The sequence below is a fragment of the Balaenoptera physalus genome (assembly GCF_965194825.1).
Source record: "Balaenoptera physalus genome assembly, chromosome: 1".
NCBI classification, from domain to species: Eukaryota; Metazoa; Chordata; class Mammalia; order Artiodactyla; family Balaenopteridae; genus Balaenoptera; species Balaenoptera physalus.
In genome coordinates this window covers 100,109,748-100,251,367 of record NC_138882.1, presented here as the reverse complement: position 1 = coordinate 100,251,367, position 141,620 = coordinate 100,109,748, and the positions used below count along the sequence as shown (strand labels likewise).

The following is a 141,620-nucleotide window of genomic DNA, read 5'->3' as shown; positions in this document are numbered from 1 at the left end:
CTGTCCTGTAGCTGAATAAGGCTCAGTGCCCACAGAGCTGCCCGGGTGCCTCAGTGCTGCTGTCAGGGTGCACATGTTCATGCCATGGTGTCCCTAGGACAGTCTGCCTGGGGCGCTGGAGACCCCACTGTGAAGAATCGGGCGCATGGCTCTCTCCCGCCCCCTCTGCCACATCCCGTCCCTGTGCATCAGAGGCCTTGCACGGCTGCTTGAACACCTGGGTCACGCGCAAACCCAGGGCTGGTGTTCACCCGTGTATCACCCTTGTGGGAGGATAGGAAAAGGTGGCCCCTTTGGGCAGTCGTGGCCGTGACAGCTCACAGAACTGATGGCATTTTTGGGTAGAGAAAAGGGTGCTCCCCCCACCCCCACACCCCAGGTAATCACAGGCAACCATGCCAGGGCGAGTTCCTTGGTGAGCAGAGGGTAGACTGGATTTCAGCTTCCACTCGCCCAGCCGCAACCCGGGACTGGCAGCCCTATGCAGTTTCCAACATGTCCACACGGTGGCGGTACTGAGATCCTGGTGAGAACCCCACGGGCTTCTGCCCGCAGCTCCTGGCTCTGAGGCTGGGCTGGGGCGCCCTCTCCAGGCATCCATGCCACTGACTCATGCAGTGGGCACCTGTGGGGCCCCGCCCGACTAGCCCAGTAGGCAGACTGGCTCACGTACGAATCCTCCCAGTGAGACGTGGCTCAGGCTAAGCCAGGAGTTCCCCGGGAGGAGAGCTGCCCAGGGGCCAGCTGACGTGGACACCCTTTGTCCTGGACAAGGGTTCTAATCCTTTTTTTCTTTTTTAAAGTTTTTTTTTTTTTTTTTTTTTTTTTTTATGGGGACCGTTTTTAAAGTCTTTATTGAATTTGTTACAGTATTCCTTCTGTTTAATGTTTTGGTTATTTGGCCGCAAGTCATGTGGGACCTTAGCTCCCCAATCAGGGATCAAACCCGCACCCCCTGCATTGGAAGGCGAAGTCCCAACCACTGGACAGCCAGGGAAGTCCCAGGATTCTAATCCTTTTGCTATGCTGTTCTAGACCCCGCTCTACCCCTTTCTCTCGTTACCACATTCCTCTTTCAGCTCTGTGGGCCACATGTGGTTAGGCCCCCTCTCCTTTTACATTCAGCAGATCCTGACTCGGTTTCCTGGCTGCCCCTGCTCCTCATCTGGAACGCCTCTTAGTTTTAGGACGATTTCTGCAGGAGTTCATGTTACCTCCTCTGAGTGGATTCTCCCGTAACCTTCACAGCTTGAGGAAGGCCTATTTGTCCCTGCCATGTACAAGCTTCACCCCAGTCCTAGTTGAGGAGACAAGGTTCCTTGCTAAGAGTGCTGGCAGAGGTCCATTTGGGCTGTGGTGGTCAGCGGCGAGGAAGCTCTGGGCTCCAAGGAGGAGGTGGGGTTTGATCGGGCTCGGCAAGGATGGAGAGAACCTTCATGGAGGAGGGGGAGGGAGGAAGACATCCTGGGGCTGGTTGGGGGCATCTCCCCCTCATCCTCTGGTGTGGGGTCAGTGTCCTGAAGGCCACAGGGGCAGTGCCTCGCTGGGGTGGGACCTGGAGGAGTCTCCTTGCCTCTTGGAGACGGACTGAGTCAGCTGGCGTGGGAGGCTTGTTCAGTACTTTGCTCCCCATGGGTGCCCAGCATATAGCTCTGGCAGGGAGTTTGGGGGCCTGAATTCATCCATCAAGGATAATGATAACAATCGCTAACATTTATTAAGCACTTTCCATATGCCACGCACTGTTTTAGGAACTTTACGTGTATGACCTAATTTATCTTCAAATCGGCCGTATGAAATAGGCACTATTATTGCTGCCATTTACAGAGGAAAAAGGCACAGAGCAGTTAAGTGACATTCCCAGGGTCACACAGATAGGAAGTGGTGGACCCAGGATGCCAACCCAGGAGGTCTGGCTCCAGAGGCAGTGCTCTACCTGTTGTGCCCCACTGCCTTCTTCCTTTGGGTTCTGTGAATGAGGTGGCCAAGGAGCCCATTATGGCTAGGCAGGGTGGAGGCTGGTCCCACAGACTGTAAGGGAAGGCTGGCCTCACCAGCCCGTCTCAATGAATTTCCACATGTAGGATGTGGTTACAGCCCTACCCTCTGGGATGGCAGCCTGGGCCTTGCCCTGTCTCTGTGACCCAAAGTTAGAATCAACTCTTTGTCCCCATTTTCTGTCTCATACCTGCCAAGCCAAAGCGCCACCCCTTGGACTCCCTGTGAATGTCCCACCTACACCTATATACCTCTTCCGGCCCTTAGGGTCTTCCTTTGATCTCCTTACTGCCTTCTGGCTCCTGAGCAGAATTATTTTTCTCCTTGGAACTACTTACCACTTACATGGCTATGACATATATAGTCCTAAACGCAACCCTTATCCAAGACCGGAGAAAACAGAATGCCTTCTACCTGCTCCTACCCTGAGTCAAAGAGAAGTTACTATCATCACTTACCTCAAAACTGGGGTCAGGAAAGGATGGCCTTTTCAATAACTGGATGTGCATATGGAAACAATGCCAACAACTCCAGCCTCACACTAAATACAGAAGTCAAGTTCACAGGTCTTGAAGATCTGCTTTATGTGAAAATATAGAGGAACATCTTGACGACCCTGGAGTGCAAAGATTTCTTAAACAGGAGACAAAAGCACTAATCATGAAGGAAAAAAATGATAAATGAGATTTATATTAAGATAAAGAAATTCTGTTTATCAAAAGCCACAGGATGAGAGCAGAAAATAAAGGGCTTGCATCCAGAATAAAGTGTTCCTACAAAGCGATAAGAAAAAGACAACAATAGAAAATAAACAGAGGTCTTGGTCAGGCATTTCACAGAAGAGGACGTCTAAATGATCAATAAACACACAAAGAGGTGTTCATCTTCATTTGCCATCAGGGAAATCTAAACTGAGGCCTCAAACTGCTACTACCAGACACCTGCCAAACTGACCAAAAGGAAAAAGCTTGATGACACCAAGTGCTGATGAGGATGTGGAGCCACTGGAACTCTCATGTGTTATTGGTGGGAGTGTCAATGGGTGCAACTACAGAAAACTGTTTGGTAGTACCTGGCAAAGCAGAACACAGGCACGCCCTGTGGCCAGGAACCCCACTCCGAGGTAGAATGTCATAGCAGCACCATCCAGGTAGCTCAGCAAGGAGTCTTCTCAATGCTGGTCAGCTGCAGAATAAATAAATGTATATGGCAGAGTCACACAAAGGAATGCTAGACAGTGAGGAAAATGAACAAAACACAGTCACACACAAACATGGAGGAACGTCACACAAGCAGTGCTGCTGGAAGAAGCCAGACACGAGAGCACAGTATATGCTATGTGATTCTATTTACATAAACCTCAAACCAAGCCAAACTACTCTATGGCATTAAAAGTCAGACTAGTGGTAACCCTTGGGGGTAGTACAGACTTTTAGGGCTGTTTGGGGATGTTAATAATGCCCTATTTTTATCTGGGTGCCGGTTATCCAGAGTGCAGATTTTGTGAAAATATATCAAACTGTACACTTGTAATTTGTGTACTTTTCCTATATGTATTTAATATGCCAGTACGAAGTTAAAAACCAAAATCATGGGTAAGGGTGGGGCTAGCCCACAGACCTGCCCTGGGAACCCTGGTGATCTGAGTCAGGGCATTCTCATGCACAGAACCAGGTAGAGACTGCAAAGGAGACTTGGGCTCTGTGGTCAGGTCCCTGGTATTAAGGTGGGAGACACAATGATGGCCCTTCACCAGAGGAGATTTGCCTCCACCTGGGGCTCACCTTGATGCAGGGGATAAAGGAGATTTGGAGCCCTCTTACAGAGTCGGGGTTGGGTTTGGCATGGGTGGCTAGAGGGGAGGCAGTGTGGGCCAGTAGAGAGTGACAAACCGGCATAAATCTGTTTTCCTGCTTCCAAGCTTCAGGCTTAGTGTTTGCCAGCCTTTCCTACCGTATCCATATAGAGCCATGCTATTGTTTTCTTAAAATTGATTTAAAATTAATTCACTTAAAAAATCAGTCTCAGTGCACCTTCACAACCACTAGGATGGCTATAATTAGAAGGAAGGAAGGAGGAAGGAGGGAAGGAAGGAAGGAGGAAGGAAGGAGGAAGGAGGGAAGGAAGGAAGGAAGGAAGTAAACAAGGAGAGATTGAAACACTCATATATTGCTGGTGGGAATGTAAAATGGTGCAACTGCTGTGGGAAACAGCTTGGTGGTTACTCAAAAAGTGAATCATAGAATTGCCATCAGACCCAGCAACTCCACTCCTAGGTATATACCCAAAAGAATTGAAACCTGGTATTTAAATAAGTACATGAATATATATATTCATAGCAGCGCTATTCACAATAGTGAATATTCACAACCTAAAGGTAAAAATAGCCCAAAGGTCCATCAACAGATGGAGGGAGAAACGACACTGGTAAATCCATGCAATGGAATATTATCCAGTCATAAAAAGGAATGGAGTAGTGATCCATGCAACAACAGGGATGAACCTTGAAAACATTACGCTAAGTGAAAGCAGGCAGATGCAATAGGTCATATACTGTATGACTCCATCTATATGAAATATCCAGGATAGGCGGATCCATAGAGACAAGAAAGCAGATTGGTTGTTGCCTGGGGCTGAGGAAGAAGGATAATGGGAAGCAGTTGCTTAAGAGGTATGGGACTTCCTTTTGGGGTGATAAAAACCTTTGGAACTAGATAGACGTGGCGGTTACACAACATTGTAAATGTACTTATTGCCTCTGAATTGCTCACCTTAAAACGTTTAATTTTATGTTAGGTGAATTTCACCTCAATACAAAACAAATGCGAGAAGAAACAACTGGCCATGGTTTCCTTACTGGTAAAAAGAGGCTAATAATGCTACTTACTTCATGGGAGGTGGTAAGGACTAAAACAGTGTGTGCTAAGTGGCTCGACTTCAGCTCGTCAATAAAAGGTGGCCATTGTTCTCTGAATGCCACTTCCTAGGGTTGCAACAGGGAAGCCCCAGTCTCCCTGCTGGCCCCTGGGGGCTGTGGCTTACATCCCCGGGCAAAATCCCCGAAGAGCTCTAGCTGCGAGGTGGCACGTAATGGGCTGCCGCTCTCATGTGGACAAAAGTGTGCCCCTTGCAGGAGTAGTGGCACTGCTGGGGAGCAGGCAGGGTTCTGTGGGAGGCCTGGAGAGGCTGAAGCTGGACATTCCCTGGGCAAGAGGGAAGGCGTGGCCTCTCTCCCTCCTGGGACTTGCACATATGGCCACCAGGGTCGCTGCTGGAGCTGTCCTCCCTGGGAATCGGGCTGGGACTCAGGCCTTACAGAATACCAATCACTTAAACTTGCAAACCTCCTGGTAACCATGCAGTCTACTAAGTGTGAGTTATGTTGGGGTTCACCAGTCTTCTCATGTCGCCGATGATGGGGTTCAGGGCAGGCTATGCCAAGATGTGCCCCTCTGGCATGTAGATTATTTTGAGCTGAAAACAAGCAAGGCTCAAAAGACTCAGGAAGAAACTTTGAAATTCCCTCTTACTGCCTAAAAGAATTTAGGATAGGAAGCCCGTCCCAGGAAGGAGCTAACTGTAGTAAAGTATGAATTAGGTGTGCTAGACAGAGAGGAACCTAGCAAGGCCCTTTTGATCAGTCCACTCTGTGTCCCATTGTTTTTGGCTGGCCCAGCAAACATTTGTTTACCAAACATTAATCTTTTTATCTTCCTGTGAATTACCTTACTTACTTTTTAAATTTAATTGTTCTTTAACGTCTTTATTGGAGTATAATTGCTTTACAATGGTGTGTTAGTTTCTGTTGTATAACAAAGTGAATCAGCTATACATATACATATATCCCCATGTCTCCTCCCTCTTGCATCTCCCTCCCATCCTCCCTATCCCACCTCTCCAGGTGGGCACAAAGCACCGAGCTGATCTCCCTGTGCTATGCGGCTGCTTCCCACTAGCTATCTATTTTACATTTGGTAGTGTATATATGTCCATGCCACTCTCTCACTTTGTCCCAGCTTACCCTTCCCCATCCCTGTGTCCTCAAGTCCATTCTCTATGTCTGCGTCTTTATTCCTGTCCTGCCCCTATGTTCTTCAGAACCTTTTTTTTTTTTTTTAGATTCCATGTGTATGTGTTAGCATACGGTATTTGTTTTTCTCTTTCTGACTTACTTCACTCTGTATGACAGACTCTAGGTCCATCCACCTCACTACAAATAACTCAATTTCATTTCTTTTTATGGCTGAGTAATATTCCATTGTATATATGTGCCACATCTTCTTTATCCATTCATCTGTCGATGGACACTTAGGTTGCTTCCATGTCCTGGCTATTGTAAATAGAGCTGCAGTGAACATTGTGGTACATGACTCTTTTTGAATTATGGTTTTCTCAGGGTATATGCCAAGTAGTGGGATTCCTGGGTCATATGGTAGTTCTATTTTTAGATTTTTAAGGAACCTCCATACTGTTCTCCATAGTGGCTCTATCAATTTACATCCCCACCAACAGTGCAAGAGGGTTCCCTTTTCTACACACCCTCTCCAGCATTTACTGTTTGTAGATTTTTTGATGATGGCCATTCTGACTGGTGTGAGGTGATACCTCATTGTAGTTTTGATTTGCATTTCTCTAATGATTAGTGATGTTGAGCATCCTTTCATGTGTTTGTTGGCCATCTGTATATCTTCTTTGGAGAAATGTCTATTTAGGTCTTCTGCCCATATTTGGATTGGGTTGTTTGTTTTTTTGATATTGAGCTGCATGAGCTGCTTGTATATTTTGGAGATTGATGCTTTTTCAGTTGCTTCATTTGCAAATATTTTCTCCCATTCTGAGGGTTGTCTTTTCGTCTTATTTATGGTTTCCTTTGCTGTGCAAAAGCTTTTAAGTTTCATTAGGTCCAGTAATTTTTTTTTTGTTTTTATTTCCATTTCTCTAGGAGGTGGGTCCAAAAAGATCTTGCTGTGATTTATGTCATAGAGTGTTCTGCCTATGTTTTCCTCTAAGAGTTTTATAGTGTCTGGCCTTACATTTCGGTCTTTCATCCATTTTGAGTTTATTTTTGTGTATGGTGTTAGGGAGTGTTCTAATTTCATTCTTTTTTTTTTTTTTAAAGATTTATTTATTTTTATTGATTGATTGATTGATTGCTATGTTGGGTCTTCGTTTCTGTGCTAGGGCTTTCTCTAGTTACGGCGAGCGGGGGCCACTCTTCATCGCGGTGCGTGGGCCTCTCACTATCGAGGCCTCTCTTGTTGCGGAGCACAGGCTCCAGACGCGCAGGCTCAGTAGCTATGGCTCACGGGCCTAGTTGCTCCGTGGCATGTGGGATCCTCCCAAACCAGGGCTCGAACCCGTGTCCCCTGCATTAGCAGGCAGACTCTCAACCACTGCGCCACCAGGGAAGCCCTAATTTCATTCTTTTACATGTAGCTGTCCAGTTTTCCCAGCACCACTTATTGAAGAGGCTGTCTTTTCTCCACTGTATATTCTTGCCTCCTTTATCAAAAATAAGGGGACCATATGTGCGTGGGTTTATCTCTGGGCTTTCTATCCTGTTACGTTGATCTATATTTCTGTTTTTGTGCCAGTACCATACTGTCTTGATTACTGTAGCTTTGTAGTATAGTCTGAAGTCAGGGAGCCTGATTCCTCCAGCTCTGTTTTTCTTTCTCAAGATTGCTTTGGCTATTCGGGGTCTTTTGTGTTTCCATACAAATTGTGCAATTTTTTGTTCTAGTTCTGTGAAAAATGCCAGTGGTAGTTTGATAGGGATTGCATTGAATCTGTAGATTGCTTTGGGTAGTATAGTCATTTTCACAATGTTGATTCTTCCAATCCAAGAACATGGTATATCTCTCCATCTGTTTGTATCATCTTTAATTTCTTTCATCAGTGTCTTATAGTTTTCTGCATACAGGTCTTTTGTCTCCGTAGGTAGGTTTATTCCTAGGTATTTTATTCTTTTTGTTACAATGGTAAATGAGAGTGTTTCCTTAATTTCTCGTTCAGATTTTTCATCATTAGTGTATAGGAATGCAAGAGATTTCTGTGCATTAATTTTGTATCCTGCTACTTTACCAAATTCATTGATTAGCTCTAGAAATTTTCTGGTAGCATCTTTGGGATTCTCTATGTATAGTATCATGTCATCTGCAAACAGTGACAGGTTTACTTCTTCTTTTCTGATTTGAATTCCTTTTATTTCTTTTTCTTCTCTGATTGCTGTGGCTAAAACTTCCAAAACTATGTTGAATAATAGTGGTGAGAGTGGACAACCTTGTCTTGTTCCTGATCTTAGAGGAAATGGTTTCAGTTTTTCACCATTGAGAACAATGTTGGCTGTGGGTTTGTCATATATGGCCTTTATTATGTTGAGATAAGTTCCCTCTATGCCTACTTTCTGGTGGGTTTTTATCATAAATGGGTGTTGAATTTTGTCGAAAGCTTTTTCTACATCTATCGAGATGATCATATGGTTTTTCTCCTTCAGTTTGTTAATATGGTTTATCACATTGATTGATTTGCATATATTGAAGAATCCTTGCATTCCTGGGATAAACCCCACTTGATCATGGTGTATGATCCTTTTAATATGCTGTTGGATTCTGTTTGCTAGTATTTTGTTGAGGATTTTTGCATCTATGTTCATCAGTGATATTGGCCTGTAGTTTTCTTTCTCTGTGACATCTTTGTCTGGTTTTGGTATCAGGGTGATGGTGGCCTCGTAGAGTGAGTTTGGGAGTATTCCTCCCTCTGCTATATTTTGGAAGAGTTTAAGAAGGATAGGTGTTAGCTCTTCTCTAAATGTTTAATAGAATTCGCCTGTGAAGCCATCTGGTCCTGGGCTTTTGTTTGTTGGAAGATTTTTAATCACAGTTTCAATTTCAGTGCTTGTGATTGGTCTGTTCATATTTTCTATTTCTTCCTGGTTCAGTCTCAGAATGTTGTGCATTTTTAAGAATTTATCCATTTCTTCCAGGTTGTCCATTTTATTGGCATATAGTTGCTTGTAGTAATCTCTCATGATCCTTTGTATTTCTGCAGTGTCAGTGGTTACTTCTCCTTTTTCATTTCTAATTCTATTGATTTGAGTCTTCTCCTGTTTTTTCTTGATGAGTCTGGCTAATGGTTTATCAATTTTGTTTATCTTCTCCAAGAACCAGCTTTTAGTTTTACTGATCTTTGCTATTGTTTCCTATTTCTTTTTCATTTACTTCTGATCTGATCTTTATGATTTCTTTCCTTCTGCTTACTTTGGGTTTTTTTTGTTCTTTCTCTTTTGTTCTTCTTTCGTCAGATTGCTTTAGGTGTAAGGTTAGGTTGTTTATCTGAGATGTTTCTTGTTTCTTGAGGTAGGATTGTATTGCTATAAACTTCCCTCAGAACTGCTTTTGCTGCATCCCATAGGTTTTGGGTCATTGTGTTTTCATTGTCATTTGTTATTAGGTATTTTTTGATTTCCTCTTTGATTTCTTCAGTGATCTCTTGGTTATTTAGTAGCGTATTGTTTAGCCTCCACGTGTTTGTATTTTTACATTTTTTTCCCTGTAATTGATATCTAGTCTTATAGCATTGTGGTCAGAAAAGATACCTGATACGATTTCAATTTTCTTAAATTTACCAAGGTTTGATTTGTGACCCAAGATATGATCTATCCTGGAGAATGTTCCATGAGCACTTGAGAAGAAAGTGTATTCTGTTGTTTTTGGATGGAATGTCCTATAAATATCAATTAAGTCCATCTTGTTTAATGTATCATTTAAAGCTTGTGTTTCCTTATTTATTTTCATTTTGGATGATCTGTCCATTGGTGAAAGTGGGGTGTTAAAGTCCCCTTTATGATTGTGTTACTGTCAATTTCCCCTTTTATGTCTGTTAGCATTTGCCTTATGTATTGAGGTGCTCCTACTTTGGGTGCATAAATATTTACAATTGTTCTATCTTCTTCTTGGATTGATCCCTTGATCACTATGTAGTGTCCTTCTTTGTCTCTTGTAATAGTCTTTATTTTAAAGTCTATTTTGTCTGATATGAGAATTGATACTCCAGCTTTCTTTTGATTTCCATTTGCATGGAATATCTTTTTCCATCCCCTCACTTTCCATCTGTATGTGTCCCTAGGTCTGAAGTGGGTCTCTTGTAGACAGCATATATATGGGTCTTGTTTTTGTATCCATTCAGCCAGTCTACATCTTTTGGTTGGAGCATTCAATCCATTTACATTTAAGGTAATTATCAATATGTATGTTCCTATTACCATTTTCTTAATTGTTTTGGGTTTATTGTTGTAGGTCTTTTCCTTCTCTTGTGTTTCCTGCCTAGAGAAGTTCCTTTAGCATTTGTTGTAAAGCTGGTTCGGTGGTGCTAAATTCTCTTAGCATTTGCTTGTCTGTAAAGCTTTTAATTTCTCCATCGAATCTGAATGAGATCCTTGCTGGGTAAAGTAATCTTTGTTGTAGGTTTTTCCCTTTCATCACTTTAAGTATGTCCTGCCACTCCCTTCTGGCTTGTACAGTTTCTGCTGAAAGATCAGCTGTTAACCTTATGGGGATTCCCTTGTATGTTATTTTTCCCTTGCTGCTTTTAATATTTTTTCTCTGTATTTAATTTTTGATAGTTTGATTAATATGTGTCTTGGCGTGTTTCTCCTTGGATTTATCCTGTATGAGACTCTGCACTTCCTGGACTTGATTATTTCCTTTCCCATATTAGGGAAGTTTTCAACTATAATCTCTTCAAATATTTTCTCAGTCCCTTTCTTTTTCTCTTCTCCTTCTGGGACCCCTATAATTCAAGTGTTGTTGAATTTAATGTTGTCCCAGAGGTCTCTGACACTGTCCTCAAGTCTTTTCATTCTTTTTTCTTTATTCTGTTCTGCAGTAGTTATTTCCACTATTTTATCTTCCAGGTCACTTATTCGTTCTTCTGCCTCAGTTATTCTGCTATTGATTCCTTCTAGAGAATTTTTTATTTCATTTATTGTGTTGTTCATCATTGTTTGTTTGCTCTTTAGTTCTTCTAGGTCCTTGTTAAACGTTTCTTGTATCTTCTCTGTTCTATTTCCAAGATTTTTGATCATCTTTACTATCATTACTCTGAATTCTTTTTCAGGTAGACTGCCTATTTCGTCTTCATTTGTTTGGTCTGGTGGGTTTTTTACCTTGCTCCTTCATCTGCTGTGTGTTTGTCTGTCTTCTCACTTTGCTTAACTTACTGTGTTTGAGGTCTCCTTTTCACAGCCTGCAGGTTCATAGTTCCCGCTGTTTTTGGTGTCTGCCCCCAGTAGCTAAGGTTGGTTCAGTGGGTTATGTAGGCTTCCTGGTGGAGGGGACTGGTGCCTGTGTTCTGGTGGATGAGGCTGGATCTTGTCTTTCTGGTGGGCAGGACTGCATCTGGTGGTATGTTTTGGGGTGTCTGTGAAGTTATTATGATTTTAGGCAGCCTCTCTGCTAATGGGTGGGGTTGTGTTTCTGTCTTGCTAGTTGTTTGGCATAGGGTGTCCAGCACTGGAGCTTGCTGGTCGTTGAGTTGAGCTGGGTCTTAGTGTTGAGATGGAAATCTCTGGGAGAGCTTTTGCTTTTGATATTACTTGGAGCCGGGAGGTCTCTGGTGGACCAATGTCCTGAACTTTGATATCCCACCTCAGAGGCACAGGCCTGACACCTGGCTGGAGCACCAAGACCCTGTCAGCCACACTGCTCAGAAGAAAAGGGAAAAAGAAAGAAAGAGAGAAAGAGAGAAAGAAAGAAAGAAAGAAAGAAAGGAAGAGAGAGAGAGAGAGAAAGAAAGACAGAAAAAATAAAATAAAGTTATTAAAATAAAAAATATTATGAAAAATAAAAAATTAAAAAGTAATAAAAAAAAGAAAGAAAGAAAGAAGAGAGCAACCTAACCAAAAAAACAAATCCACCAATGATAACAAGTGCTAAAAACTATACTAAAAAACGAAACAAAACAAAACTGGACAGACAGAACCCTAGGACAAATGGTAAAAGCAAAGCTATACAGATAAAATCACACAAAGAATCATACACATACACACTCACAAAAAGAGAAAAAGGAAAAAACAAAATCTATATATATATACAAAAAAGAGAGCAACCAAATCAATAAACAAATCTACCAATGATAATAAACTCTAAATACTAAACTAAGATAAACATAAAACCAGAAACAAATTAGATGCAGAAAGCAAACCCCAAGTCTACAGTTGCTCCCAAAGTCCACCACCTCAATTTTGGGATGATTTGTTGTCTGTTCAGGTTATCCACAGATGCAGGGTACATCAAGTTGTTTGTGGAGATTTAATCCGCTGCTCCTGAGGCTGCTGGGAGAAATTTCCCTTTCTCTTCTTTGTTCGCACAGCTCCTGGGGTTCAGCTTTGGATTTGCCCCTGCCTCTGCGTGTAGGTCGCCTGAGGGCTTCTGCTCTTCGCTCAGACAGGAAGGGGTTAAAGGAGTGGCTGATTAGGGGGCTCTGGCTCACTCAGGCCGAGGGGAGGGAGGGGTACGGATGCGGGGCACGCCTGTGGCGGCAGAGGCCTGCATGACGTTGCACCAGCCTGAGGTGTGCCGTGTGTTCTCCTGGGGAAGTTGTCCCTGGATCACAGGACCCTGGCAGTGGCGGGCTGCACAGGCTCCCGGGAGGGGCGGTGTGGATAGTGACCTGTGCTTGCACACAGGCTTCTTGGTGGTGCAGCAGCAGCCTTAGCATCTCATGCCCATCTCTGGGGTCTGCGCTGATAGCCACGGCTCACGCCTGTCTCTGGAGCTCGTTTAGGCGGTGCTCTGAATCCCCTCTCCTCGCACACTCTGAAACAATGGTCTCTTGCCTCTTAGGCAGTTCCAGACTTTTTCCCAGGCTCCCTCCCGGCTAGCTGTGGAGCACTAGCCCCCTTCAGGCTGTGTTCACGCCGCCAACCCCAGTCATCTCCCTGGGATCCGACCTCCGAAGCCCGAGCCTCAGGTCCCAGCCCCCACCCGCCCCGGCGGATGAGCAGAGAAGCTTCTCGGGCTGGTGAGTGCTGGTCGGCACCGATCCTCTGTGTGGGAATCTCTCCGCTTTGCCCTCCGCACCTCTGTTGCTGCGCTCTCCTCTGTGGCTCCGAAGCTTCCCCCCTCCGCCACCCGCAGTCTCCGCCCACAAAGGGGCTTCCTAGTGTGTGGAAACCTTTCCTCCTTCACAGCTCCCTCCCACTGGTGCAGGTCTCATCGCTAGTCTTTTGTCTCTGTTTTTCCTTTTTTCTTTTGCCCTACCCAGGTACGTGGGGAGTTTCTTGCCTTTGGGGAAGTCTGAGGTCTTCTGCCAGCGTTCAGTAGGTGTTCTGTAGGAGTTGTTCCACATGTAGATGTATTTCTGATGTATTTGTGTGGAGGAAGGTGATCTCTGCATCTTACTCCTCCGCCATCTTGAAGGTCTCACCTTACTTAATTTTGAAGCCTCAAACTCCTACCGTATTCTCCTCTTTGGTCCAGTGTGTGTGTGTGTGTGTGTGTGTGTGTGTGTGTGTGTGTGTGTGTGTGTGTGTATTTCGTCTTGCCTTGCTGTCTTTGAAATTCTTCATACTTATGTGGATTGCCTGTGTGCACATAATAAATTTGTTTTCTCCTGTTAATCTGCCTTATGCCAGCCAGAACTAAGAGGGGGAGGGGAAAATCCCCCTGCCCCATACTGACCCATGGCCAGATGATCCCTCTAGGCTCCTCTCCTCTCCTTCTCTTGCCTACACCCTGAATAGAGTCAAGGGGTTGCTGTGTCTTCTACAGGGAGGGGGGTGAGCTTGGAGTGGAGGTCCAAGGCCCAGCCACCCCCAGCTACTGCACTAATGGCCTTGCCTCTGCCTTCAGGGCTGGGCTGATGCTGAGAGGCAGGCCGAGTGTGGGAGGGCTCAGACCCAGGAGCTGGTGGGTTGGAGTTGGTCTCCTTGCTGGTGGTTCAGGGATCTGGGGATCTGAGGTGTGTCTGATCCCTCCGTGTCACAAAGTCACAGCCTTTCCTTCTCTCCCAGCCACTTCTGCATGAGCCTGTGTCAACCTCTGCTTCATGTTTAATTTGGGCAGTTCTCAGCCAGGCTGGAGTCGACCTGGCATCCCAGATTGCCCGCTGAGACCACAGCTCTCATTGCCCCTCCTCTAGGGGTGTCCCCAACTCCTGATGCTCTACCAAGGGCAGAACTCCCTGAACCAGACCATCATCACCACCATCGCTACTTAGAGGTTCCTGCTTCTCCCATCCCAGGTCAGACCTCCTGAATGCATACAAGGCCCAGTTCCAGTCTTCTGGAGCCAAGCCTACAACCTGCTTTGTGCTCCTGCCAGACCAACTTGTTGCCACCATCGATTGAGAGAAAAACGCACAATGCAAGAGTTGTGAGTGTAAGTTTTATTCATAGTCTTACAACCTATACCTCAGGAGACAGTCACTCAATAGCTCTGAGTAAAATGCTCTGAAGAGGTAGGGAGAGAAGCCAGTTTATATGTGATTTTTAGCTAGGGAATACGTGCAGTCAAACATACATCTTGGTGAAAGATTACTGCCAGTCACAAAGGACAGATATCTCAAGTTAAGGATTTTAGTGCTTTTCTGTGCATGGGAAGGTGCAAGAATCTGGGGTCATTAAAATTCTTCCTGTGGCATGCACCTAACTGTCTACAGGCTACTTGTCCAAAGCACAGAGCATCCTGTTATTGTCTTCGTTTCCTCCCTCTGAAGCACAGAGTGCCCTGTTGGTCAGCGACTGCAGTGGGTTAATGTTTGTAGAACTGGGTGATGAGCAATGCTCTCTGTTCTTTACTTACAGTTTCTCCCCTTTTGGTGATAAATTCAACCAAGATTTGGGAGGCATTTCATGACCAATATGTCCCGCTGTGCTAGGAAGGCTCATTCCTAGGTCAAATGAGGATTTTGTTGACAGGCCACTCAGAGTGTTATGACTGGAATGGGCCCTTCTAATGGTAGCCGTAAAAGTCTCTGGACCACTTGTCTTACTGTTATGGTCCAGGACATGATTCTGCCTTGTTGTTTCTTCCTATACCAAGAGTTACACTATTACAATCATTTTAATCTTACATGGCACTATATATTTGGTCAATCATTTCAAGTCACTTAGTCATCATTATCTTTGTCGGAGGCTCACTTACTCATTGGGAAATACAAGAAACAACAATCTTGTAAATAAGCTGAATACAATATAGCTAATAACAAGTAAAAATTTAAGTCAAGAGCTCCCATTAGGTGCAGCCCAGTTTATCCCCGGTTACCTGACTCAGTCCATTCTGTACCAACTGCTATCTTTAAGGGTAATGATATATTGTATTGTTCATAAGGCACCCAGCCCACTTTCCTACTGTTATTAGGCTGATTATCCTTAGTATGATTTGACAGTTTCCAACATAAGGAAACCTTCAGCCCTATGTAACTAATTCTTGTTGATCTTGATCTTCTGTTAACAGTTTTAGGAAGCCATCAGTTTCTCCACTGAAGTTCTATAATTTCTAACCTAGTTCAGTGGTATGATCTAAAAGTTATCAGAAACCTCTACTTGTCAAAAAGTTCTTTCTATGAATTGTCTTGAAGATAAGGCTTTTTGTAAAAGCATCAGAGTAAAACAATAACTGTCTGTAAATGACAAGACTTAAAATGGCATGGTTAAAGATCTGATTACGATGCAATTGACAAAGAAATTTGGTTATTTCTGTGACATACAACATTTCAAGATAATAACTAGAATTGTGACTGATAACATTATACCAGGGCATATGCAAATTTAGTATAATTTCTAGAGCATTTATATTAATAACACTTATCCATACAATATAACCTAAGAAGGTTTATTATCACTCATTTGACAATGCTTCTCATGTAATTTAATACACCAAATAAGCCTAATTAGTTTAATATCTTTCTTTGAGGTTTTCAGAGCCCCTCTGAAATGTTCCAAAGTTAGCTAGGAGTCAAAAGGACTTCATTTAGAATTTGATTTTGGAAAGTTTGTCAAAGATATCAAAAGATTTTAAAACACTTGTCCAAATAGAGTCATAGGTCACTGTGAAACAATGCTTATTCACTTAACCAAAGTGACAATAGAGATTTCAAAGGCAAATACACAAAGTTTCAACAGATTACTTAAAAGGTGAAGAAATTTTACAATCTGTTCTCAAAAGCAGATTGATATTCCAAGAAAACTTTGTCCTCTTAATAGAGAGAAAACCAATTTCTAGTTTTGTACCATCTTACTTTTAATATTAAAATTCATTCATTCAATTAAATTCATTCTAACCTTAGCCAGTCCTGACCATGCACAAAACTCTTTTCTCAGGGTCTCTTCCACAAACCTTTTACAACTTTCTTTGTTATCTTCAGATTTTGTTCTATGTTTTCCCTTTCTCTCTTAACCTTTTTTAGGACAAAATTACTTTTTTCCCCTTAACAAAACGCATTTCCATTCCTTATACCTTTCTTTCCTTGCGTATCAAGATGTTTCTCCTTATTAATTTTAGTAGTTTTAATCACACATATTAATTAGAATTCTTAACCTTTAAAAAACTTAATTTCTAGTGAAAACTAAGAAGCAATTATAAACTGTCTTTCACATTAGCAGTCTGTAGATTGGCAAACTTATGAACACATTCCACAGCCTCTAGCAACACACATTTCCTCACAGCATAATTTATTTCCTCAATGTGGTACAAGATGTATGTCCGATAAACCCAAACATCTCTCTTTTTTTCTTTTTTTTCTCTAGTAAGAAGACAAAAGTAGGTAAACTTGGATTTGCTTAGCAATTAATGCATAAGTATTTTATCTTATTTTGGAAATAATCTAGACATTCAATGAATTCCCATAATTTAATGTAGCAAAACTCTAAAGTTTCAAGTTACTAAAAAGATCTGGAGAAACTCTTTTTAAGTAGACATACCATAAACATAATTATTCTTGAAAGTTTGCCTAAAAGCTCTTATCTCATTTACATTTAATTTACTTATGAAAAAATTCTCATACCAACTTAGTTTTCTTGCTGACAAATTTTGTTAAAGAGATAACATGAACTTATTTCACTTTTGGTAAACCTAGGTAGAATAAAAGTTTTACATTTAATGTTGATAACTCGACAGATAAGCCTATTTAACTAAACCAACCAACAAACTTGTTTTTATTTACTAAGGATTAATCCTAGGTCATGTGATCTTAAAAGAATTTGGGTTAGTTTCTATTACATTTAGAAATATTTAATTCTGACTTCCCTGGTAGTCCAGTGGTTAAGACTCCACCTTCCACAGCAGGGGACATGGGTTTGATTCTTGGTCAGGAAAGTTCCACGAGCCACACGGTGTGGCCAAAAAAAAAAAAAAAAAATTAATTCATAAGCATTTACTTTTAAGCCAGTTAAATAGAGCTGATATACAAATTAATTTTGGCAATACTCTCCGGAGTTAGAAACATATCATATCTATAGTATATACGCAGACATAATAGATAGACATAGAGATCGCATAGCTTTCATTTTAAGGTTTTAGTTATGAAACAGGTATAATACAAAACTCACTAGTTTATAAATAACAGTTGGAATAAATTAAGCCTACTTGCCTGAGTTTAAAAAGGCCTATTTTCCCTCTCAGTCTCAGGAATTGGAGATGGTCTAGATAAGAGCGTCCTGAGAAAACCTGGAGACACATCTCAAAGGCACAGGGAGATAAATGTAATTTCCCCCCAGAGGGACTTTTGTTCCCTTAGGGTCAGACTTAGAAAAGATGTTTTTTCAAGCTGGCTTTCTCTAGCTGCATACACACACAAACAGTTTGGAGCCCCATCTTGACCATTTCAGGGCGAGATCTCCTTTAGTTCCCATTTAAGTAAGTACTTCTGAGTATTATAAGCTCTGTACATACATAAACCCGGCTGGAGTGTTAGTCGGGGTTTGACAATCTGGCGCCCCTTTTTCTTTTTAGTTGAAGCCTTTGTTTCCCATTTCAGTGTTGGTTTGTCAGGATAAAATTACTGTTGAAAATTGTGTGGCAGGCTGGTGTGCTGTTTGTGAGCTGAACTCCTCTAGGTGTCACCCGAGAGTCGTTTCAGCTCTTTCATGTGTCTGGCTTCTCACTGCAGCTGTCTAAAACCACCGTGGCTCTCAGAGCACTGGATGGCCAATCCTTATGTGTGTGTCTCTCAGACAAGCAGTTTTTATTTATTTATTTATTTATTTATTTATTTTTCAACATCTTTATTGGAGTGTAATTGCCTTACAATGGTGTGTTAGTTTCTGCTTTATAACAAAGTGAATCAGTTATACGTATACATATGTTCCCATATCTCTTCCCTCTTGCATCTCCCTCCCTCCCACCCTCCCTATCCCACCCCTCTGGGTGGTCACCAAGCACCGAGCTGATCTCCCTGTGCTATGCGGCTGCTTCCCACTAGCTATCTATTTTACGTTTGGTAGTGTATATATGTCCATGCCACTCTCTCACTTTAGACAAGCAGTTTTTAAATTACTGAGCGGTTTTCTTTATGGGACCACTGCACGGTATGCGGACGCACTTCCACCACTCCTGTAAATTTCTCAGTTGCCTTAGAAGACCGTACCCGGCCAGTAGGAGCTCTGTCCCTTATCTTCGGAGCTGAAAGCTGTTATATGATATCTTCACTTTTATTCCAACAAACTCTGTTAAAGTAGCTAATTAAAGAAAAACACCAGGCCAGGCCCCTACCTAGTCACCCAGTCCAAACCCTCTCAGTGTCTTTCAACTGAGCAACTTTCCGACTGTCTTTCAACTGAGCAACTTTCCGACTGTCTTTCAACTGAGAATCCAGGTACCTCTTCCTGAACTGCCTTAAGTTCAGAGAAACCTCCTCATAGCAAGGAGTTTACCAACCATCAGATAAAACTCAGGATCATCAACCAAGATGTGAGATCTGAAGCCAGGAGAGACTTACCCAGTTGACTGGACTTGCTGATGAGGTGGATGGGCACAAGGAGACTTTGCTGGTACCAAGGCTCTGGATCCTTGTAGAGTTCAGGTGAAGGAGAGAAGTTTGCTCTGGGTCCCTTTGTGGTCACCAAAACTGTTAACCAAAAGAAAGATGCACAATGTAAGAGCTGTGAGTTTAAGTTTTATTCAGCGTCTTGCTGAGGACTATAGCCCAGAAGACAGTCGCTCAGTAGCTTGGAGTAAACTAATCCAAAGAGGTAGAGGGAGAAGCCAGTTTATATGTGATTTTTAGCTAGGGAATATGTGCAGTCAAGCATACATCTTGGCAAAAGATTACTGCTATTCACAAAGGACAGATATCTCAAGTTAATGATTTAAGTGTTTTCCCATGTACGGGAAGGTGCAAGAATATGGGGTCATTAAAATTCTTCTTGAGATATACATCTAAGAGGTCTGCTTGTCCAAAGCACAGGGCATCCTGTTATTATAGTCATTTCCTCTGTCTGGAGCACAGAATGCACCATCAGTCAGCAACTGCAGAGGGTCAATCCTTGCAGAACTGGGTGATGAGCAATGCTCTCTATTCTTTGTTTACACCTCCCTCCACCTGGTCCCAGCCTTTCTCTGACACTTTCTTTGTAGTTAGAAGTTTACTTCACTAATCTTATCATGGTATGCAAAAGCCCAAAGGTTTGATACAACGGGTCTTCTGCAGTCCAATGAGATTTTTGCGCCCCAATCCACTGCTTTGAATCTTTCCAGCACATTCTTTCTGGCTTATGGTCTCTCTCGGGTGTATCAGTTACCTTGTTGAGACCACTTCAAGTGTTTATAAGATCTACTTACACTGAAATATTCTGGCCTTGTGAAGTTGCATTTCTTGCCGATAAGGAATACAAGGGACACAAAGCGTTCTAAGAAACACCCACTGTGCTTGGTGAGTGAGGGTCCTTTGCTTACTGCCAAGTTTGTCTAGTATCAGCTCCCACAGTGTTTGGAAACAGTCTTGGATTGTTGTCAGATCTTCCGGTCCTGTGGTTTCACTCTGCAGGCTTTTCAGGCAGTGCGGTGTCCTGGGTAGCAATGGGCCTTGGGGTTGGCTGGACTGAATCAAAAACATTTCAGTGACTTACTAGCTGTGTGTCCTTCGGAAAGTTACTTAATTTCTCTGAGCCTTAGTTTCCCCATCTATAAAAAGGGGGGAGAAATATGTAATTTAAAAAGATGTTTTGAGACTTCAGTGAGAAAGTATATGTGGTAGATGTGATTGGCACTCAGAAATATTGGCTGGGATTATTAGTCAATGCAAACAGACCTCTCCTTTACAGAGGAAGACAGCTTTTTTCTAAACATCTTTGGCTGCCAAGAAGTTATTGTTCCCCAAGACATCCAGGAGCAGAGGTCAGGGAGAGGGGTGTTTCAGGGTGCAGGGAAGAGGCGTTGCCACGTGGTGCTAGGGACCTGCACCCTCAGACAAAAGTAGGAGAAAGGCCATTTCCAACTTCTGCTGGTTTGAGGAGCTGGGCCCTCCACCTGGGCTGGGTGAGGCAGAGGCAGCGTTGTTCTGAGGAATTAGGTAAAAGGCCCGCAGCTAAACGTGGGATCAAACCTCAGAGAATAACAGAGCTTTGAGGGACCTTAGATGAGAACTCAGGCCCCAGTCTTAGGAGAGTGGCTGCAGACCCCACAGGCAGCGAGCCAGGCCCGGCCTCAGGATGACACACACACACGGAACATTCGCCACGTGCAAGACACTGATCAAAGTGCTTTTCACATGTTAGGAGATTCAGTTTCCCAAGCCACCCCCCATGAATGGCTTTTGTGAAATCTGAACTTTGTCTATTTTGTTCACTGTTGAATTTCACAAGAGTTCCTGCCACATAGTTGATACCTGCTACAAATTCAGTGAATGAACAAACCCTGTGAGGTTTGCCAGAGGAAATTCGAGTATGCAGAGAGATTAAGTAACTTGCCCAAGATTCCCCAGCTGGTAAAGGGCCAAGTCAGGACTGGAACCCAGGCCACAGTGAGAAGCTGTCTGCAAGCCTCTGGATTCCCAGTCTCCCCACTGCCTGTTTTCACAGAATGTCTGACCAGTTTCTTTTCCTTCTTGTGACCTGCTTACTTGGAGCTTTTCCTACCTTGGCTATCTGTAGATATTTGTAACCTCAGGAGAGTTACCTCTGGGGCACTTAGCTTCACCTACCCTTCATTTCCCATTTTCACAGAATACAACTTTCCTATATTTCAATAGAAGGTCTGGTTTACAAGTTTGCAAACTCTAGTTTTTCCTGACGACAAGGGTGTTGCAGGGAAGTAGATCTCCAGGGTTGAAGGCTGGTGGATTTGCACCCAGTTGGAAATCCTTCTGGACTGTCCAAGTGTGTTCTGCATGTTCAGTGAGGATGTGAGAAATGGGTGTGATGGTGTCTGAACCTGCCCTTCCTTCTGGGCAGCCTGTGGGGGTGTTATCGAGTCCAAGCTTGTACTGCTCACCGCACGACAGGCCAATGAATCGAGAGACGAGTTGTAGGGCAAGGAATAGCGACTTTATTTGGAAAGCTGGCAGACCAAGAAGATAGTCTCGAAGAACCATCTTGCCTGAGTTAGAATTCAGCCTTCTTTTATGCTAAAAGGTTGGGGAGTAAAGTCCTGGTTCTGGTCAGCTGGAGGGGATGTGTTAGTTTCTTCCTCCCTGCAGTCATTCAGAGGTGGGCCTGGTCAGGATGTTTCCTGAGAGCTAAACGAAGGTATTTTAGCTTAATGCTCATTACCTGGGAGGCAGGGTTCCCAGAGATGGGCCATTATGTATAATTTAAGCTTAAAGGTGACATCCCTTTAGTGATTAACTTGTAATAGCAAAGTTTCTTCCCTATTACAAGGGGTCATCTGTTAGAGAAGAAACTAACTTGGAAAGAAATCAAGGATAAGCTAGCAAGGGAGTAGCCACCGGTGTGGCTGGGTCTCCACCTCACTTTGGGGGCTCTTCTGCTCCCCACCTCTCTGCGTCGTCCCTCCTCTCCCTCTACCCTCTTCTCACCATTTCCCCTCCCTCCTCAGCCCCGGAACCGCTCATTCTCTGGTTCTGGAGCCTGGAGGGCTTTGAGCATTGCCCTGCCCAGGCTGGGGATGTTCTCTCCAGTCTGGGGCTCTCAACCCTCGCTGCCCATCAGCAGCACTTGTGGGTCTGGAATAAATATATGCAAGTGCCCTGTACCACCACCCTCCCCAGATTTGAATTCAGCAGGTCTGGGGGAGAGTTGAGGGATGTGCTTTCACAGACTCTGTCCACCGGTGATTCTGATGCGGGCCTTGATTAACAAACTGCTCTTCTATCTTGCCAGGTTTCCTTAACTTGGGATTATATGACAAAGAGATGAAAGGATGTATTTAGAGTTACTGTGCTGATTCTGTGAAAAGAACTAATGTGCTCAGGAGGCTTACTTGGGACTTTTTCCCCCAGCTTTATTGAAGTAGATATAATTGACACATACCATTGCATAAGTTTAAGGCATACAATGTGATGATTTGATGTATGTATATGTTGTGAAATGATTACCAAAGCAAGGTTAGTTAACAAATCCATCCCCTCACATAGTTACCATTTCCGTGCAGTGTGTGGTGAGAACATCTGAGATCTACTCACTTCGCAACTTTCAAGCGCACGATGCAATATTGTTTACTATGGTCCCCATGCTGTACCTTAGGTCCCGGGAATTTGTTCCTCGTACAGCTATAAGTTTGTACCCTTCGACCAACATCTCCTCACTTCCTCCACCTCCAAGCTCCTGGCAACCACCAATCTATTCTGTTTCTCTGAGTTTGGTGTTTTTAGATTCCACATATAAGTGAGATCGTACAGTATTTGTCTTTCTTTGTCTGACTTATTTCAATTAGCATAATGGTCAAGGTCCGTCCATGTTGTCACAAATGGCAGGATTTCCTTTTCCTTAATTTTTCAAGGCTGAATATTATTCCCGTGTGTGTGTGTTTGTGTGTGTATATATATATATATATATATATATTTACACCATATTTTCTTTATCTATTCATCTGTCGACACTTAGCTTGTTTCCATGTCTTGATTGTTGTGAATAATGCTGCAATCAACATGGGAGCACAGGTATCTCTTTGAGGTAGTGATCTCATTTCCTTCAGATAAATACCCAGAAGTGGGATTGCTGGATCATATGCTAGTTCTATTTTTAACTTTTTGAGGAGCCTCCATATTGTTTTCCATAGCAGCTATACCAATTTACATTCCCACCAACAGTGCACAAGGGTTCCCTTGTCTCTATATCCTCACCAGCATTTGCTATATCTTATCTTTTTGATAGCCATTTTAACAGGTGTGAGGTGATATTTCATTGTGGTGTTAATTTGCATTTCCCTGATGATTAGTGATGTTGAGCACCTTCTCATGCACCTGTTAGTCATTTGTATACCGTCTTTGGAAAAAATGTCTATTTGGGTCCATTACCCATTTTTTAATCAGGTTTTTTGGGGTTTTGCTATTGAGTTGTATGAGTTCCCTATATGTTTTGGATGTTACCCTCTCATCAGATATATGGCTTAGAAATGTTTTCTCCCATTCTGTGGGTTGCATTTTCATTTTATTGATTGTTTCTTTTGCTGTGCAGAACTACTTGGGATATTGTAACCTGTATGTTCCCAATCTACGTTGAGATAACGTTTCATTTTTACACTGATTTGTGAATGGCAGGAGCCTCTTTGACCCAAGTGCCAGCTCATATATATTCTCTTTCTGCTAGTTGCCCAGAGCACTGCTCTATGTGTGTCCCCTGTTCCCCTGCTCTGACTCCAGTGTGATGGCCTCGAGCCGGGCACAGCTGTCTCCTGTGGTGACATCCTTCACACCCCTGTGTTTCCACTTCAGAGCCTGGAACTGAAAGCAGGTGGAAAGCAGTTAACAAGACCTTCCTCCAGGTGTGAGAATAGTGGAAGGAATTACCATCATTGCCATCATCACCATCATCTTCACAGCTAACACTGTGTGCCAGGCAGCTCCAACTGCTTCGTTTCATCCTCACGGCGACCCAGTGAGGTTGGTACTGTTATTATGCCCATTGAACAGATGAGGAAACTAATCTCTCAACCTCAGGCAGCTAAGCCAAAGAAGCTAGTGTGTCTCTAGGAGGGTTTACGGGTAGCAGCCACAGGCACAAACCTTACTGAGAGTCCCATGTAACTCTCAGAAGACTTTAAACAGGAGATGCAAATTCAGTCTCTATCAGCATGGCTCCCTGCACCTGGGATTCCAGGTCAAATTGCCTCCCTCCCCACTCCATCCCTCCCCCATCCTTCTCTTCCAGTCCTCTGACCATTAGTGGAGCAAATGGGGAACAAATATCCCCTTGGGGGAAATCCTCTCCCTCCCCCACTTCAAGGTGTGGTCTGACTCCAGAAACTCATATTTGACAGGTGTCACCGTTCACCATTACTTTTCTCAAGGTTTGGGTTGGGGCTTAAATAAGCACTAAAGAGGGACATCCCAGCCCAGCTCTGAGGCCCTCACCTTGTCTGGGACACAAAAAGTAGCCATAAGATTAAAGTATAAGCACCTACTAACCCCCGAAGTATGCAAATGAAGGACGGCATGCATCCCACGTTAAACAAAGTGATCTCTTTAGACAAATAGGACAAACAATTTCTTATGGCAGTTCTTTTGTTTTTGGTCTTCAAAATCTCTTTAAAATGCTTAACCAAAAGCTTAAGTTCATGCGATGGAGTGATTTTCCAATTTTGGTTTACATTTTGATGTTAAACCATCAACAAAAAAGTGGGAAGGGAATTAGAATAACATCAGGAGCTAATTCTCATTAATGTCTAAAGGGGATGATTAGGGAGACAGTTTCTCACGTTTTGTAATTGTGCTAGCTAAAGGATATTTCAGGGAGGAAATTTTTGAGTCTGAATTACGTTTAGATGCTAGCTTCCTAACACCAATTAAAGAAAGCTGACTTGTGGACAGTTGGGGCTTTTGTTTGTTTTATTTTAAGGTGCCTCTCAAATGAACAATTTGTCCATCGTAAAGTTCCCCAAAAGTGGCCAGTGTAATTTCAAATTGTCTGGTGAAACTGTGCCAGTTAGAAAGATACACAGGAATGAGCATTATAGTGGGAAAGAATGAATGGGGCTGGTGTTTGGCTTGGAGGGGGGCGCAGTTTCAGATGGAAAAGCCAACATGAGAACTGTAGTGTGACCATCCATAAAACATTCAGTGTGACCTGCATCTCTGGGACTTGGTCAAAGACCAAGCATCACCCAACCGGAGTCGGACAAGAGCTCCTGATTCCAGGCTGACAGAACGAAGGTGGTTTCTAAGAGGAGGGGAAAGATACAAAAACACGGGTTACTAAACATAATTTTAATTTGTCCTTATTTCTTAAAATGCCAGTAAAGTAATGAATATGATCCAGAATATGGTTGCTAATGCATGTACATTTGTTTTGGTCATCTCAAACTGTTTACATGCTGTGAAATAAATGCTCATAAAAAACAGCTGGATGGCTTCTAAACTTTCTTTCCTCTGAGTTTCTCTTGTGTCTAAAAACAAGAGAAAATATTGGTTACTCTAATTAAAGATAATAATTAGTGTAGATAGTTAATTGTCCTAGATATAGTAATTGCAGAGAGATATAGGCATATATACAGAATAAGAGGTGATTTTCTGTTTATTTAGAAAAATTATTATAATTTATTCAAATGATAAATTTAATATGACACATATTGTTTTATTTAATATACTGGGAAGTTAATTATATTTTAAAGCTATATTTAAAAGCTTTAAATTATCTATTTTATATTTATATATCTACATATGCCTAAATACATACAAATAAAGGAATATTAATAGATCCTTTACTATAATCTGTTACAAAAATAATGTACCAAAGGAGTAAAATTAGAATTAGATCTTTCATGTAAACTGACTAAATTATTTTATGCCCAGATTAACAGACGTTCCTTTTATTTTATTTTATTTATTTATTTAAATTATTTATTTATTTATTTATGGCTGTGTTGGGTCTTCGTTTCTGTGCGAGGGCTTTCTCTAGTTGTGGCAAGCGGGGGCCACTCTTCATCGCGGTGCGCGGGCCTCTCACTATCGCGGCCTCTCTTGTTGCGGAGCACAGGCTCCAGACGCGCAGGCTCAGTAGTTGTGGCTCACGGGCCCAGTTGCTCCGCGGCATGTGGGATCTTCCCAGACCAGGGCTTGAACCCGTGTCCCCTGCATTGGCAGGCAGATTCCCAACCACTGCGCCACCGGGGAAGCCCTCGTTTTATTTTTTTTAACCAAATGATTCTCATAACTTTCAGTGCTTTTCTCATACTCTTAAATCATTTTGTTGGAAATTCTCTTGGTTAGCCCTTACCTAATTTTGTTTGTATTTTAAAATGCTATCACAGACCTAAATTCACCCTTAAAATATAGACCAGTCCAGAAATTAAATCAGCTCCAAAGGCTAAAATAATTGCCCTCACCTTGGCCTGCCAGCTGGTTAAAAAGTAAAAGAACAAGCATGTATACTAATAGTAGATGTGTTTTTGGGGTAGTCTGCAAATTTGGAATTCTTTAGACATGAAGAGTTTTCTAATTTTGACAAAACATATAAAAATTGGACAAGTTAAAAAAAACCTTTTAGCTGATTTGCTGTTACCTAAAGAAATATAATAAAAGTAGAACTTCATTCAAAGCACCAAGACCCACAACCTACTGGTAATGCTTTAGCTGACCGTTCTGCTACATAAGCAGTGATAACCAAGACAATTGCTCCTGTAATTGTAAAGAAAAGAGAGGCTTTGGAGGCATTCAAAGAGGCTATTCTTAACTGTCAGAGACAAATCCCTAATTTGGAAAAATGGAAAGTGGGAAAATTCAGAAGTGGGGAAAGTTGCATAAGGATAACTTTTGGTGCTCTCAGAATGGCTGACTCATGACATCAAATAATTTAAAATGGAGCTTAGCAAAAATGCTTCATGGTATTACTTATAGTAGCAGGTACACTGACAACACTAAACAAACAGTGGTGAGGTAACTTTAAAGGTATTGACAAAGATGTTTTTAAAACATGTCCTACTGCCAACGATGTGATCCTGGTAAATTGTAAAGGTAGGATACAGACAAGGACCAAATTCCAATCCTCCAAATGGACTTTATACAAATGTCTCTTGCAATGGATTATAAATACTATGTTCTGGTTATTTTCTGGTTTCTTCTCAGAATAGATTAAAGCTTTCCCTTGCCAGAGAGCTGTGGCTCTAATTGTAAAAAAAAAAATCTTTTTTTTTGCTTGATTTTGTTTTCTGGCCTGGGGAATTCCCACTTATCTCTCTAATAATGACAGACACTCATTTTACTGGTACCATTATTAAGGAAATCTATAATGTTTGCCTTTTAACTCCAAATCTTACTCTTTTTATCATCCACAGTCCTTAAGAAAAATAGAACTAATGGAATTCTAAATACTGAAATTAATAAGCTCCCTTAAACTTCCATGGCCTAAAATATTGCCATTGGCTTTAAGGTGTATAAGATCAACCCCCTCTGGGACTCACAGTTTATCTCCTTATGAATTAATAAATTTCTGGTCCATGCCTTTGAAAATTTCACCGTCAATCTAAATTCTATCCTACTGCAATGAAATATGATCAAGTACTACAAGAACACATACAGTACCTCCCGCTTTATCATCAGTGGCTACCAGCTACATTTCCAAACCACTCACTTATCATTTGCAACAGGAGATTAAGTGTTCTGGAAAAGATACCTGAGATAAACTGCCCTTGAACTTCGATAAAAATGACCTATTAAGGTACAGTTAAAAACAGACCAACAGGGCTTCCCTGGTGGCGCAGTGGTTGAGAGTCTGCCTGCCAATGCAGGGGACACGGGTTCGAGCCCTGGTCTGGGAGGATCCCACATGCCGCGGAGCGGCTGGGCCCGTGAGCCACAATTACTGAGCCTGCGCGTCTGGAGCCTGTGCTCTGCAACAAGAGAGGCCGCGATAGTGAGAGACCTGCGCACCGCGATGAGGAGTGGCCCCAGCTTGCCGCAGCTAGAGAAAGCCCTCGCACGGAGACGAAGACCCAACACAGCCATAAATAAATAAATAAATGAATAAAATTTAAAAAAAAAAAACGAATGCATACTGTATGATTCCATTTATAGACTTCAAAAAAAAGAAAATCAAGACCTCAAAAAAAAAAAAAAAAAACAAACAAAAAAAAAAAAACAGACCAACAAAACTCCAAAGTATTGATCCTTAGGTTAATATTCCCCAGCTCAAAAGATAAACACTCCCTCTGGCTACTGATGTCCATGCCACTGGAAATCCTAAACTGAGATTCTTAGGAATCTTCCAGAAGTTGCTGACTTCAGAAGTGGACAGCTTCTGCTCAAGACTTCAGATCAAGATTAATACTCTGATATTGGGACTTCCCTGGTGGTCCAGTGGTTAAGACTGCACGCTTCCACTCTAGGGGGTGTGGGTTTGATACCTGGTTAGGGAACTAAGATCCTGCATGCCGCCCAGCCAAAAAAAAAAAAAAAAAAGATAAACATTCTGATATCAATTTATCAACTTATGTCAATTAAACAACTAATAGCATCGATTCTATTTAAGAGGATAATTTAATTACTTTGTTTTCCTGAAAAGGAAAGTAGCACTTTACCTTTTGGTTTGGAGATGTATTACAAGGACTGAAAGTCATTTTGTTTCTGATAATTGCCTATTTTACAGCTGGCTAATGTATCATGTCCTGAGTCTTTTATTTATTTATTTTTATTTATAGCTGTGTTGGGTCTTCGTTTCTCTGCGAGGGCTTTCTCTAGTTGTGGCAAGCGGGGGCCACTCTTCATCGCGGTGCGCGGGCCTCTCACTATCGCGGCCTCTCTTGTTGCGGAGCACAGGCTCCAGACGCGCAGGCTCAGTAATTGTGGCTCACGGGCCCAGTTGCTCCGCGGCATGTGGGATCCTCCCAGACCAGGGCTCGAACCCGTGTCCCCTGCATTGGCAGGCAGATTCTCAACCACTGCACCACCAGGGAAGCCCCTGAGTCTTTTTTTAAAAGATTTAGATGTGTTATTTATTTATTTTATTATTATTATTTATTATTTATTATATTTATTTTTGGCTGCGTCGGGTCTTAGTTGAGGCACGCAGGCTCTTCGTTGAGGCCCACAGGCTTTTCGTTGTGGCACGCGGGCTTCTCTCTCGATGTGGCGTGTGGGTTCCAGAGCGCGTAGGCTCTGTAGTTTGCAGCACACGGGCTCTAGTTGAGGCGTGCAAGCTCAGTAGTTGTGGCACACGGGCTTAGTTGCCCCGTGGCATGTGGGATCTTAGTTCCCTGACCAGGGATCGAACCTGTGTCCCCTGCATTGCAAGGCAGATTCTTTACCACTGTACCCCTAGGGAAGTCCCCACATCCTGAGTCTTAAATATGACTGCACAGCCATTGTCACATCAGATAGTTTAACGATTCATCCTGCAACAGAAGGAGAGGAAAAGATTAACTTCAGTTTAACTGCAGACTACACTCATTGCACACTCTTCTGCTCTTAGCAAAATCTCTGGAGGAAATCTGGATTTCCTGAATTAACATCCTGTGGTCTGACTTTGTCTGTCCTTGGCCCAAAGATTGGGGCTGGGGGTGGCGCTGAGAAAGAAAGAAAGCAGTCCCGGTGTCCGGAACTGATCTGACATTCAGAGCAAGACCTCAAAGTTACTGCAAGCTGCTCTGATGCTGACAGCAGGACCCTGTTCTCTTCTTCGACCAATAAACCCACAGAGTAAAAACCTCACAGTTACTCTGAGATCATGATAAAATGAAACAAAACAAGATCACTCCATAATTTTACCTAATCACAGACAAAAACAAGGTCACTGTGTTACCCACAAAATACCCAATCACAGAATCGCTGCCCCCGTTCCCCACCCCCTGCAAATTTCTGACAGCGTTAAATCTAGATGTAGGCCCCGCTTCCTTGGACTTCTCCCAGATTAGCCAACCAGCACCCAAATGCCCTGATAGAGTCTTTCTAACACTCTTCCTGTGGGTCCCTGAGTGTTCTCCCTGGCTGCAAAGTTCAATAAACCCGCCTGGCCACCGCAGCTGTGTTCCTGGTGGCCTCCGGCTGGAGGGCAGCGACAGTGCCCCCCATTTAAAATTCTTGGCCCATATAGCAAAACAGTTCTGTGGCTGGCGATGTATGTTGTTCAGTGTTGCGTTCTTTTATCACGGTTGTACTTCTCAGGTGCCCATGCCTCTCTCTCGCCCACTCTGGTCTCTCCCTTTTTGCAAGAGGCATTTCAAGAGACATAAAAAGACATACAAAGTTTTAAAAAGTGAGGTAATTGGGAAAAAAGTACCATAAAAGGAAGAGAAATAGTGCTGAGTCAGAGGCCAGATTCACACAGAATGAACATTGTGAGACCTTGTGTTCTTTCCAAATGACAAAATTTGGCGGTAAATTTTCTGGAAGTAAAGGCAAGGAGTGAAGTACAATTTGTTATGCAATTCTGTACCTATAACATTTTGAAAATGAACAAGTGGCTTGGGGAAATTGCCCCTGTTCTGGTAATGATCCCTTAGAGGAATGTTTCCTGCAGGAGCCTGTTACAGTGAATACTATCCACATTATTCACAAGGGAAAATCCAATGACAGGTTTCAGGAGGCTATTTCTTGCAACATCCTTCTAAAGAACTGGTTTAGGATCCACCGAGCTGAGGACTGTCTTCCCCTCCTGGCCAGGCTGTACGTGGCCTCTCGTGATCACACCGTGTGGGGCATCACGGGGCTCCCTGCCACGAGGGCCAGTGCCACATTGCCCTCTCCCGGAGGTGCAGTTCTTCCACCATCTGGATGATCCAGGCTGGTACCATCCACTGGGCTTTGAGGAGTGGCTGGGACCCGTCATGTCCAGGCCGCAGGACACCCTGGGCAGCTCAACGGAGACGGAGGACTGTTGCTTCCCTTAGCAGGTACTGTGGGCTGCAGGCGACAGCCAGACCCACATCCCTCACTTCTTCCTGGGCTCCGAGCTACAGTGTTCGCCCTCTTCTCTGAAGGAAACACACAAAAATAGAGGGACTTAAAACACTTCAGGTTGTTTCTTTGTCAAGTATCTATAGTAAGCAATCTGGGAAGGGACACATAAGACTTTGACTACCTTTCGTAAGAACAGTAACCCCTAGCTGCAGGTCACAGCAGGAGCACCTGTTTCATGGTGAGGTCAGAGGGTCTCCAGTCCCATAAAGGGGACTTTCACCAGGCTCTCCCCAAACAGCAGGCAGAAGTCAAAATGCCAAAGCTCTGTTCTGTTAAGGACGCTTTATGAGTGGCCCCAGAAGTGTGGTCAAGGTTAAGATGGTGAATTTTATGTTATGTGTACTTTACCTCAATTAAAAAAAAAAAAGGTGGTCTAAAGACTCACTTTCTGAAAGTCTGTTTTAATCCAGTGTTACAACCTAAAGTATCTAAAGGAATGAATGAACTGCAGAAATAATATAAAGAATATTATTTCTTGTGGCGGAGCATTTGATAATTATCAAGTGGCAGAGAGTTCAGACTGACGTCTTCTGACCAAATCCTGGAGTGCGGATATTCCGTGTTTCTGATAAGAAGACAGCATATTCTGTGAAGCAACTATTCAACCCTGGTCCACGAGAGAATCACCCAGGGAGCTTTTAAAACTACAGATGTTACCACATTCGGGGATTCGTACTTCATTGGTCTGTGACGGGGCCCAGTATTGTTTTAAAAGTTCTTCAGGTGATTCTTGTGCAGACAAGGTTGAGAATTATTGCTTTTAAGTCAGCAGAGCTTGAGGAAAGGCTGATTTTTTTTTTTTTTTTTAAATAAAAGTTAAGCAACACAACCAGGGCATGTGCCCGGATTAGAGGACAAGGGATTGCCTGTGTCTCTCTGATATAGTTTCCATCTTCTTGTTCTTAGTTGAATCCTCTTAAATGACAACTTTCTTTGCTTACACTGTAATTGGGTATAACACTTTAGAGTTTGCAGATCACTGTCACTTGATTTGCATAGCCACCTTGTGAGATAGGATGGGTATAATAATCCTTATTTTCTAGGTGAAGAAAATCTCCTTCATTCAGCCTGAAGGCACCAATTAACCAACTAGCCGCCTAGTATGGGTGAGGAACGAGATAAACATGCCTCACTGATGGCCCATATCCTAAAATCCTGTGACACAGCCCACTGTCACTAGCTTGGGTGGGTGTTCCCCACATCACAGTGGCCCTTGGCCATTTGGTCCACTAAAGGAACGAGTGTCATTCCATGGCTGTGCTGGAGTATTCTTTTAGGCCCTGCACACACTTTGCATAACAAAATATTCATGGTATATACAAGTCTGCTCTGAGAAACAGACTGTAACCCAAAAAAAGTCAGAGTGGAGGCAAAAAGCATACAGACTCTATTTCGTCAATTGTGAGGTGCACTTTTATTTTATGGACAAATAAGAAGTTTTAGAAACCCTACCATGTAAACAACAAAGCGCTGTTGACTGTAAGACATCCTGATTTTATCTTCCTATTTTTTTTAACTTTTTATTTTATACTGGAGTATAGCCAATTAACAATGTTGTGATAGTTTCAGGTGCACAGCAAAGTGACTCAGACATACATACACATGTGTCCGTTCTCTCCCAGACTCCCCTCCCATCCAGGCTGCCACATAACATTGAGCAGAGTTCCCTATGCTATACAGTAGGTCCTTGTTGGTTATCCTTTTTAAATATAGTGTGTACAAGGACATCCTGATTTTAGAGATGTTAGAATGTGGAAAAAATAAGCGCATCTTAGAATCAATAAAATGGGTACCTCTCCCCATCTCCTCTTTTTATGCTGCATAAAGAATGTGATCCATATTTTCCCAGGACCCAATAGCCCAGAGTTAAAACGGGGTGCTGTGACTCCAAGTACCTGCATTTTAGGAGGCCTGCTCCCTCCCCATCTCTGTCATTCCTGGGAGTCTCCACAACACCTCGGCCTTCCCACTTGGCTTCGTTGCAGCCCCTCCTGTGAGGCTGCTGCGGTTCTGAGGGATGCCCTCCCCAGGCAGCCTCTGAGAGCGCTTTAGCTCAACTTGCCGGCAGTCCCTCGAAGGCTCACACCAGAGGACTTTTCAGTGCTCATTTCAAACACCACATCTGAGAAGTCGAATTCACCATCACACCCTCTCCCCCTGTCATCAACAGTAAGAAAGGACATCGCCATGCTGACTAAGGCAAGGTTTTGGATTTTCTTTAACTCAAGCCGGGATCCCTGCACTACCTTTAGGTATAGGGTGTAGCTCACATTGTTAAGTGCATGTTGAAATGTATAGATGGACTTCAGGACCCAGTAGTCTCTCGATTCTGCAGCCCAAAGAAAGCAGCACAAACATACCCTCAGATCGAGGGAGGCCTAAGTGTGGGGGAAGAGGGGCAGCTCCCCCCTCCCCCAGCCCAGCACCTGCCGTTGCCTTTGCTGTCCTCAGCTGTCTCCTTGACCGTGGGCTGTGGCCGCCAGGGCGGGGTGAGCTGAAGAGACGTGCCTCCTCTCGACCATCACTCCCACCCCCCTGCAGTTCCTGGAAAGTGCCCATTGCATCTTGTTTCTGTGTCCTCCCTCTGCTCAGAACGGTGACACCCACATCTGAGTGCACCTTCCAAGGTGCCGCTCATACTTGGCTCCCTCAGACTTTCCTGACCATTCTCTCCCACGTTCAGACTGTCCTCCGGACGCTGCCACGCCAGGTGGATTTCCTTTGTGGATTTCCTCATACTCTCCACCAGCACCATGGAGTGGAAATACAGACGGTCCCTAACTTAACGATGGTTCGACTTTACGATGGTGCGGAAACCCCTACTCATCCAGTGGAAACCTGCTTTGAATATTGAATTTTGCTCTCTTCTCTGGCTAGTGATACGCGGTATGACACCCTCTCCTGATGCTGGGCTGGGCAGCCAGTCAGCAGTTCTCAGCCAGACATGCGGTCTCCGGGGTAAACAACCGATGCACTACCACCATTCAGTGTCAGACAACCATTCTGTGTTTCACTTTCAGTACAGTATTCAGTACATTACATGAGGTAGTCAACACTTAATTATAAAATGGGTTTTGTGTTGTTAGATGATTTTGCCCAACTGTAGGCTAATGTAATTGCTCTGAGCATATTTAAGGTAGGCTAGGTGAATTAAATGCATTTTCAACTTACAGTGAGTTTATGGGGACATAATCTCTCCAAAGTCGAGGAAGACTAGTATAATGCTAGTCACCTGTTTAATTTTAATTGTTCTAATAGCCGCATTAAAAAATAACAAGTAACTTTAGTAATATGTTTTATTTAACCCAATATATCCCAAATATTATAATTTCAACATGTAAATCAACTTAAAATGATTAATGAGATATTTTACAAGCTTTCCTGTCCCTACTAAGTCTTTGAAATCTGATGTATACTTTATACTTAGAGCATGTCTCAATTCAGATCCTAAGTTTTCACTAGAAATACTTAACCTGTATCTAGATTTCAAAACATTTACAGTTGAAAAAATTGATTCACATACCCAAATCATCCCAAATATACCTAAAAGATTTCAGTGACTGAATTGAGTATCAATTTAAAAAATTAAGCTAATTAAAATGAAATAAAATGAAGATTTGAGTTTCTCAGCTGCACTGGCCGCACTTCAGGTTCTCCGTGGCCACATGTGGCTGGTGGATCCCATATGGCGCAGCGCAATTCTAAACCATAGGCTTCCTGAGGGTAGGGATTGTTTCTTTGCATTCTCAGAGTCGTGCATGGGGCACAGCACATAGAGGTAACGAAATGTTTGTTGAATGAGTGACTAACAGAGTTGGGACTTCTAAGAAAGGGAAAAGCAAGAGGATAACAACGTATTTATAGATCAAAGGCTGCCTAGATCAGTTCAGTTCACCAGGGCATTTCTCTGGAATACAGCTCCTTCACTTAAATCCTTTTAGATTTTAGAGAACCTTCTCCCCAGCACCAACCCAGCTCTTGTTTCCACCCTCTCATCTGGCTTCTAAGAGCTTCCAGAGCTTGGTTTTTCAGATCCCTGGGGCTGAGAGGTAGAAACAGATTTCACTTCTTCCCCAGATGTTTCCAGCTAGAGGCTCTGCATTTCCCAGGTCTCAGAGCACCTGGCAGGCCAGGTGGGCAGGAGTGGGTGGAGCCACCCTGGCAGCCCCTTGAAGGGCCGTCCAGGAGGAGTTCTGGGCTCCAGCTGCAGCTAAGGCCAGTGGAAGCATCCATCCTGTCAACGATGGCCCTCAGGGACAAGGGAGCAGACAAGACCAGGGGGACATGTCCTCCGGGTCAGTCTCTGTAGATGGGAGCCCAGTGGATGTTTTGGTCCTTTCTTCCAAGCCAGAAGGTTCTTCTTGGAAGGTGGGTGGAGGACAGCCAAAGACACGAAGACGGGAGGATCGTTAACTCCATCAAGGTCAGTGTGGGAGGAAGTAGCGTGAAGGTTTTCGTGTGTGTTAGAAGATGAGGTCACATTAATCTCTCCAGGTTCTGAGGGAATTATTAATCCTTGAATCCCCTGCTTCTGTTACACACCTGAGGGCCATCCTGTTTCAGAGACCAGGAGACAAAGTTACAGGAGCAAGTTAGGAAATTCGAGAGGGTCCCAAAACCAGGCTTAGGAATTTTAAATACTCTCTCCTCTAAGAGGAATAATTAGAGCCTGGCCCGCACCTCCCTCATCCAGCTTTATCCAGTTTTGCTGAGTCATTCAGCATCTCCTGCAAGTTGCACAGGTACCTTCTGAGCTCCTTTGTTCTTCTAGGGTCCCTCCTGAGTTTGCAGCCCTTAGGGAGCTGTGGGCCTCCTTCTGAAACAGAAGAATATTGTAGAGACAGAGTGAATGATGGGGCCTCCTGAGGGACAGGGGTGGTTGGGTGGCAGTGAGGGGAGAGCATAGACCTTGGGGAGAGCCAGGGCCAGGCTGCATTCCAGTCTTTCCTAGCTATGTGAGCATGAGAAAGTTGCTTAACCTCAGTGTGCCTCAGTTTCCCCTTTTTGTTGCAAAGAAGTTGGAAGAAAAGCTGAGATTTAGTTCACAGATGCTGTCTTCTTTGTCACTATTAACCCCACAGAGCACAGCTGTCACTGGCCTCCCTGGGCAGTCTGTGTCTTCAGCGCCTGTGCTCTGATGGATTCCAGACCTTGAGTCAGGCTCTTCTCCTTCCCCACGCTCAGGGCCTAAAGGATAATCTCTGCCTGCAGAAAGCCAGCTGCTCCTTCCAGCCCAGGGCAGAACTGACCCCGGAGCCCTGGAGAGTTCCAGGTGTCCTTTAAGGCCTCAGCTGCCCACTTCTCTTCAGTAAGTTTCCTTGCACTTGCCCCAGTTGGATGTTCTCGTCTGCTGTCAGGGTCACTGAAGGGTAGTACCCTTGTCCAGTAAATAGGTCCCCAACTTAGGAGGGGAGTGGGGGCAAATGCTGTGATTACCTCTGCTTTGAAGAGCTCAACTAGACCTCTTACCTGCTATACCTAACCCTGAGGTTGCTCTCCACTGCCCTGCCAGGAAAGTACCAGCCTGGTATGGAGGCCTCATGGCCAGCTGGGCCCCTTACTGCTCTCAGCTGCAGCAGCTGGCCTGGTCCCAGCCCCAGATATGTCTGATTGCCAGGTAAAGGCTGGCCAGCACCTGCTGTGTCTTGTCTTTTTCCCTCCTGGCTACCTGGACTCACCAACTGGCCCTGCTGATGCCAGGAGATTTAAAGGGCCAGTGCCATGGTTTTTCCCTTCTCCATGTTTCACTTTTTCTCCTTTTGGAAGCCAGACATTTGAGGTCTAGGACATTCAAAAGCAACCATATATATGGGGGAATTTAGAAAGGCACCACACAGACCTTACATGTACATCTCAGACTGATCCCTGACACAAAGACACCATATAACAATTGAAACACCCACACACACATACACTACAGCAACGTCTGGAGAAGGGTGAGAATCTGATCTCCAGAGTTATCACATTATAAGATTCAAATATCCATTTTTTAAAAAAATCACAAGACGTACAAGAAACAGGAAAGTATGGCCCATTCTAAGGGCAGGGGGGTGGTAAATCAGTGGAAACTATTTCTGAGAAAGACCAGATGGTGGACTTACTAGACTTTAAGTCAACAGTCTTAAAGATGCTCGAAGAGCTAAAAGATGTGGACAAAGTTAGGAAAACAATGAGTGGAACTACCACATGACCCAGCAATCCCACTACTGGGCATATACCCTAAGAAAACCATAATTCAAAAAGAGACATGTACCACAATGTTCATTGCAGCACTTAGCCAGGACATGGAAGCAACCTAAGTGTCCATGTCGACAGATGAATGGTTAAAGAAGATGTGGCACATATATACAATGGAATATTACTCAGCCATAAAAAGAAATGAAATTGAGTTATTTGTAATGAGGTGGATGGACCTAGAGTCTGTCATACAGAGTGAAATAAGTCAGAAAGAGGAAAACAAATACCATATGCCAACACATATATGTGAAATCTAAAAAAAATGGTTCTGAAGAACCTAGGGGCAGGACAGGAATAAAGACGCAGACGTAGAGAATGGACTTGAGGACACGGAGGGGGAAGGGTAAGCTGGGACAAAGTGAGAGAGTGTCATGGACATATATACACTACCAAATGTAAAATAGATAGCTAGTGGGAAGCAGCTGCATAGCACAGGGAGATCAGTTCGGTGCTTTGTGACCACCTAAAGGGGTGTGATAGGGAGGGTGGGAGGGAGATGCAAGAGGGAGGGGATATGGGGATATATGTATACATATAGCTGATTCACTTTGTTATACAGCAGAAACTAACACAACATTGTAAAGCAATTGTACTCCAATAACGATGTAAAAAAAAAAAAAGAGTGCACAAAATGGAAATATCAAAAAAGATATAGAAAACATAAAAAGGGAACCAAAAATAAATTTTAGAACTGAAAATTACAATAACTGAAATGAAAAATTCACTGGAAGGATTCAAAGGAAGTTTCAAGAAGGAAGAAGAAAGAGTCAGGGAATTCCAAGTAGGATAAATTCAAAGAGATGCACACCAAGACACATTATAATCAGACTATTGAAAGACAAAGACAAAGAGAAGATCTTAAAAGCAACAAGAAGGAAGTAACTCATCACATACAAGAGCTCTCCACAAAGATTATTATCAGGTTTCTCTTAGAAACCTTGGCAGCCAGAAGCAGTGGGTTGACATATTCAAAGTGATAAAGGAAAGGAAAACCTGTCAACCAAGAATTCTATATCTGACAAAACTGTCCTTCAACTATTAAGTGAAATTAAGACATTCCCAGATAAGTGAAAGCTGAGAGAGTTTATTATCACTAGACCTCCCCTACAAGAAATGCTAAAAGGAGTCCTTCAGGCTGCAATGAAGAGAGACTAGAGAGTTATGTGAAGCCATGTGAAGAAATAAAGACTCCTGGAAAAGGTAAATACATGGATAATGATAAAAGCTAGTACTATTATAACTTTGTTTTATAACTCTCTTTTTGTTTTCTACATAATTTAAGAGATTAGTCCATTAGAAAATAATTATTAGTCTATGTTTTTTGACACACATGTATAAAGATGTTATTTTCTGACATCAATAATCAAAGAGAGGGGCTTCCCTGGTGGCGCAGTGGTTGAGAATCTGCCTGCCAATGCAGGCGACACGGGTTCGAGCCCTGGTCTGGGAAGATCCCACGTGCCGCGGAGCAGCTGGGCCCGTGAGCCACCATTACTGAGCCTGCGCGTCTGGAGCCTGTGCTCCGCAACAAGAGAGGCCGCGATAATGAGAGGCCCGCGCACCGCGATGAAGAATGGCCCCCACTTGCCACAACTAGAGAAAGCCCTCGCACAGAAACGAAGACCCAACACAGCCATAAATAAATATAAAAATAAAACAAATACTTAAAAAAAAAAAACAAAGAGAAGGGACAGAGCTGTATAAGAGCAAAGTATTTGAATGGTATTCGAATTAAGCTGGTAGATATTCAAATTAGAGTGTTGTAATTATAGGATGTTGAATATAATCCCCAATGGTAACTACAAGGAAAAATAGCTATAGAATATACACAAATAAAAATGAGAAGGAAAATGAAAAGTTTCATGACAAAACATCAACTACACATAAAAGACAGTCATGCAAGAAATGAGGGAGAAAAAACTATAAGGCAAATAGAGGACAAATAGCAAAATGATAGAAGTAAGTCTCTCATCAATAATTTATTTAAATGTAAATGAATTAAACTCTCTAATCAAAGGCAGAGATAGGCAGAATGCCTTAAAAAAACATGATTGAACTACATGATATCTACAAGAGGCAGACTTTAGATCAAAGGCATAGATAGGTTGAAAGTGAAAGGATGGAAAAAGATATTCCAAGCAAACAGTAACCAAAAGAGAGCAGGGCTATACTAATATCAGACAAAATAGACTTTAAATCAAAAAATGTTATAAGACAGAAATAAGAACATTATCTATTACAGCGTGTTCAATAAAGCAAGAAGATATAAAAATTATAAACATTTACACACCTAATAACTGATCAAAAACAGAATGGAAGAGAGAAACAGTTCTACAACAATAGTTGGAGACTTAAACACCATGCCACCATGCTTTCAATAATGGACAGGACAACCAGACAGAAGAAAAGTAAGGAAATAGAGGACTTGAACAACATAATAAATGAACTAGATTCAGCAGACATATTAGCACATTCAACCCAACAACAATAGTGTACACATTCTTCTCAAGTGCACATGGCACAATCTCCAAGATATGTGGGGACACAAATAAAGCATCAAGAATTTAAAAAATAGACATCATATCAACTATCTACTTCAGCCACAATGGGATGAAGTTAGAAATCAATAACAGAAGGAAACTGGAAAGTCCACAAATTTGTGGAAATTAAACAAAACATTTAAAATAATGAGTCAAGTAAGAAATCACAGGGGAAATTAGAAAATACTGAGAGATGAGTGAAAATGAAAACACAGAATGCCAACACTTATGGAACACAGCAAAAGCACTGCTAAGGGGGAAATTTACAGCCAGAAATGCCCACATTAAAAATAAGAGGATCTCAAATAAACATGCTAACTTTATAAATTAAGGAACTAGGGAAAGAATTAAACCCAAATCTAGCAGAAGAAAGGAAATAATAAAGATTATGGCAGGGATAAATAAAAAAGGGAATAGAAAAACAGCAGAGAATATCAATGAAAAGGTTCAGGAAATTTCTTTGAAATGTTTAACAAAATTGACACACCTTTAGCTAGACTGACTAAGAAAAAAGGGAGAAGATGCAAATTACTAAAATCAGAAATGAAAGATGGGACAGGACTACTGATTCTGCAGACGTAAAAATATCGCAGCAGAATACTACAAACAACCATATGCCAACAAATTGGATAATCTGAATAAAATAAATATGTTCCTAGAAACACAAAACCTAACAGGACTGAAACATGTAGAAATAGAATTCCACATGTTATTTATTTTAAATTTAATTCCTTTCTAAATTCTTGAAGCCTTGGTTTGTATTTATTTATTCTTAAAACTATAGACATGGAGAAAATTTATTTTCTATATTCCACTATCACAGAAGCTAATAAATTATGATTTTTATTTTTTATTCTGATTAAAAAATATTCTTTATATCCTGGATTACCAAAGTTTACCCAGACAATATTTTGAAAACCTTTAAAAAAATTACTATATGGTAGGACACATTTTAATACTACTGTTGGTATTTATTTAGTGGGTTGTTTTGTAATCTGTGGCTATTTTATACAGAATTTTTAATTTACTTTGAGAGTTCATAACGTCAGCAGTAGAGCTGGAAGGATGGAATGCAGTGCAGAGTCAGACTAGAGACCAAATTCTCAACTGAACATTGGACACAACATGTTTTGATGTCCTGCACAGTGTTCTCTAAAATATTAGAAATTATCAACACATTACAATCAAGAGAGAGCACATGTAAATCCAGAAGATGTGGCCACATTGGCACTGAATTTCAGCGAGGCAACCACTGGCTGCATCACGCCCTTCAGCCCACTCTCCAGTTTCCCGAGTCCCCCACTGCCCGCTACTGCCTTTCTCACACCCACTGCACCTACGGGTGTGACCCCTGGGCCTGGGGGCTGAGTCTGACAGCCTGCTCGGCCAGCCCTCCTCATCCTCCTGCAGAATTGTCCTCTTCCTCCTGAAGGGGCCACCTGTGCTCTGGGCCGTCCCTATGTCCGCAGTTCCTTGTCCTACCAGGCACTGCCTCTTTCTCCTGCCTTCAACCTCTCTCCCTCTTAGTCCCTCTCAGTGTTTGAACACTTAAAGTCTCTTCCATATTTTAAAATCTGTCCTTGTATTTTCCAGCTGACTTCCAGCCTTAAAAAAAAAAAAAGAATGAATGGATGAATGCTAATGTAATAATATCTGTTCTACATATTTTAAATATTATGACTCTGTTTAATGTTAGTTTAAGAAAGTCATTTTCTCAGTAAAATCTGGTCATGTTTCTTTTCCAAGCTCAAGATGTGTAAAACTCAGAATGACAACTTCTTTATATTGTGAAAAATATAACTATTGAGGGCCAGCACTTTTGTGTGTGCATGGCCACCATCGCCTCCCTGTGGGCAAACCGAACTAGGAATCCACCTGACCCTGAGCTGCATCCTGAGTCTGGACCTCAACCTGGAGCCCTGAGGACTGGCAAGGTCAGAATGGCTGGAAGCACCTGTCATGGGGACTGAGCTCTGCTGGTCTCTGGTGACACAGTCTCCCAGCTCCCCAACTTAGCAGAGATGTGCAGACTCTGACTCTGTGATTTAACAGGGATTAGATAGAATATATCTTCTTTCCTCAAACCCCCACTCCATACTCTATCTTGGTGGTCAGAAACCTTTATTGAATGCTGGGTTCATACCTTTCTATCCTTGTAAATTGTTAGCTAATTTTTAACTTATTTTTCTGTAGTGTACCAACCTTGCATTTTAACTTGTAAAATCCATTTGTTTTTAAAAGTTCCTCTCATCTCTTTTCATATATCCATTACCTTGTAATATACTTTAAACAAGGGAAAAGTGAACCCAGACCAACCTTGTCCTATTCTCCTCATTCTGAAATAACGTTCAAGCTTCAAAGAGGAAAGTTGGCAGGTAGGACATTGTTCTTGAGGAGGTTGTATCACAGAGCGTCATCAAAGGCCACCTGAGCCACCCTCTCCTACACAAAACCACACGTGAGTCAGGAGCCAGGATCAGGGCAGGAATCTGTGGACCTGGGCAGCCAAGGTGTGCTGGGCCCACTCCGCCTGTGGTCCTGTGCCAGTCCTTCTTGCTGGTCCCCCCTCTGGCCCCCCTTGCAGCAGGAGAGGCTCCTAGCCGCTCAAAGGACAGCCCTCTCCCCCCCACTCAGATCCCTCTGTGAGCACCACAATCCAGGTCACTGACCCAGTAAACGTGAGGGTCATCTAGCTGGCTGTCGGGACATCTCCGGACTGCACCTGGATATCTTCTTTGCTGGGCCTGGTTCTGAATTTAGAGTCACTATTTAGACCATAAAGCTACCCGATTAATTAACAGTTGGTCATTATCACTCTTAGGCATACGACTGAAGGGACGAGTCCTCCACAGTCCCTGAAAGGAAAGCACTGACCACATTTACTTTTTCTGCTCCTTGTCGTGGGTGTTTCTTGTATCCCACTGATAGTCTGTTCTAGAAGATACGCTGCTGTCAGGGATTATAAAGAGTCGGGGGAGCGTTAGGATTGCTTGGAGTCCTGAGCTTCCTGTGCTAGTGGCTCGTTTAAAGTTTCGACTTGAGGGGCACCACTCTTTGGACTTAACTTGGCAGTCGGAGCCTCCCAGAGCCCGGGGGAACTCGGCAGCCCAGGAGCAAGCCTGAGCGATTCCTGGGAGGGCAGGGGAGATGGAAGATTCGTGCTCTTGTTGTGATTCAGGCTTGTTCCCCGAGCGCACTGCCAACTCCCCCGATTTAGCTGAGATCTGACTGGGGACGGGAACCAGGCTGCCCTCAGCGTCCTGGCGCCCAGAGCTCGGCTCCCGAGTCCCCGCGGCTGGAGGGGAACACGGACTATTTCCACTGCGCTGGGTGCAGATACCGCGCTGAGGACCCCGGGTGCCTCGGGTCGCAGGAGGCCTCGGAGATTGGGTAGTAGTTGGGGGCGGGGCGGAGAGACGCGAGGGGGGCGTGGCCTCACTCAGGCCACACCCAGGCTTGATCCAGGCACCCGGATGAACTTCCACAGCGGTGTGGAGAGAGTACACCGATCCACGAACCCTGACCATGGCAATGACCCTGGGTTACTGGGACATCCGCGGGGTGAGCGGGGGTCCACCAGGGCGGGCGGGGAAATGCTGCGCAGCTGGGGACCGGTTCGCCAGAAACTTCGTTTGTGGGGATCGCTGCAGCCCAACCCCTTCCCTCCGCCTCTCCTTCCCAGGTCGGGGAGAGGGTTGGGAGTGTGGGAGGGGACCCGGAGCACCGAAAGTCGCGCGGTTAAACCTCACGTCTGTCCTTTGTCCCGGCCATCTCTCCCAGCTGGCTCACGCCATCCGCCTGCTGCTGGAGTACACAGACTCAAACTATGAGGAGAAGAAGTACCCGATGGGGGACGGTAATGGCATCCTTGTCATGTCCTGGCTTCTGCTCAACTCATGCTGATTTGGTACCAAGCAACCCATGTCCTGGCCCCTGTTATTTCTATCTGCTGCCCTCCAGCAGCTGGAGAGAGGTCTAACCCTACCCGAACTCTTTGAGGGTCTAGCTGGCCTCCAAGGCAGGCCATGAGAGCCGATAGCCGGGCCCCTGTATCAGCCATTGGCACGGGCTCCCTTTACTGCTTGCACTAACCCTTTGTAAGCCTTACTCATGTGGGTTCCAGAGCCGTCTAACTGTGCTTTCCCCCAAAACTCCATGCGAGATTTAGAGGTTCAGATTCCAGATCCACCTGTTCAGGGGCTCTTGTCTCTGACTCCTTGGTAGGTCCCCCGGGAAGGAGGGTTGGACTCCGGGGGTGGTTTGTTTCACTGCATCTTCTTTACCACAGCTCCCAACTATGACAGAAGCCAGTGGCTGAATGAAAAATCCAAGCTGGGCCTGGACTTCCCCAATGTAGGTGCAGGGGCTGGGGTGCTCTGGGGGAAAGTGGACGGTGTCCCTGTCCATCTCCTTACCCAGCTTAGAGGTTTCAGGATCCGGTGCCTCTGCTCAGCCTCTCAGCCTCCTGGTTCTCTTCACTGCCTTTCTATAATACTGTATGTCCCAGCTCATCCCTTCATTTTACAGTATATTATTTAGTGTCTACCATGGGCCAGGCTCTGTGAGTGCCAGGTTTCATCTCTGCCCTTGCTCAAGGGAGTGGGTGCAGGGGAGCCTGGTGGCCCAACCGACCTGGCCTGTTGTTCTTCCAGCTGCCCTACTTAATTGATGGGGCTCACAAGCTCACCCAGAGCAACACCATCCTTCGCTACATTGCTCGCAAGCACAACATGTGTGAGTGGAGCTGTGGGTGGGGGAGGGGCACAGGTGGCCATGCCCTGGGCTTGTCTGGGGTGGGATCCTGAGGGTGAGTCCCTGTTGTGTGGCCACAGGTGGGGAGACAGAGGAAGAGAAGATTCGCGTGGACGTATTGGAGAACCAGGTTATGGATGTCCGCTTGTGCATGGCCATGATCTGCTACAGCTCTGACTTTGTGAGTCCCCTCCCACTGGGCTGGACAGGGTTTGAAATGCTGGTCAGGGTCGCGTCTACACTGGTCTTTTGCCTTTGAACTCCCTGGAGCTACTGATCAACCAAGACATTCCCTTGGAAACTCTGACTTAGTTCCCACCAATCTTAGGATAGAGTCCAGACACCCTTGGGTGGAAATTCAGTTCCTAGACAGGGTGTTTTCCTCGTTAGCCCAGCACCTCCTCCTCGGCATCTCATGCATAAACGCATGTGCCCAGTAGGCAGCCTGGGGTCAGACTTTGTTCCTCTCCCTCCTTCCTTTCAGCCTCTCAGATTCTCCTCATCTGTTCAGAGACTGCATCGGCATTCACACCCTTTCTGTCACCCACGCTGGAACTTAGGACTTCTTTCCTGAGTCATTTGAGTGTTGATCTCCCTGAGGTCTGAGGCCCGAGCTCTGCCAGGTCTCACAGCACTGCTGGTCTGACCCATGGCAGGTGTTTGGAGCTGAGTGGTGACAGGTTCAGGCACAGTGTGGTTTTGCCCTTTGCCTTCCCATCTCCTCTCACAGATGGGAGGTGGTACCTGGTAGGAGTCTAATGAACGTAAGTGGGTTAAATCGCAGCCTGGGCACCGACCCGGGTGTAGTCAGGGGACATGGCGGCTCACTTGGCAGCTGGGATCAGGCACAGCCCTGGGAGGCCTGGTCTCTGCCCAGGGGGTCTCTATCTGAGGGTAGTGACAGCTGTTTTGTGCCTCAGGAGAAACTAAAGCCTGATTACTTGAAGGAGATCCCTAAAACGATGAAGCTCTTCTCAGATTTTCTGGGGAAGAGGCCCTGGTTTGCAGGGGACAAGGTAAGGGGGACGGCTTTGGGGGATGGAGAGCTGTCATTTTTCCCGCGTTCAGAGTTTGGTGCCCATTCATACTTTGCCTTTCTGCAGCTCACCTATGTGGATTTCCTGGCTTACGACGTCCTTGACATGCACCGCATATTTGAGCCCAAGTGCCTGGATGAATTCCCAAACCTGAAAGACTTCATTTCCCGTTTTGAGGTGATTCTCCTGATCCCTCTAGTATTTATGTCTCTCTTCTCTTCCCCCTCTTTGCTGATGCTTTCCTAGTTGGAACCCAAATGAAGAATAACATTTAATGAGGACTTGGTTTATGCCAGAATCTCTGCTCAGCATCTAACATATATTGTGTCAAATTTAATCTTTATAACATTCCTCCGTGGTAAAAGAATTATCCTCTCCATTTTACAGATAAGGAATTAAGCTGAAAGGATAAGTAATTTCTGAAGGTCACAGAGCCAGTACAGGCTGTGCTGGGCTCCCAGTCAGAGCATCTGGCTTCTATGGGCAGCAGTCAGTGGCTCTCCCTTTCCTGTATGGAAAAGAAAGCTCAGGTCCTTTTCTTGTCTGGGTTCACAGCTCTGGAAAGTGTGGAGGAAGCAGAACCTTCAGGAGTTTGCCTGCAGCTGGCATTAGTAGAGTTGAGACACAGTAGGACTGATATCAAGTACTAAAAACACAGACAATATCTTCTCTGGATCTCCAGAGGGGTCTGCACAAGTGAGTCGCCGCCAGTTGTACTGAGATTCTCAGGACTGTAGTTGGTGCTGGGATTTGAGTACATACATAGGTGTCCTTTGGAAGGATTTTATCTCGACACCTCTTATAGTGGGCACTTTCCTTCCCTCGTCTTCCTTCCTTCTTCCTTCCAGTTACCCAAGATTCCGATCTCAGAGGTGGGATAGTACATTTATTTTTAGTAACATTCACTGATCTGACCCTCTCCTCTGTATGAGGCACTGTGTCAGGCACAGTGGGGATGAAGAAGTAACAGTCCTGGCGCCCACCCTCTGGGGCTCAGTGCAGCTGGAGAACTACAGGAACCCCGAGCTGTGTGGTGTGCGTGGAACCACTTGGTGCTGGAGGAGCACAGCCTGACCTCACCTCCCAGCTCATCATCGGTCACCCTCAGTCAACCAGTGGGAGAGCAACAAAGTCTGCTTTATGTCAGATTTGGGAACTTGAAGCTCTAATCCAATAGGTTTTTCAGACTACAGTCTGTTCTCTATTCCCACCCCCACTCCCCACCAGGCCCCATCATCAAATCTGCTTTCTTAGCTAGTTCTCATCAGCTCTGGTTCTGGTCCAGGCTTATTGGCCTTGAGAATTTTGCAAGAGCTGGGATGACTGCCCGGCAGGGAGGATGGGGACAGATGTGGGCTGCAGTGTGTGGCCTGTTGGGGCCTGGGCTGTTGGGTACAGGCAGCCCCAGGATCTTTGAATCCTTGGAACTTATTGGGCACTGTCTGTCTTGGGAAGACTGTGCACAGATACACCTGAGTGTCTCACTGCCTAGTTGGCTGCAGCAGTACTGAGGATGTGGTAGGTTGGGGCCCAGTGAGACTGGGCTCAAGTCCCAGGACAGGCAGGTGGACTCTGTCCTTTAAGTGGAATAATTAGAGTCTGGCTTGGCCTGGCCTTGTGCTCCACACCCTCGTACTGATCTTGGGTGGCCTCGGCCTGCAGTGGCTTGAAGCAGGGCTTTGATTCCCGGCCAGAGACTGAGGTCAGGTCGCGGTGGTGAGAGCACCAAATCGTAGCCACTAGAACAGTGGTCAGTGACAAGGCCCTGGCCTTTGGCTTTGCAGAAAAGAATTCCCACGAAGAAGGAAAGTAGTGAAACAAGTAAAGTGTTTATTAGGAGAAAAAAAAGTACAGTACGTGTGGATAGACACCCGGGTGGGCTGAGAGAGAGAGTCACGCCCTCGTGGTAGTTTGAATCACTTTTATGGGGCATTTCTTCCAGGTTTCCTTTGACCAGTCATCTTGCTTTGCCTGGCTTTGAGTCTGTATTTGATGTATCTCAGGGTCCTCCCCTATGTGCGTGCACATCTCTTAGCCAAGATGGATTCTAGCGAAGAGGCCTATGGGTAGTTGACATCACTTACTATGAGGTGGCACCCCCTCGCTTTTTGACCTCCAAGGAGGCTTTCTGTGCATGTGTAATAGGGGAGGTCTCCTTGACTTTGAGAATGAGGAATATGTGGTCTTTTATCTCTTATCTGGGCAGGGCCCAGCCTCCTCCGTCATCCTGCTTTTATAGAGTTTCTGCTATTATGGAGTTTTTGTCCACAGGGGACAAACTTCAGCTGTTTGGCCTGGGGCCCATCTATCTCCTGCCTCAAATCCCCCCCTGAGAGACATGAACCCCAAGAAATCTTTATTGGGAGGATGAAGGGCAAAGGTCTGTCTTCTGTAGCTTCTTCAGGCTGGCAAGGGGCTCACAGACCCTACCTAGTTGGGGTCACGGAGCTCTTGCCCTGACTCATTAAGGGACCCGGGGTGACATCTGCTGTTATTCCAGCAGGATCTGTTCCAAGGAGTGTCTGGAATCTCCGCATCACCGTCATCTTGTCTGGGAAACCGTTGTGTCCTTAGAAAGAACAAGCCAGGCTTCTTAATCTTAAGTAGATTTTTATTTATTTATCTTTGGCTGCGTTGGGTCTTTGTTGCTGCTCATGGGCTTTCTCTAGTTGTGGTGAGCAGGGGCTACTCTTCGTTGCGGTATGCGGGCTTCTCATTGCGGTGGCTTCTCTTGTTGTGGAGCACGGGCTCTAGGCACACGGGCTTCAGTAGTTGTGGCACATGAGGTTAGTTGCTTCATGGCATGAGGGATCTTCCTGGACCAGGGAACCTGTGTCCCCTACATTGGCAGGTGGGTTCTTTTTTTTTTAACATCTTTATTGGAGTATAATTGCTTTACAATGGTGTGTTAGTTTCTGCTTTATAACAAAGTGAATCAGTTATACATATATATATGTCCCCATATCGCTTCCCTCTTGCATCTCCCTCCCTCCCACCCTCCCTATCCCACCCCTCTAGGTGGTCACAAAGCACCGAGCTGATCTCCCTGTGCTATGCGGCTGCTTCCCACTAGCTATCTATTTTACGTTTGGTAGTGTATATATGTCCATGCCACTCTCTCACTTTGTCCCAGCTTACCCTTCCCCCTCCCCGTATCCTCAAGTCCATTCTCTAGTAGGTCTGCGTCTTTATTCCCGTCTTGCCCCTAGGTTCTTCATGACCATTTTTTTTTAGATTCCATATATATGTGTTAGCATACGGTATTTGTTTTTCTCTTTCTGACTTACTTCACTCTGAATGACAGTCTCTAGGTCCATCCACCTTACTACAGATAACTCAGTTTCGTTCCTTTTTATGGCTGAGTAATGTTCCATTGTATATATGTGCCACATCTTCTTTATCCATTCATCTGTTGATAGACACTTAGGTTGCTTCCGTGGTATCAATTTACATTCCCACCAACAGTGCAAGAAGGTTCCCTTTTCTCCACACCCTCTCCAGCATTTACTGTTTGCAGATTTTTTGATGGTGGCCATTGTGACTGGTGTGAGATGATATCTCATTGTAGTTTTGATTTGCATTTCTTTAATGATTAATGATTTTGAGCATTCTTTCATGTGTTTGTTGGCAATCTGTATATCTTTTTTGGAGAAATGTCTATTTAGGTCTTCTGCCCATTTTTGGACTGGGTTGTTTGTTTTTTTGATATTGAGCTGCATAAGCTGCTTGTAAATTTTGGAGATTAATCCTTTGTTTAATCAGTTGCTTCATTTGCAAATTAATCAGTTGCTTCATTTGCAAATATTTTCTACCATTCTGAGGGTTGTCTTTTCATCTTGTTTATGGTTTCCTTTGCTGTGCAAAAGCTTTTAAGTTTCATTAGGTCCCATTTGTTTATTTTTGTTTTTATTTCCATTTCTCTAGGAGGTGGGTCAAAAAGGATCTTGCTGTGATTTATGTCATAGAGTGTTCTGCCTATGTTTTCCTCTAAGAGTTTGATGGTGTCTGGCCTTACATTTAGGTCTTTAATCCATTTTGAGTTTATTTTTGTGTATGGTGTTAGGGAGTGTTCTAATTTCATTCTTTTACATGTAGCTGTCCAGTTTTCCCAGCACCACTTATTGAAGAGGCTGTCTTTTCTCCACTGTATATTCTTGCCTCCTTTATCATAGATAAGGTGACCATATGTGCGTGGGTTTATCTCTGGGCTTTCTCTCCTGTTCCATTGATCTATATTTCTGTTTCTGTGCCAGTACCATACTGTCTTGATTACTGTAGCTTTGTAGTATAGTCTGAAGTCAGGGAGCCTGATTCCTCCAGCTCCGTTTTTCTTTCTCAAGATTGCTTTGGCTATTCGGGGTCTTTTGTGTTTCCATACAAATTGTGCAATTTTTGGTTCTAGTTCTGTGAAAAATGCCAGTGGTAGTTTGATAGGGATTGCATTGAATCTGTAGATTGCTTTGGGTAGTACAGTCATTTTCACAATGTTGATTCTTCCAATCCAAGAAGATGGTGTATCTCTCCATCTATTTATATCATCTTTAATTTCTTTCATCAGCATCTTATAATTTTCTGCATACAGGTCTTTTGTCTCCTTAGGTAGGTTTATTCCTAGATATTTTATTCTTTTTGTTGCAATGGTAAATGGGAGTGTTTTCTTAATTTCACTTTCAGATTTTTCATCATTAGTGTATAGGAATGCAAGAGATTTCTGTGCGTTAATTTTGTATCCTGCTACTTTACCAAATTCATTGATTAGCTCTAGTAGTTTTCTGGTAGCATCTTTAGGATTCGCTATATATAGTATCATGTCATCTGCAAACAGTGACAGCTTTACTTCTTCTTTTCCGATTTGGATTCCTTTTATTTCTTTTTCTTCTCTGATTGCAGTGGCTAAAACTTCCAAAACTATGCTGAATAATAGTGGTGAGAGTGGACAACCTTGTCTTGTTCCTGATCTTAGAGGAAATGGTTTCAGTTTTTCACCATTGAGGATGTGTTGGCAGGTGGATTCTTAACCACTGTACCACCAGGGAAGTCCCCAAATTCAAGTTTTGCACCAGCTTACTTTTAAAATTCATTTACTCAGTTAAATTTATTTTAAGCTTAGTCAATCCTGACCATGCTCAAAACTCTTTTCTTGGGGTCCACTTTCCACAAATCTTTTTATCAGTTTCTGTATCCATTACTTTATTTTTCCATCTAGAAACAGCCACCTGTAAGTCAGACCTACTTCTTTTTCCCTTAATAAAATGCAATTCCATTCCTCATACCTTCTTTACTAAAAACACACATCCTACTTTCTTTAAGCATCCATGAACTGTCCTTTATATCAACACTCTGTAGATTGGTAAACATAAATCCAAATAATAATTTCTTGAAAAATGTGCTTTCTTACAGAAAATATCTCAGTGTGGCACCAAACATATTTATTAATAGTTCTAGACCTTTTGTTTCTCTGTAAAAGGAAGCCAGTGTCCAGTAATTAATGTTTCAGTATCTTATTTTATTCCTAAAAAGTTCACCTGAAGCTCTTATCTCATTTGAATTTTTTTCCTTAAAAGTTTCTTCACATTGAGTTACTTTCCTTGCTGACAAATTTACAATGGATATAACAAGATTTTATTTAGCTTATATTAAACCTAGATGCAATAAAAGTGTTATACTTAATGTTGATGACTCTAAAGACATGTCTATATTAATTAGATCAACAAACTTAAACATTAATACCAGGTATTAATTTAATACTGAATATTTCCCAGTTCATGTGAACCTGAAATTCATTTAGCTTAATTTCTCTTGTATTTAGAATTGCCTGATGTAAGCGCTTACTTTTCTTTAAGCCCATTAAATAGAGCTCATTTACAAATTAACCTCAGCAATATTATCCAAAGACAAAGACATACACTGAGACATACATATATCCAGACTGACACTACGAGAGATCTAACTTCATTTTCTAAACTTAGTCATGAATTAGATATCACAATGTAAAACTCACTAGTTTATAAATAACAGTTGGAATAAGAAAAATTTTAAAAGGCTTCATTCCAGTTTTTTTTAGCTTCAGGAATTAGAGATGGTCTAGATAAGATAAGTGTTCCTGAGAGCCCTCGTCTCAAGGCACAGGGAGAGGAAATCAAGTTCTCCTAGTAGGACTTATTCCTCAGTGTCAGAATTCTGAAAAAAAGTAACAAGCTAGCTTTCTCTAATTGCACATGAAAAAAGAACCAGTTTTGGGATTAAAAAAAAAAAAAAAGGTTTTTCTTAACCAGTTTTCTCCAAAGTCTAAAGAATATTGTGGCCACACTGTCAAAAATCATCTTTCTTTTTCCTTGGTCATAGTTTCATAGCTAAAATTTAGACCAAAATTTAGACCAATTTAATGCTCAGATTGGCCTGGATAACAGGGGCAGACTGGCTGATAAAATGTTGTCCCAGCAGGGATTGACCCTCCAGGGAGGTGGGGTCTTAGTTTGATCAGAAGAATCTGAAGGAGTAAGGGAACTTGCAGGAGTGGGGGAAGCTTGGTTTCCCCCCTGAGAGTTGGAAGAAGTTAGAAGGGATCATTTAGAATATCAGGAGAGTTTTCCTCAGTCCATTTCCCCATACTATGGCAGTAAAGGTCTAATTGTAAGAGACCCATTTTCAGGCCATTTTTTCCATTCCCCTACTTAAATAAAGGCCAGGCAATGTTACAGCAGGACCTAAGCTTTCCTTTCTCAGCTCGTCTGGCTTAACTGCACTCCTAGAAATGAAATCTAGCATCCTGGAAACATTACTAGGAGGTACCTGAAGGAGATTCAGAGCGTCCTCTGAATTTCCTTCAAATCCTGTGCTTGGTGGGATTTTGAGTGTCCTCTGCTCTCCCACTGATCCCTGACCAGACATCTCTGGTCTACCCAGTCCCTCGAGTGAGGGGTTCCTTGAACCACTGTTGGTGCATTGCCAGGGCTCTCCTTGAGCATCGCAGTCTGCTTGAAGGTGGCCAGCCCAATAGGCTGTCTGTTGCAGTGTATGGACTGCCAACTCCTGGAGTGAAGGGGGGGCTCTGGAGGATTTGGAGTTGGCCGCAATGGAAAATGCCATGGGGGTCAGGACCTGAGGGCCTGAGGGGTGGGACTTGAAAAGAAAGTGAAGCAGAGAGCAAGAGAAAGAGGGCAAGAGTGAAAGTCAGAGGCCTCAAGCCGCAGCTGGGCAAAGCCTGCAATTTACCTTAAATTCCCTGGTTTCGGCACCAAATATGATCTCAGGTGGCCTCGGCCTGCAGTGGCTTGTAGCAGGATTTTGGTTCCCGGCCAGAGACTGAGGTCGGGTCGCGGCGGTGAGAGCACCAAATCCTAGCCACTAGAACAGTGGTCAGTGACGAGGCCCTGGCCCTTTGGCTTTGCAGAAAAGAATTCCCACGAAGATGGAAAGTAGTGAAACAAGTAAAGTGTCTATTAGGAGAAAAAAAAAGAGTACAGTATGTGTGGATAGACACCGGGTGGGCTCAGAGAGAGAGTCACGCCCTTGTGGTAGTTTGAATCACTTTTATGGGGCATTTCTTCCAGGTTTCCTTTGACCAGTCATCTTGCTTTGCCTGGTTCTGAGTCCATATTTGGTATATCTCAGGGTCCTCCCCTATATGCGTGCACATCTCTTAGCCAAGATGGATTCTAGCGAAGAGGCCTATGGGTAGTTGACATCATTTACTATGAGGTGGCGCCCCCTCCCTTTTTGACCTCCAAGGAGGCTTTCTGTGCATGTGTAGTCGGGGAGGTCTCCTTGACTTCGAGAATGAGGAATATGTGGTCTTTTGTCTCTTATCTGGGCAGGGCCCAGCCTCCTCCGTCATCCTGCTTTTATGGAGTTTATGCTATTATGGAGTTTCTGCTATTATGGAGTTTCTGTCCACAGGGGACGAACTTCAGCTGTTTGGCCTGGGTCCCATCTATCTCCTGCCTCACTATCACCTTTCATCCAGGTTTTGCTGAGTGAGATCTGGTCTCTTCTGCAAGTTGCTTGGGCACTTTCTGAGCCCCTTTGTTTTGCTAGGCGTCCATCCCTCTGTGGGCAAACCCTGGGAACCTAGAAGTCTTTTCTGAAAAAGAGAATGTTTTTGCAGAATGAGAAGAACAAGTACTCCTATAACAAGATGTTGACTGGAAAAAAAAACCCTCACAACTTAAGAGCAGTGAGTTTCAGTTTTATTTGGGAACCTTACTGAGGACTGTAGCCCGGGAGACAGACTCTCAGAGAGCTCGGAAGAACTGCTCTCAAGACGTAAGGTAGGAGAGAGTAGGTATATGAAGTTTTGGCTGGGAAGTACATGTAGTCACACATGCATCTTGGTAAAAGATTAGTGCTAATTATCGAAAACAAATATCTCAAGTTAATGATTTTAGTGCTTTTCTATGTGTAGGAAGATGCATGAATCTGGGGTGACTGAAATTCTTTGTTCGATATGCATCCTAACTCTCTAAGGTCCCCCATATCCAAAACGCAGAATGTTTCATCCTGGTTTTCTCCATCCTGAATTCCCCTCAGGGCACACTGTCAGTGGGTGACTGCAGTGGGTTGCAGCTTACTCCTTTCTAAAACCGATAATGAGGGAGACTCTTTAGGCTTTTTACTATTCGTGGAAAAGACTTAAGATTTACATTCATTCTTGACAAATCCTTAAAAGAGGCTGTGAATTAGATTTTGGGTGAAGGAGCCTTTCTAACCATTTGAATTTAAAAAGGCCTCTTTTCCTTTATTTTTTCCCTTTGGTTTCAGGTTCTACCTTATTAAGTTAATCAGGCTCAGTCTCATGTCATTGTGGGCTGTATTTACATTTCTGAAATGTGGGGATTTGCAAGACAAACACAGTTGCTTTTATTTTTTTATTTTTAAAAAATATTTATTTATTTATTTATTTATTTGGTTGCACCAGGTCTTAATTGTGGCAGGTGGGCTCCTTAGTTGCGGCTCATGGGCTCCTTAGTTGTGGCATGCGAACTCTTAGTTGCAGCATGCATGTGGGATCTAATTCCCTGACTAGGGATTGAACCTGGACCCCCTGCATTGGGAGCTTGGAGTCTTAACCACTACACCACCAGGGAAGTCCCCACAGTTGCTTTTAATTCCCCAGAGAACTGGGCTGCCACCTAAGTGATATCAAAAGATTGATTTGCCCAACTACATTTTCTTTAATTTGTTTTTTTATATCAGAAGGAAAATTTCCAACTAAACTGGAAATCAAAAGCTTTCCATATTCCAGAACTTTAGGGATCAGTGTATCATGCCTTCAAATGTTTGCAGAAGGTCCTCTTTCTGAGTGCACAAGTCAAACTCAGACCAATTTACCCTAGGGACAAACAAAACAAAACAAACAAACAAACAAAACCCCCAAACCAAACTCCATTATTGCTTTTGTTAGCCCCTGAATATTAGACCCCAGCTTTTACCTCATACTCTGTGGACTCATGTAACCCTATTGGTTTCCTTTATCATGTTTAATTAACATTGCCTGAGAGACAGATTATAAGCCCTGTCTTATACCAGGCAGGGGAGCATTCCCCAGCGAGACATACTGTACATCCCCACAATATATCAGGTAAAAGAGATGAACCATCTTACATAAAGCCTGTTCAAATACACCAATTTTTTGGGACTTCCCTGGTGGGGCAGTGGTTAAGAATCCGCTTGCCAATGCAGGGGACACGGGTTCGAGCCTTGGTCTGGGAAGATCCCACAGGCAGCGGAGCTGCTAAGCCCGTGCGCTGCAACTACTGAGCCTGTGCTCTAGAGCCCATGCTCTGCAACAAGAGAAGCCACCGCAATGAGAAGCCCGCGCACTGCAACGAAGAGTAGCCCCCACTCACTGCAACTAGAGAAAGGTCGAGCGCAGCAACAAGGATCCAATGCAGCCATAAATAAATAAATAAATAAATAAATAAATAAATAAATAAATAAATAAATAAATAAATAAATTTATTTAAAAAAACACAAATACACCAATTTTTAATAAACTTTCTTCTTAATTCTATCAACTCTTATACCTTTAACCGTAGCCCTCATTAGGACCCTATTAACCAGTCTTGGTCTTATAAGGAGTCCCAGAAACTTTCCTTTTTATTCCCTGGCCATTTTACCCATTTCTGTATAAAAGGCTTTGGGGTCTCCAGTGAGGGGTTGAGCCAAGGGACCCAGGGCTTTTTGTCATTCTTTAACTTGATTGATTGGCATGTTGCCCCGCGCAATTGCTGGTCAAGTATCTGAGTGTAATTTTTTTTACCTCCTTGCCTTTAAAATTTTTCTAAACTGGGGTAAATAGAGTGGACTTGTTTGGGGCCCTTTAACATTAGGAGGACCAATAAGGGGTCTTTTTGGCCTCTCCAAAACATCTTTTTTGGTAGTGTTGTATCAAAACCTTTGTTTTAATGCTGTCAAAGTCTGTTTCATTTATCCCATCTCTTAATAACCATCTAAAGATTTCCATCCTATAAACTAAGGGAGTTCTTAAGGTTAGCCATTATATTTCTTCGTATCCACCTTCTAGTTTGGTGTTTCCATAGGTACCAATAAAACAACTGTTTACAATGAGAGGTCTCTAAAAATTTACCAATTTAGAAGTTTTTCCAATTTAAAGGATCCATTGTTAGGATTCTTAGTTGTGATTCAAACCAATAAGATGCAAGAGGCATCCCCAAAAGGGAGTGCAAAGGATGCAGCCTTCACAAGAACCAGAAAGTTTACTCCCAAATATAATCTAAGAAAGTAAAGGCCTTTGTTGTATAGGGACACAAGGAAGGTTGAGACAACAAAGGCTCTTTATGGACTGGGACCCCTTATGACACATTTCCCTAAAGCTGGCATAGCTGAACAAGAAGACTGCTTGGAATCCCAGTCTATGCAACTTTCTGCCAAATGTACTCCATATGTGTACCTTCTCAATTGCAGAGACTAAGCTACCAAAACACAGTAGAAGATGCCTAAGATCAGGTAGAACATTTATATCTCAAAGGCATGGGGAGATGACGCAAGTTCCTCCTAGAGGGGCATTTGTTTCCTTAAGGTCAGAATTTTGAAAAAAAAAAGTTTTAAAAACATTTTGGCCAACATAATCACAATTTTACCAAGGCTTTTGAATTATTGTTGCTTTCTCTGGGGAATCAATTTTGGTGTTATAAAAATGAAGTTGAGGGCTTCCCTGGTGGCGCAGTGGTTGAGAATCTGCCTACTAATGCAGGGGACGCAGGTTCGAGCCCTGGTCTGGGAAGATCCCACATGCCGCGGAGCAACTGGGCCCGTGAGCCACAACTACTGAGCCTGCGCGTCTGGAGCCTGTGCTCCGCAACAAGAGAGGCCGCGATAGTGAGAGGCCCGCGCACCGCGATGAAGAGTGGCCCCCGCTTGCCGCAACTAGAGAAAGCCCTAGCACAGAAACGAAGACCCAACATAGCAATCAATCAATCAATCAATCAATCAATAAAATCTTAAAAAAAAAAACGAAGTTGAGAGAGAGACGAATAGCATGAAGGAGAGCATTGCAGTGGACACTTAGAGGAACAGGGAGGAGCAACGGAGAGCAGGTCCAGCTTCAGGGGCCTTTTAAAAATTCTGATATAATTTCAAGCCATTTTTTGTTGCTTTCCTGCAAGAAGTTACTTTCTCATTTCCTCTTTTAGAAGCTTCTAAATACCAATCAAAATGAGCATTCCATTCAGTCTGTTTGATCTTATAGCCCGCTTTCTCTAGCTGTGTACACCCAAAAAACCCAGTATTGGAATGTCCAAAGAACCCCATTTTGGCCATTCTTAGGATGAGACCTCCTTTGGTATAGTTTCCCCAATTAAGTATTTGCAAGTATAAGCTCCGTATGTAATGTACCTAAACCTAGCTGTGGTGTTAGTCATAGGTTAGCAATCTGTCACCCTTCTTTCTTTTGTTTAGAAAGGTTTGTTTCCCATTTCAGAGTCTGTTTGTCAGGATAAATTACTATTGATAACTGTATGGTGGGCCAGTGTGCTACTTGTGAGCTTAACTCTCCTAGTTGTCACCCTAGAGTCATTTCAGGTCTTTTACACGTCTCAGTTTCTCCCTCTGACAGTCTAAAGCCTCGATGGGCACTGGGAACACTGGATGGCCAAATCTTTTTGTGTGTCCCCAGATGGACCACTTTCTGTAAATTAAAGAATGGGTTTCCCTATGGGACTGCTGTGTGGTATGAAGGACTGGCCTCCACCACTCCTGCAAGTTTCTCAGTTGCCTGAGAAAGCCATACCTGGCCAGGAAGAGCTCTGTCCCTTATCTTTGGAGTTAAGAGTTCTTATATGGTATCTACACTATATTCCAACCAACTCTGTTAAAGTAGTCAATACAAGGAAAGATGCCAACCAGCCCCTTATCTACTCACCCAGCCTGAACTTTCCCAGTGTCTCTCGACTGGGTACTTTCTCAGTATCTCTGAACTGAGAAGTCAGGTACCTTTTTCATCCACCACTGAATAAAACTCAGGATTGTCAACCAAGATGGTAAAACTGAGCTCAGGAGAGACTCACCCAAATTCGTATGGACATGTAGAGAGGTGGACCGGCACAAGGGGCCTTGCTGGTACCAAGGCTCCAGATCCTTGTAAAGTTCTGGTGAGGGGAAGAAGTCTCCTCTGGGCCCCTTTGTGGTCGCCAAAACTGTCCACTGGAAAGTAAAACCCACACAACGTGAGAGCAGTGAGTTTCCCTTTTTTTGGGGAACTTACTGAGGACTGTATTCCAGGAGACAGCCTCTCAGATAGCTCTGAGGAACTGCTCTCAAGAAGTAGGGGAGGAGGTTTGGGAAATAGGAATAATCAACTCTAAAAGTCTTAGTAAAATATCACTGCTAATCACCAAAAAACAGGTACCTCAAGTTAGTGATTTTCTGTGTATGGAAAGATGCATAAATCTGATGTGATTGGAATTTTTTCCTTAGTTATGCATCTTAACTATCTAGGGGCCATGTATCCAAAACACAGAATGTTTCATCTTGTTTTTTTCCATCCTGAATACCCCTCCAGGCACACTGTTGGTGGACAACTGCCCTGAGTGGTGACTTTTAGCTCTTTGTATAAGTGGATGATGAATGAACCTCCTTGTTCTTTTTGTTTTCAGCTGCGAGGAAGGGAGTGCAGCAGAAAGAGCTCAGAATGGAGAGCGAGAGCGAGCCAGGCTGCATTCTAGACATATTACCTATAAGCTGTGTGAGCAGGAGGGAGGTGCTTATCTTCTGTGTGCCTCAGTTTCCCTTCTGATAAATGGTGACAGTAGAACCTATCTTGTCAGGTAGTCATGTAGAGATTCTAAACCTATATTATCATCTCTAGTGGATATACAGCACCTTATACAGTGTAGAGTCTCCATATGTGGTAAGTCTTATTAAGAAATCAAATGAATTACGGGAAATTGGAAGAGTCAATTTTCCAGAGCTGAGCATCCCAAAAGACTGTCTTTTGCCCCAACATTTGACCCCACATGGAAGGGCTGTACCAGGGTACCAAACCTGGGGAGAGCTGCATGAGCCCCAGTGGGGCAGCAGACCTGAGGCCTGGCCTTCTTTTTCCCACCCTCAGGGCTTGAAGATCTCTGCCTACATGAAGTCCAGTCGCTTCCTCCCAGGCCCTCTGTTTCTAAAGACTGCCGTGTGGGGCAACAAGTACTGCCCTGTAACCAGGAGACGGGAGTGAGGAGCCATTGCCCTAGAGACCAGGTGGACCTCCCTGTGCACAGAACCATCTGTCTTTTTCTTTCTCCTTCTTTTCACTCTAGATGCCGTCTTGGCCCCCTTTATCTCCCTCCCAACCCCCTTTTCATCCATCCTTTATTCAGTTCCCCACTTTTCTTCAGCAAAGTTCCTCCCCACCCCACATTATCCCTCCTGCACTAAAGCCAACCAGATTATCCTTCCCTTCCATGGTTGCTTCTGCTGTGAGGAGCCCAACCAGACCCCTGGCCCATAGGGCTCTGCTCTGAGCTCCCAGCACTGTCCTGAAGATCAGAATTGGCCTGGTGTACAGGCCCTGCTTCCCAGTGTGGTTCCTGCCCAGCCCTGTCTGATCCCCAGTAAAGCCTTAATGATACCTGCTGTGTCTTGTCTTATTCCTTCCTGGCTTCCTGGAGTCACGACTGATTGTTGGGTGTGTGGGGGTGTCCATTTTTCCTTCTGTTGTCCACTGCGGAGGCTCCGTGCATGGGCATGCATGTGTGTGTGTGGCGGCGGGTTGGGGACAGGTGGGATTATACTATTGCTTGCTCCTTTCTATCGCTACTTCATGTACCTCTGTTCCTTAGCATGGGGTCTCTACAGAAGGGGGGCCCTTCTGTGCCTGGTTCCCTCCTTAATTCAGCATTCATGGGATGCCTCCTGTCAGCTTGTGGTACTCTGTGTCATGGTTCAGGGGGCTCTTGGGTGCTGGGGAAGGGGTTTGAGTAGTCTACTGATAGTGTGGGATCCTGGTGGCCTACCTTCTGTCACCCTTTCCTGGAGGCTTTCCCTGCTTTAGATACCCTTCATCTGTGTTCTTATAACATATCTCAATAAAACATACCCCCACTGTATTATAATTGTTGTTTTACTTGTTTTGCTCTCCAACTCAACCATAAAGTCATTGAGGAGAGAATCCATGTCTTATTTGACTTTATACTTCTTATATCTATCATACTGCCTGGCACACAATAAATATTTAATGAAATTTGGAAATTTGAAAGAATTATCTCTAGTTAAAGCCCTGGCAAACTCTACAGCCGTTACGTGGATTTAGAGCCTTGGATATAGTTGTCTCAGCCACCTGAGATAAAGAATAAATTTCAGAAGATTTAAAATCTACAGGTCTGGAGGAAAGCCATTAGCTCTCTCTAACTTAAGCATTTAGTAGGCTGTAGCTGCCCCTTGGATATCTTGATCTGAAATGGGCAGGCCTAGTGGGCTGGGTCAAGTGTAGCCACTCTGTGCAGTCAGGAGGTCGTGTAGCCATTTTATGTTAGGATACCTGCAACGTGTAGGACTCTTTAGAATACCATCTTATTAGCAGGTTCCTCAAACAGTGGCTGGATAGTGGAGTTGGGCCTCTTAAGGCACGGCCTCAAGTCTTAGCTCAAAACAGGGAGTAGCTTTAGAGAAGTATCCTGTTGAACATTTGTCCAGATGACCATTTCTTGCAGTTATTACATAAACAGCAGTAAAAATAATGTTAAAGGTCTTTAAGAATTAAATGATTAAAGATAAAAGTGGTATGCTAAAAAAAAAGTCCAGTAAAGGAGAGCAGCCAAGATAGTGGAGTAGTAAGACTCTGAGTTCACCCTCTCTCATGAGCACACCAAAATCACAACTCTCTGCAGAAGAACCATCGATCAAAAAGACTGGGACCTACCAGAAAAGATGTTCTATAACTAAAAGACACAGAGAAGGAACCACAATAAGACGGGTAAGAGGGGAGGACTCCCGATATAATGAAATCCCATACCCCCTATGTGGATGACCCTTTTTTTTCTACAATACAATTTTATTGGAATATGGAATGTAAACAGATGTTTTCAAACAAACAGTCTAACCTTATACAAATGTATGGCATTATTAAATAGTTAATAAAGATCCTAAAATGTGATGTAGTGGTAGACACCTTGAGCTCTAGCTCACCTGGCTGAGGTGTGTGAGGTCCCCAGAGCTGTGGCATGGCTCTGTAGCTGGGGTCACGGAACTGCTTGCAAACCATGAGTGAGAGTTCTGAGCCCTGCATCAGGCTCCCCAGTCTAGGGGTTCAGCACTGGGAAGATGAGCTCCCAGAGCATCTGGCTTTGAAGGCCAGTGGGGATTAACTGAAGGGGGAAAGAGATTTCACTCTTAAAGGGTGCACATGAACTGGAGGGACCCCCTGAAGTGCTGGCCTCAGCCAACTAAAGAGTTCGGGACCTGCACTATCACAGGCACCAAGCCCTTAGACCAGAACGAGGGGCACAGTTAGGAGGTGGTCTGTGCCGCGTCAAGGGGCTGGGCTGCACTACAAGAAGTTCTTGGCTTACCCCTGGATCCTGACCATCATGTGGCTGGAGAAATTGGGCATGTGGATCAGGCAAAAGGCTGATTGGCAGCAGGTAAAGTTGCTGTGATCTCCTTCTGGTTGACCGTCCCTACTCAGCAGATACCGGAGCTGCCCTTCATCTTTCAGCCCTGCTGTCCCCTGTGTTTTCTCAACACCACAGAAAGACAAGAAAGGCCTGAGCCTGTCAGAACCAAGGAAGCTGATAAGAGGGCAAACAGAGACCTCGGTGATCTCTGAGAAACAGTGAAAGGTGACACAGGGTGTGAAAATTTCACCTGTTTTGAAAGGAATCTCAAGAAAGAAATACAGAGCAGAAGCAAGAAGAACTACAGTCCTGCAGCCTGTGGAATGGAAACCACAATCACACAAAGATAGACAAAATGAAATGGCAGAAGAATATGTCCCAGATGAAGGAACAAGATAAAACCCCAGAAAAACAACTAAATGAAGTAGAGATAGGCAACCTTCTGGAAAAAGAATTCAGAATAATGATAGTGAAGATGATCCAGGATCTCAGAAAAAGAATGGAGGCAAGGATCGAGAAGCTGCAAGAAATGTTTAATAAAGACCTAGAAGAATTAAAGGGTGCACACAAAATATCACACATACTGGGACCCAGAGCAAAAGCAGTAATTTGATAGGATCCTGAGCCAGACCTACCTGCTGGTCTTGCAGAGCCTCCTGGAGAGTTGGGGGGTGGCTGTGGCTTACCCTGGGGACACAGATACTAGTGGCAGACATATTTAGGAACATTCAACCAAAGTAAACACTCCTGTTGGTTGCTGCCATCTTAGCTCAGTAGTACCAAGCCCTGGCCCCCCACCAACAGCCTGTAGGCACCAGTGCTGGGATGCCTCAGTCCAAACAACTAACTAAGCAGGGGCAGTGTTCCATCCATCAGCAGACAGGCTTCCTAAAGACTCCTGAGCCCACAGCCACCTCTAGACACTCCCCTAGACATGGCCCTGCCCAGCAGAAGGCCAAGACTCAGCTCCATCCACCAGTGGGCAGGCACCAATCCTTCCTGCCAGGAAGTCTGCACTAGCCTCTAGACCAGCTCCATCTATCAGGGGGTAGACACCAGAATCAAGAAAACTATGATCTTGCATCCTGCACACAGAGTCCACCAATAGCAGCCCATACCCTACCTTGGGACCAGCTGGGCCCTGGCCCTGCCCACTAGCCAGCCAATGCAACCTTCAGGACACCCTGGACCCCATACCCAACTGTATCAGGAACTGCTCCCACCCCCACCCCAATGATCTGAAATGAGGTCTTGAACCCCTGGGCCCTGCAGGCAGACTCCAGGAACCAGCTCTGCCTGCCAGTAGTCTGGCACTAACCCCAGGATCTGGCAACAGCCCTGGAGTCTTCAGAAACTTGGCTCTACCAACCAGTGAGACAGCACTAGCTCCTTGGCCCCCTAGGCTTCTGTAACCAGCTGCCTCATGGCCAGGCTCTGCTAAACTGCAGTTGGAGCATCTGCATAAGGCAGGACCTGGCAACAACCAAGCCTACTAGACCACCCACATAGCCTGACACAACAAAAGGACCCATGCAGCCATCTTAGGGGGAACCCCTAGAGCATATAGCTTGGATGATGAGAGAGGAGTGCACTGCTGGGATGCATAGGACATCTCCTGCAGAAGGCCACTTCTCCAAGTTTGAGAAATGTAACTAACCTACCACATACATAAAAATACAAAGAGCAATTTAGACAAAATGAGGTGACACAGGGATATGTTACAGATGGAAGAATGAGATAAAACCTCAGAAGAACTAAGTAAAGATATCATTTTCTCCAGGAGGAGAATGGATGTACAGAGTGAGAAGTTAGAATTTGTTAACAAAGAGTTAGAAAATATAAAGGACAACCAAACAGATATGAAGAATACCATAACTGAAATGAAAAATACACTAGAAGGAATCAATAGTAGTCTAAATGATACAGAAGAATGGATCAGTGAGCTGGAAGACAGAGTAGTGTAAATCACTGCCACTGAACACAAAAAAGAAAGAAAAGAAATGAGGACAGTTTAAGAGACCTCTGGGACAACATCAAGCACACTAATATGTGCATTATAGGGGACCCAGAAGGAGAAGAGAGAGAGAGAAAGGACCTGAGAAAATATTTGAAGAGATAATAGCTGAAAACTTCCCTAACCTGGGAAAGGAAACATTCACCCAAGTCCAGGAAGCACAGGGAGTCCCATATAGGATTAAGCCAAAGACAAACACACCAAGACACACTGTAATCAAAATGACAAAAATTAAAGATAAAGAGGGAATATTAAAAGCAGCAAGAGTAAAAGTAACAGATAACATGCAAGGGAACTCCCATAAGCCTATCAGCTGATTTTTCAGCAGAAACTCTGCAGGCCAGAAGGGAGTAGAATGATATATGTAAACTGATGAAAGGGAAAAACCTACAACCAAAAATACTCTACCCAGCAAGGCTCTTGTTCAGATTTGATGGAGAAATCAAAAGCTTTAAGACAAGCAAAAGCTAAAAGAATTCAGCACCACCAAACCAGCTTTACAACAATTGTTAAAGGAAACTTCTCTAGGTGAAAAAAGGCCACAAATAGAAACATGAAAATTATGAAATGAAAAAGCTCACTGATAAAGGCAAACATACGGTAAAGGTAGGAAATCATCCATACACAAGGCTAGTAGGGAGGTTAAAGACAAAAATAATAAAATCATTTGTATCCACAATAAGCAGTTATAAGAGATACACAAAACAATTAGATGTAAAATATATGATATTGAAAACAGTAATTGTGAGGGGAGGAGAGTAAAATGCAGGGTTTTTTATACTAAACATTTATAGAGGACTTAACACCTATCTTTCTGAAACTATTCCAAAAAATTGCAGAGGAAGGAACACTTCTGAACTCTTTCTATGAGGCCACCATCACCCTGATGCCAAAACCAAAAACATCACAAAAAAAGAAAATAACAGGCTAATATCACTGATGAACATAGATGCAAAAATTCTCAATAAAATACTATCAATCTGAATCCAATAATACATTAAAAGGGTCACACACCATGAAAAAGTGGGATTTACCCCAGGGATACAAGGATATTTCAATATCTGCAAATCAATTAATGTGATACACCACATTAACAAACTGAAGGCCATATGACCATCTCAATAGATGAAGAAAAAGCTTTTGATAAAATTCAACATCCATTTATGGTAAAAATTCTCCAGAAAGTGGGCACAGAGGGAACATACCCCAACATAATAACGGCCATATATGACAAACCCACAGCTAACATCACACTCAATGATGAAAAGCTGAAAGCATGCCCTCTAAGATCAGGAACAAGACAAGGATGCCCACTCTCGCCACTTTTATTCAACATAGTTTTGGAAGTCCTAACCACAGCAATCAGACAAGAAAAAGAAATAAAAGGAATCTAAATTGGAAAGGAAGAAGTAAAACTTTCACTGTTTGCAGATTACATGATACTATACATAGAAAATCCTAAAGACGCCACCAGAAAGCTAGTAGGGCTCATCAATGAATTTGGTAAAGTTGCAGGATACAAAATTAATACACAGAAATTGCTTGCATTTCTATACACTAACAACAATCAGAAAGAGAAATTAAGGAAACAATCTCACTTACCATCACATAGAAAAGAATAAAATACTTAGGAATAAACCTGCCTAAGGAGGCAAAAGACCTGGACTCCAAAAACTATAAGACACTGATGAAAGAAATTGAAGATGACACAAATGGATGGAAAGATATGCCATGTTCTTGGATTAGAAGAATCAATACTGTTAAAATGATCATACTACCCATGGCAATCTACAGATTCAATGCAATCCCTATCAAATAATCAATGGCACGTTGCACAGAACTGGAACAAAAAAATTTTAAATTGGTATGGAAACACAAAAGACCCCAAAAAGCCAAAACAATATTGAGAAAGAAGAATGGAGCCGGAGGAATCAGGCTCCCTGACTTCAGATTATACTACAAAGCTACAGTAATCAAAACAGTGTGGTACCGGCACAAAAACAGAAATACAGATCAATGGAACAGGATAGAGAGCCCAGAAATAAACCATTTACGGTGAATTAATCTATGACAAAGGAGGCAAGAATATACAAAGGAGAAAAGACAGTATCTTCAATAAGTGGTGCTGAGAAAACTGGACAGCTCCACGTAAAAATAAAATTAGAACATTCTCTAACACTATATATAAAAATAAACTCAAAATGGATTAAAGACATAAATACAAAACCAGATATTATAAAACTCTTAGAAGAAAACATAGGCAGAACACTTTTTGACATAAATTGCAGCAATACTTTTTGGATCAATCTCCTAGAGTAAAAGAAACAAAAGAAAAAATAAACAAATGGGACCTAGTTAAACTTAAAAGCTTTTGCACAGCAGAGGAAACCATAAACAAAACGAAAAGACAACCTATGGGAGGGGAGAAAATATTTGCAAATGATGAGACTGACAAGGGATTAATTTCCAAAATATACAAATAGCTCATACAGCTCAATATAAAAAAACAAACAACCCCATTAAAAAATGGGCAGAAGACCTAAGTAGATATTTCTCCAAAGAAGACATACAGATGGCCAATAGGCATATGAAAAAATGTTCAACATCACTAATTATTAGAGAAATGGAAATCAAAACTGCAATAAGGTATCATCTCACACCAGTCAGAATGCCCACTATCAAAAAAATCTACAAATATTAAGTGCTTGAGAGGGTGTGGAGAGAAGGAAACCCTCCTACACTGTTGTTGTGAATGTAAATTGGTGCAGCCTCTATGAGGAACAGTATGCAGGTTCCTTAAAAAACTAAAAATAGAGCTACCATATGATCCAGCAACCCCACTCCTGGGCATATATCCAGAAAAGATGAAAGCTCTAATTCAAAAAGATACATGCACCCCAATATTCATAGCAGCACTATTTACAACAGCCAAGATATGAAAGCAACTTAAATGTCCACCAACAGATGAATGGATAAAGAAGATGTGACACACACACACACACACACGCACACACACACAGTGGAATATTACTGAGCCATAAAATAGGAAATAATGTCATTTTCAGCAACGTGGATGGACCTAGAGATTATCATACTAAGTGAAGTAAGACAGGGAAAGATAAATACCACATATCACTTATATGTGGAATCTAAAAAATGATACAAACGAACTTATTTACAAAAGAGAAACAGACACGCAGGCATAGAAAACAAACTTATGGTTACCAAAGGGGTAAGGGTGGGGGCAGGGAGGGATAAATTAGGGAGTTTGGGATTAACAGACACACACTACGTATATAAAATAGATAAACAACAAGGACCTACTGTATAGCACAGGGAACTATATTCAATATCTTTTTATAACCTATAATGGAAAAGAATTGAAAAAAAAGAATGTGTGTTTGTGTATAATTGAATCACTTTGCTGAACACCTGAAACTAACACAACACCGTAAATCAACTATACTTCAAGTTTTAAAAAAAGACATGAGAGAGCGGGGAAAAAAATGCCCAGATCAAAAATAAATCTGACATGAAGAAAAAAAAGTCTAGTAGAGCTAAAAGTTAATGAAACTGGTAAGATAAGTCAGTAAATGTTTTTGGCTTTGCGGGTCATATGGTCTCTGCGACAATTGGTCCCCTTAGCAGCCATAGACAATACATAAATGAATGGATGGAGCTGTATTCCAACAGAACTTCAAAAACAGGCGGCCTTAGTTTCCTGACTCATGATTTAGAAGCTCAAGTTAAAAGGGCATAGCTACATTAAAGCTTAAATCTTAGATTTGAAATGTAAAAGGTGATTATCAAGGAAAAAAGGAGCAAAATAACTCAATCCTTAAAAAAGAGGGAATATGTGATAATGAAGTCAGTTGCAAATGAAGTTTTTCTAATCATTGTGGTCAAAATTATAAAAGGTAAAGACATACATTTTAAAGCCTGGGGTAGAAGCAGTAGAACGTATGTACTTCAAACTGAGGCAACCAAAAAAGATGAATTTTCTTGTGGTTGGGATCTGGCAGAGTTCTCAAGACTTGGGATTCTTTGGCACCTCATGGCAGTGCTCCTACACCATTCAATGTGCACCTTTCCCTCTAGAACGAGAAAACAAGACACATTCTGAGAACATGGCTGCCTGCATTGGGGTCTCCTGCATTGACCTGTAATTACCTGCTGTTAATTACAAGTTCCATGCCTAGTATTCCTCCATTATCATTGTATCAGCAGAGAAAGATGAAGCTGATAGAGACCCCAAGCCAGCAGCCTACAGAAAATGGAAGTTTAGTCTTCCTTCATGTCCCATGGGGAATAGTCCAGGCTGTTGAGGCAGTTTTGCTCCATGAAGTTATTCAGGAACTCAGGCTCCTTCCATCCTGTGGCTCTGCCATTCGTAAGGCTGCTTCCTCATTTCCTTGGTTGCAGCTATATCATGAGTATGGGAAAGAAAATAGAGCAAACCCAAGGAAGCAACTTCCCATTATACAAGTGAGGCAGAAGTTGCAAACATCACAGCTGATCACATTCCATTTGTGATCAGTTGTGTGGCTTTACCTAGTCACAAGGGTAGACACATATTTCAACAGAAGAATAGATTTGGTGTACAGTTGCAGTCTCTCCCACACCCAGGAGAGTGAGGATTAAAGGTTAAACTCAAGACAAGGAGAAACCCTGGGTTTAAGCCAGTGGTTTCAAGCAGGTAGGATAGAGACTAAGGTATTAAAGATAAGATGTTTATCTTCAGATAGACCTAAGGGGAGTGGCATATCCTTTAGTGTTCCTTGTTGCTGAAACAGGAAAATAATTTTTTAGAGGTATCAGGTAGCTCACTGAATCCCTGGGAGGGCCAAGGAGTCGGCATTGGAAGCTGGGTAGCTAGGAAGTGTGCCTAACCACAAGTGGGACTGTCCTAGAGACAACCCCACAGCCATTGCTGGGCACAGACACTGGGGCTCCTAACCCTGACATGTGGCACTGGAGGCGAATGTGTCACTACTGATGCCTCCAAAATCCTGATCCCTCCACCACTACCCGTGCCAGATAAATTCTCAGGGCCTGCCTCTTTGGAACTGAGGTCCCGTACCACCGTGTGCAGTTAACAGAGCCTGGGTCACAGGCCCATGCCTCAGCCACAAGGGAGGCTGGAAGAGCAAGTGAATTAGTTAGGGTTAAGTTCTGCTGTATATAACTAAATAATAACAGTGGCTTAAATAGGACAGAAGTTTATTTCTCATGTGAAAAAAGATCTGGAGGTAGATAGTTAAGCACTGGGAATGTTGGCTTCATAGTAGGTTTTTCTTTGTTTTTTTTTAAATAAATTTATTTTATTTATTTATTTGTGGCTGTGTTGGGTCTTCGTTGCTGCATGTGGGCTTTCTCTAGTTGCGGCGAGCGGGGGCTACTCTTCGTTGCGGTGCATGGGCTTCTCATTGCGGTGTCTCCTCTTGTTGCGGAGCATGGGCTCTGGGCACGCGGGCTTCAGTAGTTGTGGTGCGCGGGTTCAGTAGTTGAGGCTCACGGGCTCTAGAGCACAAGTTCAGTAGTTGTGGCGCATGGGCTTAATTGCTCCGTGGCATGTGGGATCTTCCCGGACCAGGGCTCGAACCTGTGTCCCCTGCATTGGCATGCGGATTCTTAACCACTGCGCCACCAGGGAAGCCCCATAGTAGGTTTAATGACTTAGTTTCTTAACTTTATGCTTCATCATCCTCAGCAGGTGTTTTCCATTCTTTATGTCACCTCATAGACACAAAACGGCTGCTAAAGCCCTGTCACATCTGTGTTCCAGACAGCAGGAGTGAGAAAGAGGAATGGGGCTTGCTCTTTCCCTCTTAAAGAAATTTCCTGGAAGTAACGTATAACACTTCTATTTATATCTCATTGGCTAGAACTTAATCATTTTGGAAATGACATCTTCCACCTGGGAAGTAACATACCCAGCAGAAGTGGAGATTCTGTGACAACAGAAGATGGGGAGATGGGATATCGAGTGTCGACTAGCAATCTTTTACCTTGGGGAGGTGGGACCTACAATGTGAGAAATTCCCCACCTATAAGAATGATGTTTAAAAGATGCAGAGGATAGATGCCTAACAGAAACATAACCTTTTCCACACGTGCATTTCCAAACAATCATCCCTACAGCCACCACAAGACACTCATGCAACCATCCCTGTACCAACAAAAACACGTGCACCTTCTTTCACCCAAAACAGGAACCACCCAAAGTGTCATCAACTACTGCATCCACTTCCAAGTTTGGCATCTCGGGGTGACATTCAGATTGATATTTTGAAAATGACAGACTAAAGCATAATGTCAGTGACTTCCAGTTCATCCCATATGAAATAGTAAGGGAATGGGAGGTGTAAAACAGGGAAAATTAAGCGAGCTCTATAATTTAATAGAAAACAGCCTGCACTCAGATTTGCAGATAAGCTGTTTTGCATTTATCTACAATGCTTATAGGACGCCCTTCTTTGGTGAGAGGATTCCAAAGAGATGCTGAATAAGGCTTTTATTCTAAACATTGATACCTGCAAACTAAAATTACTCCCTGGATCGGCTTTTGTGTCCATCCCTCTGGTGACCCCACTTGCAGGTTCACGATCATCCCACTTTATTAGTCTACCACCTGATTGATGACAGACACAGAGACCAGCCTGCTCTACATGGTAACTCAAGACTTGGAAGCAAAGAAGAGGGTCCAGTCCTGGTGGATTCCAGAACATGCCCATTGTCCTATTCCTATTTAATCAGAGCTGGCTTTTCCCAGACTCTCCTTGGTGGGGTAGCCACACCTCCTGAAAAAGCATAGTCCTGCCTAAAAGGCCCAACAGCCACTCTGCATTTCCTACATTCTTCTACTTTTCTTCCCATTTTAAACATAATTTTGGAAGGAAGCAGATACGGTTTCAGTCAGTTCAAAAAAAAAAAAATCTGTTAATACAGTTGGAAACATTACACCACAGAAGATAAGATACAGATCTCTCATTTTCCCTCCAACTTCTCACACAGCATGAACATTATCCTGTTTATTCTATTCCCACCCCTCGCCACCACTTCAAACACCTGCTCTAATGACAGTAACCTCAGGTTGGCCCCGGGTCTCCATGTGTCCTCTGCACCGCAGCACCTATTCATTTGAAATTCAAACATACTCACATCTATATAATCTTTTCTTCTGGATTTAAATCTCACGTGTGAAGCACCTATAGTTATTCCTATTGAAAATCCCCCCAAAACACTAAGAGCTCATGCCTGTTGGTCCTCAGCAATGTTTCATTACAATTTGGCCTAAGCAAGGAGCATGCCAGACCATGAAATCTCATCACCCACCCTCCAGACTCAGAGTTCTTTGCTGACCCCCGGGACCTCCCTGAACCTGAACTTCTGTGCTGACTCCAAGCACTTCGGCCATCTGCTTCAGGAACAGGGCATTTCGTGTTGTCTCCCAACCAGAACAGAGAGAAATTTTTAAAGCTCCTTGAGAGCATGAAGTACTTTTCTGAAGCAAGCTCTTCTTTTCTCCTTCCATTCTCATAAGAAGGAAGGGAATCAATGCATTGTTGTGTCTACTTTGTGTCAGGCTCTATACAAGCTCCAAATTAAAAAAAAAAATTGGCTTAAGTCACAGTCCCTGCTCTCAGGCGACGTACAGTTTAGCGGCAGAGACAGACGTTTAAACCAGCAATTAGAGTTCAGTGTGGAAAGTGCTGATGGAAGAGAACACTGAATCCTGTAGGAACAGGGATTTTAAAAGTCAGTGCATTTAAATTAGCTGTGGGGAGGTGGAGGAATGTCGGCCAGGATAAACCACACCCCAGTGGCTTAATGCATATTTATTTCTTTCTTATGCTTCACGTCCACTGTGGTCAACAGGCCCTGGTTTTCGTGGTCTGTCAGAGACCCAAACTGATGGAGGCTTCTGCTTGACACCTGCTCTCAGTCGTGACAGCAGTCGGAAGCAGATATGGCCACTCCCACACTGGCTTTTAAAGCTTCTGCCTGGAAAACGTGTGTAATTTCCACTGCATTTAATTGGCCAAAGCAAGTCAGAATGTTACACGTAAATTCAAGAGGGTAATGAAGCTTCCCTAAAAGGAAAACAATCAGAAATCTTTGGTGACCATCACTAATGCTTCCCACAAGGGTTATCAGCTGTGGCTCCTCTAGGCAGGGGCTTCTCAGCTTACCTTACACAATGAATAGGCATTAGGCAGGCTTAGCTGGCCAGAGCAAAAGCATTCCAGGCAGGGGGCACAGCAAGTCCAAAAGCATGAAGACAAAAGAGAACATGGTGCTTCTGGATAATTTATATTTACAAATTTATATAGCATCCATCCATTCTAAATGTTTTAAAAACACTGGCTTACTCCTTACAAGGTCCCAGTGACGGAGGGTTCATTTGTCAGAGAAGGTACAGAGGCACAGGAGGCCAGAGTTTACTGTAGCAGAGCCATGACCCGAACCCAGGTAGCCTGACTCTAGAGTCTAGGGAATTCAGAAAAGCTAGAACCCAGTGCTCCAGGGTAGGGAAAGGGGCAGGCGCCTGCCAAGAGATGTAGCTGAAAAGGAAGCAGAGGTCAGATTATTTAGAATTTTGTAAACTGGAGGAGATTGTCTTTTCCCCGAGGCCTAAGAAGCCATTAGCCATATTCAAGCAGGGGAGTGACATGAGCAAGCTTGCACATTAGAAAAATCACTGGCTAAATGTCACTTCCTTCCCTCTCCCTTACCATCCACCTGAACTCCTTAAATCCCTTTGTATCCACATGGCTCATTGTGCCACCTAGTCCTGCAGCTGAAGGATAAGGAAAATGCAATTTCTGTACCAAGTCCAGGTGTTTTCATAAGCCCTTAAACGGTCTTTAAAGGCAGATCCATGCCCATACACATCAGAGTTCCTCACTCCACCCATCCCATCAACGAAATAACTCTACAAATTTTTCTTGAATCACATAAGTTATTTCCTTCTGAACTGGAAATGCCTTAGTCCAGTTGCTCAACAATGAATACAAATGAATTTCCCTAATACTTTTTGGGGAACTCCTCCACCAAATTCAATTCAGCTATCACAAGTTTTTTGTTTTGAAAATTTCTTATTGATGCTACTTGCACAAACCCATCACTAGTCTACTAGTTTCACACTTGTGCGATCTCTGTGCCTCTGGGATGATAGGACGTCCACTTCCCTTCTTTCCTTGAAGGCAACCACTGCGAGAGCGTTCTCCTCTTGTCCGTCTTAGAATTAGAGTTAGGGGCAGTTGGGACCTGGGGGAGCCACATCTCCTATGGAATGCATCTGTTCCTCAGTGACCTTCTCTGCTTTCTTGGTTTTGGATAACCGTTAAATGGATTTTCCCTAACAAACATAATAACTAGAAAAATTTGGAGCACGTGATTTTTCTACAGTCTATCTGGAATTCAGGTGCAATATGGACCTATGCTTTTAAAAGCTCTCCTTTACAATTGCCATGGTGCTCTCTTCTGTCATCAGTTTTTCCCAGGATTCTTTTCTCAGGGGACTGCAAGGCCAATTTCTCATCTCCTTGCCTCTTCCCTGTGGTGAACAGACTCTAAAATGGCCCTCATAATCCCACCTTCTGGTACTCACGATCTTGTGAAATCCTCTCCTCGAGTGTAGGCAGGACCTATGATTTCTTCTAATAAACTGCAGCAGAAGTAATGGGATGTCATTTCCTTGATTATATTACATAGGACTGTAGTGTCCCTCTTTCCAGGAGACTCTTTCTACCTTACTGGGTTTGGGAAAGCAAGGTCATCTTTGTTGGGCCACAGGATATTTGAATATTAGAAGATATTGACAAATTGTCCTCCAAAGTAGCTATACCAATTCACAAGTTCACCAGCAAGAAATTCTTATCAATTTCCCAAGCTTTGCCAACAATTCACAAACTTTGAATTTGTTCAGCTGAAAAATGGTCCTCTTACTGGTATAATTTGCAGTTTCTTGGATTACAAACATTTTTTAAACTTTCTTTGGCCATCAATATTTCTATTTCCATAAATCATCTGTTCATAGATTTTTGTCCATTTTTAAAAAACTGAGTTGCCTCCTCACACCTCACACCAGTCATAATGGCCATCATCAAAAAGTCTACAAATAATAAATGCTGGCGAGGATGTGGAGAAGAGAGAACCCTCCTACACTGAAGGTGGGAATGTAAATTGGTGCAGCCTCTATGGAGAACAGCACGAAGGTTCCTCAAAAAACTAAAGTTTTTTACTGATCCAGCAATCAATGATCCAGCAATCCCACTCCTGGGCATATATCCAGAAAAGGTGAAAACTCTAATTCAAAAAGATACATGCACCCCAATGTTCATAGCAGCACTATTTACAACAGCTAAGACATGGAAGCAACCGAAATGTCCACTGAAAGATGAACGGATAAAGAAGATGTGGTAATATAGACACAATAGAATATTACTCAGCCATAAAAAAGAATGAAATAATACCATTTGCAGCAACATGGATGGACCTAGAGATTATCATACGAAGTGAAGTAAGTCAGACAAAGACATATATATCATTTATATGTGGAATCTAAAAAAGATACAAATGAACATATTTACAAAACAGAAACAGACTCACAGACATAGAAAATAAACTTATGGTTACCAAAGGGGAAAGGCGGTGGCAGGGGACAAATTAGGAGTTTGGGATTAACAGACACTCACTAGTATATATAAAATAAACAGTAAGGACTTACTGTATAGCATAGGGAACTATATTCAATTAAAAAAAAAAACCCTGAGTTGCCTTAATGATTTGAGTTCTTTATATAGTCTCTATACTGGTCCTTTATCTCACTTGTCATTTCATTTTGTCCCAAAAAATTTTTATGTGGAATAATGTTGAATTTGTAAATCTTTCCCTTTATAGCTTTTTAAAATGTCTTAGAGAAATGTTTCCTACCCTATGATCACAAACATTCATACGTTTTCATTAATACTTCTAGAGCTTTGTGTTTAACATTGGGCCTTAAACTCCAGATGACTTAATTTTAGTGAATGGTATGAAGTATGGGTCTATTATTATTATTTTTAATAAATTTATTTATTTTTATTTATTTATTAGTTTTGGCTGTGTTGGGTCTTTGTTGCTGCGTGCGACCTTTCTCTAGTTGTGGCGAGCGGGGGCTACTCTTTGTTGCAGTGCGCAGGCTTCTCATTGCGGTGGCTTCTCTTGTTGCGGAGCATGGGCTCTAGAACGCACGTGCTTCAGTAGATGCAGCGTGTGAGCTCAGTAGTTGTGGCTCACGGGCTCTAGAGTGCAGGCTCAGTAGTTGTGGCAAACGGGCTTAGTTGCTCCGTGGAATGTGGGATCTTCCCGGACGAGGGCTCGGAGCCAGGTCCCCTGCTTTGGCAGGCGGATTCTTAACCACTGCGCCACCAGGGAAGCCCAGGGTCTATTATTTTTAATTGCTAAGTAACTGTCCCACTCCTATATATTGGTTAGTCTACCAGTTTGAAATATCATCTTTATCACATATATAAGGGTCTGTTTCTGAACTCCAGTTCTGTTGAGTTCATAGTACCACACAGTTTTACTTATCTTCACCAGGTCTTCACAAGGGCTCTAGTCTCATTTAACACACTTGTCATCTACAGCTGTGCAATCTCACCTTTATTTCTAGTACTCTGAAGGGCTGGGCAAGAACCTCTAGCCCTTAAACTCAGGTGTGGGGTGGGGGAATGTCAACGTTGCAGTGATTGAAATAACATGTCCTTACTCTCCTTTGGCCTTTACTCCCAAGAGACATCCAGCTGGACACCAGTAGCCTCAGTGCTATTTATTGAAAAGAGCAGAGAAGAGAAAGTACAGGTCCCCTAGGTACAGGATGGAACAAAACAAGCAGTGCAAGTATGCCTCCTGCTCAGCATATTCTCTTGTTGCCCCACTGGGCCATCTTGTTGTTGATGGGCATCTTAAGGAAGCGGTCAGACTGCATGTAGGCAGCTATTTTCTCCAAGGCCTGAAGGGAAAGCACACCAAACCTTATAAAGACTCTAACCCAGCCAAAAGACCCATTCCAAAACAGCAACACTCACATGCTGCCTGACTCCACCCCCAAGCCCCTCACCCCTGCCATTTCTTGTAGACAATGCCTTCAAGGTATAGAAGCCAGGGCCTTCCCAAGACTTAAAGGCTTAGAGGTGTCCAACCTTGATCCCTTTAGGCAAAAGCTGGTGTTGGGCAAGAATCTACCACACTGGGGTCCCTTGGGGCCCGGGGGAGTCTGTTTTTGTAAAAGAAAGGTGCAGGGAGCATCACCTCAAAACGGCACATGAAAGCCTTCAGATTTGGAAATTCATCCAGGCACTTGGGCTCAAAGATATGGTTCTGATCTAACACATCATAGGTGAGGAAATCCACAAAGGTGAGCTAGAGGGATGATAAGATCATCAGGTCTGGGGAGTTCATTAACACCTGCAGAGATAGAAAGGGATCCCCTCCTTTTCCTTTCTTCCTACCTTTTCCCCTGCAAACCATGAGTATTTCCCCAGGAACAAGGAGAACTGTTTCAGTTGTCCAGGTAGCTGTTCCAAGTACCGAGGCTTCAGCTTTTCCTGGGAGAGAGGTAAAAGGGAAAGTGAGAATAGCTGTCATCATCTGTATGCGAATGGAGCAGAATTAACCCTTGGGCTCCTAAAGGCTCCTTTTTCTTGATGTCTTCCTGCTAAGGAAACTCACGTGGTCAGGGTTGTAGCAGAGTTGTATCAGTTGCATGCGAAAATCCATTATTTGGTTCTCCATCATGTCCACTCGAATCTTTTCTTCTTCAGTCTCACCACCTGTAGGCCAAACTGTCATTTGGCCTTATCCACCCCCAGGTGAGCAGCCCTCACCTCGCCAGCCCTCCCCCACTCACACATGTTGTGCTTGCGGGCGATATAGCGCAAGATGGCGTTGCTCTGGGTGATCTTGTTCTTACCGTCCATGAGATAGGGCAGCTGGAAGGAAAAGGACAGGCCAAATGAACCACCCGACCCTCTCTTGCCTACCTGCCTCTCTCTCCTGAAAGATAAGACTTGCAGGGAAGTGAACAGTAGAGAGAAGATGCTGTGTCAGGAGAAAGAAGAGAGTAAGTAAAAGTTAGTAACTGGGTCTGCACCTGATTCTAGACAGGGGTGCTTAATCTGTGTGTGTGTGTGTGTGTGTGTGTGTGTGAGTGTGTATGCGTATGTGCAAGCCATGACACTTTCTTTCTTTTTTTTTTTTAATTATTTATTTTTGGCTGCATTGGGTCTTTGTTGCTGCACACGGGCTTCCCTTAGTTGTGTCTAGTGGGGGCTACTCTTCGTTGCAGTGTGTGGGCTTCTCATTGCGGTGGCTTCTCTTGTTGTGGAGCACGGGCTCTACGCATGCGGGCTTCGGTAGTTGTGGCACATGGGCTCTAGAGCACAGGCTCAGTAGTTGTGGCCCATGGGCTTAGTTGCTCCGTGGCATGTGGGATCTTCCCAGACCAGGGCTTGAACCCATGTCCCCTGCATTGACAGGCAGATTCTTAACCACTGCGCCACCTGGGAAGCTCTGGACCCCTTCTTAGAATAAGGTTTTTAAATGCATAAAGCAAATTACATATATTTACACGATTTATATAATATTAAAAGAACAAAATTGTAAGAGCAATATGTGTCTATGAATGCATTAAATAACGAGAGGTAATAACTATCATACTTTCAAATTATGATAAGTACAAATAATATTTATAATATCTGCAACACATTAATATAATACAAAAATATCCATTTTCTACTAGTGACAAAGTCACAGGCATGGCTAATAATCAAGGTCACTGATTGCCTATACTCACATCAGAAGGAATTGTTAACTTTTAGTTAGTAGTTAGTGGAAATGAAAATGTAATTTTTTCTCCATCCAAGTTCAAGGACCCCTGAATTCTATCTATTCTATCCAGGTTAAGAGCCCATATTCTAGATCCCCCTAGAATAGAGAGGAAAGGAGCAAGGATATAGTTGAAGGCCTTCCCTTCTGTACCCTCTTCTCCTAAAGCCACCTACGTTAGGAAAGTCCAGGTCTAGTTTGAATTTCATATCCAGCCACTGGCTTTTATCATAGTCAGGAGCTGTAAGAGAGAGAATGAAGTGGTATCCAACCTCCTTAATATCCGACCTGAGGAGAGTGGAAAGATCTAAAGGCACACCCTAATTCCAATACCTCACATACCTAGGCCCCCAAAGCTTAACCATTACTCATAAAGTGTTAAGACAGGGTTGGGCTATGGCAGAGGGAGAATCCCCAGCTCTCTCCCCACAATGTACACAGCAGAGAGCTCCCAGGTGATTGGGGCAGAAGTCCCACCCGACCTCGTCGTGATGCCACCCTCAGGGCAGAAGAAGACAGGGACAGTTGGAGGGCCTGCTCGGCTTAGCGCGGCGTCGCACTGGCACCCAGAGGGGCATTACCTTCCCCGCACGTGTATCTTTTCTCTTCATAGGCTGTATCCGTGAACTCCAGGAGCATGCGGATGGCATGCGCCAGCTAGGGAGTAAAAAAGCTCCCCGTCAGCATCTGCACAGCTCCCAACGGCACCCCCAAACCCCGCCCGCCAATGCCCCGCCCCCTTCCGGCCCAGGGTTGCCCAGACGCTGCATCCCGCCGAGGGGGTAGTTAAGCGGCTCCTGAGACCTACCCCGTTGGGCTTGCTGCCCTCAGCCCCTCTCCCCCAGGCCAGCGTGTCCAGAGGCGGGGCAGGGGTCGGCCTCCGCGGCCCGGGAGCTCGGCTGGGGCCGGCCGCGCAGCGTGAAGCGTCGCGGCGTAGGAGGTTTGGCCCCCGAGTAGAACCCCCCCTTCTCTCGGAGACCACTGACCGTGAGCCCCCGGCCACCTCCGCGTCCGTCTACCAGACCGAGCGGCTTGGCAATTGAGACGGCACTCACCCCGCGAATATCCCAGTAACCCAGAATCATGGTCGACTTCGACGACATCTCGACGCTGCGTGCGGGCCTTCACGGACTGGGGGTAGATGGCCAACGGGAGGGGCTTTATACCCGACGTAAGTAGGTGGCACCAACGTGCGCGCCTGACTCCGCCCCCACCGTCGTCGTCCCCTCCCTCCGAGTGTCCGCCTGGCCAGGCGCATGCGCGACTTCTACAGTCCCTGGGGTTGGGGGCGGACCATCCCCGGGCTAGGCAGAGGAGGAGAGTGACCTGGACCTGGGTTTGGGTCTCTGCATTCTCCACGCGTGAAGCCGAACTGTGTTTGTTTACTAGTGCCAATTAGGGTGGGAGGAGCCCTAACAGCCTAGGCGGTGAGGGCCCTGGTTACCCTGGGAGAGTGCGATTCATGCCATAAATATTTATCTAGCGGGGGGTGGAGGGTTTCGTGGGAGGTGGGCAAGAACCAGGAGGGGACTGAGACTGACCACCAGGGAATCTCTGTCTTTGGCGTGTGCATTGGGGGTGGATGGGGAGGAGTTCGGAGCTGCTTGTCAGGTGTCTGGCCTGGCCTCTACAGCACAGCCACTTAGAACACAGAGCCCCTGTGTTCTAAGACGCCCTAGCCTGGGTTTGGGAACTCACATTTCCCCCTTAGTTTGGCTGAAGCAAAGATGAGGCTTTTTAAAAGGACAGTTCACTAAAAGAAGAAAGGAAAAAGTACAAACACATTGGGACAGACGCATTTATAATGCCTGGATTTCTCTTCCTAAGATAACAGGCCAGTCACAAATTAACTTGGGTATAAGACTAACACTTACGGAACACCTATGATATGCTAGTCAATAGTCTAGGTATTTCACGTATGTTACTAATTTATTGCAATTTAAGCTTCACAACAACTTTGTGAAGTAGGTTTTATGCCCTTTAAGATTATTGAGGCCTGGAGAGGTTGGGTGAGTTGCCTTCCTAGGTTCAAGTTTCCATGGGTGGCCTGGGATTCAAACCTAGGTCTGTCAGCCCAATTTGTGCTAGTTCCTTTGCGCTTGCATATCCAGACAGTCTCACCTCATCTCAGTCCTTGCTAGGAAATCTGGGGAGCATACTTTTTTTATCTGGTTCTGGAGGGTTTCCCTGTTTCTAGGACTCCTTCAGCTCCATGAAGCCCCAGAAGGCAATGTGTCAATATCTCCTCTCCCTGTTCCCCCAAATTAACTTTTCTGGTTAACTTTTGCCCTTGACAGTCAAACCTTAAGGGTCTCACTTTTGTTCTATTTTGTGAGGGAAAATGTTTGCTTTCTTATTCAGTGTTACCAGCTAAGAGAGATGATTTTCTAAGGCCAGGAACTTGAGGGGATGACATAGGCAGTCGAAAAATACAATATTCTGGCAGTGTTAGGGTCATGGACAAATTCAATTAAGAGAGACTAAGGGAACATCTTAAGGGCCCTTAATCCATAAGTACATCAAGCCTTATCTGTAGACTAAATCAATGAAAGTACAACCTCTGTTTTGTAGGGAGGGCAGTCTGTGACAGTTCTGAGATTAAAGAAGGCTATGCATACTAAATATTAGAAGCCACAGACAGTCCAGGCTCTTCACTTAACGTTTGAGAGAAAAGGAAACCAGAGAGTGAAACGACTTGCCAGAGTTCACACAGGCAGTCCAATGTTCCAGTCCAGTGTTCCCTATGCTCTGCCACTAAGGAGACAAGCTGGGGAGGGGGCTCAAAGTTAGCTCACCGAACAGGAGGGGACAAAAGTATTAGAAGAGAAAGTTGCCAAGTAGAGCGTGGAGCACCTGACATGCTTTTTTTAGTGCGTCTCTGGATCATCAGCCAGTACGGCTGATCAAAACCTACCACTGTCAACCCCGGTACTCCTTGCTCCTGTGAAGTGTTGTGCCCTCAACTGTGCTGGGTGCCTTGGAATATACTGGAAGAAATGTACACAGAAGGATAAAGATGTCGAGTATAGCCTTATTTTGGAGTTTGTTTAGAAAGTAAGGAGAGCTTGGACCATAATTCTCAAATTCTGGCTCAGCTCCAGTGAATTCCCACTCACATTCAAACAGTCTGGCCCAGTGATGGATGTAGGCCTGCTGCTGTTTCATGCCCAGCGTCCCAGCTCTTCCTGACTCTCTGCCTTTGGCCTCCATCTGGGCCAGAGGAAGCTGCAAGAGAGGCGCATGACAAGCTTGAAGATACTTTTATTGGGGAGGAGGGGGGCTAAACAGAGTCCTGACAAACCTAGGCTTAAGTGCTCCAGGCTCAGGAAAGAGATGCAATAAATAGGTGGCAACTGCGGAGAGCTCTCAACACAGCAAGAAGGGGCACTATTTGTCTCAACCTCTGGGCTTGCTCATCTTCTTTGCTGTGTGAGCTGGGGTGTGGGGTTCGCTGCAACCTGGGGGCCTGAAAGAAGAATTCTCGGGGCTCTAAAGAGTTATCAGATCCGCCATCTTGCTTGTGAGAAAGTCTTGGTCTTGGAGGTGTTTGAGTTGCTGCCTAAGGGTTCATCTGAGGAAAGAAAAGGTTGAGGTGAGGCTAGTGGCAGGTGAGGGACCCCAGAGCTGACGCCAACAATCAGCTAGGAGCTTCAAGGCATGCCTGAGCACATGAAATCAAGCTCCTGGGGGACTGTCCTATGGCCAGACCTGACACATTGAGTGCCACCCCAGGGTTGGGGCTGCTGGCTTGTCCACCTGACACTCTCACTCAGGGATCATCCCACATTTCCAGCGGGGGTCAGGATCCCAGGGTGGCCTCACCCCCAGCATCCTTCTGACAGCCTCCAGCCGTGCCAGGACCTGTGGGGCCTCCTGGGGACACAGCATCTGTAGCTCCCCAGGTCTCATGTGAAGCAGCTGGCGCCCCGTCATGGACCCGAGTGTCTTCACGGTGCTGGGAACAGAAACAGCAGAAACTGTCAGTGGTGGGGCGGAAGGACCCAGGCCTGGGTGTCTGGGTGGAGAAGGGGCTGTTTGGGCTTGGAGACTGGGGTGACAGAAGAATGCACAGAAAGGGTATCTGGAGGTCAGGGAGTAAGAGAAACATATTGGCTGAAACTAATTTCATAGCTCCTGAGGTTGAAGGGAGAAGTGCCCTGGAAGAGACTCTTGTGATGGGGAGGGGTGCCTGATTATTATCTGAGACATTTACAGAGGTAAAGCCATGGGACTTGGCACTCACACAGTGGAGAAGTTCTCTGCCCGCAGCCAGGCTGTGACCTCCTCGGGCCTTGAGCTAAGTCGAAGCCCTGGGGCCTAGAATCAGGGGAAGTGGGGGTCAGAGGCCATTTCATCTCAGAGCCACCTACAGCCACCATCATCTGGGTCCCTTCTCTGGGCTTCCATCAGATCACTTGTCTCACTCCATGGTTCGCTTGTCTGATAGGCACAAGGCTTGTTCTCTGCTCTGGTCCCACGAATAAACTCAGGATACAGTAAGCGTGTGATAATACTGATTAAGTTGAACCGGGACCATCTCCTCCACTTGTCACTGAATCCTCCCTGCCCCCACCTCTGACTCAGGCTTTATAGCTTCTGAATAGTCTAGGCTGGGTAGTACCCGAAGGGGCGACTCGCTCTGGCTTCCAAGGAACCCCGACTGCAGGGGCTCCAGGATGTTGCTGGGGATGTAGCCACTCCGTCCCACTTCATTCTTCACCAGCCACCACCGCTTGCTCTGGTCCAGAACCTGCCAAGAGTCACTCCAGCAGTGACCCGAGCCTCTGTCCGACCAGCCTTGCCCCTCCCCGACCAGGCTTTCTCCCTCCTGGCCCTTCCCCACCTTCCCTCTCCCTCTCTAGGCCACCCACTCCATGCTCCCAGCAGCTCCCACCAACCACCACCTCCTTTTATCAGCTCAAGCCCATGCCTCACCTCCACTACCTCTCCCCGGAACACAGTCAGTTCCCGTGGGTTCCTAGCTTCAAACTCATATAAGACTTGCATTTTCAGGGCTGGCTTGACAGGTCCGGGTCTGGAGGGCACTGGGTGGGGTCCATGGTTGTGTGTCTCCTCTTGAGCAAAGTGCAAGTTGCTCCCTAACCTAGGGCTTCCCCCACTACCCCCAGAGACAGAGTCAGGATGGCTGGAGAGTGGGGCCTCAGAGACTGGGCCCCTGTTTCAGCCCCAGAGCCCCAGATATCCACCCCCTGGGAGTCTAACGGTGACTTTTGGGCTTCCACAGATTTTGAGGGCAGGTCCTTGTTAGGTGGGCTTGGAGTGTGGGTTTCTACAAGCAGAAGGGGTCTGAAATGTTGATTTCTCAAGACTCTTCCAGCAGTGGAATTTTCTGTATCTGAGCTCTCCTTTGAGCACTTAATACTCAAGCTCTGGGAAATCAGAGGTATGTGTGGGGAGTATTGAAAGAAGAAGGGGTTGGAGCCTAGGAAGGTAAAAAACTGCCTTTTCACCCAAGGTAGGGGAGGGGTGTGCCTGTACATGTACGTGCCTGGCTGAAAGAGAGCCCAGAGGTCAGTGACATGTAGAGTCCACAGATCCACAGGATCAGCCCTGTCCCTCCCTCCCCAGAACCATATGGTCCTGACTAAACCCAGGGCATACCGGAAGGAAGTAGAGTCTTGGTATCTTGAAAGTGCCTGTAGAGGCAGAACAGAGTAAGAGCAGGATGTCAGCCAGCGTGGTGGTAGGGAGGTGGGGTGTGAGACCACAGACCCACCTGCACACAGCTGCCTCATATCCCCTCACCTGTCTGCCCACCACACAGAACCCACCTACCACTTAGGTGTCATGTGACCATGGTTTGGACTGAGATAGTGGAAACCAGCCAGAGACTAGGGCTTTGAATAGGACTCTGTGCTAAGCTCCCCTTACCTGGTAGGAAGGTTCTGGAATCTGCCAACCATCATAGAATGTGGGTTGGTAGGGCAGGGGCTCACTGCCTGTCCAGTTGGCCCTGGGGAAAGAACAAGGCTGAGTCCACTCTGTGCCAGGCTGTGGGATGTGGAGAGGGCGGAGATGACAAGGTGTAGCCTGGGGAATCTTCTAGGTAGTGGAGGATGTGGCCCACGTGCACTGATCAAAGGCCCCAGGACACCCACATAGGAGCGAACAGCTAAGCATGTACAAATCCCACAGTGCAGGTATCCGTGGGCCAGCCTCACCTCGGCCCGTGAAAGTGCAGACATATCAACACCAGAAGAGCTGAGTACTTTATCTCACTGATGGGGGGTTTGAATGAAAGTGGTAGAACCGCAGAGCGTTAGGGCTGGAAGACCCCCGCGGGGTCTAACTGGTTATAGTTCCCCAGCAGCAGATCTCTTTCTTTCTAGCGGGTTAGCATGTGGAACTCCCCCTTGTGATCACAGCAGAGCGCTCTGGCTGGCTCTAGGGTGGGAGCTGGTACTTGCCACTCAGCCTCCCCCTCACCCATCACCTAGCACGCAGGAGGAGCAGCACAGTTTGTGGTCTCCAGTCATGCTCTGCTTGCCGGCCTGGGGAATGCCAGGTCCCCTCTTCGAGGAAGTCCCCTCCCTACGTCTCGGAGGCAGAGGTGAATGCTTCCTCTTTGCACCTGCTGCTGAACTCCAGACACCCTGGATCATTGCTCCTCTCACGCTGAATTGCACATGATTCTCACATGTCTGTGTTTCTTACGTATGTTGAACTCCTTGAGAGCTGTATCCATAGTACAGTGCATGGGACACAGGAGGCAGCTAATTTATTCAACGGGGACAAGTAAATTATTCCCCCTTCTGAATCTTTTTTATTGGCTCCTTTTCTTTGCCCTAAAAACATGCTCAAGTCTTCCCTTGACTCTGTTACTGTGCCTTTTAAGCTGTCATCCTATTACCTTATCTTTGTCCAGTTTTCTGAGGATGTGTCCATATGCCCTGCCTACATTTCCTTACCTCTGGTCCTTTCATTATTCCTTGCAACCTGACTTTTACCTCTGCCATTACTCTGTTGAAACTAGTTCTTCTAAAGTCCTGATAATCTCCTGACTGCCAGATCCAAGGGCCTTGTATGGTCTATATCCTTCTGGATTACCACAGAATTTAGGGTTATTTATAGTTTTGGGTCGATTTGCCTAAAATCAAATAACCTGAATAAAATTTACCTGAAATTTAACTATTTTGAGAGTTTTTACAACTCTTTAGTTATTCTATTTTCTGTGTTTCTGTCTTTAATTTCATTCATTCGTTCATTTTTGGTTACTTTAAGAAATGAGAAAACATCTTAGGCCACATCTGACTTAATTTTATATTTAAAATAATAAACAGAGACAGAAAATAGAATAGAGGTTACCAGGGGCTGGGAAAAGAGAGGAATGGGTACAGAGTTTTGGTTGAATTTTTAATGGGTACAGAGTTTCTGTTTGGGATGCTGAAAAATTTCTGGAAATGGATAGTGGTGATGGTTGCACAACATTGTTAATGTACTTAATGGCATTGAATTATACACTTAAAAATAGTTTAACTAACTTTTATCCTATGTATATTCTACCACAATAAAAGAAATTGATTACATTAAGTTATAATTTATGGCTTTAGATGAATTGGACACAAAAATCCTTTAATGGGGCTGAATTGGAAAAAGAAAAACTGCTCATTAGGCAAAAAGAATCCTAGAACCACTGTTTTTTTTCCCCGTTGATTTCTCTTTCTAAAACCCTCTTCTTGGACTTCCCTGTTGGCACAGTGATTAAGAATCCGCCTGCCAATGCAGGGGACATGGGTTCGATCCCTGGTTCGGAAAGATCCCACGTGCCGTGGAGCAACTAAGCCCGTGCACCACAACTACTGAGCCCACGTGCCACAACTACTGAAGCCTGCGCTCCTAGAGCCTGTGCTCCGCAACAAGAGAAGCCACCGCAATGAGAAGCCCGCGCACCGCAGTGAAGAGTAGCCCCTGCTCGCCGCAACTAGAGAAAGCCTGCATGCAGCAACGAAGACCCAACAGAGCCAAAAATAAATAAATAAATTTATATAAAAAAACCCAACCCTCTTCTCTCTTGGTTTTCATGCTTCTGCTTTTTTGTTTCTCCTTTTAACTCTCTGGAATTTCTCTTTGTCTCCTTAACCCTGTTTCCTTTCACCACCTTGAAGTTTCCCCAGGCCCTTCTCTCATGGGGAGAGCAGACCATGCTTGTTAAAGTGAGCTCTGGGGCTCCCACTGCAGTGCTTACCTCCAGGTGGCCCCAACTATCACTTCTGTACTGACTGTTCTCAAACTCTTGTAGCCAGGTCGGACCTCTCCCCCAAAGCCCAGGCCACTCTGTCTCTGCGAAGGTTCCACTGACACCTCAGCTCAGCATATCCAAGCTGGTTTCATCCTCCCCTCCCCACAGCTCTCATCAATTTGGCCTTGCCGCCCAACTGCCCATCTCACGGTTCCACCCGCGTGGAATATCTCTTTCTCTCTTAGCTCCTTGGCTGGTTGGTTGCAACTCTTATTGATGTTACATTTGCAGCATCTCTTACGTCAGTAATTGTTAAAATCTGGGCAGGAATTGAGACAGAGTTTTCACTTTGTCCTTGACAAAAATGAGAAAAATTTTAGTAGAAGGTTGCCAACTCTCCTTCCTTGGGAAGAATTGTTCTTTTTTTCTGAAATAATGCTTCCCTTCAGTGGTGGGTGATGGTAAGTGGTGGTTTTGTTTTGTTTTGTTTTCATTGTTTGTACTTAGCCTAATTAAAAGTTGGACACTCCAGGTAGAGTCCTTCAATTTGTTTTGAGATATTTCATAGAATAGAGGTTACCAGGGCCTGGGGAGTGGGAGGAATGGGTACAGAGTTTTGTTTAATTGTTTAATGGGTACAGAATTTCTGTTTGTTTTAAGACACAATGTAGAGCCTGCCACCTCCTGCCCTGTGTGTCCTGCCCTATGCCCCCATGTCCCTTGCCTCTGATTCATTCAGGCTTTGTCGTCACTTACTGGCTGGTGGTCCAGGCTATGCCCAGCCCCTTCCAGAGGTTACTCTCAGGTGGGCTTAGACAGGACTGCAGCAGGTCAATGGCCTCGGTGGTGAGGAGGGGTGAGATCACTTGGGCTGCTAGGCCAGGCTCAGGGCACTGCTCCAGGATCTGGGGAGGGACAGAAGGTTTCAGGAAGTCTGGGCTCTTGCAGGGCCAGACAGGAGTGGGAAAGGGCCCGGGGTCCCTGGCTTCCCACTTTTGCAATACCACGTTGCCCCAGGCCTGCTCCTTCCTGCCCCCATTGGTGTCCTTGGGGTCAAGGACAGTGCATAGTGGGGATGGTGTCTTGGGGTCAAGGAGAAGAATGTGCTGGGGTGAGCAAGGGGGAGACCCACAGACTCCCTCTGCCCCCTACCTCCCACCCTGGCCTCTGTCTGATCTTAACTTCAGCAGGTCCCTCTGCATCACCCTCTCCTCCCCCGACTCACGGAGTTCAGAGTTTGGAAGAGGAGGTGTACGAACACGGGGCCGCTTGTATCCTGCAGCATCATGGCCAGCTTTCCCTGAGGACACAAGGCGAAGCCTATTACCACCCTTCCTGCCACCCTACCTTCACCAGGACCCCAGGGCCCCATTGTTCTGGGCCTTGATGGGGAGCCTGGCATTTCTCCAAAAGTCCAAAGGGTGGGGAGGGGTGGTTCCAGGGGAGAAGCTGGAGAAGCTTGGGATGTCCATGAGACAAGAGAGGAGGGGACTGCTGAGGTGGGGTGGGGGGAAGGGCTGGGGAACTTGTGGGGAGCCACATACCAGGAGGTTGAAGCTGTACTTGATCTTCTGGAAGCAGTCGATGTAATGTGCCTCTGTTATCCCTACAGAGAGAAGTGGGAAGGTGGCGAGTCACAGATCATCCCAAGACTCTCCCCCCACTCCTCTCCCCTGGTCCTCAGCACTCACCCTCCTGATTCTTTATCTTTTTCTTCATCTTTTTCTTCCCCTGTCTCTTCTTCTTACGACTGGTGTTTGACTGGGCCCCCTTCAGCTTTCCCATGAATAGCTCGATGTCGCTTAGGATGTGGTTCAGCACCTCCTGGACCCCAAACAACCCATGGCCTGAGTGGGCAGTTAGGCCCACCCTGGAACTCACAACCCTGACCCCCCGCCACCTCCTACCACAAGCCTGAGCCTCAGGCCCAGCCCAGGGTCTGACCAAGGCTCCGTGTCCCTCCTCAGCCCAGGCCCTGCCTTGGTCACCCTGGCACCTGGCTCGTTGGGGTGAGGGAGACGACTGGTGTCCTCCCTTGGGCCAGGACCAAAAATCCTCAACGATCCCAAGACAATCTGCAGTTACCTTATCCCGTTCTGGGTCCCCGGGGGATGGGGACCTCCTCGAAGGAGGCAAAGTGAAGGCACTTGACTTTTGGATGCTGGAGTGGTGTGGCAGGGGCCTTGGGGTTGGCGGTGTGTCTGCAATGGGAGGGGACCATGGCCCAGAACTTCTTTGATCTTTGATGGGAATCCTCTCCTCCCACTGGCCCCCACGCCCAAACTTACTGTGCTCTGGGGTCATCCAGTGGTGCTGTTCTGGAAGGGGTCCACACTCCAGAGGAGGTACCTGCTCCTTAGGGATCGGCCTTTCCAGGAGAGGCCCCCTGCATCTGTCCTGACCTGGGCGAAGGGCTCCGAATTGGGGTCTGTGAGTACATGGTGGGGACACAGCTTTGACAGGGTCCTTGGGACAGAGGCACTGCCCACCCTTCTGCCCCAGGACCCGAGGGTACCACTCCCTGTCTCCAGGAGCCCGACCAGCCCTGCTCCCTGGTCTCCATCTGAACCCTTCCCTGACTCTTCCCTGCCTCATGTGCCTGCTCTCTGGGACCAGTTCGTCCCACATCAACCTCGGAGGCCAGCCTCCAGAGTTCCCTGGGCCCAGCCCCAGCCCCTTCCCCATGCCCAGCCCCAGCCCCTTCCCCATGCCCATCTGTGCCCTATTTCAGCCTGGCCCCTCCCCAAGTCAATGACTACGTTATTGGGCCACAGGCTCCTGGGCTCCCCCAGATGTGGGGCAGGGTCTGGCCCACCCAGACCTGAGCTCTGAGGTCCTGCAGGTGGGCTGGGGCAGAGGCTGCCTACCTTTGCTCTAGCTCCTCCTCCAGAGCCTTCTGCAGGCTGGTCTTCAGTCGCTCTGCCTGCAGGAAGCAGCAGTCAGACAGGCTGGGGATGGGGGGTCGGGGAGGAGTGGGGGCGTGGTGGTTGTTGGATTCCACACCTACTCACCCCCACTTCCTGGCACTGGAAGAGCAGAGTGCTAGTGGCTCGCAGGCCTGAATCCTGCACAGTGATGGACAGGACAGAGTTGTAGGAGCAGGTGTTGAGTGCCACGTCCATGACCTTGATGCTGTCCAGGCGGTAAGATTCCAGTTCCTCCTGGGCCAGGCAGAGAGGTCAGCTGTGAGGTCACTGAGAGCCAGGCTGACTCCTGGGAGCTCCTGACCTGGGTTGCTCCACCCTTCTAGTGGTCTGGGGTGGGGCATCGTCTCCCCTGACCCTGTGCCTCTGTCCCCCGTTTCTTCCGAGTCCTGGGTATGTATTGTGTATGGGAAGGGGTGGTTGCCGTGTGGGACATGGATCGATGGTGTTCATGCCTGGTGCTTGCTTTCCCACGGCCTGGGTCAGCTATGGTCCCTTGCGGGGAATGGTGGGAGGCTGACCTTTGTCTCGATGTCCAGCAGCTGGAGCCAGCCATCCCTGACCTGCAGGAGCAAGTCCTGGCTCCACACCTGGCCCTGAGCATCCATTTCCTGCAGCTTTTGCAGGGCATCCTTGGGCTCCTGGACTCCCTGTGTCCCCAGCTTACATGTCAGCAGGTGCTGAGGGGAGAGGAGGAGATGCAGGACTCGGAGAAGGTTTGGAGAAGGGGATCACAGGTGGGAATGAGCAGGGCTGGGGGCTGGGGGAAAGGCAGCAGAGGGGGAAGACATGTCCCTGGCCTCCTTGTTGGGAAGTGCCAGGCAATCCCTATAAAGCAAACTTCAAGGGCCAGTGTGAGGGCCAGAGGCAGTCAGGCTAGGATGGGGCCCCCAAGTCAGGGTCTGATGGGCTGTAGGAGGGGGTTTAGGACTCTGGAGGAAGGACAGTCATGGCCTTTAACAGTCCAGGCCAGCTGAGGGGGCTAGATCGTGGTAGATGTGGGCTTCAACTACCCAACAAATAAGTCTGAACTTCTCTGGGTGGGATATATATAGGATGCTCAAATTCTGCCCCTGGCTTCCTCTGCCCTCTTTGGAATCACCATCCCAGCCTGGTCCATCTCCTCCCTGACCTAGCGTTCCTGTCTCCATGCCTTTTCTCATGCTGTTCCCCATGCCCAGAAGGCACGTCCCACTTCTGCTAATCCATCACCTCCCAGTCTCTCAGGAAGAAGTCAAGCCCCCCTTCTCTCTGATTCTTGCCTGGAGAGGTCCATACTGACCACTGTCTCCACTCAGGCCCTTGCCCCCTGCTAGCCTGATCATTCCAGCAGTGTTTTTATCCTTGAGGAGACCCCTCCCTTCTCTTATCCAAACACTGCATTCACAGGTCACAGTCCTGCCCCTCACCCTCCCCACCAGGCCCTTGTTGGGGGGAGGTCGTCTGCCTCCTGCCCCTTGATCCCACCACACTGCCCTCTGCATAGCTCCTAGCTCCTCTCCCTGTTCACACGGCTGGCATATTCAGGAGCTCTGACATCATGAGCAAATGCCCTGGCATCCTGAACATGCCTCCTCTTGCTCTTGCCTGCTAGAACTAACCGAAGCCGGTTCCTAACCCCCATCCCTCCATGAAGCCCAGTGCTCCTGGGCCCAACCCAGCTGGCTGGGGGGCCCTGACCTCTGCCGCCCTCTGGAGCCTCCAGACGGTTGCTCCAGCATCCCTCGCTGCTTCTTCTGCTTCTTCTCCGGGAGGGCCCTAAATCTGCTGCTGCCCAGGGGCGGTTTCTACCCCAGACCTTCGATCTGACCTGGTGTCTTCTCTTCTCTGCCACACCCTTCCAGTCTGAGCTTTTGCTGTGGTGTCAGCAACTCTCCAGGCAACTAGATGTGGCAGAGCCAGTGTTGTCTTCCCACGCAGGGCCAGAGCTGCCATTGTAGGCCTTAAGCTGCGCGGGCCTGCCCGGGGAGCTCAAGCCCAGAAAGCTCCGCTCTCACACAGTGGTCCTTTCAAGTCCTCACACAGGGACCGCTAACCTCACACATTCCTTCCTCCAGCTGTGCCAGATCCTGGGCAAAGAGCAGTTTCCTGGGGCAGGGGGTGGACTGGGAGACAGGGGGGGATGGGGTGGCGGCAGGTGCCTCCTGACCCGTCCCTCTGCTGCTTTTTCCTGCCCGGGGATAAGACGTCCACCACCTCAACCTCTAGCCTGGCCTTCCCTGCCCATCTTCCTTCCCCACATTTAGCAGATGCTCAGTTAGGCTTGCTGGGCCCGAACCCACCTGCTCTGACTGGGTCAGGCCATTGGCTTCTGTGGCAGAGACTTATCTCAGATGTCTGTTTTTTTGTCAGGGCAGTGGACACATGGGAAAACTTGGGTTGAATCAGGAAACTGTCTGGGGCCCCCGGGTTACTCACCTCCACCCTGAGCTGCAGGTGGGTGGGCTCTGAGGTGAGATTCTGCAAGTACTCCTTCCGGTGCACTGCCATGGCACAAAGCAAGGGCGTGGGGGCAGAAGAAGGAGGTGAGACATATACAGCAATAGGGGGTGGTGAGCATGGTGAGGGAGAGAAGGGAGGGCAGGGGGTTCAGGGAGCTCAGTGGGAGGGAAGGGGAGAGGGCACTGGAGGGACGGCTTACAGTAAATGGCTCTGCTGCTGGGCCGGGACATGTTGACGCTGCTGAGGTGATTCCCTAGAACCCAAAATGAACGGAAGAGACAGCAATCAGGGCTGGGGAGAGGGATACCGGGGCAGAGCTGGGTGGGAGAGCTGCTGTTGCAGCCCATCCCTGACCTGGGCCTGAGGCTTGGACCACAGGTCTTTCTGGATCCTTCTCCAGACGTACCCTCTGCTGAGGAGCCCTCCGTCTTGGCTGGGCCTTGGAGACCCCCAGGCAGGCTCCCAGTTTCCCATTATTTGGCCAATAAAGCTCACTCCAATGGGCTCAGGAAAGCTGGGTGGACAGGACCTTGGGACCAGATCCCATCCTGGGCCTGAGTGTAAAAGATGCCAGATGGGTGTGCCTAGCTTCTGGAGGGAAGGAATTAGGGTCAGCAGCCTTCCCTGCCAAAGCAAGCCTCTTGTCCAAGCCTGTTTCAATTCTGCAAATTAGGAGGAGGCCAATGTTGGCTCTTATGCTGGGGACCCGCTCAGGAGGGGTGTGTGTGTGTGTGCATGCACATGCATTTGTATGCACGTTTATGATGGGGCTCTGTAGGATGTGTCAGTGATCTGCACTTTCCTGAATGTCTTACTAAATCTTCTGTCTCTTTGCCTTTCCATCCTCTGAACCCTCTGCTCAGAGGCCCTCCCCACACAACCCTTTAAATTCCAGCTCAATGGAATAGACATTTTTCCAAAGAAGCCATACAGTTGGCCAACAGGCACATGAAAAGATGTTTAACATCACTAATTATTAGAGAAATGCAAGTCAAAATCACAACGAGGTATCACCTCACACCTGTCAGAATGGCTATTAACAAAAAGGCAAGAGAGAAAAAAAAGTTGGTAAAGAAGTGAAGAAAAGGGAACCCTCGTGCACTGTTGGTAGGAATGTAAAATGGTGCAGCCACTGTGTAAAACGATATGGAGACTCCTCAAAAAATGAAGAATAGAACTACCATATGATCCAGCAATCCCACTTCTGGGTATTTATCCAAAGAATATGAAATACACACCCCTGTGTCCATCATGGCATTTACAATAGCCAAGATATGGAAACAACCTTAGTGCCCATCAACAGATGCAGGATAAAGGAGATGTTGTATACACAATGGAATTAGCCATAAAAAAGATGAAATCTTGCCATTTGCATGGACCTTGTGGGTGTTACGCTAAATGAAATAAGACAGAGAGAGAAAGATAAATAACATATGATTCCACTCTTTTGTGGAATATAAGAAACAAACAAACAAAACAAAATATATGAACAGACCAAACCAAATGAAAATGTAGATACAGAGAACAGAGTAGTGGTTACCAGAGGAGAAGGGGCAGGAGGGAGGGGGAAATGGGTAAAGGGGATCACTGTGTGGTGATGGATAGAAATTAAATTTTTGGTGAAGAGCATGCTATAGTGTATACAGAAGTAGAAATATAATGTTGGGCACATGAAACTTATACAATGTTATAAACCAAGGTTAACTCAAAAAAAAAAAATCTAAATAAATAAATAGATTCCAGGTTAAGGATCACCTCCTCAGTGAAGTCCTCCTTGACCACCGCACTCCATCCTGCCCATCATCCTAACGCCACACCAAACCTTGTATGTTCCTCTCTAACAAGAGCAGCCACCCTGGTTAGTGCTGTGAGCCTAATGCCAAGTGCCTTATGAACCTTATATCATTTAATTTTCACTACCATCGCTTATACTTCCTTGGTCCTATGTGCTGAGCACTGTTCTACAGATGTTACCCCCATCAACTCATTTAATCCTCAGAACAACCTTGCTGGGTGGGTTCTGTTATTATGCCATTTACCAGATGAGGATGCTGAGGTTCAAAGAGGGTAACAGGCCTGAGATCTCAAGTAAGTATTTGATAGAGAATGAACCCAGCCGTGTCTGACTGCAAACTCCATGCTTTAACTGTCTATATATGTGCCTCTGTCACTGGGCTGTGACCTCTTGAGGATGGACTTATCTTGCCACTGCTGTCCACACAGCGCCTTCCTGGCATAGAGGAGCTCTAGAATATGTATATGTTGAAATGGAATGGAAGTAAATGAGGTGCGTGCGTATGTGCAGGGTGGGGCGGGAGTTAGCTGAGTGTGTGGGTCGAGGGACTGTGTTACTTTAATGATGTAAGTATGCATCACGAATAGGGTGTCAGTTCCGTGGGTGTCCGTGCATCTGCGTGATGCCTCTGAGTTGTTCAGAAACCCTGGAATATCCTGGGCAAAGTGTCAGAGAGCAGCCCACACCCCTGTTACTAGGACTGTTATGAAAATAGCAGAAGATCTGATAAGATGACTCAATGCTGGGGAAACGGTTGCTAGTAAACAATTAAGGGATTGTGGCTAGGTCTCTGTTTTCCTTGTTTGGGAGGAACCCTTTCCTCTCCAAGGGTAAGGGGGTACTAAAATTCTGCTCTCCCTCTCCCCAGCTGCACCTCTCAGACTGCAACACTTCCTGCTTCTAGATCCAGAAGACAAAGAAGAGAAAATGAACGGCGTTTCGGTTAGCTCCCCTCCCTACCCACCAGCCGCCTCACACAAGGATGGTCCCTGTGGGTCTCTGTGGGCAGGTCCAGGGAAACATCTGCTGCTCAAGATCCTGATGACACAGGCAGGGGGTGGGGGGATCCTCAAGGTGGGGGTGGGGATGGGGGGATGAAAGGTGGGGGGTGGAGGAGTGGGGGCCTCCTTGCCCCTGGGAAGGGGGGATCTGTGGCAGCCCAGTTTCTCCATTTATCCCCCAAATTTAGGGACCTGGAGCAGGGAAGGAGTTCGTGTCTGCATCACGGACCCTGGGAGAAGCAGCCCAGAGATGCGGCTGGAGCCCTGCCCTCCCTGCCCTGCTTCCTGGCCAGCTAGCCCTTGGCTGAGTCCCAGGCTCTTCTTAGGGCCTCTTGTCCTGGCTACATCTGACAATGGGCAGGAGACCCCGGCCTGGGAAGCCTCACTGAGTTGCATCCACCGCCCCGGCATCCCCCGCGGCTTGGCTGGGCCCTGATCTCCCCGAGGGCCAGTCCCTTACCTGGGTCCCAGTGAGGCCTGGTGGCTGGTCCCCCCGAAGGGGCAGTTGTTTGAGCTGGTGGTCCGGCGCTGGTGGCGGGAAGGCAGCGGCTTCTCTGCTAGAGGCGCAGCCACAGGCAGAGGCCCTGTGACAGGTGAGCCCCGACTGCGCAGACGGGTCTTAACGCTGGTGAGGCCATGAGGCAGCCACACCCGTGCTCTTTGGACTCTGATGGGTGGGAAGGCCTCCTAGGCCACCACCTGCCCAGCACCAAAGCCTGGGCCTGTGGCAATGCCTGCGCCGACATGTGTCCCAAGCTTAGCTTAGCCAGACTCCTGCTTCCCAGCTTCCTCCTCTGCTTGCCTCTGCCATTAGTGTGTGGCCCCCTCTTCCCTCCCCCTTTGGGTACCTCCTCTGAGGCCCCAGGTCAGCAACGGGCACCAGGGCTGGGACCAGAAGGAGAGGGCGCCCATGGCTCGGGAGAGTCTGGCATCTGTGGTCAGGGCACAGGCGGCTGGAGGTGGGCCCCAGGCTTGGGGGCAGCTGTGGGCTGGCACGTGTGCCTGTGTGTGCTGCGCATGTGGGTTCGTGTGGGTTCATGATCGTGTGTGCCCAGGTGGTGCCTGCAAGCAGAATGTGGAGTTTGTGAGAGCAGATGAAGGTTGGGGACCGGGACCACCATGGGCATTAGGTGGAGGGATAAGACCTCTTCCTAGCAGGGCCCACCTCATTCTGCCCTTTCTTCTTTCCCCTCTGACCCAGCAGGGAGCTCTCTCCCTCATCATTCTTGCTCTTCCGCTCTTTCCTGCCCTACCTTACCCCATGCCCTCAGACCTCTGGTTGAGCCTGGGTGGCTTCAGCAGAGATAGGAAACTGAGTTCTGCCTCTGTGTCTATTCATGAACCTACCCAGTCCTCGTGCTTCATGGTATTTAAAAGCCTTCCTTGGCACCAAGGCTGCCTGCCCTCTGGGGGTTCACAGTCTAACAGGGGAGGTAGGGTGTAAACAGGGAGTGAGGCAGGAGGGGAGAGGAGGGAGGGAAATGCCCGTGTCCATGTGGTGGTGGGTCTCGTGGGCAGAGACCTGGGCCCTGTCGGGTTAGGATCTGTGCTGGAGAGCCCTGTGGTCTGGGAGCAGAGCCAGCACGTCCACTCTTCGCTTCCTTGGGTCCGTTCCAGGAGATCTCAGCCTCCTCCCCTGCCCCCACTCCAGTCAACGCCGCCTGGATGGCCTGGAGTCCAGGAAGGGGATCCTGGCCGGGGGCCTTCCCCACCTAAGAGAGTCTACCGGGCAGCCAGCTTTAGGGGCCCAGGGATCAGGTGGCTGCTGAGCCAGGCCCCAGCCGTGGCCACATGGGACCAGCTCTCCTGACCTCCCTGGCTGTTCTGTTCCCTGGGTCTCAGCCTCTTGGTCCTTCAGCTTCTTTCCAGATAGGACAGCCTGTCCCTTCGTTGCCTTCCCCAGTCCCGGCCCCAGCCCCGGCCCAGGTGCCCAGCCAAGACTGTGTCTCTTACTCAGCTCAGGCCAGGCCCTGTCCTTCCCACAGTCTTCTCCCCGTTTTCGCATTCAGGGGCCAGCACAGCTGGCACTCTCATGGAGGATGGGGAAGGGGGCTGGGGGAGGGGCGCAGCCCACTGCAGAAATCCATGTGAAATCTTCAGGTGGAGAAACAAAGAGCTCCATCTGCATCCTCAGCATCTTGCATCTGCAGGGGCCTGTACGAGTACCCTTGGGAGCAGTGTGGGTCTCCTCAGACAGGAGCCCTTTGCAGCTTGGGTGGGGCTGGGCCTGGGGCTTCTTCAGTGCCAGGCATTGTGGAACCACTCCAGGGAAGAGGAGCATTAGGAGAGATGGAGAGGCCAGGCCCCTCATCCCTGGGGACTGGGGGACCAAACAGATGCTTCTGCACAAAGAAAGCTCCAAGTGTCAAAGTAATTCTTTGGCAAAGTAATCCTGGCTGGGGCACCAGGAGCCAGGACACAGGTGGGAGGGGAAGGGATTAGGGACTCATTTCATTCATTCATTCATTCACTTATACATTCACTCCACAGCTATATACTGAGGGCTTCCTCTCTGCCAGGCACTGTGCTACATGCTAGGTACACCTTGGAACTCAGCTTGAGTTCAGTGTCTCACTCCAAACCACCCAGCCTCTCCTCCCATGTTCTTAGCTCAGCAAAGGCACCAACACCAGCCAACCATCCAAGCAGGGCACTGGGGCCACCCCAAGTCCTCCCTCAGCCCCTGTACCTGGCCCATCACCCACCCTGTGGGTCCCATCTCCTTAGCAAGTTTGTACAGATCCATCTTCCTCCCACCCCACTGTCAAGGCCTGAGTCCCCACCCCCCGCTTGTCAAATTGTCTGCCTGTGACGGTGCTGGAGTCTCCTACCCTCCCTGCCTCCAGTCTTGTTACTAGTTCCCCTCCTCCTTGCAGACAGGGGATCTTCCTTAACTGGAAATTTGATCATTCACTCCTCTGTCTAAAACCCATCACTAACTTCCCGCTCATCTCCAGATAAAATCCAAATGCCTTATCATGGCACTTAAAAAAGATGCACAAATTTATTAAAACTTGAAGATATCTAACAATTTATTGGATAAATTCTTATTAATTCTGGGAAACCTAGAAGGTCCAGGAATTCAATTTCAAAGGATTTAGAAAGAATTCCTTCTAAAAGCTTTCACTATTACATTCTTTGTTAAACTGGGACTTGGATCACTTTGGGCATCATTTCGCCCCTGAACCGTCGCCTTGATAAATTAGTCAGCAGCAGCGCATGAAATGGTGGCTAGATGAGAGACTCGTATTCTCTCTTACCCAAATGTAGCAAACAGCGCCATAGGTCCTACTTAATGGAATAGGAACTTCATCAACTTCAGGCTCCTGCCTCTGATTATGGCCTTATCTCCCCCTACTTCTTGCCACTTGTACTTTACACTCAGAGAATGATTTGTGATTCCTAGACACGTCATGCCTTGGTACCTAGCTACCTGCTGTTCTCTCCGCCCATGGGAAAAGCCCACTATCCTTCGTGTATACCTGTAAGCTCTGCCTCTTCTGGAAACCTTCCCACTGCCCAAGACTGGTGGGGACTCTGGCCCTGGGTTCCCAGATGCCTTGTACACACGTCCCTCCACTACTGCAGGTGTCACCTTGAGGGGTATGTGCCCATCAGACTGGAATGCCTGAGACCCCAGGGCAGTTTATTGCCACAGTCTATAGAGGAGAAGAGGACCTGTGGACAAATACATACACTGTGGCATCCCAGGCACAAAGGACCATACTCTGTTTGGGGGCATCAGAGAAAACTTCCCAGAGAAGGGGATGCTGGGGTCAGTGCTTAAAAATCATGTAGGAGTTTGGCCCAGCAATGAAGTGGGAAGGGAATGCCAGGTGGAAGGAGTAAAAATCCTGTTGGATGGATGGGTGAAATGGAGTATTAGAAACTGGGAATGGCCAGAGTGTGTGTGTGTGTATGTGTGCACGCATGTGTGTTTGAGTATGGCAGGCAGGTGGTGGCAGGTGACAGGGGATAAGTGTGTCTTTATCATCTGGTGGTAAGTGGAGTCACTGAACCCTTTTTTTTAAAAAAAATTAATTAATTAATTAATTAGGCTGCGTTGGGTCTTCGTTGCTGCGCGCGGGCTTTCTCTAGTTGCGGTGATGGGGGGCTACTCTTCATTGCGGTCTGCGGGCTTCACATTGCAGTGGCTTCTCTAGTTGCAGAGCACGGGCTCTAGAGTGCGGGCTTAGTAGTTGTGGCGCACGGGCTTAGTTGCTCCATGGCATGTGGGATCTTCCTGGACCAGGGCTGGAACCTGTGTCCCCTGCATTGGCAGGTGGATTCTTAACCACTGCGCCACCGGGGAAACGCCTCATTGAAAGCTTTTGCACAAAGGTGTGACAAGGATGTAGCTGGTCCCTGCCTCCCGGGAGGGCCCTGCCACTTGCTGGTTCTCAGGGCATAGAGAGAGGCTGCTGAGGAATGGGGGGTAGGGATGGACCCAGGTGCACAGGTTTTAGACTGAAGGGGTCAAGGAGCCCCTCCAGGCTACCCTGGCCTGACCCGGGAAGCAGGCCTGGGCTTCTCGGAGATTCCAGAGCAGACCCTGATCGGTAGGGGGGATCTCTGCAGGGCTCTGGGGAAAGAGAGCTCTGCTTTCATGAAGAGCAGTGAGGGAGATAGGCCAGGGCTCTGGTTATTTGGGGAGAGAGGCCTATTTGTGGCTGAAAGGCCTCCAGCGGTGGGGTGCCAGCTAGGAGCACCTCAGGCTCGTGGAACTGAATGCCAGAGCAGCGTCCAGCCCGAGCTCTGCCTGGCTTCCTTCACAGACGAGGCACGGCCTCCAAGTCAGATTGGGGGCCTGAGGCCTGAGTCATGGTGGTCACGACCAGGGGCTGGTGCCTGGCCCCGGGGCTGCTGGGAGTCACAGAAACAGACCCCATCTCTGCTGCCCCCTGTGCTGGCATGCAGGGCAAATTACTTCTATGAGCCAGACAGAGTAAATAAGAGCAATGACATCCCTGTACTTGGAGCTTACATTCCAGGGGTAGAAGAAGCAGACAGATATAGAGTGGGGTCCAGGGAGTAGCTGGACGGGCCGGCCTCGCTAGGAGAGAAGGGGCCTGAGCCAGCGGGGGCTCCCGCGCACACGGCCTCTGGCCTGGTTCCCCAGGGCAACTCTGCTGTGCTCTTCACCTCCACCTCCCTCCCAACAGAGGCCGAGGAAGGAAAGGGGTCTGGCAGCAGGAGGGGGCTGGGAGGGGGTGATCTGAGGGCAAATGGTCAACTCTGTGGGGCCTGTGTGGTGTCGGAGGATTAAGTTTTGAGGAAAGAAGGCTGGGCCTTAGGTGCTCCTAGAAACAGTCCCATCCAGGGACTGGGAGACTGGGCTTAGAATCTCAGGCCTGCCCCCATTTGCCTAGCTCACCCGAGTTCCTCAGTCCCCTAACCCCCCAAGCCTAAAGCCAGTTCTCAGGCCTTGTTTCTCCTTCCTTCTCCTAACTGTCCATGGCAGCAGGATGTTCTTCTAGATGACAATCTAGATGACATTCTCAGTACCCCTCATCCCACTTCTGGGCAATTGGTTCCGCCACCATATCCAGCCTTGGATCTGTTGGGTGATACTCCCACACATGCCTCCTCTTCCCTCCCCTCCATCTTGCATCCCACCCCTCATCCAGGGAGGTAGGTGGTCCCAGGGGCCCAGATTCATCCAGCCTCCCCTTACCCAGACAGCCCTGGCGGAAAGGCCCTCAGGGACGTCTGGAAAGCTCTTCACCAGAGGCCTGAACCTTGGACTGTGATTCAGAGCAGGCTTCCAGAAAAGCTGGCGTAAAGAGGAACCATGGGTCAGGCCGGGGAGGGCTGCTTAGGAAGGCGCAGTCTCTAAGAAGGGCCTGCCCTTGATGATCTCAAGGGAGGGGACGGACATGGGCCCAGCTGACTGTCCCAAGAGGGACAGCAGCCTGGGTCGCCCTCCCTGGGCCTGACCTGGCCGCCTGTCATGGGTGTGCAGGGGAGGAGGCTCACCCAGCACCTCCGTCATGCACTCCTGCTCCTGTCTTCATTTCAATCCACTGCCCAAGGCGACCACAATGCAGCCATTCAAAACCGCGTGTAAAAGTCTACTCAGTGATGCGCGGGAAAGTTCACGGTGCAGCATTAGATGGAAACAGCAGGCCACACGATGGTAGATACTGTAAGATCCTAGTTTTGTGAAATAAACAAGAAGTACATAAATTGAAATCATACAAATGAAAACATAGAAAAAATCTAAACAAAACTTGTAATCATGTAAATCGAAACAGAAAACATTGCCATCGTAAATCTAAATATAGAAAATGTTCATGATTTTGTATTAGGTGACAAAAAGCTTGTTACAAAATGGTAATACTCAATTTTGTAAAAAAAAGGATTGTAATCACGAAAATCTAAACATAGAAATAAACGTCAGCATGTGAATCTAAACATTTATTTGGCATCCATTCTGTGACAGGCACCTATCTGTTGAATGCTCACAACAACCCTTTGAAGTAGGTTCTGTTATTTTCATCTCCAAGTTAGATAGGGAGAAACTGAGGCACAAAGAGGCGAGAGGTAATTTATCCTGGGTCACAGCCCGGAGATGGCAGGAGTGCCATTGGAACCTATGCAACTTGGCTTGAAGAAAAGGTACTAAAGGAAACAATGTCAGTTATCTTTAGGGCTTTTTTGCAGGGGGGCTTCTATGTGGTTTCTTCTTTGTGCTTTTCTGTATTTTCCAACTTTTCCCCAAAGAACATGTTACTTTTATAATCATTGTCTCTCCATTCCTTCTCCACCCCACGCAAAATAAATGGGAATTCTTAAAGTAACAAAACAACACAAAAATGTCCCAGGAAGGTGCTCCTCCTGCAGCCCTGGGACTCAGTCCTGCCCAGGGGTGGCTGCTGGTGGGTGAACTCAGTAGCCTGGGGCCCCAGGAGGGCCAGCGGGAGGGCTCAGCCCTCCCCTCTGCACCGTGTGGTCCCCGAGGGTCCCGAAGGCCTTGGGCTGTGCCCCTGAGGAATCTCAGGTCTCTCCACAGAGGCCACCCAGCGCTTGGGCTGGGGCCAGGCCATACCCTGGTTGGCCTTGAGAGGTGCTGGACATGCTGTGCTACCCCTCCTGAGCCTTGGGGCGGGGGAATGGGTGGGAGCCTAGGGCCAGCTGAGCAGTCTCTGTGGTTTCTTGGCCCTCACACCCCCGCCCCATAGTCCCACCCCACGTGGCTCCTCCACAAGAAACAAGGTGCCCTTCTGCAGCATCCAGCTGCTATTGGGACCCTCTTAGTGACCAGGGCCTCACTACTTCCCCAGCAATGCAGCCCGTGTGGGACCCTCCACAGTCCAGAGCAAGGGCCGCCGAGCCAGAAACACTCAGTGTGAACCCTAACTCTGGCTCTTAGCTGTGTGGCCTTGGAACCTGAGTTCGCTGAACTTCAGGTTCATGGTTCGTCCAAAGGGCTGATGATGACTGGGAGGATTACATAAGACAACATGGGTCACACGTCTGGAGCAGGGGAGGGGCTCCGTAAATATGCTCCCCAGCACTGGCCTCCCTGTAAGTCCTTCTTGCTGCTCCCAGCTCTCCCTGCAGAGCCACACAGAGCAGACCCAATACCTCCAAGATGTCTATTCCCTGGCAGGCCTTCCCCAGCTCCCTCAGCGACACCAGCATAGCACGGTGCCAGGCAGGCTGCCACCTTGGTCTCTCTAGAGCACTGTCTCAAGTACCTGGCTCCGTGGGAATCCCTGGGAAGCCTGGTTGAACATACAGAGTCCTAGACTCCACCCATGGAGAGTCCAGGAACGAGTCCCAGAATCCAAAGTTTTGCAGTCTCTCCAGCGGTTTGATGGGAGCCAGTGGGCAACGTCCTGCCTTAAGTGTGTCAGCCAGAAGAGACCAGTGCTAGGCTGCTGCCTGACCAGCTTGGACCTGAGAGGCTGTCCTCTGGCTGCTTCCTACCCTCCCCACTCAGTGCCCCCCTGGGTGTGCCCCGTGGGGTGTGCTTGTGCCACAGACAGGCAGCATCCTTCCAGAGAAGAGTCCCACCATGCTCTGCTCTGAAACCGGACAGCAGCTCAGGCCGGAACCCCAGCCTGCCCAACTCTGACCCAGAATATTTGTCCAAAGAGAGGCCTGAGCGCCAGCCTCACTGGGCTCCCAGAATGAGCCTGATCAGCCTGATCTGTGGCTGCACTGCCCTCCCCAGCAGGCTGGTAGGGCCGTAGCCTTGTGAGAAGAGCACAGAACTCAGGCCACCAAAGACCCTGCCCTGAGAGGCCTGCCCTGGATTCCAGAACAAGCCTCAGAGGGAGGGGCCAGCTGCGGAACAGCCAGTGGGGGGCTGCCCCTTGGCCTGGGACTGGGATCCAGAGGCCTGCAGAGAAGATGCTGGGCTTCTCCAGCCCTGAGGCTGACCGTGTCCCAGGGAGAGTGTGGACAGCTGCAAGGCCCCGGGGGGAGCTGAGCCCCAGAAAGGCAGTGGTGTCTGTGACTCAGGGCAGGCACCCACTGTACCAGGCCCTTCAGTCCTCTCAGAATATGGTCCCCTGGGCTGGAGGGGGCCTTAGGGAGACCCACCACCCCTTAATTCCTGGCCCTCTGAAACACTCCCTTGGAGAGTGTGCTGACAGTCAAGGCAGTCCCTGTTCCAGCCAGCCAGCCCTGACCGTTAGAGCATTCTTCCTTAGGCCAGTGTCAGGCCTGCATTCCTGGAACAATCACCTAGTGTGTCTCCTCTTTTAAGGAAAGCTCTTCACATGTTAAGAGATAGTATCACGTTCTCCCGGAGCTGCCTAAATAGTCATCAGTGCCTGAACCCCTGGGGGCAAATTTAACTCTTGGAACCTCAGTTTCCTCATCTGAAAAATGGACACAACCATGGCTACTACTTATTGAACGCTTGCTCTGGCCTGACACTGCACTAAGCATGTCCCACGCCCCGAACAGCGGTGATTTAGTAAGAAGTTTTCCTCACCCTTGGCCAGCCTCCCAGGCCGAGCTCCGCGCTGGCTGGGAAGAGGTGTGGGCTCCCTCTGCTGGTCAGTAGGTGAATTGCAGCCAGGAAGGGCGAGGACACGGTGGAATCATAGGCAGTCTTGGTGAGTGGGACCTCAAAGGTGGCCTGGCCCCGCCTGGTTATCTTACAGATGAGGAAACTGAGGCCAGGGTTGCCACCTCATTGAATGAAGTTTTCCTGCATGGCTTCTGGCTTGGGGAGCTCCCCCGCCTGCCCCCCCCGCAGGGAAGCTGGGCAGTTCAGTCCTAACGGGCTCCCTGACTCCTCCACTGCCCCGCACCTTTTTATCCCATCCACCTCACTTGGTCTGGGGCTGCCCAGAGGAAGCGCAGGAGCTTGTGTGGTGGGGAGGACACAGCTGGGCACAGACACAGGGCAGAGGCTGAGGCCCCAGTTATGCCGTTCCACCAGCAAGCTGCAGTTCCAGGGAAGTTCCTGAAGGGCAAGGCAGGGGTCAGGAGGGGTGGGTTGTGGTGTCCATCCAGAGAACACCATCCCTGGGGAGAACAGGGGGCCCAGAGGGCTGGGTCTCCCAGCCTGTACCCCTCAGGGACACAAGTGGGAGCTTCAGGGACATCTATATCCTGCTTGTTAACAAAATTGGCAGGTGAGGCTCAAAGGGGCTTCCAGTTAGGCCCACTAGCAGACTTGGAAGATTCTGGAAACTTTGCAGCTTCTCCATGTTTGCCATTTATAATAGTGGCTTTCATTTATTGAACATCTCTTTGCCAGGAGCTGTGTGATGTGCTTTATGGGTATTATTATTTTTCCTTTCAATAATGCTACGAAGTAGGTATTATGAAGGCCATTTCACGATTGGGGAAACTGAGGCTTGGAGAGGTAAGGAAATGGTCATGTATCTGGAAGAGCTAGAATATGAATCCATGTCCTCTGATGTGAACGCCTTTCCACTAACCACACTGCCTCTAGTTTGTTCTCTCCTCCCTGTCCCTCGGTGATTAGCTATAGCGCCTCTAAAATGAGCAGGACCTTCCATCTCCACCTCCCTCCTCTCACCCACTGTCCCTGGGCGAGTGCAGCCACTCCCGAGGCTTCAGCCATGGTCTGGGAGATGCCTCCGCTGACGGCTCAGGCCCAGGCTCTCGGCACCTCTGACCCAGCTCTGGCCATCTCTTGGTCAGCTTTGGCCAATGTCCCCCAAACATTTCAGGCTCATCATGCTCCAAACTGAGTCTGTTCCTCCTCATGTGTCCTCATGTCAGTCTGTGGTCCCACCATCCACTCCCCACATCCAGTCACTGAGTCCTGTGTTTTCTTGTTTAAGACTCCAGAATGTGCTCACGGTTTTCCATCCCAGCTGTTACTGCCTTAATTCAGACATTCCCCACCTCCCCGCACCTCACCCCTTATTCCACCACAGACTCCCAAACCTCCCACGTGTCTCCTCCCCAGGGATTCTCCCTTCTGCTGCTTGCCCACCTCTGCCCAACAGATCTTCCTAAACTTCAGATCTACACACATCACTTCACTGCTTATAAATCCTTCAGTTACTCCCATTGCTTTAAGGGGAAAAAAAAAAATTTTTTTAGCTTCGCCCATGGCTCTTGAGATCTGCTTTCTGCCTTCTCTCCCATTCACACCTGTCCCACCCTAAAGCCATCTGCACAGAAGTACCTGGAAATCCAGACCTTGCTTCACCTTCTGACACCACATCTTTCTAGCCTGACTAATGCCTATTCCTTCTTCCCATCTCACCTCCAACATGCCCTCGTCCTGGAAGGCTCCCTGGATTTCCCTTGCCTCTCGGCTGGTTCAGGGGTTGTGGTCTGAGAGGACATGCCGCTTCTTATATCTCTGTCAGAAACCTTAGTCCAAGATATTGGTGAAGACCTTAATTTTCTCTTCTACTAGGCAAGGAAATACTTGAGGACAGGGTTTTGTGTCTTTTCCGTGTAATACCCACAACCAAGCCAGTGCCCGCCACCTAATAGAGGATCACTGAGTGAATGAATGAGTGAGTGAATGAATGAATGAAGGTAGACAGGAACCAGAAGTTAGGAAAGCAGAAGTGGCTGTGAGTGGAGGGAGTGCCCTGGATCCTGCTCTGAGGAAGGGGTCGGTGTCCCTTGGGCACATATTTCTCCCAAGTCTAGCTGCATGTCAGGGGGCCTCCCCCTCTTTCCCACCTCTCCCTGACAGCTGGCGCTGCCAGAATACTAGTTCTGTGAGGGTAAGGGGCCTGGAGGATGATCAGGGACCTACAGTTTAAACTGAGACCATCCTTCCCCTCCCAAGGGACCTTGCCAGCCTCCTCAAGGCTTTGGGGGCTGATGGGAGAAATGGAAGTATGAGATGCTGGGATTGATCACCTGCCCCACCCAGCACTGATTATGCACCGACTGTGTGCAGGGCCCTTTGCTGAACCTCTGAGCTTGTGCACATTCCAATGTGACCATCCTTTGGTCTAGTTGCAGATGAGACTAGTGTGAGCACAAGCCACAGGGGACAGGAATGAGCTCCGGCCGAGTGCTGGAGGACATTCAGCAGGGTGAGGACGTCTGAAGCTGGGGCAGTCAGCCAGGAGGTGAGACTTGATCGATTTTGAAGCAGAGAGAAAAGGCAAGGGCATTGCTAGAAGGGGGATAGTCTGCGTTGAGGCTGGAGGTCAGCACACACTGGCAAGTGTACTCGAGGGACAAAGAACAGATGCTTTACCTGGGGCCAAGGTTTAGGGAGGGAGTGGTGGGAAATCAGTTTGGAAAGGGACATTGGAACCAGGTCCTGGAGGACTTTGCCCAACCAAGCAGTTTGGACTTGAACAGTAAGGTCGAATGGTGAGACCCACAGGGCAGTGGGAAGGTTGGGGCTGGGTAGGGGGGGTCTTTGTCTTCGGGAACAATGCCACGCAGGGTGGCCAGGCAGCCCCCAGCACTTTCCCCAGCCTCGTCAGCCGAGGGGCCATTTTCTCCGAGGCCAGCAGGGGGCAGGACAGACCCACGATGTTTCCTTAGCCTAGGTCTGGGGTGGGGTGGCCCTTCTGGGAGTGGGGAGGAACACCAGGCCCAGAGGAAACAGGCCAGCTGCTTACAGCTCTGTGTGTGTGTGTGTGTGTGTGTGTGTGTGTGTGTGTGTGTGTGCGCGCATGTGCGTGTGCATGTGCATGTGCGTGTGTGTGTGTGTGTGTGTGTGTGTGTGTGTGTGTGTGTGTGTTGGGGTAGGGGTGGAGGCAGGCCGGCTCCTTTCCTTAAAAGGCCAGTGTGTGGCCATTGAAGCTGCCAGGTCGGGTGACCTGATGGGACAGCCCTGGGTTGGGCACCCACCCTTCTAGGGCATACGCACCACCCGAGTCCAGCTCTCCAGCTGTGCCCCTTGCTTTTGGTATCCCCAGCCCCTCCCCCTAATGAGGGAGTCCCAGCATCATGAAGCATCTGAACTGGGCCCCTGAGGGCACCCCAGCTCCTTCGGAATCAAACCAAATCCAGGAAAGCAGCTAGGGAGAAGGAAGTCCCATTCCCCTGCTCACTCCCTTCCCCAAAGTGGAGGAGGGAAGGTTGTCAGGACAAGCAGAAGTCATTCACGTGGGCATTTGACAAAGATTTTACCCAGTGGCCTCTGTGCTAGAGAGAGGGACACAAAGATGGGAGGGCAGCATCCCGCCAAGGCAGCATCCTGGCCCCGAGCCCCCAGTGCACAGGGCCAAAGACTCCCACGGCTTAGCTGGTAAGGGTTGAGGGGCTATGAACAAAGTGCCAGGAAGCCCTGAGGAGGAGAGGATACTTCTGCTCATTCAGGGCTGCAGAAGTTTTGACAAAGTAGGTGATACTGAAGCTAGGCCTTGAAACATGAATAAGATTTTGCCAGATGGAGAAAAAGGAAAGGCATCCTAGATGGGGGAACCAGCAGAGCGAAGGCACAGAGGTAAGGCTGTGTTCAGAGAACACTGATGAACAGATATGGTTATATATGATCCTCACCCCCCAGCTTTATAATTGACATGTAACACTATGTAAATTTAATATGTACAACATAATAAATTGATATAGTATATATTGTAAAGTGATTACCAAAAAAAGGTAGTTAACTATATGCTTCTTATGTGGCAATCATCGTGCTGTAACATTTATTTATATTATGTGTCTAATTCTCACATCAACTCTCAAGGTGCCATGATCTCCACTTTATGGATAAAGAGACAGATGGTCAGGGAAGCAAAGTGACAGCCCTGGAAAGAAACTTAGGAGCTGACATCCCAGTCAAGGACCACATGACCCTCCTCTGCCTCCATAGCACTGGAGTTAAGGTGGGGATGGGTGGGTTGGAGGAATATCACAAAGACCAGAAGAGTCCTCCTCCTCCAGAGGACCCCACCCTTAGCCCCAGCATCTCTGGCTAGGCTGTGACATCTCTCGGTCAAAAACTTGTTCTCAAACAGCCATCTATTTGCCGGCCTTTTCACTTTTTCTTTTCCTTTTAGAAAAGTTCTTGTGCAAATTCTGTTCTTGTGGGTCAGAGATTTTGTCAGGCCTGGGTCACACAGAAAGAGAAGAGAAACCCTGGGGTGTAGGGAGAGGAGGAGGGGCTGGACCAGACCCCAGGGTAAGTCAGCCTGCCCCTCCAAGGCTTGTGCTGGTATCTAAGGGCTGGCTTCTCTCCCTAGGCTCCCTTTGTCTCCCCTGCCTGAGTGGGATGGAGGTGCTGAGAGAGCAGACCTCCCTCCACGGACCTCCTCTTGCAGATGAGAGAGAGGCCTGCTCCTACAGGGCTTCCCTCCTCTGCAATGGACTGTCCAAGCCTCCCCTCTAGGCCTTGGGACAGCCATCCTCACATCCTCCAATGGCCCCTTCTTAGAAATCACCCAGTGCTTCTAAACTGGGGGCTGTCATCTTTTCCTTGACAAGGGCCCCTTAAAAAATCAATTTATATACATATATTGAATCGTTATGTTGTATATCCAAAACTAATATGTTATATGTCAATTACACTTAATAAAAAATCATTAAAAATTATAAAAATCTTGGTAAATAATAGAAGATCAGAGGAAGGCATATGAAAATTAAAAGCAGGGACTTCCCTGGTGACACAGGGGTTGGGAATCTGCCTGCCAATGCAGGGGACACGGGTTCGAGCCCTGGTCCGGGAAGATCCCACATGCTGCAGAGAAACTAAGTCCGTGCGCCACAACTACTGAGCTTGCGCTCTAGAGCCTGCGCTCCACAACTACTGAAGCCCGCGCGCCTAGAGCCCATGCTCTGCAACAAGGGAAGCCACCGCAACGAGAAACCCGCGCACCACAACGAAGAGTAGCCCCCACTCGCTGCAACTAGAGAAAGCCCGCGCACGGCAACAAAGACCCAACACAGCCAAAAATAAACGAATAAAAAATAAATAAATTTATTTAAAAAAATAAATAAAAATTAAAAGCATTCCATCCACCCTTGCTCCTTGCCCCATCCTATTCCCCAGGGAACCACTCTTAACAATTTCTTTTTTATCCCTAAGACATGTTCCTTATAAACAAGCATATCTAGCTACACGTCATTGTATGTTATTTTTTAATACAGATGAACTATATCATAACTGTATTATTCTACAGCTTACTTTTTTTTCATTTAATGTCATATCTTGGGCATCCTTTTCACGTTGACACCTGTAGATCTACCCATTCTTTGTATTGACTGCAAAGTCCATTGTAAAGACTCGAGTAACCAGTTCCTTTTTTTGCTGGACATTTAAGCTGCTTCCAGTTTTTACTATTACAGACAGTGCTGAGATGAACAACTATATTTGCAGATTGTCAGCTGATTAAAATTTGAATATATGTTACCAAATTGCCTTCCAAAAACACTGTAACAATTTACAGTTCCACCAGTAGTGTATGAGAATGTCCATTTTCTTGCATCTGCACTAATATGAGTATTATCAAACTTTTAAGTCTTTGCCGATGTGATAGGTGAAAAGTGATAGCTCATTAAAAGTTTTTAAGTGTCTTTAAGAGTGAGGTTGAGCATATTTTCCTATATTTGTTGACTATTTTAATTACTTTCTTCTCTTTTTGTGAATCCCATGTTACCGGCCTTTGACCATTTTGAGGGAGGGCTATGCATCTTTTTCTTATTGATTTGTAGGAGCTCTTTGTATATTAAGGAAATAAGCATCTAAGATCCATTTTATTATCTGCTATATACTCCATGTTTGGAAAAAATTTGTTAAATAGAGATTGTTATTACTTCTTTCTCCATTTTCTCAATCTGATTCTGGTACACGGACCCTCGGAATGCTTATCAGCATGAGATGGTCTGCATTGAGCTGATGTAATTCCAGCCAAAAGCAAAGCCTTAGACTTTTTGTTGATCCCAGAAGCCTCACTGTGGCTAAATGTGGGCTGTCTGTTGGCTTTCTGAAATACTTTAAGTGGCTTGAGGAACCTTAGGGTCTGGGGCCCTCGTGTGGGAGCTGCAGCCACAGCTTTGGCCCCTTTAGCGCGGCTCTCTTGAGCAGCAGTGTAGTCTGCACCTGTGCGCGTCCCTCGGTGCAGCTGTGGATTCTTATGTTCTGGTGAGTGGGCTGAGTGTTTGCATATTTGTCCTTTGTTTATAGACAGTGGTGTGGGTCCCTCTTTTTGTCAGCAGAAAGTCCCTGAGGCAGGACTGAGCCTGCCCCCAGGCCAGGCCCAGTGGGACTTTACTGGTGCTGAGTCCTGGGGATGGAGGAGGGGATGGAGGAGGAGATGGAGGAGGGCAGGAGGGGGGGCAGGAAGAGGCTCCCAGATGCCCAACCCCTCTGGCCTCTCCACTTCCTCGGGGGGATCTCCTCAGAGCCACATCCCATTCTCTTAAAGTGGGGTGTGTAGAGCCCCAGGCAGGATGAGAGCTGGTTTGCAGAGCCTCCAATTGGGGAGTGGGGTGCTAGACACCAAATATGGAGGAGTGGGGGGGCGCAGATTTGGGGGGTTGGGGGCAGGGGGAGGTGGTTTTCAGTCTTCTGGGCACCCCCCAACCCCCCCAATCTAAAGGCGGTTTCACTGGGGGAGGCACTGCTCCCTCCTAGTCCTGGGGGGGGTGTGGGAGGGTGGCTCTGAGATCCCAGTGGGAGCAGGGACTGGGGGTGGGCAGGGGTGGCGGGAGAAGGAGAACCATGGTGGAGCCTTGCAACGGACTTGAAACCTCCAGTTTGGTTTGTTCGTTTAACCCAGGGCTGACTTTTATGAGACCGCCACATTCCTGGGGATTGGCGAGGGAAAGTGATTAATGGGGTTGGCTATGGTAGCCGGAGCAGCAGGAAGCAGAGGCGGAGGAAGCCCAGAAGAACCTGAGCTGACACCCCGAAGTCCCAGATTCCCAGAGCTGTGGCGGGTGCTGGGGTGAAAGGGACTTGTGGTCCTGCGGAACCCCGCATCCCACCCCCCAGGGCTGGAGAAGGAGAGGTTCTCCTGCCTCTTCCAGGGTGAGAGCGCTTCTCTGCCTGGTGAGCAGACCCGAGGGTGGGCGGGGGCAGAGCCAGGGCAGGGTCAGAGGCAAGTCTACCCGGGTTCTGTCCTGGAACCGCGCCTGAGGCATGTGACTCATCCCCGGAGCCTGAGCTTCCTCTGGAAAACAGGGCCAGGAGGTAGCTTATAGATAGCGCCTGGCTCAGCTCTCCTGATACCTCCTTATCTCGTGGGCTCCCTCAGCCAATGAGGCCTGGGCCCACACGAAGTCTCTGAGGAGGCAGTGAGAAAGCACCACCCCGTCTTCCACACGGTTTACTTTGGTTCTGCAGAAGTTTACCTCACTGAGTAAATACACAAATCTACCACGACGATGAATTTGAATGCTGCTCCCGTGTACAGTGAGACTAGGTAGGTGCATTAGCTTCTGTTTCCCTTTCATGCCTGTCAGAGCCAGTGATGATGTAAGCAGGTAGGGTAGGGGGTCCTGGAGAAAGAGAACCAGGCATGGCTTTCTTGACATAAGAGAAGCCATTTTTGGCCTAAGCCATTTTGGGATCTAAGTCTGGCCACGATGCTTGCCCTTGAACAGTTCTCAGTAACTAATGATCTTAAGGGAAGTGAGGGGATGCAGGAACAAAGGGAAAGCAGTCAAGAAATAATAGTTCAGGAAAACAACAAAGTCCTAGTTCCTCCTCGAGGATATACATTACAATCTGATACCTGTCTTTAATTCTGCAGGAACTAAGGCCCCCCACCTAGGTGGAGGACGGAATGATGTTGACCCTCCTGACTTCAGTCAACTAAAGCCTGGACTCTGTTGACCTTTGCCCCAATTCTAAGCTGAATTCTCCTCTGCTCAAGCCCCTTCATGAATATGCATGCACCCTTAGCTTGAAACTTCCCTAATTTGCTGTTCGGGGAGACACGGCTTTGGGAAATGTCCCCGGTGTTCTCCTTAGTTGCGGCAAGTAACAATAAATCCTTCCTTCTCCCGACCTTTGGCTTGGTTGTGTCTTTTGGTTCAACACCTAGTGAGAGGTGAACCCAGTTTTTGGATAACAATGACACTCAGAACATGGTGGTGAAGAACGCAGCTTCAGAGCCAGAACCAGAACCAGACAGATGAGGAGAGGGCCTGCCTCACCGGAGCAGGCTTTGTGGGCTGGTTCCACGTCTACACACGGGGCCTGGCAGGATCCACTGCTCCTGTGAGGGTCAGGTCACCCTGGTGTGCAGTGCTCAGCGGAGGGCTGAAGGGCCCTTCTCCTTCTCCCAGCCAGGCCCTGCCCGCCTAAGCTGGCTGGGAGAAGGAGTCTGACTCTAGGCTGGTTGTTCTCATCCAGAACATGCACGGGTCTTGAAATCCCTTTCAGCTCTTAAATCTGACCCGAAACTACCGCTAGCTCCTGGTCTGGGCTGTCCAACTCCGCGATCAGTTTAGCGGGCCAGGTTCAAAGAGTAGGCCTAAGCTGAGAACTCAGGACACAGCCGTTTGTGGGGAAGAAAGGTGGATCCTTTGGGGTGTCAGAAAAGGCCTAGAACATGAAGGAGACATGGGGGCCCCAGCTGGAGGTGAGAGAGGAGGTGCTTGAGGGTAGTTGACATGGGACATGTGTGTGCATGTGTGTAGCGGTGTGTGTGCATGCGTACATGTGTGTGTTTGTGTGTGGTTTTGTGTGTGTATATCTTTAAAAATAACATTTGTCCCATTTTCCTGTTTTTCTAGAGCAGGCCTGATTGGGGCAGGGTCTGTCCTGGAACTGCCAGGGCAGTATGTGTGTGTATTGGGGTGAATGTGATAAAATGTGGCTCTTGATAAAGCCACAACAAAGGCCTCTCAATTCCTTTGGTGTTGTTTTGGGGATTTTTTATGCCTCTGCCACCCATGAAATCAAGAGTTTCTATTTAATTCATTTCCTCAAGGAATGTATTGAGCGAGGCCCAGGAGACTGTACTCTAGGTCAGAGACTGGGCCTGAGGGTCCCAGAGATAGAGGGATAATAAGACGTGGCTCCTGTGACCCCTGAGCCCACAGCCAGCGGTGCACCGCAGAGAGCAGGGAGGCTTGCTGGGATAGCCTGGGCCGCGGGCTGCAGGGGCACAGAGGGCTGCTCGTTCTGCCTGGGATGGGCAGCAGGAGACGCCACCTCCAAGGTGGCCTTGAGCCTACAGTGAAGAGTGGATGAGCGTCAGCGAGGTCCCCACGGTGGAGACAGGCTCCTTGGCCTGAGGTCCCACTTGTGCCAGAGGTGCGAAAGAGCCTGGGCTGTCGGAGAACTAGAAGTGGTGTGGTGTGGCCAGACCTTGGGGACAGAGAGCGTGGAGACAGACAGATGAAGGTGCTCATCTTGAGGGTTACTTCTCTGAGTTTTCTGGGGCCTGGCGGAGGAGTTTGGACTTTAACCCACGGCAGGGGTCACCTGCTCAGCGGCCTGCAGGGCGGGGATTGGGGGCGGGGGGGTGCGAAGATGCCCGTGCAGGAGGCTGCTCTGCGGAGGGCAGGTCTTCTCCCCGAGGTGGGCCGGCACACCCAGTCGATGTGTCGCCCAACTCAGTCTTCAGAGAAGCTGGAAACCCATATTTTTATGTGGGCACTTTTATTTTTAGATGTTAGTAATTAATTCAAATTTAACACATAACAAAACAAAAACACACATGCAGGCCAAACAGGAAAGGTCTGCGATCCTGAGGCGGCTCAGAGGTCGCTAGTGTGACCCCAGCCTGCGGTGGGAGAGGAAGCACCCGAGGTTCTGAGTGGGAGCGAGGGGGTCAGAGCCTGCTTGCTGTGGACGCATCTTGGAGACGGCCGTAAGGAGGGCAGGGTGCAGGTAAGCCGAGAGACCAGCTGAGAAGCTGACAGAAAAATCTCCTTCCTCTCTATTCATACATTTACCGAATGCTGATTGGGCACGTGTTCCGGGCAGGCACCGTTCTGGGCGGTGCTGCTAAGGGGACGCCCAGAGGTGGAGCTCCATCCTAGATAAGAGTACTACAGGCAGCCAGAGGGCTCCAGCATTCAAGGTTGCACGCTGGTGTTTTTGTTTTCTGGATTCTTATGCCTCCTTTAGCCTCATTTCCCCACCTGCTGGCCGAGGTCCAGGCTAACTCTCCTGTTCCCTCCCAGGCATCCTTTCCTGTCTCTGTGGGCCCCGGGGCTATACTTTGGGTCCCAGGCCAAAACCACGCTCGGCAGAGGCTCCATCACAGCCTATTTTCTGCATTGTGCCTCCACTCTGGTTGTACCCCCCTTCCCTTCTGGAGTTTATCGCTGACTCTTTTGGAACTCACAGTTTCTCTGAAAGCTCCCCTTTGCACTATAGCTCTGCCCTCCACACTCATCCTCCAGTGACTAGATCCCGGTGGGGGAGGGGCCTCTCTCCCTGTTCCCTAGTCTTCGCATCAGCAGGAAAATAGCAGAGCTTTTACTCCGGACCCGAGCAGACAATGCCTGTATTCATGCATCTAGCTGAGCAACCAGTCTGGGCCTACGCTAGTCTAGGAGTGCCCACATGAGACCTGGTCCCTGTCCTCAAGGCAGTCCCAGGAGAGGAGAGTAAGGCCTGTCCACCACCAACAGAAAAACCACTTAATGCCTGAGAGATGGTCCCCATGAGCCAACGAGGGCTGTGGGAGAGCAGGGACCTAATTCTTAGTGCTAGGCATTTGACCTGCATGGACTCATGGAATCTCACCACAACCCATTAAGGTCAGCCCTGTTATTGTACCATTTTACAGATGAGGAGACTGAGGCTCAGAGAAGTGAGTAAACAGCCTGAGATGGCATAGCTGTCAGTTGCAGCAGCACTTTGTTTTGACCCCAGGGAGGTTGACTGCCAAGCCCACTTCCTTCATGGGGTTGAGGCTTGGGGGGTCAGCTGAGAGCCAGCCTGAGGTGGTGGTGGAGGCTATTTCAGGGGCGGGGTGGGAGAGCTGGCGGGCTGCTGAGGCACAGCCCCAGTGGCATCTGCTGGACTTTTCTGGAAATGAGGAGTGCTTCAAGCTGACTGATACATTATTTGTGGGAGAGCCTGGCTGTTGGAGGGGTCCAGCAATGCCCCCACCCTCCTCAGGCTCTCGCCCAGCCCTCTCTCAGGTCTCTGAGTCCATGGCGCATGCCTCTCCCTTCTCCTTTCAGACAAAGGATGAGCACTGGATTAGGAGCCAGGGTCCAGGAACTCACCCATGACCTTGACTCTGGGCCTGTAAAATGGGCATAAGTACTGACTATCCTGCAGGGACTTAGTAGAGATCAAAAAATTGAAGATTACAGAAGGAAACTGCTAGAAACCTTTTGAGGTACGATTCACCAGGTATTTATTGAGCACGTACTCTGTGCCAGGCTGTGCACTGGATTTTAGGAATACAGTTCCCAGGAAGACAGACACAGTTCTTACCTGCATGGGGCTTAGAGTCTACAGGGGAGGCGGGCGTGAAGTAGTGGCACCGATAAATACATAAGTACAAAATGAATCGTGTCCTACAAGATTGTTTAACCGGCACCAAACGTGGGGTCAGGGAGGTTTTCCTGAGGAAATGGGATTTAAGCTTAAGCTGAAGGATGGGGGTGGTCAGCCATGTACAGGGCAGGGAAGGGCCCTCAGGTACAGGGCGTGAATGCAAAGCCCTGGAGTGGGGAGCGAGCCAGAGGCTTGTGACAGGACATGAGGGGGCAGGAGGACTGACAGCTGGGTTAGGCATGGCCTTGTGAAAGGGAGCTAGCGAAGGGTTTTAAGTGACCTAACAACAATAAACCTGATCTCCAACCCTTGTCTCCTTGTCCTGGGCCCCTGGAACTGCTCTCTGCCTTCTTTGCCCTTGGTGTCCACTCTGTGTGATGAGAAACTGGGCTTGGGAGGGGGTCTCAGCCCCCGCCCCCTCCCTGAACCAAGGGGCAGCTGATTGAAAGCAGATGCCTTGCCCTGGTGTGGCCCTGGTGGGAGCGGTGAGGCTGGCTCCCCACTGCTGACCTCAGACCTGCACCGCTGGCATGTCCAGGCCGCAGACTCTCTGTCAGCAAAGCCGCATCCGTCCTGCACAGAGACGGTCACTGTGGCTGCCCACACCCCCAACCCAGCAATTTCCCTGCCCCGGTGAGAAACCTCCTGTGCTCCTGGGCCAAGGCCCAGCCTCCTCTAATTGGGCCTGGAGCCCCGGCTGGAGGAGGGAGAGATGCCAGGAAGGTTCTTAGAAAGGCACGAGCCTGGGAGAGGTCCCTGTCACCCTTACCTGGTTCCTCAGCACACCTGTACCAGTGTCATGCCAAGTGGGGCACCATTTTCCTATGTGCCTCGGGCTAGGCTCTGGGCTAAATGCTTTACGTCCTCCTACTAAATCCTCACAAACAGCTCCGTGAGGTCCATACTGTTGGCGAGGTGCGTGACTGAGGCTCAGAGAGGGTGCTTGTCACATAGCTGGTAGATGGCAGAGCTGGGGTTTGAACCCAGGTATTAGGCTCTAAAGGCTGTGACTCTAGTGGTCCAGTGGGCTCTGGCTGTTCCCGTACCCTCAGACACTCCCCGTGTCTGCCGCTCCTGAGGGAGCCCAGCTCAGCTCCAGGCTGCTCAAGGCCCAGAGGCTCCTGGAGGTCTTAGCACAGGGCACTGAGATGGACCCAGAGAACGCTGCAGCAGCCTCTGCGCAGTGTGAGCCCCTCTCTCAAGCAGCCTGAGCTCTGGCCACTGTCAAGGGCAGTATGCTTGCTGTTGATTCAGTTTGAACCATGCCCAGTGGTCCCTTCAGAGAGGGGAGTTACAGTTTTGATAGTAGCTTCTGAATCCCCCTGGGAGCACCTCTGGCACACCTCCCCTTCACTAGGTCCTGCCATCACACTCCTCAGTCTCCACTGTGCACCTGGAGGAATTCAGGGATCTCCCAGAGATGCCTCCTGGGTCTTTCAGCAAACCTAGTGCCGCCCTGACTGCCCCTCGCTCTTAGGCCACCCTAGAAATGCGTCCTCTTTCCTCTGTTCCCACAAGGCTGCCCACCCCTCCCGCGGACCCATCTGTTCCCCCATTACCCTGATTTCCCTGGTCCATTTCCCCCTCTTTTGTCCAACCCAGCATCTCTGCTGGATCCCCTCCTTCAGATAGGTCTTTTTGCTCTCAGTCAGTCGGTCAGTCAGTCAACAAGCATTCATTGAGCCATATGGACAAACTGACAAGAGCTCAGGTGCTGGAGCCAGCCACCAGGGATACCAGAACGCAACCCTCTCCCGCCCTGTTCCAGGAGCTCACATCTGGTGCTCCTGGAGCATGAAGAGAAAAGGTTCCCCTGCTGCCCTGGCCTCAACTTTGGCTTCTCCCTGCTGTCTAGTTACTGAGAAGAAAAATGATGCCCCATGGGGACCACTTTTTTCTTTGTTCTGTGTGAGAGTTACCTTGGTGGTCTGTGGGCAGGTGAATCAGCACTGAGGCTAACCATGGAGGGTGGCCAAGGTGTGCAGCTTTCTGGGGACTTTCAGACACAGAGGAGCAGCGAGATCGTTTGTGCTTTAGGGTCTGGAAATGAGAAGTAGCTCCAGCCCCAGCCACGGGTCCTGGGGAAGGAAAAGGGACTAAACTCCAATCTGTGGAGAGTGGACCCAGGAGCCCTGCAGACTCAGCATGGGAATGGCGGTGTATGGGCATGAACAGCATGAGTGTGGGTAGTAACTCTGGGAGCAGGACTGGGGACGCTTTGGGCCGTACCTGGAGTTATCCCCCTGGAAGATCCATGTGGCGTGTGGGGCTCTGGGTGGCACAGGACCAGCTTCTCCTTCTGACCATGTGGGAATAGTGTCAACAGGCAGCGGGACTGGTCAGAGTTCCAGGGCTCCTGGCCCCCTTTGGGGAGTTGACCCCCTACTTCAGAGCACATAAGACTTGGGGTTCTTGGACAATTCAAAGGGAGAGGAAGCTTCAGGAGGAAGGTATAGATTTCCTTCAAGTATAGTAGACTGGGTCTGGATGGTTTTAATTAAAATTCCAAAATCAAAGAAATGCAATAGTATTTGCACCCCAATTTTCTGTTGCCACTCATCATGGTTACTAAATAAAACAGCAGCTTCTATATCCCAAGAACTTACTGTGGGCCACATATGTGCCAAAACTTCCGTATACCTTATTTTATTTGATCCTCAAAACAAGAGAGGTGCTTTTTATCGCCATTTTACACATGAGGAAACTGAGGCACAGAGAAGTTAATCAACTTGCCCAAAGTCACACAGCTAGCAGAGCTATGAACTGGGCTTATAATCCACATTATCTCTCACTCCAGAGTCCTTCAACCACAGATCCCACCCTACATCTGCATCTAGGGGTTCCCTTCTGTGGGGGTCCCAGGAGATCTGGGCCTGCAGGCAGGAGTCCTGGGGTCTGGAGGCCCCGGGGCCTAACATGATGGGGCCACTGTCAGGTGCCTGTCTCCCACAGCTGGATTCCATTACAGTGTGGATGGCCGCCTTTAGAAAGCAACCTTCTCCTGGGCTGCGAAGGAACAGGGTGACCACAGCCAGTGAACCCTGGGGCCCCTTGAGTTTCCACTGCCTGCCCGGCAGGGTTTCACAAACCCGTTGACGTTGACAGGGCGGCCTGTGTGGAGAGAGCAGGAAGCCTGGGGGCCCTGTGGTCTGCCGGCATTGCTCAGAGTTTCCTTGGCTGAGCTCTTCCTGCAGGGCCCTCTTCAGGGCTCTGCCAGGCCGGCACCCCTGCCAGGCCAGCACCCCCTGTCCTGAGGGCTGCTTTGGCCTTGTCTGGCTCTGAGAGACAAAGCCTACTGACCCCAGGGTCTCTGAAGGGCCAGGAAGGCCCTGTCCTCTGGGCGCTGAGCCTTGGGGGAGCTTTGAGATTCTGGCGATGGCCTCAGGGTGTCTGAAGGTTCCTGGGGACCAGCACTGTGAAGTGGGGCAGGGACAGTGCTACCTGCAGTCAGAATTGTCAGCCTCCACGCTCAGCTCCAGTGCAGACTAGGACTGTGACCTCTGGCAGGTGTCTTACCTCCCCGAGCCCCCTTCCCTCATCTGCCTTACAGGGGTGTAAAACCCTTGTCAAACAGGAAAATGCTCTGCAAGAATTAGTGGCCCTCACCTGGCCGTGGCCTGACCTTAGGACCCATTGGTCCTCCCTTGTGGAAACTGCCAAGTCTGAATTTACAGGTTCCCACAGAAAAGGGGAAAAGCATTCTAGGTAGAGGACAGCCTGAGCAAACGCTCAGAGTCAGGAACACACACACGCGTGTGTGTGCACACACAAGCTCACACACACACGTGTTGAGCTCTTTGTGCCAGGCACTGTCTTAAATATTTTACATACATGAACTCATTTCTCTCTCTTAATATCCCTATAAAGTAGACACTAGCTTGCCCCCATTTTACAGCTGAGGCAATGGAGGCCCAGGGAGGAAAAGTGACTTGCTCAAGATCACACAGCTGGAAGTGAGGAATCAAGATTGTAACCCAAGCAGTCTGCGATGAGAACATGAGTGGAGACAAGGGCAGTGGACCTGGAAAAGACATCAGGGATTTGGGCACATCTACCTTGTCCTCTGTGGTAGGGCCAGTGCCTAGTACGGTGCCTGGCACACTGGGTACTCAAAGGTGTTCCTGAAACCTAGGCTCTGCAGAAGGTGTGGTCGGCTTGTTTATCTGGGGACACTGAAGTTTTGCACGATCAGGGGAAGCTGGACTTACTGGGTGGGGGGAAGTATGGGCCCAGGGCTGAAGCCTAGACTGTCTCATTGCCTCTTTGGCTTGAGATTTGGTCCCTGCCCAAGCCAGTCCTGGGGCAGTAGTCTCCTTCTCAGTGGGGCTGCTGGACCCCCACTGGCAGGAGGGCCCACCAGGTGGACAGGCTGGAATTTTAAATAGTTCCTCAATCCCCCTCTGGGCCCCTCCGCTTAGGCCCTGCCTCTCCTCCCTTCCCTCAGGTACTGGCACACTACCTGCTTCGCTCCCTGTGGGATGTTCTTCGCTCCCGGAGCTCAGGGTCTGGGGTGGGCCGGACTTCTGGGGGGACACATACAGACTTGGAGGAGTGGAGTGTGTTTGCTGCCGGCAGAGGCTGCTGAGAGACCGGCCTGTGTGTCGGGCTGGAGAGCTGGGACGCTGGTGAGAAAGGAAGTTTCCGTGCTCTGTGGCACTCAGACCCCACCAGGAATGTGGCTTTGGGCCAGGATCCCTCTGGGCAAGAAAGGATGACTCGGCAGAAACAGCATCCTGACCCCACAGGATAACTGGAGCCGTTGCACTGGGGGCGGATGCTAAGCGGCGGGGCTGGTGAATTTATGACCCCTCCACCTCAGCCTTCATCTCCACCCTCCCCCCAGCCCGCCTTTAGATGCCCTTCTCCGGGCTGCGGTTTTCAGACTCTCAGAGTAACAACTTTCAGACAGACTGGACGGGGGGCCCCCAGCTCTTCCCACTGCAAGGGATGGAATTGAGAAATGATGGGGAGGAAGCAATCTGCCATTGAGGCCCCAGGTCTGGCCAAGGGCAGGCGCCCAGCATGACTCAAGGTGGGGGGCACTGGGCAGTGGAGGGAGCTGGCCTGGGCCGGGCACCGGGGAATTCCAGCCCAGCAGAGCCAATTGGAAGCACATGTGTTTAGACAGGCATGGAAACCCACAAAGCTGCTTTTCCGTTCCTTGAGTCCAGCTTCTGAAAAATGAAGCATCTATCACCAGGAACCCTGGGAAATGTGTCCCTTTGTCACCAAAAGCTTTCATGGAACAGGCCATTCACTACTGGGGAGTATAATGGCACTCTAATTGGTGCCAGCCTTCTGCCCACTTGCACCCCAGGTCCTGAGCAGAAATGGATGATGGTGGTGGTGAAAATGAGGATATTATAGCCCCAGCCGCTGCTGCTGTTAGAATTCATCAAGTGTTTCGCATTTACACTGCTAACCATTTTTACCTGTTTAATCTCACGCATTCCTCATAAATACCCTATAAAGTACGTATGTACTGATCTCCTAATTTTAAGAAAGGAAACAGCTTTGCAGAAGATTAACTTGCCTGAGGTCACCCAGGTACTAAGTGGCAGAATAAGCTTCCAAGTCTGGGATCTTAATGGTTGGCTTGATTCATGACCCCCTTCTTCTGCCCCTTGGGGGAAAGAGGAAGGCAGAGTGCTTATGGCTCTGCCCCCTTCCCTGGGTGCCACACAGTGACAGAGGGTCACCAGGGTTGGCCCATGGAAACACTGACCCCTTTCTGGGGGCCGTTGCAACACTTGGCGGTTTCCTGTGCAAAGCATCTTGGGCTCTCGGGGTCTGGTGAGCAGTGAGGATCCTGGGATTTGGGGCTACACGACAGGAGTCTGCACTTGACTTACTAGCTGTGCGGCTTTGACACTTTACTCTGTCCCTCTGACCTTGTCTCCCTCACCTGTAAAATGAGAAGGAAGAACACAACGACTTGCCCTCCGTTACCTGCCCAGCGAGATAAACCGTAGACCCTAAGGCCACTGCAGCCAGGGGAGCCAGCCAGACAACAAGCAGAGGGCCTGATGGGGGCGTCCAGAGGGGAAGAGGTAGGCGGGGCTGGCATCACACGGCTTGGCTCCCTGGTCAGGAAAGAGGCGGGCAGAGATCAGGAGTTCCTTTCTTAACAGATGACAGCTGCTTTGCACTAATTCAGCTGCCTCATAGAGATCACCTGGAGGTGAGGGCCCACGGCAGAATCTTCCCAGGAAAATCCCATGGGCAGAACTGGTCTAGGCACCAGATGACAATCAGTTCCTTGCAAGGGCCCTGTTTTCTGACTTCCCTGTTGACGGAATCTCTTGTCCTGCTCTAACGTGGGCTTCTGTTAGTTGACTGGTTCCTGTTGCCCCAGCAACAGAGCAATAGTGGAGGAGGTGGCTGCAAACGGCTGTTAAATCACTTAATCAACTGTGACACACAGGCACCCTGCCAAACAGGGGTGGTTACAGCTATGCCAGACTTAGTCACTGCCTGCAACTTAATGTGGCTAAGATGGTCATAAACATGCACGGAACAGGCAAATAAGCCCCCAACAAATATATCTTGGTTGATTGATTTCAGAATCATGAAGACATTATATTATGTCCCTTACAGTTTTATCCCTGAGTTTATTTTGTTATATTCAAGACCTTGGCAAACCAGTCATTTCCGTAGAAGGTGTATGGCCAGGCTATCCTGCCAGTCACCCCATCCCTCGGCTCTTCGTAAGGATTTATCAATAACAACATACCCGTTCTGTTTGGGCTGTTATTATGGTTCTATTCTGAAACATCCTGTAGTGGTTATTTTTTGGAAACATCATTTGGCTCATAATCTCTTAGCAACAGAACTTGAGGGCTAACAGCCGATGTAACTCCAAGTGAGATGATTGTACCTCGTGCGTGGGCAAACAAACCCACAGCAGCCAAGTCCGAGCACTCTCTGATTATGGGTTTCATTGTTTTAGGTCATCGAACGTCACCAGCACCCACCACGAGCCAAGCTTGCTTTGTTATATGCCCGAGAGCATTTGCTGTGGCAGCCACGCACCCAGGGCCCGGGAGAACTTTCAGTCACCAGGTGCCCAAGGCCGTCGTCACAGCCTCGTCTCCTCCTGGTACAGGTCCCAGACTGTGTGTCTGACTTGGAAGAGGAGGAGGGCAGGGGCAGCGGCCCCTCACTCTGTGCGTGCCTGCACATCATGTCCTCACAACCCCCCCTGTGCAGCGGTGTCAGGACTGTCCTGCTGTGTGACAGCCGAGGAAGCGGCAGCTCAAGCAGGTGAAGCCACCAGCCATGGCCACAGGTTGGCAGAGGCAGGATTGGAATCAGGACCTGTCCAAGCCCTCAGCCTCCATCCTTTCTTTGTTTCCTTCCATCCTTCCTTCCTTCATTTCTTCTTTTCCTTTTTTTAATAGTCAGTATTCTTAGTTCAAGGGCTCCTATTGCAAACATAAAACCAAACATGGGCTTTGATTCTGTGAACCTGAATTCACACATCTAGGAAGAGAAAAGCAAACTGTGATCCATGTACATGGACGAAAACCAAAGGATGATGGCTAATCACATTGGAGTTTTTGTTGTTGTTGTTGTTTGTTTGTTTGTTTTTTGGCCCCTCTGCGCAGCATGCGGGATCTTAGTTCCCCGACTGGGATGGAATCCGTGCCCCCTGCAGTGGAAGCGCAGAGTCCTAACCACCGGACTGCCAGGGAATTCCCTCACATTGGAGTTGTAAAATTTCTACAGCCGAGAAGCCAGAAGCCACAGGTCTTATAGGTCATTCTGGATGTCCCACGGGGTATCTGTACTTTTCTTGAGTTGAGCAAACTTATCAGCCTTCAGCTTCTGGTTGATAACACTGGTTAACCCCCGAGCATTAAGGATATATGAACAGCTCCAGAAGACTTCATTCTCAACGCCGTGCATCCCCTTCACCATTGTTGACACCGGTTGAATCCTGGATAGATTTTTCACCATGGATTCAATGAGATCAGTCACATTTCATCCAATAGACCAGCTGGTTATCTTTTTAGCTTGGTGATTTCACACGCACTTTCCACCACCGTCTTACACGCTTCCTTCCAATTTTCACTATTGAAAATTTGTTCTTTCCCATTTCTGGACTCAGTTCCCAGAGAGAAACGCTGGCCACATATACTCCAAACAGCCACACTTGAGTTGCCATGTTCTCTCCAAATCCATCCATGACAGCTGCTGGCATGAATGCCAAGTTTTCAGCCATAAAATAGTGAAACCTAGCAGAATCCACATTTGACACCCACTTTCAATCACGCGGTGCTTAAGTAATCCACTTTCCAGGTAACGTATGTGAGACTATCCACTGGGTTGGAAACCACAATTATGATGCAATCAGGACTGTACTTGATGATCTGAGGAGCAATGAATTTGAAGACAACATTCCTCTGCACCAGATTAATATGACTCTCTCCTTCTCACTGGCGGACACTTGCAGTTACCCTCACAATCTCTGAATTGGCAATCACAGAGTAAACTGTATCTGCCACAAATTTTGGTGTCTGAAGAAAGAAGTCCCCATGCTGCAGATGCATCATTTCTACTTTGAGTTTATCTTTTCAAGCATCCACAAGGGCAAGTTCATCAGCCAGGGACTTTGCCAGAATGCTGATGTCACATGCCATACCTACATGTCCAATACCCACTACAATGATTTTATTATTTGGGCCTGTTGCCTCTTCTTCTGCGACCAGCGCAATCAGTTTTTCCTTAAGAGATGCCATTGTGCACAGGAGAGAGAAGGCTTTGGGGACAGTTGTAATAGTCGTGCAAAAGATACAAGGTCAGCCATGTGCCCAGCCTCCTCTCTTTCTGTTCATCCTGTTCACGCATCCAAGTCCATAGGGACAGCTAGGCCTTCACGAGATGTGTGATCTCTATAAGGCAGTTCTCCAGAGTGTAGCACATGAGGGCCATTGCCGCATGCCAGTTCCATAGGGGAGCCACTGACCCCAGCATTCACAGGCAGTGCGGGGTCTGCCTGCCACTGGGGCTCGTAATCCCTTTTTTATTTTGGTCCCTCCCCAAGGCTGAGACCATGGTTCTCCATGGTAGGAATGCAAATTAAAGTAGTAGCGACCACTTACTACTATGAGCCAGGAACTTGATTTATATGCCTCTATTCACTCCTTAAAACTTTATAAGGACATTTACAGATCAGGAAATTGAGGGTCAGAGTAGTTGAATGACTTACCATAAGGTTCATAAAACAGGTTCTTTTGGTGACACCCACAGTCCTCCTCCTTCCCTTCCCACAGCTCTGTTACTCGTGAGCAGAGGTGGGTTTACTGAGCAACCCTTGACGCTTATGCTCTGGGTCCCCTTCCAAGCCCTAGAAATCTATTCATATGGCCACATATTTTTGTGAAATTTGAAAAAATAAGATGTTTTAACTTTTAGCTTCTAGAGGAGAGCCTCCCTCAGGTTCCACAGAACCTGGATCACCTGTTCATGAGTGTATACCTTAAACATCCTATCTAAAAGTTTGCTTCTTCCTTCTGTCTCCTTTCCCTACTTTATTTGCTCTCCTTGGCACTTTCACTAACACACCATGTACTTTATGTATTTATCTTATTTACTGCACGTCATAGGCACCACTCACTAAGTGTTTTTGGATGAATGAAGGCAGCCATTGTCCTTATACATACAGCCATCCTGTGCAGTAGGTTGTTTCCATATTATAGAAAAGATACAAAGATGTGAGAAATGACTTGCTCAAAGGCACCCACCAAAAAATCCAGTCCCCATTCTCCTGCTCTGAGCTACCTTTGGACTTGGCCATGTCTAGATTTCCTCCGGCCATGACATCATAACTTACTCATAGACCAGACATCTCCCTGGTATTTCATCCTTGACTCCTCCCTCTCTCAACAAGCTCCCCCTACCCTCCAAATACTATCGACCGCCTCCCAAATATCTCTCAGACCCAATCACTTCTCTCCACTGCCCCCACCACAGACAGGGTCTTCATCAGCTTCCTGGTGGTCTCCCTGCCCCTGGTCTCTTCCCCCTACAGCTTCCAGAGGCTGACCTGATCAAGCCACTCTCCTGCTGGAGAACTATTCCATGGATTCTTATTTCTTAGAGGTCAGATCTGAAATCCTCAGCCTGACCCACAAGACCCACATTGGCTTTTATTTTTTCCAGTTCCTCAAACTCACCATCTCCTTCCTGACTCAGAGCCTTTGCACATGCTCCACCTACCCTCAGCGCCTGAACATTCTTCCTCTCCCCCCTCCCTATCATCCTACTTAACTTCTATTCACCCTTTTGGTCTCAAAGCAGCATCACTTCCTCAGGGCTACCTTCCATGTCCATCCACACTGGGTGAGAGCCCCTGTGAATTGTTTTTACAGCTCCCTGTATATCTCTGCTAAGAACTGATTACAACTGTCATTAAATAACCTATCACATTGTTTTGGGGGGTGGGTTGACCTGCTGTTGTGACCCCTCCTTCCACCCTCCTCCCCAGACCAGGTGTACCTTGCTCACTACTATATCTTTGTATGGTATTGTTCGTTTGTTTGTTTCATATTGGAGTATAGTTGATTAACAATGTTGTGTTAGTTTCAGGTGTACAGTATGTATTGTTTGTTTGGCTTAAGGGATAAAGACATGTATTTCTCTCTCACATATAACCCTCAAGGTGAGTGTTTCTTATCAGCTGGCGGCAGTGTTCCACGTGGTCCTTTGGGGACCCAAGTTCCTTCCATCCTGTGGCTCTGTCATTCCTAGGAGTTGTCATCTGCATAGTTGAGTCTGGGTCATTGCCACATCTGAGTTGGAGCCAGCAGGAAGGGGGAAGAGTTTTCTAGGTTTTGGCTTAGCTCCAGTTATCTACTACAGAATAACAAACCACTCCAAAATAGTGCTATAAAATATCAACTATTCCATTATCCTCATTGGTTCTGTGGGTCTGTGAGGAATGCTGGGGATTTTGGACAGAATTCAGGGAGGATGGCTTGTTTCTCTGCTCTACAATGTCTGGGGCCTCAGCTGGGAAGACTCAGGTGACTGGGGGTGACTCAGATGGTTGGGGGCTGAATTGTCAGGAGACACCTTCACTTGCCTGGTGCTTCGCTAGAAGACTGGGCTCAGCAGGGCTTGCTCCAGGGCACTGACATGGGGCCTCTCTAATTTGGTGGCCTCAGGGGAGTTGGACTTCTTTTATGGAGGCTCAGGGCACCAAGAGCGAGTGTTCCCACAAGGTAGAAGCTGCCTAGCCTTCTATGCCCTAGCCTCAGAAATCACATTACTTCCCGCTTTCCCCTTGGGTGAAGACTGCCCAGGTTCAAATGGAGGGGTCATAGACACCCACCACTTGGCAGGTAGAGAGTCAAAGACTTTGTGTCATGTTTTAAAACCATTATATCTGGAGGGGCTAATGTCAGCTTTACTCACATTCCCCTGGTGAGAATGCAGTCATATGGTCCCTTCTAAACGCACAGGGCTGGGAAACGCTGTCCCTAGTCAGGCAGCCATGCGCCCAGCTTCAAGTCCGTTTTAATGGAAGAGAGAAAATGGATTTGGGTGGACTCTTTGCAGTCGGCCACGGTCTACTCTGGCTACCAAATACGTGTATACCCCTCTTCCCACATGCAATACACCTCTCCTCAGGAAAAAACCAAAGTTCCCGTGACTGAATCCACCGCTGCCTATTTGTTGAACAACTAAGTGATTGAATGTCTGCAGAGCCTCTGTGTTCACCCATCCATTATGGATGGTCCATTTCTTAACCTAGAGCCTTGATGTCAGCTAGTTCTAAGTGGGGAGGCAAAACCACGTAGCTGTGGCCTGTTAGCAATGAAGAGAAATCTGCTTTTCCTTTTATGTCAGTACTTAATTCAATCTACTTACGGAGCAGGAATATCAATAAATGTTCATTGAAAAGAATATCTGTCTCACACTGCATCTAAAATTAATTCCAGATGGATCAAAGATTCAAATGTAAAAAGTAAGCCCACAAAATGCTAGGGTTCAAAAAGGGTAAGAGCAGACAGCTTACAGAAGAAAATAAACAAGAGGCCAATAGTGGTATGAAAAGTCGTGTTCTCAAGGATGTGGGGAGACAGAAACTCTCACATGTTGTTTGTTGGTGTTTGAGTTGATCATATGTAGACGGAGGGTTGGCAATATCTTTCAAGGTGTCAAATGTTCAGTACTTTTTACCTGGAAACTCCACTTTGAGGTATTTATTCTACAGAAATACAGTATTCCCACAAGTGAGCAAAACTATATGTCACAAATGTTCAATGTAGGCTTGTTTAGAATAGCTAAGTCTCTGGAAACCACCTAAATACCCATCCATGGGAAACTATCAAATAAAGTAGAATCTCATGCAGCTGTTAAAAAGAACACAGTAGATTTATTAGTACTAACACAGAAAAATGTCCAAGGAACAGTGACAACTGGAAACTAAAGGCATGTTGGAGAACATTATGCATAGTGTAAGCGCACCTGTATAAAGGAAACAAAATAATATATTCATATGTATTAAAAGATACCTGGAAAGATTCATAGAAAGTTTTAACAATAGTTACTTCAGGGGGGAGTGACTTTAAGGCTGGCAGTAGCAGGAAGATTTTTACTTTTTGCTTTATACCCTTTTCCACTATATGGATTGCTTTACAATACCCATGTATCACTTTTATAGGGGAATCAAATTCAGAATAGTGGGTACCTCTAGGGAAGAAGGGAAGGGCGTGGGAGAGAGGTCATAGGGCCCTTTAACTGTATGTATAATGTTATGTTTCTAAAAGAAATTGAAATGGTCAAAACGGTAAATTTTGTGTCAGTGTATCTAACCACAACAAAAAGAGGAAAAACTGTGGCAATCTGTTAAGAATTGATAAAGCTGGTAGGTGGGTACTAGGGGGTTCATTTAATAATTCCCTCTGCTTGTCCATATTTTTTTAAAAATTATTTATTTATTTATTTTTGGCTGTGTTGGGTCTTCGTTGCTGTGCGAGGGCTTTCTCCAGCTGTGGCGAGCGGGGGCCACTCTTCATCGCGGTGCACGAGCCTCTCACTGTCGCGGCCTCTCCCGTTGCGGAGCACAGGTTCCAGACGCGCAGGCTCAGTAGTTGTGGCTCACGGGCCTAGTTGCTCCGCGGCACGCGGGATCTTCCCAGACCAGGGCACGAACCCGTGTCCTCTGCATTGGCAGGCAGATTCTTAACCACTGCGCCACCAGGGAAGCCCCCGCTTTTCTATATTTTAAAAACATTTCACAACTTTAAAAAAGTTTTTTTTCTAAAAAGGATTCATTCAATACACAAGATAAAATCAATGAAAAAGAAACCAGAAAAATGAAGCAAAAGGAAAACACAGGCAGTAAATAAACGACTTCATGGCCCACACTTTTTATAAGCAACGTGGTAGATTCAATCACAGTCTCATTGGAGATGTGGACACAACGTTTCCCACGCTGAGCTCAGGATGCACCTGAGCCGCCAGGAGCACAAGAGATGGTGTCGCTCATCAAAAGGAAACATGCCACCATGGCGCGAGGCTGGAGGGGGGCGAACGTTAGGAGCTGTCGCAGTGGAGGCAAGAGCTGGCCAGTGCCCCGGCCATGCGAGCTGCCCCCCTCAACCTAAAAAGCAGTGGGGCACCCCTGCTCTCCTTTCCCTCAGCGGCCTCCCTCTCTGCCCCTTCTCCCGCTCCTGCCCTGGAGAGCTGGGAAAGCAGTGGGCTCCCTGCGCACGCGTGCACACCCTTCCCTGCCGCCCGACCCCTTCCCACCCTGCAGGGTCTTAATCTGCTGTACCTGCAGTTCTGTGATCCTTTTTGGTTTCCTTTCTTTTGAAAATACTGACCGCAGTGCCATCCTGACTCTGAGGCTTTGAAAACCCTCTTCCTGTGAACTTGAAATGCGGGTGATAAAGAAATAAAGGGCAGAGGGCTGTGGGTTTCACCAGCTGCCTTTGTTCTGGGCACGGAAGCAATGTCACAGGCAGACAGAGGTGGGGTGGGGGCCTGGAGTCTGTCCTTGAGGCTCCGAAGACTGTCCTGGCGGGGCCTGGGCATCCAGGGGCAGGTGGTTGCCCGGCTGCCTGGGGTGCCCTGTAAGGTGGTGAGCTCCCTCCCCGTTGCAGCCGGGGTCCCACCTAAATGACTCCTGTCTAGGGTGCCTGGAAGGATTTCCACACAGGGAGGTGCACTTGTTCTGCCAAGTTCCCTTCTAGCTGGGCCCACGGGCAGGGCTTCGGGGCCCGGTCCTGCTGTCTGTCCTTCCACCGACCTCAGCCATCCTGAGGCAGACCCTGGGCTGCGACAGGCCTACTGCTGCTTCTCTCCAGAGGGGCCAGGAGGCGAGGCACTGCCCTTCCTGCAGCTGCTGTGTGTGTGCGTGCGTGTGTGTGTGTGTGTGTGTGGGCATGTGTGCCACTCAGGCCCCTGCAGAGAGAGAGAGTTTCTGGGTTCCAGGCCTGGCAGGGCCCCCAAGACCTGCTGATCAAGCCTTTCATCAGTGCAGTGTTCAGATGTCCAGCGTTTCTGGGATGGATGTCCAGGATGTCTGGCTCCTCGGTGGCCTCGATTTTGTGTTCTCTTCGCCGACGCTTAGAAACCAAGTGCTGGCAGCCAGCCAATGCATGCGGGGCTCCAGGCTGGAATTCTTAAATTCATCACTGAATTTCAAATTCGGAACACACTCACTGTCCTTCTTACAGAGAAGGAAACTGAGGCCCAGGAAAGTTGAGTGGCTTGTCCAGACTCCCCCGCTGGGAAGGAGTGGAGTTGAGAGTGGGCCTCTCCTCGCTTCCGGGTCTGCTCCCCATCTTCTGCACGCTGCTCTGCAGCGCCCTGGGAGGCTGACCTGTGGGACTGCTTCAACGGTACACTTACTCTCTGCCTTGACCAGTGGGGAGCACTGCCAGCTTATGGGAGGCAGAGAGGAGAGAGAACAAGGGCACTTATTCCCCCTGATGCCCCCTGTGGGGTTGCCACTGTCTGGCTGCATCCCTCAGCTGAGACCTTAGATACTCTGAGGCAGCCTCTCCACTCAGGCCCCTTCTGGTCACCTCCCCGGCCCCATCAGGCTTAGCAGTGGAACAGACGGCTGCTGTTGGTCCAGGTTTCCGCAGTCCTTTCCTACAGCTTGCCCTTACCTTTGAAAAGAACCTCTTTATTGAATGCTCCTCAAATGGTCCAGTTTGAGTATGCTGCCTGCTTCCTGACGGGACCCTGATTGAACCATACCATCTTGCCAGCTCATTGGCAAGGATCCCTGGGTCTGCTGAGTCATCACAGATTGCAGCTGGGCCTGTGGGGGGGGGTGGGGGCTTTCTAATTCCTGCTCTTCTCTCTGCCTCTGCTCAAACCCTCCCCCCTCCCCTGTCTGCTTGCTTTGCCTCCAACCCTCACCTGTCATTCTTCCCCTGCCAGATGTCTGTGGATGTTTAAGGGATGAGAGTGACGGCTAAGCAACTTTCACCCCTACCCTGTCTACCCATGATACATCCAGGAAGTAGTGCTCTGAGGTCTTGGACGTCACAGGCCAGTCAGACAGACCCTGGGTCCTTGGGACAAGGTGTCTTGGAAGCCAGTGCACAGAAACAGGGTGACTTCACATTGCTGGAAGCGGCCTCTTCCCTGGGGACCCTCGATCAGGAAAGCTCACCCACTCACTCACTCACTTGCAATGCAGAGGCTGACTCCCTACCAAGCCCACCCCCAAGGGACCTGCGTGTCACTTCCTCATGGACACTATCCCTGGCCCTTGGCTGAGGCTGGCTGTCCCATTACATGTTCCCAGCACATCCCATCCCTCCTCGTTTTGTAACCCTCATCACAGCGATATCCCTTGTCCATTGCCTACATCCTCCACTGCTCCATCCTTTCCCTAAAAGGAGACCCTGTGTCTGCACTGCTGACCGCTGTATCCCCAACATCTGGCACAGCGCAGGGCACACAGTAAGGGTTTAGCAGATTGTTGAATTGAAATGGAAAAACAATATTTCAATCAATACCATGCAGATGACTCCTCTTGTATCTAGGTGGACACTGGGAGAACAATGACCAGTGTGGCAGGTTGGGTCCTGGAGAGAACATCAGCCCGAGGAGGCTGGAGGCGGGGCTCTGGTCCCTGCTGTGCCTTATCCTAATTTGGGGACTCTGCTCAGCCTCTGGGCTTTAGGCTTTTCATCTGTAAGATGGGGCTAATACTTACATTAATGTTTTCTACTGCTTCATAACGAATTATCACAAACTTCCCAACTTAAAACAGCACACATTTGTTATCCACAGTGTCCCTGGGTCAGGAACTGGGCACAGCTTAGCTGGGTCTTCTGCAAGGCTGCAGTCAAGGTGCCTGCCAGGGCTGCATTCTCGTCTGGAGATTCTAGTGAGGATGGATTCACTTCCAGGCTCACACATTTTGTTGGCAGAATTCATCTCCTTGTGGTAAAAGACTGAAATCTTGCTGGTTGGTGGCGGGGGGTGGGGGAAACTGTTCTCAGTCCCTAGAGGCCACCCACAGTTCCTTGCCATGAGACTCTCTCTATAGGCCCTCTCAGAACATGGTAGTTAACGTCTTCAAAGTCAGCGAGAGAGGAAGTCTCTAGCACCAGTCTGCTGGCGAGACTGGGTCTTTACAACATGTAATCATGCAAGGGACATCCCATCACCTTTGCCAATATTGGTTAGATACTGGCATACTGGTTATTCCATTGATTAGAAACAAGTCCCAGGTGCTGCCCATACTCGAGGGGCGGGGATTACACAAGGGAATGAACGTGGGGATATGGGGATCATGGGGACCACCTTAGAATCTGTCTCCTACGATATTAATCTCTCAGAATTCGTGAGGGAGTTAAATGAAAGAAAGCACAAAAACACTGCACACAGTGCCTGGCATTTAGTGAAAACTCAGAAAATGGCATAAAAGGCAGCTAGAAGCAGCTGTTTCTTCTTTGGCCCACTTGGAAATAGGAAATGTTGCTCCATAATTGGTCCCCAGGCCCCACCATGTCCTATTGGCTTCCATCAGGCTGCTTCAGCCATTTATAGCATCTGTCTGGATCTTGAAGGCAGTTGAATTTGTCATGTGGTATTAGCTAGTATGATCAATGGGTGTTCTTATTATTGTAGTTTAAAGTTCTTGGAAGATAAGTTCTGTATCTTATTAACTTTTCTAGCCTCTGGTGCTTAGCTTTTTGGGTTTAGGATGTTGAGTTTAGTCTGAATGTTTCACAAGCGTTGAGCCACAGCACTAACCAGAATGACTTGAGTCCGAGCTATAGCCCCAGAGGGCACGCGGTAGTTGGCGGGAGGGAGGGAACAGGAGCAGGTTGGATGGACAAGTCAGGAAGGACAAGTAAATACATGTCAGGCCCTGCTATGGGGAGCCCCCCAGTTCCTGTTGCCATGTTTGCCCACCTGCCTCCACCCCAGCCTTTCTTCCCTTCTTAGCGTTCAACTCCCCTCCCACACCTCCACCCCGCCTCGCCCACTCCGAGCAGGGTGTCCCTGGGATCTGGGTGTGGTGTGCCCTGCAGGTTTTAATGGGGGAAGAAAAGATGGATTCCTTCAGAGACATAGAGCATCTGGGCTGGGAAGAGCCTTAGACCCCTGGGAAGGGGTCAACAGCCACCTTTAGGATACGGGATGAGGACTCACGTCTGTCAAGTGCCTGCTCCTGCCTCTGGGCTCCACACTTGACCTATTTCATTTCCTCTGTTTCAATCTTCAAGGTAGATAAACGGAAACCCAGAGAGGGGAAGCGGCTTCCTCTGGTCACACAGCTGCTGTGTGGCAGAGTTAGAACAGAACCTACGTATCCTGAGCTGCTGGTCCAGGGTTTTCTCTCAACAGTGCTCCTCCCTCAGAGTCTGGGGGCCCCTGGTGTTGCTAGGGCACCCTTGGCCCTGGCCCAGTTCTCTCTACAGAGCTCTGGCTCCCCACCCTTGATTCTTCTTTCCCTCTACCACTGCTTCCAGCACTTTCTCTGCTTGGGGGGGCTCCAGACTCCTGCTGACTCGGTAGCACCTCGCTCATCCTCAGCCTGGCACCAGACCAGCCATTCAGCCCATCCAGACCCTGAGCGTAGACATTCTTTCCCAGCAGGGGCAGAAGCAGTTTGAGGCTCGCATATCTGGGCAGCTGTTGCCCAGCTCGGATCTGTAGAAGACAAACCAGGGGGGCCTTTTCTGTCATTTCTGGGCAAAACCATGGCCCTCAGAGCTGGAGTCTCTTCAGAGAGGCAGAAGGCCCATCCCAGCTGCAGGAGGTGGGGCTGCGTGGTGAGTGAGGGTCCTGCTGGAGCAGGGTCACCTGCCCTGGGCCGGTCAGACGGGAGGTTCACCCACCCTCCTCAAGTAGAAAAGTGGAGGCTAGAAGCCCAGAGGCAGTAGCCCAGAGGCCAGAACTGTAAGAGCCTGTAAAGGTCTGAAACATTCCTCAAACCCTCATGTGGGATGCTTTTGTTTCTCCCTCTGCTTTCCCTGAAGGAGTTAGGGGTGAACCCCTTGAAAGGCATGTCTTCAGGGTGGGAAGGGAAGGAGAGCTGGGTGCCTGTGCTCCTCTTGCGCCCAGATGAGGTATGGGGAGGGTTGGGGGCAGATGTCCAGGCTGAGAGAAGCTGGCTGTGCCCCTGCAAGGGGGAGGCTGCCTGGGCCTGAGCCAGGCCTGTGCTGGGACTCTGTTAGCACTGGAGCTGCTGTGAGGGCTCAGACAGGTTGGCACTACCCCGAAGCCTGGCCTGTTCCAAGAAAACGCTCTAAAACCAGTCAGGGACCCAGGGGAAGAACATCCTGCAACCTAGTTTTACTTCCTTTCAAAAGTTACAGCCTCCTCCGGGGTAGAACCTAGAAAAGAAGAAAGCACACCGCAGACACACACACACACACCTCTCCCTCCCCTACCATGGAGTATGGGCTGCAGACCCCTGACCTCCCTGGGCCTGTGCCGTGGAACACACACGGGGTCTTGAAGACTTATACGAAGCCCACCCAGTCACACACAAGCATCCACAAACACACTCCGTCACACACTGTGACTGTCAGCAACACGCAGCCAGTCACTTATAACCACAGGTGACCGTGCATTCACACGCCGGACACCCGAGCACGTGAAACCATTCACATCACACACAGTGGGGCTTCACCGCACACTCTTACACTCACCCGTTCACCTGCGTGTGATCACACACAGCTGGGCCCTGTGACACACAGGGATTCTGAATCCACACAGTCACGCACAGACTCACACCACCCTACACAACCACAGTCACACTCGGGCACACTCATGGGTAAGTGGAACGCACAGTCACAGGCAACTGCACACAACCAGACACCGTCACGGGCAGTCCCACGGAACACGAATGACAGGGAGGCCCCAGATGGTGCTTTAACACAAGCAGCAGAGGCAAGGGGCTGGGGAGGCCTCGTTCTCTGAAATGGGGGTTGGTGAGGGTCTGGCCATGACTGAGTCGGGGACAGAGGGGTCCACTCAGCCCCCCAGATGGTCCACTTCCCGGTCACCCCTTCAGAGTAGCAGAAGCTGGGAAGTTAGTCGGCTCCACTTCCCGCCCAGCAGGGCATTCCTGGGTCCTGATGCAGCGTCCGCAGCCTCCTCGCTCCCTCCCCTTTAGCCCCGCTGGGTTTCTGGCAGGAAGCTTGGACCAATGAAGGGACTGCGGTGAGTCAGCAGGAAAGGGCTCAGGGAATGCGGGTGGGTGACCAGTGGGGCCTGCAGTTGCTGAAGCTTCTGAGGGAGGAGCGGCTGCCCTTCATCGTGAGGGGCTGCGCACTGGAGTCACTCCTCCAGGGGAGAGAGGGTTGCGGGCACGGGACTGGGTGGTGATGGCCATTTCTCAGGCAACCCTGTGTGCAAGGAAGCAGATGAAAGGGGCCATGCTCCCCCAACAGGCTGCCCTCGGGCCTCCCTTGCCTGCTGTGGGCTCTGCCCCCGCGTGGTCCTCAGCTGGGCTTGGCCCACACGCAGCCCTGCGGCCCCAGCACCATACCCTGCTCTCCACCATCACTGACTCATTCATTTATTCAGCCATTTGTGGAGCACCTCCCACACCAAGCTGCATGGTCTGTGCCTTCCAACGGGGAAGGTCACCTAAAAGATGAGTCCAGGGCAATGTAGGGACAGAGGTGTACACACACTATTGGGAAGCTGCTGGGGCTGGCTGCTTGCGGTCCTTGACCTCCAACCCCTGCAATGGAGGCCAGGATGGATGCTGATGGTGGTGCCCTTCCCTTAGGGTGTTCTTGACCTCTGACCTCTCCCAAACCAGGCAAGCAGCACAGCCAGGATAGCCCTTTCAGGGAAGGCACGGGTGGGCACGACTGGTAATAATATGGCTCTTTTCATTTTCCCAGGAGTCAGGGAAATACTTTTCCAGACCTGAAGGACAAAATTTTAAACGCCACATCTGAAGGAAACCTTTATAAAACTACTTTCCATCTCCTGCAGTCTGGCAGAGTCCCCACAAGCATTCTCCTTGCTGTCTCAGGGTGATTATTATGAACTTCCCTTACCACCAGACCAGATGTGGCGATCCTTTCTTGGGCTCAGAGTAGGTGGCCAAAAACACTCATGGAAGGAACACACGCTAATGAGCCCAGACCTCTGGGCAGAAAGATTGGAAAGAGGTGGCAAAAGTACAGAATGCTCCCCGGCATGGGGTATGGGGTTTGGGGAGTGGTGGATGCCACAGGGGTCTCTCTCTCGCTCCCTGAACTCTTCTCAAGAGGAACATGACTCTTCGTGTCCTCCTTTCTTCTTCACTGCAGGGCTCAGCTGCTTCCACTCCTCTGGGTACGACACCGCATCCTCCCAACATTGTCTGAAGGCTGCATCCCAGTCTCATTTCATCCCCCTTTCCTGGCTGTCCCTGAACGTGAAGACAAGCACCAGCCATGTTCCTTCTAATCTCTTCTAATTGCTCCATGGAAATGATAACAGCAGGAAAGTTATGAAAGTTCTGGAATCTCACAGAGTTCTTACATCCCAATCTACTATCCATTTGAAAAAAAAGAAAATTCATCACTTCACATATATAATGCAATTTTTAAAACTCCAGATAGGTGAAATATTTAAATATAAAAAGACACCCACAGGTGACCATTTTTTTGTTGTTATTTTAGGGTGAGTGAGATGTTTTAAGCAGAAAACCAGAAAAGCCTGATATGTTGAACCACATAAAATTTGTAAAGTTCTGACAACAAAAGCTCTATATACAAAGTCAAAACACAAAGAACAAGCTGGAGAAAATATTTACAACAGATTGAACAACGGGTTTATACCCCTAATCTACAAAGAGCTTTCACAAGTCAACAACCAAAAGATAACTCAGTAAAAAAAAAAGAACAAAGGACCAGCAGGTAATCCATAGAAGAGGAATTATAATTAGTTAATAAGTGTGTGTATAAAGATGTTCACTCTACCTTACAGTTTTAAAACAAGAAATTAACTCTGTTGGGATACAAACATTAGAAAGATGGGTAATATTCAGTATGTACTGACAAGAGGTGAGTTAATGGGTCTTTTCATAGGCTGTATTGTTGGGAGGAGATGTGGGTAAATCCTTTGTGGAGGGTACCTTAGCAATGTCTATTAAAACTTGAATATGCAAGCCCTTTGTCCCAACAGCTCTATTTCTAGGAACTTATCCTAGCATACAGGTACGTGCTCACACATCAGGATGCTCATGGTGCGTTTTGGGGGAGCTGGTGTGAAGTTGCTCCTCACACACTTGTGCTTGGGCTCTGCCCCCTTGGGACGCTACAGGCACAAGGGTGTGGGCGTTACACAGCCCAGAAAACCCACCTGTTTTTCCCTAAGCCAGGCCGCTTCGAGCCCATTCACTCTTAACGATGCTCATGAACCCCTGCTGGTTACCTACTCAGTTCCCACTCCTCCCTATTTCCCCTTTTCCAACCTCCTAATTTTTATTGGAAAAAAATCCCCCTACTTTGGGAAAGCCATCTGCTCCTCTAACCCCAGAGGATTAAACCCTCTGGAAACTCCAGAGCTCGGGGTGGAGGGAGACATGACCTAGACTAAATCTGTCAGGACATTCCGACTCCCCACCACAGTGATTGGCTCAGTGATGAGCACATGACCTAAACTGGTCCAGTCAGGATGCATCTCAGGAGCTTTGCTGGACAGAGTCTAGGACAGAGATTTTTCTTTTTCTATGAATAGTGTCATGAGTGAATGTGGGCCCTGAACTGCTCTAGGTCTTTTCACTATAAGGAAGAAAATGATTCTGTGGACAAAGCTAACCTACAGAACAGGACTGAGCCAAAAGAACCACAGAAAAACGGAACCAGAACCTAATGATATGAAGAACCTCTGGATCAAACTACACCTGAATCCCCACTCAGCCCCTAGGCTTTTCTGACACAGGAAGCAATACATTCTCTCTATTGTCTAAGCCAGTTGGATAGGAGATGTTTGTGTGCTTGCAGTGGAAGCTCCCCACAAACACAGAGCCCCTCCCCCTCTCTGACAACTGGTTCCTTGTCTCTGTGAGGCTCAGTCTTAGAAAACAAAGGCCTATTAATTCTTCCTAGGAGTTAGGGAAGCCCTGACTTTTTTTTACCCAAGGCTTGATTGCTTTGGAGTGAGTTGGGATGGAGGGCGAAGGAGAGAGAAAAATGCCTCCCCATCTTTGTGAGCTTCCTGTAGCAATGTGGGCAAGTCAGATATTAACATCTCACTGAATTATCTCACCGTATTTGTTTCAGCTGAAAAATTAGAAACAATTCAATTGCCCATCAATAGGGTAACTACTCATGGTCCATCCTCAGCAGCCTTTAGAAATATGGAGGAAATGGTACATGTACTGCCATGAAAGGCATCCTAAATACATCATTTATTGAAAAAAACAGGCTGAAGGACAGGATGAGTAGTATAATCCCACTTCTGCATGCTAAAATTATAAGTATATGGGTCTAGCTGAATAGAAAAAGTTCTAGAAAGAAGATCACTTTATACAACAATATTTTAATTATCTCTAGAGGCTGGGATTCTTGAAGGATTAGCATTTTCTATTTTTTTCCATTTCTTTATTGAGTTTTTATGGTTCTGGCATCTGGTCTATAGTTCTCTATTTCCTTCTGTGGTGGTAACTGGAGGCCTTACGGGAGCTCTTATTGCCTGAGTGTGCAGTCCAACATCCCCACTCCTCCCAGAAACTCCAGGCCTGGCCTGTTCGTAGATCCATACAAGACACCTCCAGGATGGGCAGGACATCAGATCAGTGCTGAGTTTTCAATTGTTCTTACCCTGGTGTATGGTGCCAAGGAGAGAGTGATAGGGTAGCACGCCAGGGCTGAGTGGTGACCTGCTGTCCGATTTTGTTGGAGGGAGACATTGGCTTGGATAGTAGGCTGAATAATGATCCTCAAAGATATCATATCCTCATCCCTTGAAAACTATAGATGTTATCTTATATGGAAAAAAGTTCTTAGAAGATGTAAGGTTAAGCTGGGGGTCCTGACACGGAGGGATGCTTTTGGATTATCCAGATAGGTTCTAAATGCAATCACAAGTGTCCCTACATGAGAGAGGCAGAGGGAAATTTGACACAGATAGAAGAGGAGAAGGCAATGTGACCACGGAGGCAGAGGCTGGAGTGATGCAGCCACAAGCCAAGGAATGCCAGCAGCCACGAGAAGCTACAAGAGGCAAAGAACAGATTCTCCCTTAAAGTCTCTGGAGGGAGGATAGCCCTACGGACACCTTGATTTGGGCCCAGTGATACTGATTTTGGACTTCTGGCCTCCAGGACTATAAGAGAATAAATTTCTGTTGTTTTAAACCACCAAGTTCATGATAATTTGTTACAGCAGCCATAGGAAACTAACATAGCTTTAGAAAGTGAAGCGTAAGTGTAGCTGTACAAAATGCTCTTCCCTGCTGATTTGCCTGCCTAATCAGACACCGCTGAGGCTGAAAAGAAAAGAAGGTTGCTTTCTCTAGACACCCTTGAGAGAGTCCCAGAGACATCTAAGGGGCTCTGGCACTTGGGATGAGGAATCGTGGGGTTCCGTGGAGCCCACCCTTGGCTCTCTACTAGGCCTCAGCTGGGGTGGGAGGCCAGAGGGTTTGCCTAGCAACCACAGAAGCATAGCAAGACACCCCACTGTGCCCTGGTTTCTCTTCAGAGCCCCTATGTGTCTGTATTGTTAGAGTGCAGAGGCTATTAAAAACATAGCAAATATCAACCCTCTGCTCAAAATAACTTCCCAGTTTCTAAAAATGGAATTATATCCAGTAGTAACATTTCTTACTCCCACAATAGTAAAATTTCTCACCCCCTCGTGCTCTGTGGGTTTGTGACTGGCCCAAGAGGGAACTACTATTAATGGCAATTTCCACCTGATGTAACACCCTTGATGACCCATCTGCCCATGGAGGGTGACAGTCCCTTGCATAACAGGCCTCTTCCCTTCCTCCCACGGAACCTCTCCGAGGGCATTTTGGTTTTGCTTGCTCTGATATCCATAGTCTCTCTTGGGATATAAAATAATGATAGTAAGATAATTGTAATAATAAATCAACTGCTTATGTAACTCTTACAATGTGTCAGGCATTGTCTTAAGCACCTTACTTGTATTAACTCAAATATTTCTCATGACTATCTTATGTAGTAAGTACTATATTACTGTCCTCATTTTATAGATGAGAAAACTGAGGCACAGAGAGGTTAAGAACTTGCCCAAGGTCACACAGTTATCAGGTAGCTGAGCTGGGGTTTGAACCCAGGATGAAGGGCTCCAGGATACGTACTCTCCCTTCCTATAGAATGCTGCTGGCTGGAGCTGGGGTGGCGAGGCTAATCTGGCCAGTGGCCAAGGCCTTTTCTCTGGGCAAAGTGAGCTGTCTTGGGCAGGACTTAGGCTGAGACTTGGGGCTCACCAGCAGGGGAGCCATCCAGCTTTCTCACGGTCAGGGCCGCAGTGGCCTATAGAGGCCAGTGCCCACCATACTCTCTACCTTGGTGCCATCCATCTTCTCTTCCTGTTGGGGGCTTTGCAAAGGCTGTGACCTTGAGCAGGGGGGTGAAGAGGACCAGTGCCCACACTGGCTGCACCCACACAGGGCCAGCCTGGCTGGTTGAGATGAACTTGAGAGCTTAGAGCTTGAATGAGGAGTCCTGGTTCTCCCAGGTTTGAGATGAGGCATTACTCTCTCTGCATCCCAGACTTCCCCTCTCTAAGCCAAGGGATTAGATGTGCTTTGATATGGGAAATCCCCTCATAAATGCATAACTGCTCTACAATCCAAGTTGCTTTCCTGGGTTTCCTGAGAGAGGCAGCAAGGCCTAAACAGCGAAATCCAAGCCTCGTGTTTTGCAACTTGTGTGATATCACCTCTCACCTAGACTCTGTTCCCTCACTAGCTAAATAGGGGTTAAAAATTACCCATCTCAGAGTTGTTGCCCGCCTTAAAAAGACAGGGCACCAGGCAGCAGGAAGCTCCTCTGAAGGTTGGAGCCCTGCCCCCTGGGACCCGCCAGAGAGGGGTTCCTGCTCACCTGGACTCAGAGGGGCTGGTGGTGGGTGCTGGGATCCTTGGGAGATGAAACCAGCTGGAAGGGTCGCAAACTGGACAGGCCTGACATTTTTTTGCCCAGCAAAAATAGCACATAAAAAACCTTCTGAGTGCCTCGGGCAGGAGAGGATGGGCCCCCCTCTTTAGTTCTCTCCCCACAGAGCCCACCTTCCCCACTGTCTTAGGCAGGGCTGCTTCATACACTTTGTAACTGCCCGGGTACAGCAGGCCAACGAGTTGGCCTTCAGAGAATCTGGACCAGAGGGTTTGGATGTCCCAGGGCGGCAGCCCTGAAGCTTCTCCCATCCTCAGCCCCATCCAGGTCCCGGCAGAGCCCGAGTGGGTGTGTTGTGAGGGAAATTGATCTGACCCCATTGCTCTCCCCTCACCCCCACCCACTCCCCCAGAGACCAGAGCTCCAAGTCCAGCTCCGGCAGGTCTGCTGCCTCCTCTCCTCTGTCCTGGGGTCCCTGAGCTCCTCTTTCCCCAGGGAGGGTCAGGGCAGAGGGAAGCAGCGTTCCTGCTGGGCCCATAGGGGAGGCTGAGGGCTGAGTGCACCCTGGCCAGCAGCCCAGGAAGCCTGAGCATGTAATTAAAAGATGTACCTTCTTGGGGTTGCTTCTGGGGACAAGAACTCCCGGCGTTGTCCTCGTCCTGTGACCTCTGTCTGGGCACAGACCTGCTGTCTGGCTCTGATCTGTCCCTTTAGGCAGGGTGGGCAGATCCATTTCAGCTGGTTCTGAGCACGGAGAGGACGGACTCCCCTTCTCTCCTCCAGGCCTCCTAATAGCCACCCCACAGGGTGATGGACATGCCTCCCATCCCCATGCATCTTTGCGGTTGGTAAAGCACAGTCGCATCCATTCTGGCAGGATATCTACACAGAGCCAACCAGCTAGTCAGCGGTAAGCTGAGCCTCAGATATAACTCTGCTGAGTGTTGTACCCCGTGTTCATCCCTTCCCCACCCTGACTCCCCTGCTGGGAGGACCATGGGCTGTGGGGTTTGAGGGGGGGAGTGCAAGAGAAGAGTCCCCTGCCCCAGCACTAGACAGTGTTTTTGAGGAACCCAAGTGGTCTTGGAAAACTTTGGCCTTTGAAGTAAGACCATGAGAGGTCGAGTCATCATGGCTTTGGCAGCCCCAAACCACCCCACAGGCCCAGATCCACCTGCCAGGAGGAAGTGAGGCAGGTAAACGTCCCCAGTAGGGAAAAGGGACACCAAGGGGAGGGAGGACAGAACAGGACAGAGGGGAAAGGTCAAGGGCTAGGAGCCTGGGCACCAGGGCAGTGGGGAGAGTGTTTAAGGGGATGAACCGGGGGGCTGACCACGTGGCCCTGTCTTTCCTCTTCTCTGTGGCTGGTCAGG

General features: G+C 47.4%; 3 protein-coding genes, 2 long non-coding RNA genes and 1 pseudogene across 15 annotated transcripts; 2 read left to right on the top strand and 4 right to left on the bottom strand.

Moving 5' to 3' along the window:
• The first annotated feature begins 43,203 nt into the window (after positions 1-43,203).
• Positions 43,204-85,551, top strand: LOC309648482 (glutathione S-transferase Mu 1). 5 transcript variants are annotated; one of them, XM_082437096.1, is made up of 8 exons: positions 43,204-43,343; positions 43,563-43,638; positions 44,071-44,135; positions 44,435-44,516; positions 44,615-44,715; positions 45,455-45,550; positions 45,638-45,748; positions 85,241-85,551. In XM_082437096.1, the coding sequence occupies exons 1-8, from the start codon at positions 43,308-43,310 to the stop codon at positions 85,241-85,243; spliced, it is 570 nt and encodes a 189-aa protein (XP_082293222.1). In that variant the 5' UTR covers positions 43,204-43,307; the 3' UTR covers positions 85,244-85,551. The 5 variants fall into 5 exon arrangements, with proteins under 5 accessions (XP_082293222.1, XP_082293221.1, XP_082293223.1 ...); XM_082437095.1 differs by lacking the exon at positions 85,241-85,551 and adding an exon at positions 60,910-60,975; XM_082437097.1 differs by lacking the exon at positions 85,241-85,551 and adding an exon at positions 59,145-59,651.
• Positions 51,600-58,180, bottom strand: LOC309649199. The gene is made up of 2 exons (XR_014256985.1): positions 58,099-58,180; positions 51,600-53,654 (listed from the first exon to the last, which is right to left on the bottom strand). It is a non-coding gene; the product is annotated as an uncharacterized lncRNA (long non-coding RNA).
• Positions 75,450-78,711, bottom strand: LOC309648388 (glutathione S-transferase Mu 3). Of its 2 annotated transcripts, XM_082436880.1 has the most exons (8): positions 78,577-78,711; positions 78,103-78,178; positions 77,698-77,762; positions 76,545-76,626; positions 76,367-76,467; positions 76,147-76,242; positions 75,947-76,057; positions 75,450-75,647 (listed from the first exon to the last, which is right to left on the bottom strand). In XM_082436880.1, the coding sequence occupies exons 1-8, from the start codon at positions 78,622-78,624 to the stop codon at positions 75,549-75,551; spliced, it is 678 nt and encodes a 225-aa protein (XP_082293006.1). In that variant the 5' UTR covers positions 78,625-78,711; the 3' UTR covers positions 75,450-75,548. The 2 variants fall into 2 exon arrangements, with proteins under 2 accessions (XP_082293006.1, XP_082293007.1); XM_082436881.1 differs by lacking the exon at positions 77,698-77,762 and having other exon boundaries at positions 78,577-78,654.
• Positions 78,706-91,751, bottom strand: EPS8L3 (EPS8 signaling adaptor L3). 5 transcript variants are annotated; one of them, XM_082431685.1, is made up of 17 exons: positions 91,287-91,630; positions 91,064-91,128; positions 89,167-89,325; positions 88,733-88,882; positions 88,589-88,644; positions 88,010-88,149; positions 87,807-87,922; positions 87,413-87,545; positions 87,266-87,327; positions 86,947-87,021; positions 86,478-86,626; positions 83,414-83,495; positions 83,144-83,178; positions 82,457-82,640; positions 82,143-82,271; positions 81,765-81,838; positions 78,706-81,476 (listed from the first exon to the last, which is right to left on the bottom strand). In XM_082431685.1, the coding sequence occupies exons 1-17, from the start codon at positions 91,432-91,434 to the stop codon at positions 81,287-81,289; spliced, it is 1,947 nt and encodes a 648-aa protein (XP_082287811.1). In that variant the 5' UTR covers positions 91,435-91,630; the 3' UTR covers positions 78,706-81,286. The 5 variants fall into 5 exon arrangements, with proteins under 5 accessions (XP_082287811.1, XP_082287807.1, XP_082287808.1 ...); XM_082431681.1 differs by having other exon boundaries at positions 87,807-88,149; XM_082431682.1 differs by having other exon boundaries at positions 87,413-88,149; positions 91,287-91,751.
• An 18,532-nt stretch (positions 91,752-110,283) lies between these two features.
• On the top strand, positions 110,284-111,257 carry LOC309645230. Its single transcript, XR_014254795.1, has 2 exons — positions 110,284-110,670; positions 111,001-111,257. It is a non-coding gene; the product is annotated as an uncharacterized lncRNA (long non-coding RNA).
• Positions 111,258-119,748: 8,491 nt separating this feature from the next.
• Positions 119,749-124,055, bottom strand: LOC309661194 (L-lactate dehydrogenase B chain pseudogene; annotated as a pseudogene). The gene has a single exon. The product of its transcript is annotated as an L-lactate dehydrogenase B chain pseudogene (transcript).
• Positions 124,056-141,620: the final 17,565 nt, after the last annotated feature.

Coding starts and splice junctions, on each gene's coding strand:
- LOC309648482 (XM_082437097.1), top strand. CDS start 43,308: ATGGCAATGACCCTGGGTTACTGGGACATCCGCGGG. Junction 44,716..45,454: donor TCTGCTACAGCTCTGACTTT/GTGAGTCCCCTC, acceptor TTTGTGCCTCAG/GAGAAACTAAAGCCTGATTA. Junction 45,749..59,144: donor ACTTCATTTCCCGTTTTGAG/GTGATTCTCCTG, acceptor TCCCACCCTCAG/GGCTTGAAGATCTCTGCCTA.
- LOC309648388 (XM_082436880.1), bottom strand. CDS start 78,624: ATGTCGTCGAAGTCGACCATGATTCTGGGTTACTGGGATATTCGCGGG. Junction 77,763..78,102: donor AAGATACACGTGCGGGGAAG/GTAATGCCCCTC, acceptor TCTCTCTTACAG/CTCCTGACTATGATAAAAGC. Junction 76,468..76,544: donor CGCCCGCAAGCACAACATGT/GTGAGTGGGGGA, acceptor TTTGGCCTACAG/GTGGTGAGACTGAAGAAGAA.
- EPS8L3 (XM_082431682.1), bottom strand. CDS start 91,434: ATGGGCTGCAACAGCAGCTCTCCCACCCAGCTCTGCCCCGGTATCCCT. Junction 88,645..88,732: donor TCCAGTGCCAGGAAGTGGGG/GTGAGTAGGTGT, acceptor TGCTTCCTGCAG/GCAGAGCGACTGAAGACCAG. Junction 81,477..81,764: donor GCAGAGAACTTCTCCACTGT/GTGAGTGCCAAG, acceptor TTCTGTTCCCAG/CACCGTGAAGACACTCGGGT.